This window comes from Trachemys scripta, chromosome 15, assembly GCF_013100865.1.
Source record: "Trachemys scripta elegans isolate TJP31775 chromosome 15, CAS_Tse_1.0, whole genome shotgun sequence".
Lineage (NCBI taxonomy): Eukaryota > Metazoa > Chordata > Testudines > Emydidae > Trachemys > Trachemys scripta.
Genome location: NC_048312.1, coordinates 13354910 through 13499088, shown reverse-complemented (window position 1 = coordinate 13499088; position 144179 = coordinate 13354910). Strand labels below are relative to the sequence as shown.

Here is a 144179-nt window from a genome sequence, read left to right as displayed (position 1 = left end):
AAATAGGGCTTTGTGCACAAGTGCCGAAAAGTAAGTAAGTAAGTTTGTTTTTTTAAATGTGTTCAGTTGCACAGTAACAATCTAAGGGGCTATTAGTAACACATATAAGGAAACTGGTTTAAAGTTTGAATTCTAAACTGGCTTGTTCTTTAAAGGGACAATGTCAATCTGACTGAATAAAATTAGGGGTTCTACAGTGTTTTCTTAGCACAAAGTCAGAGTGCAGTTATAAAAAAGAAAAGCAGTGTCAGTGATGATCATGGTATGGCTTAGGGCAGGGGTCGGCAACCTTTCAGAAGTGGTGTGCCGAGTCTTCATTTATTCACTCTAATTTAAGGTTTTGCATGCCAGTAATACATTTTAACGTTTTTAGAAGGTCTCTTTCTATAAGTCTATAATATATAACTAAACTATTGTTGTATGTAAAGTAAATAACGTTTTTTAAATGTTTAAGAAGCTTCATTTAAAATTAAATTAAAATGCAGAGCCCCCCGGATCGGTGGCCAGGACCCAGGGCTGGCTCCAGGGTTTTGGCCGCCCCAAGCAGCCAAACAAAAAACAAACAAAAAAAAAAGCTGCAATCCCGATCTGCGGCGGCAATTCGGCGGGAGGTCCTTCGTTCCGAGCAGGAGTGAGGGACCGTCCGCCGAATTGCCGCCGAACAGCTGGACGTGCCGCCCCTCTCCGAAGTGGCCGCCCCAAGCACTTGCTTTGTAAGCTGGTGCCTGGAGCCAGCCCTGCCAGGACCCGGGCAGTGAGAGTGCCGCTGAAAATCAGCTCGTGTGCCGGCTTCGGCACGCGTGCCATAGGTTGCCTACCCCTGGCTTAGGGTGATGTTGATTCAAAAACAAATGCAAACAGCTGTATGTAGCTTTGAAATGGAAATGGCCATTTCTATTATAAAATAAAAGGCTGTAAATGTATCCAACTGCAAAACAACCAGCACAACATGCTGAAGTGTAAATAGGCTAAAAAATTTTTATTATGGAATCGATCACAAAACTCCTTATTTATCTGTTCCCAGCCAGCCCATGCAACTGTGAACCTAATGTTGTATTTGTTGTTATAGGTAACAAGCACACATGGCTTCTGCTAGCCCCGTAGCTCAGTGCTTCTTTAACATGTCATCAGTGAGCCTTTATTATCATCAAACAGCAATGGAGGCAGGAGAGAATTCTTTGTACCTTTCTGAGTCACATTAAACAAAATTAAGGTGGCATGTGTTACAAGCATTTTACATCCAGTTACAACAGTGTTTCCATATAGTGTATCTACATGAGCACCACCGCAGCAAAACAATTACCAGAAGTACAAAAATAACCCTGACAAGTCTCTAGTTGTCCTTATTCATGCCATTCACCCAGGCTGTGGATTTTAATTTCAATATTAGAATTTTGTCTCAAACCAAAACAAATCATAAAATGTTAAGAGGTGGAAGAGACCTAGTCCGATCCTTGTCAGTGCAGGATTGCTCCCTACATATTGAGACTCTTCTTTAAAGAACTCCTGTTAACTAAAGATTATCCAAATCACCACTCCAAGTTTTCAGATGTGCTGGGAAACATTCATTAAAAAATAGATTAGGATTCCATTGAGTTGTTTTTCTAGTGCTGTCTCCAGCTTAGTTTTAACAGGTCCCAAGCAAACAATGTTTCCACTACTCCCTTTGGAGACTATTCCACAGCCCAACATATCTGTCAGGAAGATCTGAATTTCAGTCTACAAATTCCCTTTCTTAATACTATATCCCATGTCTCCTAGTTATACCTATTCAAATTAATAGCAGTTCCATGCACCAAAAGTTTGATCTTACAACTTCCTATTAAGCTCAGTGGGAGTTTTGGCTCCTGGTGGGTTAGAACATAAGAATGGTCCTACTGGGTCAGACTAAAGGTCCATCTAGCCCAGTATTGTATCCTGTCTTCCAGTGCCAGGTGCCCAAGACAGAATGAACAGAACAGGTAATCATCAAGTGATCCAAGCCCTGTCGCTCATTCCCAGCTTCTGGCAAACAGAGGCTAGGGACACCATTCCTGCCCATCCTGGCTAATAGCCATTGACGGATCTATCCTCCATGAATGTATCTAGTTCTTTTTTGAACCCTATTATGGTCTTGACCTTCACAACATCTTCTGGCAAGGAATTCCATAGGTTGACTGTGCGTTGTGTGAAGAAATACTTCCTTTTATTTGTTTTAAACCTGCTGCCTATTAATTTCATTTGGTGACCACTAGTTCTTGTGTTATGAGAAGTAGTAAACAACACTTCCTGATCTACTTTCTCTATACCAGTCATGATTTTATAGACCTCAATCATCTCTCTCCTTAGCCGTCTCTTTTCCAAGCTGAAAAGTCCCAGTCTTATTAATCTCTCCTCACATGGAAGCCATTCCATACCCCTAATCATTTTTGTTGCCCTTTTCTGAACCTTTTCCAATGTATTTTTTTTCAGATGGGGCGACCCATCTGCACACAGTATTCAAGATGTGGGCATACCCTGGATTTATATAGAGGCAACATGATCATTTCTGTCCTATTATCTATTCCTTTCTTAATTATTCCCAGCATTCTGTTCACTTTTTTGACTGCCGCTGCACATTGAGTAGATGTTTTCAGAGAACTATCCACAATGACTCCAAGATCTCTTTCTTGAGTGGTAACGGCTAATTTAGACCCCATCATTTTATATGTATAGTTGGGATTGTGCTTTCCAATGTGCATTACTTTGCAGGATTGGGCGCAAAGTAACTAAATTTAGTTTCCTCTCAGTTTAAGCTTCTTTGCAAGTGAACAGACCATTAAACAAAACAAAAAGTTAGATAAATGATCAGAGTTCTCCATGCAAATTGGTATTTAAAGGGACCTACCAAATTGAAATCTAGTCTCTCTTGAGTTCAAGGTAGTTACAGATAGTAACATTTTCTCCTGGCTCCCAACCTAAATTTATGTGGCTTAGCAATCACATCTTCCTGCACTTTAAAATATTTCTTCCTTTATCCACTTGCCATGTGCAAAAGTAACAAAAAACAGTGAAAGGGACTATACACAAAATGCCGTCATATATACACATGTATTTCTCGATATTTGGATATGATTATTTTAGTCTAATCTCTTGAAGTGATAGTTATGTTAGGTGATGTAGTGACAGCAGGTAAAAGTGTTCAAGAAGAAGAGCAATTATTTTTTAAGTTGACAGTATCCCTCTAAAAAGATAAGTTTCAACCATTACCTTTGAGTTTCTGTCGTTGACTTGTACCCCTGAAGAAGTGGCATTGAAGTCATGGATGGAGAGGGTGCTCAGCCAGTTTACCATGGATTGCTCCTCCCTTTCCGTGTTGATAATAGTGGGATAGATATGTTGCTCTTTGAAAACCTCGATCTTCTCCTCCTCCTCTGTCCATTCCAGTGGCTCATGTAAACCGTCATTTCCAAAGCGTCTATTGTACTTTTCAAAGTGTACCTTTTCCAAGACCAGCCCAAGCCCTGGAGCTTTGGGGACATCCACCTTTTCTTCTCCCCAGCTGCGCTCCATAATGGACTCCGGTGCATAGCCTTTCACTACAGCTATCACCAAACCGATCATCTTCCTTATTTGGTGCATCATAAAACTCTGTCCTTTCACTTTTATCACTGCAAATTCCATGCCTTCCCTCACAAAGGGCTCTTCACAGTACATCTCCATGATGTACCGTTTGGCACTGGGGTCTTTGGGTCCCTTCTGAGAGGTGAAGTTGTGGAAGTTATGGGTCCCTTTGTAGCAAGCAAGAAGCTTGTTGACTTTCTCAAGAGTCTCTTTGCTCAGTCGGTAAGTTTCAACTTGGATATCATGGTCTTTATGGGCAAAGGCAAACGTTGGTATCATGTAGAAGTAGGTTCTGGCATCACATTTGTTCTTGGAGCTGAATCCCCCGGTGACTCTTTTCAATCCTCATTTTAAAAATGACATTTTGTTAACAAAACTTTTGAATCAGCTAATTTCAGCCACATTACAATCCCCACCCACCAAGAAGAACCTATACAAAATAGAAAGGGGGTGGGGGGCGCACACCTTGTCACATTGAAATATTTGGGAAAAAAAATATCTGAATGGTACAGCAAAAAGTTGCATGGTATTCCTGTTTAAATTAAAATCTGTGTTTGTGCACACTGCTGGGATACCCACTTTTCCATTATTCTTACCCAGAATTCTGATATGAGAAGGAAGACAGTTATTGATCTTTTCTAAAACGTCGTCTATCAGCCAGATCTTCAGTGACACAATCTGTCCAGCGGCAGACACGCCCTAGGAAAACAAAAACAACGAGAACACACATTGGTAGTTGTGCCACAGTGAAAGAACTGTATCAGAACAAAAAATTAAAATGGATAGTCTGTTCACATTCTCGGTTCATTTCTTTGCTGTTATCGGTCATTGCAAACTGAAGTGAAGAACCATAAAGTCAGAACCATACAGAAAGACACACCAGCAAATTCAGCACCACTGCAAATCTAAGATGCATGATATTTTTCCCCACTTGTAAAACTGAGATGACAGAGAATAAGAGTATAAAGGATTTTCCAAGAGTCACATAGAAGCCTACTGTAGCAAAGCCATGAATCCCAGACCTCCCAACTCTCTGTGTCAGCCACAAAATCATCTGCACACTCATGGGCTAGCAGGGTAGTTTGGTTAGTGTGAAGGAAGGGATAAGGCTGCAAATTGACACTCTTCTCTGTGCTATTTCACTGTATTTGACTCATACAAAACCAAACTCGTGCTGTATGCAAGCTTGTACATCATGGGAGCATCAATGAATCTCAGTTACAAATTAGGGCCCCCGTTGTGCTAGACATAGTCAAAGAACAAAAACAGTCCCCAATGCAAAAATCCCTAATGCACCTCTACCCCGATATAACGCGACCCGATATAACACGAATTCGGATATAACGCGGTAAAGCAGCGCTCCGGGGCGGGCGGGGCTGTGCACTCCGGTGGATCAAAGCAAGTTCGATATAACGTGGTTTCACCTATAATGCAGTAAGATTTTTTGGCTCCCGAGGACAGCGTTATATCGGGGTAGAGGTGCATATCAAACAGGATGGCACAAACAGGGCAGGAATGGGTTGGGAGGAAGAAGTAACAAATAGACAAACACAATTAAAGCGGAAAAGCAGAGGTCACAACTGAGAGGATAAAGTAGCAGTTTTACAAATTTAACAGATATCTAGTCACTACCCTGGTATTTGCTAACTAGTATTTATTTATACTTTAATTTAATAGAAGGGTACACACTACAAATATTTTATCTTTAGTATAATTATACATTCACTATCAAATGAGAACCCCATGTTATAAAAGTGATCTTATTTCTCATCTGTGATCCAAAATGCACATGATCAGAGACATCACAACAATCTCAGTGCTACTAGCGTCTGTTAGAGCACGAAAGAAAGAGCTTCAACACCTTGTCTGTTCGCGCACACCTCTGAAAGGACATTTTTTTCATATCTTCACCGTGGTTTTCTGGGATGCACCCCGACCGAACGAGGGCAGATACTAAGTCATCCTCGATCGTCTTGAACTGCGAGGACCCCACGTTTCGCTGAAGAGAAAAATAAAATAGAGGAAGAAAACTATAATTAATACTTTCTTTGAAGATCCATCGTTACCCAGAACTCAATAACCATTGGAGTCTGAATTAATTTTCGAAGTTCTCTCTTCACAAAACAAACAGCACTGCCCTTCTCTAGCAAACCCTACCAATTATATTTTACCTGGAGTCATGAATGAGACAGATATATTTTCAGTATTTCTTTTGCTATTGTAGCTGGTAACAGATAGAAGTGATTTCAGGTGATTCCTCAACCCCTGCCCAAACCGTGAGTAACTGGATTTGTGTGGCGATCACCACAAGTGACCAACCTGTGGGTCTGCAACACAGCACCAAAGGAGATGTTATTCCAGTACAGCCACCGTCACTCCAAAGCCAGCACACTGGAATTCTGGGTCACCGTATTCATAACATTAGATTTATACATTCTTAGATTGTATAAATCTAAGGGCTCACAACTTTGCTGCTACTATTGCATTGGAAAAGTCGCTTTCTGCACAGCTTGGTTAAGAGAGCAGCCATGTATCTGTGGGCTTGTCTAGCCTGGAGACACTTTGTAGCAGTGTTGTTATACTGATGCTACACCAACACAAACCCACCCCTACAATGTAATTTAGCTGCAGCAGGGCAGGTTAGCCTGTTTCCAAACTGAAGTAAGCCACTCCAGTGCAGAGCATCAAAACACTGGGGCTGCATTAGGGCAAGTATCCCCAGTATAGACAGGTTCTAAAAATGCAACAGGAAGAGGCAGAAATGTAATCTGCATGTTTTGTGTGTGTGTGTTTCAATGATACATCGAATACCCATCTACACTAGAGGACACATTCTGGAGTGTAATGCTTATGCCCATTTTTGCTTGTACACATCTAAACATAAGAACATAAGAATGGCCATACTGGGTCAGACCAAAGGTCCATCTAGCCCACAGATGCTTGTATCCTGTCTTCCAACAGTGGCCAAACATTTTAGAAATGAAACGAGCAGGGCTGGGAAAATCCAGGAGCCAGAGAAACAGCCACAACTGCAGAGCCTCAACCAAAGAACTCAATGGAAAGGTAGCAGGGATGTCATAAGATAGCACTAGGATCATTAGCTGAACTGGTGGAGCTGCAGCATGGTGCTTTCAGTCCACACAGGAGACTTATCTGCAGCAAGGTTTTTCTGAAAAATCTCCCATCATTGCTACAAGCCCAGTACAGTTCTACCAGGATCTGCACTGGTGGGAAAGCTGGTGTGGACCGGCTGCTAGCATAACATAAATCATGTTCTCTGAATGGCACTAACACATCTGAACCGGAGGTTGAGCAATGCATGCCCCAGCCTCCTGGATTTTTGGAGCCTATAGCTGCTCGTCCTTGGCTACCACCTCCCTCCCCTCATTTCAGATACTGCACCACTTTGGGCATATTGATACAGACAGACATGCACCCCAAACGCAAGAGGCTGAACAGCATTTATTGCCTAACCACATACTTGCATCCCATGGTAGCCTTTCCCAGAATATGCCATCAACAGCACAATCTTCCTTTTGGGAAATTTTTTATTCTGATCCTCCGCATCCTCTTGGCTTCTCTTGAATCTTTTGTCTTGGTGTCCATTTTCCTCTTGGTTTTCTGTCTCCTCATTGCTGCTCTTAAGTCTTTTTGCCTGACTGACAGCCATTGCTCTCATCTCCCCAGCCATTGCAAACCACTGAAAAGGACAGAGCAGGAAGCAGGCTTCAGCAAGGAGTGGAACAACAAAATGGCATCTCCATCAGTGGAAAAAACAAACAGCGAATGTATCACACCCAGCACTTGGGCTGCAGTTTAGTCTTTTTGGTTGTGAGTTGGAGAAACTGTGGGGACAGTAATTTAAGAACATTTCCACTTAGGCTATGTCTACACTATGGAGATTACACTGGGATAGCTACCTCGGCATAACCCCATAGCATAGATTAAGCCTACTCCCATGGAAGGGATTTTTCCGTCAGTGTAGGAACACCCACGCCCCCATCCCCCGAGCTACGGTAGCTAGTTTTTTTCTCACCCCGGATCAATGTAGCTATGTCGACCTAACTTTTAAGCGTAGACCAAGCCTGTGCCAGCATTTTGCAATTTGGTCATGTTCTCACTCTTTCTTGTCCAACATTAGTCCAAACAGGGTTGCACAGCTGTTGGTACACAGCTGTTCCTTGAGCAAGGTGCCCAATGTGCTCCCCCGTTTATAAATGAAATAACAATAATTCCTAGCTCTTTAAAAGTGCTTTTCATCCAAACACAAATCACTTTACAAGCAGCTTTAGCCCCATTTTACATATCAGAAAACTAAGGAGTATGGGAAGGGCCTTGCCCAAGGTCACCCAACAAGCCACTGACAGGGCCAGGAAGGATCTCAGCTTTCTCCTGCATCTCCCCTCTATTGTCTCTCCCCACTAGGCCACACTCTCGTACAAAGTTTCAGTCAGCCGGGCAGCCAATGGGAGCTACGAAGCCGGCGCTCTGCACACAGAGCTGCTTGGCCACATCTCCACCTAGGAGCTGAGTGAGGGGGATGTCCCCACTTCTGGGGAAGTACGGAGCCAGGTAAGGAGCCTGCCGGCCCCACTACACACATACCTGCCCAGCACCAGCGCGGGTCCCGGGCCGCAGACCGCCACCTGCACCCCTCTCCAGCACCCCTGGCACCGCCGCAGCCACCCCTCCCCAGCACCCGTTGTACCCCCAGGCCGCCCCTTCCCAAGATTTAGTCTGGGGCATATAGGAGAAGCCATGCACAGGTCACGGGCCATGAATTTTTGTTTACTGCCCATGACTTTTACTAAAAGCACCTGTGACTAAAACATAGCCTTAGTGATGGCATATGCCACAGCATACATTATCTAATACAGAATGCTTGAGAACGGCAACCTTGAGCGAGTGAGGCTGGGAAGTGCATAAGAGATACAGAATCACAGAAGTATAGGACTAGAAGGGACCTCAAGAAGTCACCTAATCCAGTCCCCTGCACTCAAGGCAGGAATCCCTAACAACCTGACGATTCCTGACAGCTATTTGTCTAACCTGTTCTTAAAAACCTCCAATGATGGAAGAACAGGAGTACTTGTGGCACCTTAGAGACTAACAAATTTATTAGAGCATAAGCTGTTCTTCTTTTTGCGGATACAGACTAACACGGCTGTTACTCTGAAACTTGTCCAATGATGGAGACTCTGCAAACTCCCTAGGCAATTTGTGCAGGTGCTTAACAGGAAGTTTTCCTAATGTCCAACCTAAACCGACCTTGCTGCAATTTAAGCCCATTGCTTCTTGTCCTATCCTCAGAGACTAACAAGAACAATTTTTCACCCTCCCTGTTCTAGCACTTCATGTACCGTCTTCTCTCCCAACTAAACAAACCTGCCTTTCTCACAGGCCATGTATTCTAGACCTTTAATCCTTTGTGTTGCTCTCCCATTTCTCCCCCTTTTTCCTGCACCCCGCCGCCCAGGACCGGGCACCCCACCCCAGCCGAGGCTGTGTACGCACCCAGACACCCTGAGGATCTAGCACTGTTAAAGGAAGGAAGCTACATGATCAGGCACTTTCCCCCTCCCAGGTCTCCTTCCCGCGCCCATCTTCCAGCCTGCGAGCCCAGCCGCGCCCGGAGGAGCCCGGGGGCCACGCGAGCCCGCCCGCCCGACACGGGTACATACGCCGGGCGCTCTCTTCAGCCGCCCGCCGCCGCAGGTCGCTCTCGCCGAGAGGCCCCGGGCCGTCGCCCTGAGAAGTAACCACCGCCCAGGCATGGCCCCCGCCAGGTCCGCCCGCACCGGGAGAGTCGGGGGACAGCCCCGCCCCCACCCACAGCAAGGGCTGCTGCAGCCGCGGCCACTTACGCGGCTCTTGCCAGGCTGGGGCTCCACCGGCACCACGTGGGCACAGAACCTACCCCCGGGCCGGGATCCCCTACGGGCGCCGGGCGAGGACACTCTTCCTAGCACTCGGCGGCGGCCGGGCTGCCCTGGTGCTGGGCGGAGCTGGAGGCGGAGCGAGGGGCGGGACCGGGCGAAGGCAGTGAGCGGAGGGGGAGAGGGGGACCGTGAGGTGAGCTAAGCTCCGCGGCCCAGCTGGGGGGCTGCCCGCGCCCTGCTCCGTACCTCAGCCCCCGCCCCCGCCGGGGACCGGGCCGCCTGCAGAAGTGAGCGCAGCGCGGGGTCCCGCCGGGATCCGCACTCCCCGGGCGCTGCGCACTGCGGGGATCCCGTAGGCCGGGCCAGTCCCGTGCAGGCAGGAGCCGGCTGCGGGGCTTGGATTCCGGCTTCTCCAGCGCAGCGCGGGGGGAGGGGAGAGAGCTGAGCTCTGTCAATGTAAGGAACGAGGCTGGGTTCAGCCACTCCTGGCCCCAGGCATCTAGGCCCCCCCTCCACCCCCTGACCTGTGTATGACATTCACTCCAAGTCTGGCCCTGGCCTTCCCTCCTGCCCCACATCCAGATCTCCACCCTCACCTCACCCCCCCCCCCGCCCCTCCTACCCTTCTCAGCCTCACCCCTGCCTCCCCCCTGCCCCCGCCCCCACTCTGGCTGTCTCTGGAATGCCCTCTCCATCTCTCAACAGATCTGGGCCCTCCACCATCTCGGTGTATTTCATCCCTCCACCTCTTGGCTGTCTCTCCCCTTCCATGGGGCTGTCATCCACCATCCACCCAACTCCTCCCCCTCAGCTTACACCTCTCGTCCTCTCCTCACTCGTCCTCAGTGACTTCAGTCTCCACCTGACCCCTTCGCCGCATGCTTCCTTACCTTTTCATTCAACCTGCAGCCCTGGTTCAACCCTCCAAAACGGCCATTCACTTGACTTGGACTAGCGCTCTCTGTTGCGGAGTTCCCCTTCTCCAACCATCAGCTGGTCTCTTTCAGCATCACCTGTCAACCTCCTCCTGCACACCCATTCCCATGCCTGGGCCTTTCCATGATTTCCATTCCAACAGTGCTCATGACTTTGGGTCTGCCTTCAGCCCCTCTCTCCCCTTTCTTCCATTGATAGGGTTGTTGCTTCTCTTCATGCTTCACTCTCCTGGATTCTTGTGCCCCTTTCTCCATCACAAGGTCCAGGCTGCCAACCTCTGTCCTAGCTCACCCCCCCCAGCTTCCCCATCCTCTGCTGCTACTGTCACACTCCGCTCTCTCCTCTGATGGAAATCCCACGACCAGGCTGACTTTGAATTCATTCTCTCCACCTTCAGTTCTGTCCTCTTCCTAGTTAAACAATCCTACTTTTCCAACAGAATTTCATCCTACCCCCGCAATCCCGAACGCCTTTTCACCACCTTTGACTCGCTCCTCAAACCCTTCCCTGCTCTCTCTGCAGGGGATCTCACGGATTTCTTCTGCAAGAAAGTTGACAAATATGATGTGATCTTCTCAAGCATAGTTTTAAATAGTCGTTAATGAGAGCCGGAGTGGTCAGCTCCATTTACTAAGCTTTTTTCTTTGCTGATTATATTTGTTTTTATTTAAAGTGGATTTTTGTTCAAATCATCCTTTCACCATTAATTAAGAACATGATTCAGCAAAGCATTTAAGCCCATGTTTAAATCCATCCCTATTCAGTAAAGCACTTCAGCACACGCTTAAGGCCCACTGATTTTGGAGTTATAACTAAAGCCCATTGAAGCTTTTCCATTGACAGCAGTGGGCTTTGGATCAGGCCCTTATCAAATAAGGATGGATTTAAGCATGTGCTTACATGCCTCGGGGAACATGGCGCTCCTAGCAAAATCAGGCCTTTCTCCTTGAGTATTAGGGTGGTGACAATAGGAAGTGAAGGAGAATTCCATGCCCGTAGTCAGGGAGTAGTGAGCAAAGAGCTCACTTTTTCTCCTGAATTAATTGGTCATGCAAGATTTTCCTGAGGAGTATTTTAATCTTCACTGTATCTCTGTGAGACATAGGTGCTGGAACTAGGGGTGCTGAAGCACCCCCAGGCTTGAAGTGGTTTCCATCATATACAGGGTTTAGAGTTTGGTTCAAGGGCTCACAACACCCCCACCATACAAATTGTTCCAGCACTCCTGCTGGGAGGTAATAAGTATTATTACTATCCTTGTTTTAGGGATGGGGAAACAGAGGCAGATAAAGCAATTTACCCAAAGTCACAGACAGCATCAATGCCAGAGTTGGGATTAGAACTCACCCACAAAAGTCTAAATTTACTGCACAGCCTGCAGAGCTTTGCCTAATGGACAGTGTGTCTATGGAATAGGAGGTAACAGCTGATGCTGCAGCAGCTGATAATACATCATCAGAGGGCTGCCCCTCCAATGACATGTTACATTAATATATTATCAGAGCAGGACAGCACTGTGGGTCTCATGATGTATTAGCTTAGTATATCCCTCTAGAACCAGCAGTCTGATAATGTATTGCTCGCTGCTCAAATGCCATCGCTGTCCAGTGGAATAGCACTGGGCAAATAATGGATTTTTTGGTTTGCTGGCGATTCTGAAAAAATTAAAAACAAATCATTTCAGACTGAACGGTAAATGGAAATTTTTTTTTTTTTTTAACTTTTGGTGGATTGAAACAAAGTGTTTCATTTCAATTTAGAGCATTTTTAAATGTTTTAAATATTTTCAAAATAAAATCAAAGGAAATGTCTAAACAAAATGTCTTTTTGAATCAAAACAATCAAAAGTTTTGTTACAAAAATATCAAAATTAAACGTTTTGAATTTTGGGGGGAAATTTTAGGGGTTTATTTCTAATGGAAATAATTTGGCAAAATTAACACATTTTTAAAATTTGTTCATGTCACCGAATCTGCATTTTTGCCGAAAAAAAGGTTGGATTAAAATGGTATTGCCCTGATCAACTTGAGACTCTGCACGTTTTGTTTTCCCCACTTATCTTATCATTCTTTACACAAACTAGTTGGCAGCATATTCTGCAGCAAACTAGATCTATATTGATTTGCACAATTATAAGGTAAGGTGTCACCTTATCAGGCACCAGCATGTACCTCCTGAAAAGCAGAGTGCATCTGGAAATTGCTTTCTCATGCTCTGAGTCTCTGTGCTTTATAGCAGTGGCTCTCAACCTTTCCAGACTACTGTATCCCTTTCAGGAGTCTGATTTGTCTTACATACCCCAAGTTTCACCTCACTTAAAAACTACTTGCTTACAAAATCAGACATACAGATATAAAGTGTCACAGCACACTATTACTGAAAAATTGCTTACTTTCTCATTTTTACCATATAATTATAAAATAAATCGATTGGAATATAAATATTGTACTTACATTTCAGTGTATTGTATACAGAGCAGTATAAACAAGTCATTTTCTGTATGAAATTTTAATTTGTACTGACTTCGCTAGTGCTTTATATGTAGCCGGTTGTAAAACTAAGCAAATATCTAAATGAGTTGATGCACCCCTTGAAGACCTTTGCGTACTCGGAGGGGTATGCGTACCCTTGGCTGAGAACCACTGCTTTATAGGGCAGAACCACATGAATGGGACTCTGGTTTCTTTCCATATCAGTAAGAAGTGTCTACAGATTAGCGTCAGGGAGCAACGTCCGTTTATTCAGTTGGAAACTGATGGTTGGCAATTATAAGCAGGCCAGATGATCAACCATGGACTTCTTGTTTCTGCTAATAAGGGAAAGAAATACAGCACATCCCTTTCAGGACCAACATGGGATGGGCTCACCTGATCCCAGCCACACTGTTTAGAGAAGTGATAAAAGCCAGCCTGTCAAAATAAGATGAAGCAGATCCACTGCCAGTGAAACCATTAATAGCAATTTATAGATTGCTTGGACCAGGGCTTCTCAAAACATTTTTTATTTCATAGAGTCAACCTCACTGTAATAGCTTATTGTCCCATGGCCAAGTACAGGCACATGGGCCCATTTACCCTCCCATTCACAGGTTCATGGGCAAACATCCATTTGGCTCCCCCCCCCCTGCAATTGATAGTTGCACAGTCCTCTCCTAATCCATCTGCAGTTCATACAGGCCTCTTTTCTCTTCCCAGCCTCAGCCCCATGGACTTAAGAAAATCTGTCTATCTCAGGGTTTTCTATAGAGCCCATCTCTGTAGTATCAAAACACCATTAGTGGTGTTATCACTGTGGTAATGCCTAGAGGCCCCAACTTAGATTAAGGCCCTGTTATTACTACATGCGACACAAAAACATAGTAAGAGAACACATCTAACCCCAAGAAGTTGCAAACTAAATAGACAAGGCCGCTAAAGGAAGGATCATTCGTTATCCTCTGTTTCCGTTGTGGGTGAGAGGAGAGGCTATTTGGTTGATTTTTAACACGGGGAACTGAGGCACAAAGAGCTTAAGTGACTTGCCATCACACAGTAAGTCTGTGGTAGAGTAGGGAAGTGCCCCGTCCCTCCTGCCTCCCCCAAAGGATAGAAGCAGTAGGTGGTGGAGGTGGCTTGTGATTCCCACATTTGATGGTTGGTGATCAAGAAGTCTATGCAGCCATAGAATCAGTGCAGTAGCTTGGATTTGATATGCAGTACACAGCTAGCTCTTACCTAGCACCTTTGGGAATGAAATTAATGGGGGGTTTAATTCTCTACACATGCATTTCTGCTGCATAGCCAAAACTAAATTGGAGTCAGTACAGGAAATCATAAAGTTCCCTGCTGTTTTTATGAGAACAGCATAATGTTTCATGTATGTTTAGTAGGAATGATAACATTCAAGTGTGCTGAATGGTGCATCTGCCTGCCCTGAACTGCAATTGCTACTCTCAAGTTCACTCAGTTATGAAATCAACCTCCTAAAACCTTTCTATGGGTTCAAGTGAATCAAGGGACTAGGGGACCTTTACCCCCGTGTCAAACGGCAATTCAGCACAGCATGACAAATAGCTTAGACTTTCTCAATGGGAGCAGAGGGAGAGGTTAGTGCATATGGATTATTTTTCTAGTGCGAAAATGCTCCTTAAATGTAGTCAGTGTCACTCCTCGCTCTCTCAGGTTCAGTTTATAAAAGAACTTAGTTCACACTAGCCCTTGAAAATCTCACTGGGAAAAATCCCTGGGTGCATCCTCCTGAACTAATTACTCAACTCATCCTAGTCACAGGTACTGTATCTTCTGCCTACAGCATACAATACTGTGCACCAAATTCTGCCGTCAGCCCCCACTGGGAATGTATTGAATGCAGAATTTGAACTGCTGCCCTCTCTCGGACAACGGTGGGTAGCTTGCATGACACTGATGTCTAATCGATCTAGCAAGTGTTAAAACCCTATTGCCCCTGGCCATAGCTACCAGAGAAAAGGCACGCTGCAGCAGGCAGGCATGCGCTGGGCCTGTGCTCTGCTTGGGGTCACTATACAGAGCAGGTATACCAAACTCAGTCTGAGCTTAATGTGCTCCCACCTGCACCCCAGGCAAGCAGACTGCCTGCGTCCAGTGGGCTTAGTCTTTTAAGTCTAAAGGGAGTTTTACTATTGACTTTAATGGACGCAGGATTGGGCCAGTGGTCTCTGCAGTGGGGACCCTCAGAAGGTTTACCTGGATATTGCTACTCAAAGGCACTGCAGCGCTCAGGTAATTAATCATTCTGACAACACTGTTTTTTCCCTCCCACCCATATTCATGCTTTGCACTCGCTGGGCTGAACATGTCTGAAGTTAATGGTTCACTTGCCGTCTGTACTGGCTCCACAGTCCCTACTGCTGGGGCTGCAAATCAAAAGGTTTGCCCTCTCAGTTCTGCAGAATGAGGGGTAGCGGGGGAGGGGCAGAAGTGCAGGGATTCCCAGCGGGGTGTGGATTATAGCAACATGGCACTAGGGACTGATGGTTAGCATTGCATTGCTCTGCCAGGGAAGCGACACGGGGCAACTTCGTAGGGTGCTGTGGTCAAAATTACGGGGAAGTTATGGAGCAGATTTGGTTATACAGAGGGCCTAAATATGAAACAGGTACAGCACAGCCAGTGATGATGAAAGCTACTGGCCTTCCCCTTCTCCCCATGCCAACGTGCCTCAGCCCTGCAAGAGGGCTACCTCTTTTAAGGGTGAAAATGGGAAGGGGCCAGTTGGGATGATGTTTTGTGGTGTGGACATCTGACTGCTACAAACAGCTGTTGACTGAGGCCAGTCCTGCCTCTCAGCGGAAAACTGCAATGCAGTGAATGAGACACACTGGTCACACCCTCTAATTACAGAGAAGAGAGAATAATTTTTTTAAAGGCTTAAATATAATGATAATTAATCAGGGAACAGCCATCTTGCCAGTTGTGTTGTATAATGTAAGGGTTGGGGGTTTTAAGGTTAAACAGCAAATAGGTACTACTAAATTAACTCAATTTAAAAATAAAACAACTTACCTTAGCACACTGGAAATCTCCCATTCCCTGCTCCTTTCAGTGCTGAGAGGCAGGGTCCTCCATCTCAGTCCATTGGGCCCAGTCCAAAAACTAATGGCACAAAATTTCCCACTGAGATATCAACACCATTCACTAACCTGAGATACGGAAAAGATACAGAAAAGGATTATCTAAGGCGCTGTTCTGAGAATCCATATGTTCTTGTATTGATCTGTACGTATTTTGCTGTGTAAGCTCTTATAGCTAATCAGAGCAGTCTTGAAAGTGAGCCCACATGCTGTTCTCAATATTTACCTTAATAGTTACTTTGCCTACCGTCCCTTCTGTTGGTCTTGGCTTTACACTAGACATTAGTACTTTCTGTTCTATTTGCCTTATCTCTGGATACCCTCAGAGAAGGCCTGGAGTTCCCCAGCTCAGGCTCCCTCTCACTGCTTTGCATTCACTTACTCTCCAATTTCCAGATTTGAACTGACCCTCACATCAGCCCCCTCTAATGGAAATGGTCACTGTGCTTAAAAGGTTGCCGTATTAGAGACCAGGCACCTGCCATATCCTCATTCATTGCCCACCTACTAGTGTTGCAATGCCTTCAACTGCATTATTTATATAACTGTTGCTTCTGGGAGCCCCAGTCCTGGGCCAGGACCCCACTGTGCTAGGTGCTGTACAAACATAGAATGAAAAGAGAGTCCCTGCCCCCAAAGAGCTTACAGTCTCAGTACAGGACAAGAAACAGCTGCTGGATACAGACAGACAGGGGAGCTCCAGGAGACAATAGTGGACAGCATGAAAGGTAGTTGTCTCAGCATGTTAGCTGCGTAACCATGGCCAACATTAGTTATTTTAAGCTGCCAGGGTCAGTTCTCAGGAGCAAGAGCATAGCTGGTGAGCTGCTGGATTGAATTTTTAAAAATTTAGAGGTAACTTGAGATTTTTATGTTAGAAATTTTTTTTCCCTTTAACATCCCAATATTAATGGTGGATGCCTATTTGGATTGTTTTTCCCCCCACTAGCCCAGGACTCATCTAATTTGGGGATATCACCCAAAATATCAGTTACAATGTTTTGGCAGAAACAGACATACATCTCACAATCAATGGGTCCAGAAGTGGATTCTATAGCAATTGTGTAATGAGCCTGAAAAAAATCTAAAACAAGGACAGGAACCAGCAGGTGGTGCTCTTTTACAACAGAAGAACAGGAGTACTTGTGGCACCTTAGAGACTAACAAATTTATTCTCTGTATGTGTGTATATATATCTCCTCATTATATGTTCCATTCTATATGCATCCGAAGAAGTGGGCTGTAGTCCACGAAAGCTTATGCTCTAATAAATTTGTTAGTCTCTAAGGTGCCACAAGTACTCCTGTTCTTCTTTTTGCGGATACAGACTAACACGGCTGTTACTCTGAAACTTTTACAACAGAAGAGATCAGAAGGTGACTGAAAAAAAAAGAGAGACAAAGTGGGTGAGGTAATATCTTTTACTGGCCCAACTTCTCTTGGTGGAAGGTACAGTGCAAGCTTTCAAGCTTCACCAAGCTCCTCTTCAGATCTGGGAAGGAAACAGAAGTTGGTCCAATAAAAGATATTACACCTACCTTGCTTCTCACATAGCCTGGGACCAACACGGCGACACCACCACTTGAAAAAAAAAAAAAAAGGATGTGGTTATGGTTGTGTGTGTCTCTCTCTCTCTTTAGATGGCTCTGGATGCAACACTTCCTGTGAAAATTATTTGCAATTACCTGCCTCTTGATGCAGTCTGGTGCAACGCCACAGCTCAGCTATTGAACTGCAGGAGTAACTTTGAGACAGACGTGCTTTATACCATTGCCCAGAGAGAGGGAGTGAATAAGGCCACCAGAGGCAGCAGAGAAATCCCGTTACTCCTACTTGTTAAGGTTTGATTTTCTCAGATCGGGGGGAGTTGCTAGAGGGGCAATGGAAAGCCCTTCATTGCAGTGTTGAGGGGACAAAACCAAGACAGGGAAGCTTTGGTTACCGCATGGAGCTGAAGGGAGGCAGCTCATGACTTTCACTGAGGCAAATCCATTCCCGATGCTAGAAGGCCTCATGGCAGTGGTTCCGCTACATAGAGGGTGATAGAGGATTGGTAGCCGGATAGGGGGATGAGCCCCCCCCCCATTGCATCAGAAAGTCCAATTTCACAGGGTCCCCCTGAGAACCACCATGCGTAGGGCTTGGGGAAGCAGAGCCTATACAGTCCCCTGGCCCCTCCAGCTGGAAGCAGCAGGGGCACAAACCTACATTGCCCGAAAGCTGGAGCAGAGGCTACAGAATGGCACAAGGGGCAGAGAATAGGAGCTTTTCCCTTGTTGGCCTTAGAGAATCTCCACAGCAGGCATCAAAACTCAGCCCATGTTCACTGCATCCTGAACTCACTGTTTTGAGGTGGGAGCCCTGTTCCACTTCAGAATGGATGCAAGAACAGCACGTTCCCATCACCTCCTTGACAATCTGTTCCTACCGTATGGAGGACCCAGCCAAACAGCCCTGCCATTTCTGCCAGACAGGTCTCAGCCACCCATGCCACGTCACAGGCCTTAATTTTAATTAGATAATAGAAGGCTGAAATCTGACTAACCACTTATCATGCATCAGATAGGGTGAACTGAAAAGCAGTGGAAGGGAACAAATTATTTTCTTCTGCAATTTGCTCTAATCTTTTATTTGGCCGGAGAAATATTATTTATTTGATTTTTAAAGACTGTATAAAGGTTACAAGTTTGTTGTGAATTCCCCTCCCCACTCCAACCTCTCTTCAGACTCACACACTTCAAGGAGTGGACTCTGGCTTCTCTGCTTTAGCACCGGCCTCTTCAGTTTGTCCATTTGGGGGTTTTGAGAGGACAGTGTTTTTAATATTTAAAATGCATTTTATGCGAGATCAAGGGGATTACTCCTACTGCAGCTCCCCTAGTCCTGTGGAAATTTACCATTTTAACCATAACCAAATTGTTTTGCCTTTGCAATATCTATACAGGGATGGTTAACAACTTGGTATATCAAGATCATAGCTCACATCTGAGACTTATACTAAATCCAGGGATAATTACCTTTCTTTTATACTGTATATTGCCTGACCTTTAACGGCTAATTGTCCAGGAAAAATTAAAAGATCAAACATCCACAATGCTCCAATTCATACGTAATACAGAAGGCAGATTTTGTTTTTTATGTCAGAGGAAATAGACACTGATTCAGCAAACAACATAAACATGGGCCTAACTTTAAGTCCCGTAGACTTCAAATGGGAAAAAAAAAACCACTTAAACAATGTACTAAGTAGAGATGGATTTAGGCATATGCTTAAGAACTTTGCTGAATTGGGGCCCAACTGGGGATGTAGGGAGAGATTTTATATACTCTTGTCAAAGGGTCTGGCTACACTGCAAAGCAAAACCCTCAGCACTGAGTCTCAGAGCCCAGGTCAATTGACTCAGATTTGCAGGGCTGGGGCTGCGGGGCTAACAATAGGAGTGTAGATGTTTGGGCTTGGACTGGAGGCCCAGGTTCTGAAACCCAGCAAGTGGGGAAGGTCTCAGAGCCCGGGCTCCAGCCCGGGTGGAAATGGCTGTACTGCTATTTTTAGCCCTGTAAGCCTGAGTTCATTGACCAGCGCTCTGAGATTCAGTGCCATGGGTTTTCCTTTGCAGAGTAGACAAACCCAAAGTGTTTAGCTTTGTCTTGATGTCATGTTATCAGAGAGAGAGTTTGCATGCTGGGGGAACTGGGGGAAGTTAGCGCACTCTGGCAGTGGGAAGTATAGCTCTCTTATCTAATCGGGTTAGACATTAGCTGTGGGAGTTTGCCTGCATGCAGGGGTGCACCAGTTTAACATACAGCATGATTCTAAACCAATGCAAAAAGCTGAAGTTGACACTCTTATTTGGACTTATACCAGGCTTACCAGGGTTTAGCTTAAGTTGATTAAGAACAGGTTTAAGCTTAATTGAAATTGTATATTGCAGTACATCACACTAGAGCTGGTCAAGTACCAGAAGTTCCCTTCCACAAGAAATTCCTGTATTTAAAAAAGAATAGGTCCAATTTGGAATAGAAATGCAACATTTTCTACAAACAGAAAATCTGGAAAAAAATTGTTGACAATATCACTTAATTTCACTTACAATATCACTTACAAAATCAATACAGAGTTGTTTTGATTCATTTCATTTTTCCATATCAAAATGTTAAATATATCCTATATACACAATATTAAATGCATAACAATATTTACATTAATTGGAGTAGAATATAAAAATAGAAATGAATCAAATCAACACTGTTGAAACAAAACATTTTGACTTTTCCCCCATCAAAAAAATTGTCACAATCAACACATTCATTTTGACACAATTGTGTTTTTCAATGGAAAATTGTTGCCAAATTTTTCAGCCAGCTCTATCCAGCACAACAGGGCCCAGTTCTCTATGCGCTACTGTAATACAAATAACAAGGACAAAATTCTGCTCATTGGGAAAAAAAATAATTACATTAAAAATATAGGGAGATCCCTGCAACCAACAGGTCAAAATATTGCTGGTGGGCATTTCTGGTGCACTCACCCAATGCTCCTTTCTAGGAGCACACTGGAGAGGCTGTACATCTGACAGACCCTTTGTACACAAAACTACATGGTTTCCACCTACAAACGCCCATTTGCATTGCACAGGTTGGGGGCGTTTCCGGTTTAATAGCCACATGCACCTTCTTACACCTTCCTTTGATACTTTGGCCCTCTAAGATTAGTGGAATTTAAACCCTGTCCTTTCCTTTTGGGCTGAATGATAGTGATGGCAGATCTGGTCTGAAGCAATGGCTCCATATTTGTACTTCCAGCCAGTATAATCAGTCTAACCCATACATGTGCCAATATGTGGGAGATGGGCCTGAACACCCTGGAACTCAGGGGAACTGCTCACCCAGAACTGGGCCCATCTCTGATATGCACAGTTAAGACTTCCCTCTGAAACATGCATCCTTGTCGAACCTAACAGACCAGCAGCACAGCTAATTAGCCTGACTTGAGGACTATACATACTGTCTTCAACTGCAATGCCCAGACAGTTGTTCCAGCGCAGCCTGCTCCTACGTGAATCGCATACTACCCTCCAAGCCACTTTCTCCTCTCCTGAGCCTGACTGTTACGGCTCAGAATCACACATTCAGTAGCGGAGTGCTGCTGGTTACACAGGACTCAACACATGCTAGTTAGGGAGTAATACAGCATTCTATGGCACATCCTGCTGAGAAAGAAATGCCCCACGCTGGCTTTGCAGCAAAGGCCTGACTGGAGTGATGTCCCAAATCCCCTGCCCATAAGGAGATCAGATGTCCAAGAAGAGATACGTAGAAGCCCTGCTCAGCAGCTGTATGTGGACTAGACAGTAAGGGAGCTGCTGCCACCTGAGAGAAAAATGCCAAATGATTACATAGATTAGCAATGGTTCTGCTTTGTTCCTCACTGCTTTTAATGGCTGACCCGTTTAATGGCTTTAAGTTCTGCATGGAAGGCTAGGGGTAGGTTGTAAACTTGTGGCACGTGCCTCTCCGTGGAACTTTCAAGTTGAATGTCTTCTCCTTTCATTAACTTGGATGCGTTAAAGCTTTAAGAGACCATTTCAAGTTGAGTGCTCCCTCTAGGTGACACATTTGATCTACAAAGGCAGCCTGTCCAGTCTCATCTGGAAACGAGGCCCAGCTGATTAAAGATCCACAGTAACTATATATGAAATGTTACAGGTGTGGCTATTTTATTTTTAATAGTAATACATATGCCACAAAGCAAATATTTTAATATACTTGTAACTCCATGCTTACAAAACCCAGTATTAATAGCAAGCAAGTACTCAAGTCAGAAACGTTAGTATTAAGGCTGTACACTTAACCTTAACTCTACCCCTTTGCACTAAAATATGACTCCTATCATAAGAGAAAATCAGTCAATAAAGCTTTTTTTTTTTTAATTTTTTTAATATAGACAATGATAGTGGAAGTTTCAATAGTTCAAGTCTTCAGCCTTGGCTTGATTTTTCTTTTTAACCTTGAGAAAGTTTTTATGGAAGGAATGGTGGCGGATCATCATAGCTGGGGCTGAGCAGCGAGAAGATGGATGGATGGTGAGAGGCTGATCATTGGAAGGTCAGCTCCAAGTTAGTGATGGATCCGGAAGGCTTCTGAAAAGTCTGCGATGATGTCACTGATATTCAGACATGAGTAAATGGATTTACTTTACTTTTTTAACGAGGGCTACAAAACAAGCCATGTGTGAATAAAACAAGTTCAGTGGCATTAAAGTGATGAATATTTAGAGCTAAAAGGCCTTTAGAGTCAGATGTTCATAACCACACTAGTTTAGCATAAATATTAAAAAATGGAATGAGAAAGTTTCACCTTCCTAACGCCAAGTGTTAGGAACTTTCAGATTCCTGACTGACCCAGTTTTTCTTCCAACTGGAGCTACTGTAACTCCAGGGGATCTTGATAATAGCTTTCCATGCTTCACAATTAGTGACACTTACCCAAGATCCCTTAATTAAGCCTCCAAGCAACCCATTTTACAGATGGAGAAAGTGAGTCCCACAGGGGTGAAGTGACTGGCCTCAGGGCACAGACAGAGCCTGGAGCAAAACTAGTATTTGAAACTCCCAGGAGGGCCTGGTTCTCAGGCCAGCACTCAGCCCACACCCAACTTTCAATCCCACATTCATCCCTGCTGGAACCCCCCCTGAAGTAAGTGATGAATTTAGCACAGCAAATCCACCAGCAGGGCGCTGAGCTGCTAGAGGTTGGAGGGGTTCACTGTGATAGGCTCATTTCTAATATTTGCTGGATCGTGTGAGGAACAGTAGCCATACATATTTGTACTGCGGTAGAGCCCAAAGGCCCTAGTCAGGCCTGGGGCACGGTTGTGCTGGGCGCTGGACCCACACACAGTAAGGAGACTGCGACAACCCCATGTGTACACTAACCCGAGAGATTTCAGTTCAGCCCCCTGAGGGAGACTGCCTCACAACACTACTGTGCATTTTGCCCTCCTGCTACACACGCCGTCCCCAGCTGGAGAATGACAGACGCTAACTTCCAGGGCTGTCAAGCCAGCACCTATCAACCACACTCCATTCACGGCAGTATATTTAAGGCACACAGAGTCCATAAAAATCCAAGCAGTGGGGTTTGTCTGAATGGTGTTCATTCTCTGCCCACAAAATCCATTTTAGTCTATTAGCCATTCTGCTGCACAATCTCCTGCGACCTGCCCGAACCACCCCTCCGGGTCCCCACCACAAAATTCATCAGTCCTTCAAAGTTCTTCAGCTACTAAGTCTGATCAGTTCCAAGAGCACCATCCATCAGCACAGACCTAAACAGTACGCTTCTAAGGTCAGCTCACTATAAAACTAGCCACAAAGCATGGTTGAAGGGGAAGGCGGAGGACTATCACTTTTCTGATGGTAGTTTGAAGTAGGTGCTGTGTGGTTAAAATGTGCTTTGATTGAGTTAACTCCCCATTTAAAAAAATGGAGCTTAAAAAGAGGAAGGGATTTGTACATGTAGCTAAAGTTGGAACACTTGAACTTTGTAGCCTCTGGGTTTTCAAACACCCACCTCTTGAGCACTTCCTCGCTGGCACCACCCTCCCTTTGAACTTTGACAGTGGGCTGAACATGTTTTTACAGACGTGTTTACCAGCTAAGAAATATAAAATGGGAACAAAGCCAAATTTGCTGGAGAAATGTCTTGGCTTAAGTTTTCAGACTAAAAAAGCAACAGCTCTAAAATAGCTCATGATTGTCTGAAAGGCAGTGCAATTTACACGACTGTCACCAAAATCCACGGGCCCCTCAAGCGCATTTTTAACACTTTTATAAAACAGAAGAGAGCACTGGTTTCCCTTGTGTTCATCCCTTGTGTTCATCCCTTCCCCTGTGGTTTGCTGCCTATGCACAGAGTCCCGTGGACTCAGCAGAAAGTTGTAAAGCGCTGTTTATATGGTTCTTCTCTGAAGTTTGCTTGGCTAGAAGTTTTCCCCACGGTCCTTTAACTCCCCAAAGGGCAGCTTCAAAAGAAAAGCCCCGCCCCAGCCCGTGGTACTTTACAACATGCAAAGACTCTGCTACATACTGGTACAACTCCTCTAATTCGTGCCCTGACCATATCACAGGGAGTTGATGCACATCTCAGCTATCCCACAGAGCAAGGTTTTATACCCATTCAAAATAAATACATGGCTTCCGAGCGCGCCTCAGGATCTACACACTAGGCAGCAACGTATAGAGCGGCTAAGCCAACTGTTATTTCAATGTTTACATGAGCTTTGTTTTGGCTGGAATCGTGGAAGGCTGACCGGGCACACCTACAAAATGCTTGTCAAAGCTGTGCCAAGAGAACTTTTTCCCATCTCTTTAAACTACACCAAGAGTTCTCAAACTTCATTGCTCCATGACCCCCTTCTGACAACAAAAATTACTACACGACCCCAAGAGGGGGGACCAAAGCCTGAGCCCGCCCGAGCTCCACCACCCCAGAGCGGGGGGCAAAGCTGAAGCCCAAGGGCTTCATTCCCAGGCAGGGGGCCTGTAACCTGAGCCCTGCCACCCAGGGTGGAAGCCCTCAGACTTTGGCCCCGGGCAGTGGGGCTTGGGCTTCAGCTTCGGCCCAGGGGATGGCGCTCAGGCTTCAGTCCCAGGCCCCAGCAAGTCTAACACCAGCCCCGGCGACCCCGTTAAAACGGAGTCGCGACCCAGTTTGAGAACCGCCGAACTACACCCTCTCAAGACCATCCTGTGCACTGAGCAATTCTGCTGAGAAAAGCAAGTCCCCGAACAAGTCAGCATAAACGAGAACTTATTCGCTAGCAGCATTTCAAGGAAAAAAACGTTCTCAGTGAGAGCCGGTATGAATCAAATTCCCTTCGGTGGGAAAGGCGGGGGTGGGAAATGGAACGGATAGCATTAAGCAGGGCTGACTAGAAAACAGTAATTGTGCTTCATGAAGAATTTCAAGGTTTAAAGTAGCCCCTTTGAATTTTTTAATGAAAAAACACTAGAGATCCAGACTAGCCAAGTGGTTAGGTCACTCACTGGGTATGTCAGAGACAGGTTCAAGTGTGGCTTTGCAGCAACATCTTTCCATCACAGAGCTCTCTAAATCAGGCAGAGCAGGGACTTGAACCAGGGTCTCCTGTATCTCAGGCACGTGCTCTAAGCATCTGGCTTTAGAATGAAAGATTGAGAATCAGACATGCGCACTCTTGCTCATACATACACAGGCACGTATGTTTCAGCTTTGATGAACCAGCATATTCTTGAATTACATTTCATCAAACTGTTCCCATAGTTCCTATGTACTACAGCCCACACAAAGAACTAGGTTGCAAAGCCAACCATTCAAAAAATTAGGAAGTGCCAGAATTAAAGATGCCTGTGTAACCTTCATTTACCCCGATGGCATTTCCTAGCTCTGAGTGCTTAACTTTGCAATTTAATAAGGTTCCTTTAATAGAACATTGTGTGTCATTTTCCAACTTTTTAAAAAAGCAAACTGGAAAAAACCCAGAAATTCCTTGATGTGGCCTCCAAGTGATACCGACGTGGGTCATAAGCAGGGGTGGAAAGTTTAGCTCTACCACACAGAGCTCTGTCACTGGAGCTAACCGAGTAACTGATAGCAGCAGGATGTTGTCATCCCTGATGAGACCCGGCACGAGAAGGGGATGGAGAACACACTTTGCTGCTGGGGTTCACGGAGACTTGCCAACAGCAGAGGAATGGTGAGACTCGGGAATCTTGGATTGCGCTCTGGGTTCTGGACGGGAGTGTGCTCCAGTGGGCACAGACTTTTTAACCTATTCCTTCCAAGTGTGACCCCTTCTACCCCATCCTCTCCAACCTATCTTGTCCCAGTTCCATACTCCTGGCTCCTCATCCCACTCCAATTCTCAAGTAGCTAATCCCAATCTCTACTCCTCAAAATTCTCATTCCAGTCCCCATCTCTTTACACGGCAAGGTCTATTCTCACCCATCAGGACTCCCCATCCCAATTTCCCTATCATTCTCTCAGCAGCTCCTTGTTCCCAGTCTCCTTGCCCAGCCAGTTCCAGTCTCCCACACCCCAACTTCAGTTTCTCTCCCACCCACTCTGCCAGCCTCCAGTTTGTATCTCCTCCCACCAGACTCCTTGTCCCAATCTATTCTCCCTGCCCCTCCTGTCTCCCCATCCTCTCTCTGCATTCAAATCAGGCAGCGTCCTCCACCATGTGTTCTTTTAGAACAGAGGTGACACAGGCTCCCTGCTCTCAGTTCTGATGCTTGGTCTTGCAGCAGCTCAGAGCTCCAACTACAGGGAAGTTCTGCTCAGCCCTAGGCTGGAACAGGCCCAGTATAGATGGAACCTTCCATGAATTTAGCTGCAAATCTCTAGCAAGTCTCTACTGAGCATGTGCAAGCTGCAAATTTTCAAAAGCTTATAGCTTGGCCAAATGTGGGCAGATTTTCATGGGAAAGGCAAGAGGCACACCCCTGGCACAAAGGCTATCCCCTGCCAAATTTCAAGACCCTGCTCCAAAGGATGGGGGCCCTAGAGCCTCTCAAAGGAATGTTGACAGAGGTGGTTTTAACATGGGCAAGACAATTAATTTTTCTTGGAAATATCAGAACCTTTTTGGCTGAAATTCCCTCTACCCCCTCCCCAAAACAACAACAAAAACCCCAGCCTAAGCCAGACACCTGGAATAGAAAAGCCGGTAGATCAAGGGAATTTGTTACCATATCAATGAAATAAAGTTTTTTAAACGACCAAAAACCACATTTCTTATAAAAACGTTCAAAATGTAAAACACTACTCACAACCCTAGTATTTGGGACATCACCTGACTATGTGCTTCTAACCTACCCTCAGGCCTCTGAACCACAACATGTAATGTTAGCCTCAAAGTGCAGCAAATTGCTCCAGGATCCCTTAAAATGCAAATATTTAAGCATGGGGGGAAACTTTAGTCCACCAGGACTACCCATATGCATAAAGTTAAGTCCATGTTTAAGTGCTTGCAGGACTGGTGGGATCTAGCTATCATCTGCTTATCACAGGGATTCCTCAGCTGTAAACAGATACTGACCTCCACTGATGAGAAGTGTTCAATAACAGCGAGGTATTATTAGCGTTAATGCTACCAACTAAGTGATACCGGAGAACGGATACGCAATCATGGACAATTTCAAATCAGTTTTATTTTCTTAAATCAGTGTTATACAATTTAAAGCCCCCAAAAAAGTCACACAAAACACAAATTAAAAAAAAAAAAGTTGACAATCGAGCATTACCTTATAAAGAATAACATCATACACTTTCTCACAAACCTGAAGATACGTGTTATTAGACTGAGGTTTCTTGAAATCTATTTAAGACGCTACGTACAAACGCTGCAACAAGTAACAAACCCATAACGATAGTGAATAGACTAGACTAGCAATTTCAAATTTTCTTTTCTTTTTTGCATTCCTTATTGTCTACAAAGCAATAAATACTATTTTTACCAAAAAAAAAAAAAAAAAAAGTTGGATTCACGCTACATGCATTTAGATAACAAATAAAGTCACCAAAGTGATGGCAAAAGAAATCATCTGTCTTTTTTTGTTTTGTCTTTTTCTCATTATTTATTTTTTAAATCCGAGCACAGTGGTTAAGTTTCAAGTATTGAGAAAATATATGTAATATGTACACACACACACACACATATATATATTTATTTATATATTGGTTGAAGATCTGTAAACCACTTTTTTTTGGAGCAATATATATTTATATACGTTGAATGTGGCCAAATTTGATACATTCAAGTAATTAAGTACAGCTGGAAGGTTAGTGCTGAGCTTGTCATGAATACGGATCGTACACCTGTGGCATAAACACGAATCCTGGGATGCAACTGACTAAAACTTGGCAATAAGCGATTAAGTTTGTGGGGTATCCATGGCATTCAGTGTGAAAAGCACACGTCTGCTGGGAAGTCTGTCCTGGCTTACTGTTTCCACACTGCATCCAGGTGAACGTACTGCACTCGTAGCATAGCCTATTGCAGGACTGGTGGCGATCCTTTCCGAAGTGGTCTGCTTCTTGTTTAACATCTCCAGCCACAAGTTTGTTTCTATTTTAGGAATAGGCACACACAGCCACCGCAGCAGCAGGCTGTGAATGAATGAAACAATGAAGGCCTGATACTGAAGTGACACCTCACGTAATCAAACTCCCCTGGAAGGGGGCGGGGGTTTATTTACTTTTGTGTTCTGCCACGAGAAGCGTCCATCTTACCACAGACGAAGCTGGTTCACACGTCAGAGTTGTTCCTTGCATAATATTTTTTCCAAAGAGTGTCATACAAAAACGTGCAAAAAATTACAGCGGCAGAAAGAGAGAGAGAAGTAATGAATATTTAACCACTACGTGCAAAATGTCATTAAATCCCAAAAGCTAAGCCCAAAGTTCGCATTTCGTCCACGGAGGTTACTTTTTCCACTCAGCGCTAACAAAATACTGCCATGACTTTGATAAATTAAAACACGCCCGCGCGCACACGCACACACACACACAGGCAGCCAGATTTCCCCTCACACTCACACTCGCAGCATCCAAGCCTCAACAGGTCTTCAACCACCCACACCCACAGGCCTGTTTGGCTACACAGTCTCTTAAAAAGAAATGCTGAAGGTAACTGAACACTAAAAGGGTTGGTTGGTTTTATAAAAATTAAGCAGCAAAACAATAAAAAAAATGCATTTTCGGTTGTAAATATTTAAGATCTCAATGTCTGTTCTTGAGCTCTTAAAAACCATGGAGCTTTGTACTGACGGTCCTTAAAAAGAACATTTAAATAAAAAAAACCTCTTGGTACTGCAGGATTTCAAGTCAGCTTTGCCTGGCACGGAGGGGAACAGCACATGGACCGTGTGACTGCTGTTTGCTGCACATGCACAAGATACAGTACAGTTAAATACATACAGTGACACACACTCAATATATTGATACATATTCGCCTGAGGAATATGTATTCATATAGATACACACACGTAGTGCAATAAAACAACGAGGAACAAAAGAACAGCATTCCCAGCAGTCGTGAAGTTCTGGGGTCACCGTGCGATGCAAAGTCAACTAGTCAAAGTTCCCATAGTGTGTAAAGTGCTTCTTTGATTCACAAAGTTAGTGTTTTCGGAGGGCAGTGGGGGGAAGGGTTATCTAACCAACAGCTGAAAGTAGGACAGCATGGGCACCACCTCCTGTTGGATATGTACCGATGGGCCAAGCTGTGCAGTCAAGGGTCTAGGATACTGACCCCACAGGGGGAAAAACCATCAGGGCTTCTTGTAACGCTAGAGTTGTTTTTAAATATATATACACAACTTTCTTGTCCTTGGTTGCTCCCCGTCCAGGTAGGGATGTGACCCGCCTCCTCATGCTTGGTACAGGGGAGCCTCCTCGGTGGTGACACGGTTCCAGCGTTGCTCGGGAAGTCTTTCGGAAGGTTGCAGCTGTCTTCAGCAACGCTCCAGGAAAAGAGATCCAGCTTCCCCACCTTACTCCTCTCCGCCACACAGGAAGTGCTCCGTGGCAGGATATATACAAGAAGGGCGAGTGTGGAGAGGGAGCAGCTGCAGGTCAATAGCAAGTTCCTGAGTGCTTGGCTTGAGCGGGGACGGGGAAAGTATGCAACTGGCCTGGAATTCTACCCTTCTTAATTCACTGAACAGTCCACCTGAAACTTCCTGCTAACAGTTCAGCACATCCACTGCCAGCAATGGATGCAGCACTAAAATACTCCGGCGCGGAGCAGGAGGGCAAGGCAGCAGCCTTGTCCTTTGAAGTGGAAGTGGGAGGAAGGGAAATTCTATCCTTCGCCCCCTCCACCGAGAGGGAAAAACCCTGCATCTCTCCTCTGTCTTCCCCCAGTTTATATGGTGGGGAAGTGCTTGCAATCGCTGCTGTCATATGTCCCCGAAAAGAGAATCCAAATCCCTACTGCGGAAAACCTTCCTGACGATTACAAGTAAGATCAAGCAGTTTGTGTTCCAGGCTCCCCACAGCCAGGGTCCTCCTCCACCACTGCAGCAGGCCATCGGAAACGGAACGTGATCTGCTGGCATGAGGTTTGCGGCGAGCAGCACTTTTAAAATCACGCACAGATCCCCGATAACAGAGCCGACAGCCGGCGTTCAATACACATCTTACCTGTCCGAGAGAAAGGACACAGGAAATCAGTCTCTTGGCCTCCAGCAATATTAAAGCTAACAAAATAAGGAGACATATACACTATCAGATCCTCAGCCGATGTTAATGGGTGCAGCTCTGTTAAGTCAATGGAGTTACACCAGCTGAGTACCTGACTCAAAACGTCCTCATGCATAGAGGAGCATGAGAAGTGGGAATCATTAGAGACTCCAGAGAACAGTACTTTGGACACTGTCCCTCATAGGGACGTTGAGTTCTCAGAAAGAAAGGGCCCTAATTTGCCTCTAAAATCAATGGGGTGGTAACTATTTAAATCAAGGAAGTGGTTTATGCCAGTAGTGAGGATGGCTCAAGATCTCAACCATATTTGCCAAGGCCCAATCTGGGACACAAAGAAATCAGGGTCTGATCCGACCCTTATGGAGGCAGGAAGTTCAGAGTTAGGTGGGATTCATTCCTAAAGCTTCAGGCTCAAGATTCTGAATTCCTGTAATGTAAATAATTAATACTGGTAGGCGTGTGTAGCTGGGCTGTACATTTGGATCTAAAATACAGCCGGTCACACTCTAACAAGAGACGCAAGAGAGATTGTCTCATTCAGGAAGCTGTGAAATAAATTGGGTTAAAGAACATATGCAGTGTTGTTGTAGCTGTGTTGGTCCCAGGATTTTAGAGAGACAAGGGGTGAGGTAATATCTTTTATTGGGCCAACTTCTGTTGGAGAGAGAGACACGCTTTCTGGGACTATGTCTACATCACAAATTAATTCGGTATAACTTACGTTGCTCAGGGGTGCGAATAATCCACTCCCCTGAGCAACGTAAGTTATCCCAGTGGTTTTCAAACTTTTTTTTCTGGCAAGTCTGGAGCCAGTGCTCAGGGGAGGGGAAGAGCACGGAGCCCTGTGGCCTCCCTGCCTAGGAGCCAGACCTGCTACTGGGGCGCAGCGCGGTGTCAGAACAAGTAAGGACTAGCATGCCTTAGCCGGGCAGCACCACCAATGGGACTTTTAATGGCCCGGTCGGCAGTGCTGACCTGGGTTGCAACCTGCGGTTTGAAAACCACTGAGTTATGCCATCCTAAGTGCCGGTGTAGACAGCGCTATGTCAGTGGGAGAGCTTCTCCCGCCAACAGCTTTAGCTACTGCCTCTCCTGTCAGCTTAGAGCGTCTTCATCAGAAGCGCTACAGTGGCGCAGCGGCATCGGTGCAGCTGTGCCGCTGTAACGGACGTAGTGTAGACATAGCCTCAGTTTTAAAAAAAGTTAGTGACTAGATCTCTGTTGGGGAGAGGTGTCTTTCAGGTGGATTAGCCAGCGAGCTATGTCTCTGAATAAGTGATACACTTGAGACTTGATGAGAAGTGTCTGCAACGCCATAGCATTCCTTAATAATCCAGTCAGTGCCTACCATGCACTGTTAAAGCAGCAGTCCCCCCCATGCCTTTATTACCACTTCAGATCAGCCGTTAAAGTTATTATTTAACTGACTGATTGCTTGCAGGCTGGAATTCTCTTCTTCCTTAAGGTATCTAGCGTCACTGAACACCTAGGTGCTGATTAGGACAATGGCACCGCCCCTGCTGAGGAACAGGTGCAATCTAACTGGCAATTTTTGTGCCTCCAGGGGAAGAGTGTAGTTGGTGGCTGTGCAATTCCCCTGCCGCGAAGCCAGCTATAATGGTTTTGCCATTGCAGTTAAGTTGCCAGATTTAGCTCTGGTGAAAGCACAGGCAGAGTTGAATTTAACCCACTCTCTTGCTTTTTGACATGGTACTAATTAGACTTTCCCCGCTGCCCTGGTGTGCCGAGGCAGGTTCTGTAACTGAGCCATACTGACCAAGGGCAGAGAGAACGGGCTCTGTGTCCACACTAGCTCAGTGCTCTCAGAATGACACCCAACCCTCCGGCCAGCGGGACGGAGTGTCTGCTCACAAGGACAGGGGAAGGGTGCTAACTGGGAGGGGTCTGTTTGTCCTGGGGTGGGAAAACTAAGAGGGCCGGTTTGTTCTCTGAAGGATACGACGAGACGGGGCGGGGGGGGGAGCAAAGAGACTGGGGGGAAGGGGCCACAAGGAGGTCAGAGTTCAGATTTCAGCATCGACTGCTGATGAACAAAACCTGTCTGCCACGGTCTCAGCCATTACGGGCTCCATGGTTAAAGGAGGGGAGGGAGGACTTGGCAAAGGGTTCACAAGCCGGGGTGTGTCTGCACTGCAGTCGGAGGTCTGATCGTAGCGTGGCTGCTGCATCATTACTGCTGCTTTTAGCGGCACTAGCGTGATCAAAGCTAGCTTGGGTGTAACCGACACGAGCTGCAATCACACCTCTGCCTGCGGGGGACGTACCCTTAGACGTTCATTCGGAAGAGCTGCCGCAGCCCTGATTGTGTCAGGCAGCGACCTTCACGCAACAGCTACTGCCGGTTTGCTGTCCCGAGTGACCAGACTAACAGTCCCACCTGGGAACCAAACCCACAGCTTCGCTTCTGCCAGACCCATGTCCTGAACCAGCTCCTTCACACAGCATTACAGCCCTAGCAATCTCTCTGCCGGGGCAGCAAGTCCTTACGGCAGCGTCCTGCCGCTCTGTAAGCGGGAGGCAGGTAGCTGAGCAATGAAGGAGTTATTCCAAACAAAGACACTTTTGGTGCATCCACAAGAACTTAGTCCTGGTGGAAGGAACCCTGAAGACCGAGACTCTGGATCCACCAATGGAAAAATACACAGGGCTCTAGTAAGAAACTGAGTGCCCAGCTGCTCACATTTATTGATGTTCTCGATGTCCCCCTGCTCCGTTATGATGTTCAAGAGCCCCTCCATCAGCAGCAGAGCCTTCTGGTACCTCTGTGCGCAGTCCTCCCTGTGATGGAACATCTCGTCCAGGGCTGCAGACTGCACCTGTGTGCAGAAGCCCCCCCCCCCCCATTATTCTGTGCAGCATGAGGGTAGCATTGAGGGCAGCATTGACAGCAGGGGCAGTATTGAGGCTGCACCATCACGCCATGCTCAGCAGCATGTGCACCGAGAGCTGGGCGCCATTTCATAATCGTTTATTCACCCCAAAACGCCGTTTTGGTCAATCCAAACCCATCCACGAATTTGTGCCGAGTTTGCCGAATAGTTTTGAGGGGACCGAAACATCGAACTGGCACGATGGCGTTGAAAAGAAATGTTTTGTTTCAACGTCACCAACGCATTTTGGGCCGGAGCTACAAAACGGCCAGAGGAGGAGGACAGCACAGTGGCAATTCAGAGCCACAACGGACGGCCACGGGGCCAGCAAAAGAGAGTCAGAATGACTCTAGAGCCCCGTGGTTACAGCACCCACCTAGGATGTGGGAGACCCACATTCAAGTTCCTGCTGCCATAACTGTGTCATGGTTTTTTAATAAAAAGTGGAACAGCTTCACCGAGAGAGAGGAATGCCTGCCTCAGAATGCCCCATAGCTCAGTGGCTTGGGTACTCCTCCTGGAACGGGGGAGATGCAAGTTCAGATCCCTTCTCTATATCAGGCAGAGAGGGGAATTGATCCTAGGTCTTCCCACATCCCAGGTGAGTGCCCTAACCACTGGGCTAAAAGCAGGGCACCATCGCCTCTCCATGCTTAATCCTCTTTTGCTTTTGTTAAAATGTCCCAGATCAAAATGAAGAATTTCGAGTCGTAGTCAAACAAAATGTTTCATTCAACTCAACTCTAAATGTTTTCTGACTTTTCAATTCGCTAAACATTTGTTTTTGGTTTACCCCAAAATGAAACGTTTGTCTGATTTTTCTGAATTGCCAGCAACTGAAAAATCCACTATTCACTCAGCGCTACGTATGTCCCTTCCCGGCCCTCCAACGCGCAACGAGCCAGGCGTGAAAACAACCTGCCAGCACCCTGTATGTGAGCTGTGACCAATCATGCCGAGCCATGATGCATGCCGGACATTGTTCCTACAGGGCTGCGAGATCTTTACCATCTGCACGGCGTAGCTGAAAATGAGCTTCTCTGCTGTGATGCTGTTGATCCGATCCATGAGCTTCTGTTTATCCAAGAAGAATCTCTGGAGTCTCATGTTCAGAGAATGGCAGGCCGACACGCTGGATTTATAAAGTTCGTTCAGCTTCTTCACAACTAGGGCAAAAGAAACAAAATGTTCCTCTCCACTTCCTGCTTTGCCTCTTTCACCTACTCCCCACGCTTCTTGGAGGAGTGTCTCAAAGGTGCTTTGTTTAAAGCAAAGCTTCAGCCGTCCAGCAGCATACAGACTGGGACATACCCGTCACTATCATGGGCTTTGACTTAGCCTCGTGCAGTAGCTTCAAGGCTCTTATATGGAGATACCCACACATGATTCTAGTTCCCCTGCCACCAGCTCTAGTTTCGTTTCTTTTAGCTGAAACAAGGTTTAGGCCAGGGGTTCTCAAATTGAGGGTCGGGACCCCTCAGGGAGGTCACGAGGTTATTACAGGGGGGGTTGCAAGCTGTCAGCCTCCACTCTAAACCCCGCTTTGCCTGCAGCATTTATAAGGGTGTTAATTATATTAAAAAGTGTTCTTAATTTATATGCGGGTGGGGGGGTCACACTCAGAGGCTTGCTATGTGAAAGGTGTCACCAGTACAAAAGTTTGCGAACCACTGGTTTAGGCAATTCAATGTGTGCACTTTGCCTCACACGCCACTGGGAACAGCAAACACTCCAGAAACGGAGTCTCTCTGATCCGATGGCTGGTGGAGTGATGCAAACTTGCCTCACCTATGGTAGCTGATGGAGCCTACAATGCCAAGAGTGGTTGAAGCAATGGAGTGGAGCAGGGATATATCAATGATTTGCTGAGCAGCACTTTGCTCCCTGCCAGGTGAGCCTGACCTCCCTTCCGGCAGGGCAGCTAGGATTTTAAGGCTCCAGGACTGCGTGATGGAGAAGAGCAAGAAGAATTTATGTAAACGTTACTGTACGTGGCCAGCAAGCACAATCCAAAAGGGTTTTCAACGAAGCAAGAGACTGAGCCGCTTTTAGTAGCGCGGATACACGTCCTAGACTAACCAGGAGATTTTTCGAAGGCACACAGGTCAGCCTGCACAGCTAATGGGACTTGGTGCCTTTGAAGGTGTCCCCGTAATGCCTACATTCAACTTTACATGTTAAAAAGGGACTGTTCATCACAAAGTAGTGTGTCTTTCAAACTGCTCTCACTCCCTCATTTACTTTGAGACCCTGAATTCTAAGCAGTGCTTCGTGGGGAGAGAAGGAAGAATGGAATAGCGTGCCTGATTCCCAATGCATTTTGGTGAAAGCGCAGCTATACAGCTAGAGGCTACAATCTGCAAGGGACCTAACAAGCATCTGGGAAAAGAGAGGTTAAGACTTCTCTATAAATGCTCAGAACAATTTGTTATTCAGGCTACAAGGACAGCCGTAGCCTTGGCTGGCCACAGCTTCTGCAAACTCATTCCAATTCTCCCTGAATATGTTCTACTTCAGAGTTTGGAGACTAGTCTCAGAAGCTCATCCTCGGTTCTTAGAGAGCCCGGTGGACGACCTGAGTGGCACCAGGCAGTGGATGATGTACAGTAACGTACAGCGGATTTGGCACTCTGAAAGCTTCAGCCTCGGTCATCTTCTCTTTCAAGGGGGAAGTGAGAGTCAGTTACAGAAAATCCACGGAGTGGAGTAAAATTCCAGCCACCGGGATTTACTGATGCCGTATTTCCTTTGGCCACTGCCCTATGCCTGAACAAAACCCAGTGCAGCTAGAGTCACTGAGCAGGGAGAGCTGAGCGCTACGGCCTCTGCGGGGAAACTGCTCTGCAAAGGCTAATTTGCACCCAGGGGCTTTCTGAAGCTTTCAGCCACTGAACAGGAGAAGGTTTTCTAAGTGGCAAGGAGGAGACGTAGCGGCGTGACTTTCCATTTACACGAGTGGAAATTGTGTAGCTAAGTCCCTACATTGGCCACTGCAGAAAGAGAGGGTGTACAGTTATTGACAACACACCCCCTAATGCAGAGAGGTGATTTTCAAAGGCACAAAGCATATTTAGATGGCAGCCAATGGGAGATGGGAGTCTAATTGCCCTTGGTGCCTTTGAAAGACTCCCCCAATAGCATCCCAATGCTAAGAAAAACCCAGCCACTAGCTTTGTACTGACTAGTGGCCGCCTTGTGCGATGGCCAGAGACGCGCAACACGTCAGAACCAATGGAAGGCCATGACAGGCTGATAAACGGCTTCCTATGTTGCCATTGGGTATTGTTACTTCCTGTTTTTTTGTTTCTTTCACTTGAAAGTCACGATTGCCAAGAAATGACTCAACTTGCCAAGTAAGCACGCATTACGAATACACACAGCATGTAATTAAGTTGCACCCCCATCACGTATAATTAAGCACCTGTGTAGAGAGACATGCCGAGATATTCAGATCAGATGCCTTCTTTCTAACTGCAGTGAGGATTCATACAGCGGCACGAGGGAGAACCTGGGTTCTTGCATAAACTGAATGTCACGGGAGGAACAGGTTCTTTGAGGTGTATGAAAAGCATCCCTGAGGATGCCAGCAATGCCAGGAGGCTCATGTGCGGATAACTTTGCAAACCGAACGTAATACTTGGGAGAAGGTGGGGGAAGAGAGGAGGCAGGCTGCTGGCACAGAGTGGGGCTGCGTGTGCACGCAGACAGAGGGTGGCAGCGTGTAAGGAAACTGCCAGCACAGGTGGGTGGAGCGGGGCAGAGGAGTGCGAAGAAGGCTGACTACATGCATCAGTGGCGCTCACTATTGAGTGTGAGGCCACTAGCCGAGTTCAGTGGCGATGGCTCATATATGTGGATGGGGGAAGGGGCAGGCGTGTGCATACATGTGTAAAAGCTGCTCCTCTGGGAGCTCCAAAGAGGAGGCAGCTGGTTATCCACACAAGTGATCCCAGACAGCCTGCACTATGTTCACCTGGGGCACCCAGTATATAAGAGAGAGGGTCGGAACTGGCTAGCAGGATGAACTCAGCACTCTGCTCTTACTGCTGAAGTCTCAAGGCAATGCAGCGGGGGGGTGGACACAACATCCTCATTCCAAGCTCCTTTCCACAGCTCCGGCATTCCAGACGGGTCCCTTGTACTTGTGCTCAGGGGCCCTTACCTTGTTTGACAGTGGAGGAGAGGCACAGCTTGCCTGCCTTGATCTGTTCTATGGCCGTCTGCAGGCCCGAGGACAGCAGCTCTGCTACTTTCAGGTACAGTACCAGCTGCTCTGCATAGCTGCAAAGGAAGCACATTTCAGTGCAAGCAGATCAACGGGCTGGTCGGTGTAATTATAGCACGACCTCTACAATAAGTGTCCCAGAGTGCTTTCCAAATGCACACACCAGGCACGTGGCAGAGAGAGGCAACGCACAGCAGCTAAGATGGTTTTGGGAAAAGGTCAAGGAATCCTGGCTTCCCCCCGGGCCTTACCTCCATTCCCTGCTGAGAAGGCTGATCTGGTCAGCCACCACGCTCTCCTGAAGCTGGTACTCAGAAGCCACCGAGCTGCTCATCTCACTGGTGCTCCCTTTGATGGTGGCGATTTCCATCACATAGTGGACGAAGGCAAGCATGAAGCGCAGGCTGCGCAGGATGTCCGTGTGCTCTTGCTGGAGAAGGAAACACCAACACAGAGGTTACGTGTAGGATGCTGCGTGTGAGGGAGGCAGGACACATTGGCAACAGTGCCAGCACACGGAGGACTCATCACTGGGTTATGAAAGCAGAAGCTGAGGATGTAATTCTTCCAAGGAGCTGTTGTTGTGTCTGGGCATGAAATCCCTGCACTTGGACCCAAGCCCAGACACCAATCCTCCTCCTTCACAGATTAACGGAGCACAGCTTTAGGCCACCAGTTTACAAGCAGTTCCCCAGAGAAGCTGGTGAGCCAGGCTCCCAGTAACAGGCTAATCTTCCAATAGGAGTTTTCCTCTCTGTGTGACTGCTTAGGAATCCATCAAAGCCGAGGGGAGTTTCTGTGAAGCCTAATGCTTCTCGCTGTCACTGGGGCAAGCAATGGAGTGATTGAAAGCAGAGCTGGGCACATCCGGAAGTAACTAGCTCGAATGCCTATGTATGTAAACCCCACAAATACTAGCCTCACACCAGTCTGTCAATACAACACAACACCCCACTCCTTAGAGTCTTCAGTCTGAGTCGACACCGTCACGGAACCAACGTCTCCAGAGTTGCTTCCTATTTCAGGTCAGGAGTGAGGCCTGCTGACAGGGCAAACTTGTCCCGCTGCTGCCTGAGCGCCTGTTCGGTGGGTGAACCGTGGCCTTTGGCCTCCTGGCTCTCGATCCAGCACCTGGAGCTACGAGGCACCTGCATTTAATAGGGGGAAGAAACCCCACAGCAATGGGCTCAGCTCAGAGGGGCACTTCCCCATTTCTTGGGGCGTTTTACTAAATATAGCCTGAAGGCTAACTACTCATAGGACCTGCAGTAACTATTAGCTCTTTGAGGTGACTATAAAACCTGTTAGAACTTCTCGCTGGAACTCCTTGTGGAACTCCCTTTGTGGTATTTTCTATCAAAAATGATTGGAAGAGCTAGCAGGTCTGTCATGCATTCAATGGATGCATGCAGTGTCGTAGTCGTGTGGGTCCCAGGATATTGGAGAGACATGGTGGGGGAGGGGCCTATAAAAAGACATCACCTCACCCACCTTGTCTCTCTATTCATACAATGGGTCAGTCCTTCTCTCAAAGCGGCAGGTTAATGCCCTTTAGTCTATGAGTTATGGGCAGCCATCAAAGGGAGAAATACATCCTTCATATTGAGCAACCAATTCTATAGCTTTCTTTATCCATGCATCAGTTCAGCTTGATGGTTCAGGGGTTTCATACGTACATGGCCTCCATAGCACCTCAAAATCTCCAGTGTCTTTACCCTCACAATACCCCTGTGAAGTAGGGAAGTGCTATTATCTCAATTTTACAGATGGGGAACTGGGGCACAGAGAGATTAAGTGACTTGCCCAAGGTCACATATGATGGAACAGGAATTGAAACCAAGTCTCCCAACCGCCAGGTTAGCACCCTACTCAGTGGGCCTTCCTTTCTCTCTACCCATAAAGAGCCTATGGTACTTTCCAGCCCTGCCATCAGTAATCATTCAGAACCTCTCCTGCCCCAGTCCCCAATATGTACTTTGTTTTAGCACTGCACATCAAACTTTTAAATACAGTCCTGAATTTGTCTCGTTTTCCCCTAAAGGAACTTTTTCAAAGAAAAAACATCCACTTACTTTTTACAACAAAACCTGAGATAAATAATAGGTTTCAAAATGCCAACATTTCAGTGTGCTGTAAAAACGTCAGCAGAAAGCATCTGTGCGGAAAATTTGCCAGGTTGGCATTCCGGACAGATTCACAGGGCACAAAAGGGGTTACAAATAAGCCAAAAAAGCTGGGTGCCAGGGAGGTTTTGCAACATGCGAATGGATTATTAAAGCCTGCATTCAGCAGAAATGAGGACCAAACCAAAATGACTCACTGCGGACATTTGAAGCAGAACTGCACAGCATTAACAAGATCAAGCTGACATTTCCTTGGGAAGATTCTGTTCAGGCCTACAGAGGAGGAGTGGCTGCCACATTCCCATGCTTCTGGGGCTCTTAAGGTGGCAGGAAGTTCAGTTAATCCCCACACAACATGGATCACATCCATGTTAAAATCTCAGCCCCATGGCTCTGCAGAAAACTTAGCAGATGAAACCAACTCAGTGCACACCTGACAGCTCAAGTCTCATTTTTCTAATTTTTTTTTTTAAAATGGAACCATCAAACCTTAATTCTTAAACCAACAGGCACAGGTCTCTGCATGTAACCAGAGGACAATTTTTTGATATTGGAGTCAAGGCTTAGTTGTAATAAACCTTCCATAGTCCTAGATGAGCTTCCGTAAGATTATGAATAAAGATGAAACCAGGCCTTAGTTTTTCCCTTCACTCCCCAGCTCCACTGCAAATGGATAACCTGACTTACATATCAAATGCACTTGGGCGGTGGGAGCATTTGCTATGCTTCCAGCTCCATTCATGTGGGGAAAAAGGGGGTGTCTGGCTGCCTTTCAACTTGACAAAGATGATTCAACAGCCTATTTTGTTGGTTCAGAGTCTCTCTCTCTCCTGCTATCAACACAAGCATCCAGTTTATTTTCTTTTAGGTGCTTTCATCGGAGATTGTATCGCTAACGGAATCCACAGTGCATGCAGAAGATAGTAATAGGATACATTCAATAGCTTGCTGGCTGGATTCTGGCTAGACATCAGTAACACTTGTTTTTCTTTTAAAAAGAAACAACCCAGACTTTCTTCACAACCAGCTGATTTTCAGTCAAAGAAGAACGTGCAATATTGAGTGCGGTTTCCAACCTTCAATTTCATCTTTAGAAATGGCAAAATTATACCCTCCGTCACTCCAGTAACCAGCTACAAAGACTAAAAAGTTCAGTAACTTTGTTCCTTCCCAGACAAAGAGGACCAATATGCTGAAAGCATTTTTGACTTATTGAACTTTATGGGCCAGATCTGGTGTAAACTGGCCTTGCTCCCTTGCTGAGGGTCTGACCCCATCTGCTGCCAATATCCAATATTTTGGATTTGCTTTTGGTGATTCGCCCCCTCCCCCAACCCCTATTTCTGTTTTAAGTCCACAGGCTGTACCCACCTCCATGAGCGTCTCCTCAGGCAGTTCTGGTGCCTCAAATGTAACTGCCCCTTCCAGATTAGCTGCAACAGGATCCACCAGAGTGTACCGCAGACTAGATGGAGCTTCCATGGCATCCCCACCAGCTCCCACCAGCAAGTGTCTGCCGCTGAATGAGCCTCCTGAACTCAGAGAGCTTGAAGAACCCACTGAGAAGAAAAGTACACATGGCAACGACTTAGACATTAATACCAGGCAGAACTGCAGCACAGCCATTGCTTAGATGATGTACAATCCCCTCCACCACATAGACAGCCTGCTAGGAAGTGGAGTATTGGGTTTCTTGATTAGATGCCTAACAAAGAAAGCTGTAGATCCCAGGCAACGTAACTGTGTATGCTTGGAGCCCGTTTTTTGCCATCTCTAGTAGTTCTGACCCTATGGACAACAGCATGTCACTTCCAGGGCTCCTGGTTCATTTGGGTGGAACTGTTCTCCTCCCCCATTTTACAGATGGGGAAGTGAGGTACGGAACAGATTAAACTGTCCAGGGTTCCACACTGTGGCTGGGCCAGAAACTGAACCCAGATCTCCTGAGTCCTAGTCCAGTGCCCCATCCACTAGATCACCACCAACCACGTCCGCATGGGCCAATCATACTCAAGCCCAAAGAGCACCACAGATACATTGTTTACTACAAGATTTATCAATAGCAAAAGGACCCTTCAAAGTCATGCAGTCATAATAAGAGAATTAAATATATTCACCATAACCCGCATTGCAGCACCTGTCGATGGGGAATGTTCTCTTTGAGACACAGAGGATTCTAATCCTGGCTGTAATGAGTATCTATCCAGCTATGCAAATTTGGCCAAGATGGGATTCCCTACGGTCACTGAACATCGCGGTTGGAAAAGACACAGCCTTTCCCCTCTGGATTCCATCTGCTGCTCTACAGAGTCTTCAAAGGGCTCAGCCACATAATTGGCTGCTGAGTTACTCATGTACAGAGTTGTATGCAGCTTTCTTTCCCTTACCACCCTGCTTGAGAACTACCCCTCAAAGCTTTCGGGGACCCGCAAAGAAGATCTGAGTATTTCCAGCTCTTTGAGGGGAGACAAATGGAACAGGCAAACGAAAGGAACCTCAAACTTAGGGTATCCCCGAATTTGCAGGCCACCGTCTTCAGCAGCTTTAATCTGGCCTATACAATTGCTCTGTTGTTATACTTGTCTAATGACCCTATTTATGGTCACTCCAAACTTGTCAAGCATCGAGGCTGTGTAAGGCTTCAGCTTGCGTCACGCTGCCTCCGAGCCCCCTCCCTCCCAATAATGACAGCCTGCATCACACTGCCTCCGAGTCCATGCATCACACTGCCTCGGAGTCCATGCATCACACTGCCTCCGAGCCCCCTCCCTCCCAATAATGACGGCCTGCTCTCCCCTTTCTGCACATGCGCTAGAACACCTGAAGCAGTTAATAGACTAGGGGCAATGAAGATCAGTCACAGCTCTGCAAGCTCAGCTCTTATCCAGTTGCAACCCTCAGTGAACTTGTCATAATATACACTGCACGGCTTGCACTGGAAACGCTTAGGGGTAGCTCGGCATCTTTTCCAGAGGACTCTGAAGAGAATGGGGAATGGAGCCTATGTCTGATGTACAGGACGCTGTCAGCAGGTTAGGGAATGATTCATCTTCATACACCTCTGGTCTCTATAATCAATTTTCATGCTATCCTGGGGATTTTCTGCTCAATGCCAAAAAGCCCACATTTAGAGACAGGGACTGAGGGAGAAAGAAAGACGGCTCCCAGGGTGGTCTCCTTAATCGGGGATTAAAGCCAGTCCTATAATTAAACTCTACAGTTGATGGAGCAATGCAGCCTCATAATGATGAGCATAGCAGTTCCCCAAGTTAACTATTAAGCACACAGTCATTTCCTATTGAACCGCATTATTTAGAGGGGGTGAACTGACTCAAATGGACACTTGTTCTGATAGGAAAGTACTAAAAAGGGCTATTCCTGAAGCAGAGAGAGAAATAAAGTAACAAATATTTGCATCTCTCTTGGTCATTCACATTCATCCTCGAAGCAATGGAAAGAGCTTTCAGTAATAACTTGTGTTAGTATTTGCCAGGGTTATAATCTCAATGGCATTCAGGCCAGGAACAAATGCATTCTGCTAAACCTTTCTGTGCTGCCAGCGCTCCAACAACAGAAAGCAAAGTCTGTGGCATGAAGGCCTGCCATCACCATCTTCCAGACAGACCCACCAGAGCAGAAGGGCAGGGCTATTACCTGAAAACATCCTGGTCCTAGTGGTTTGTGGTGGTGTTGTCCCACTGGGAGGGGATCCAACCGTGAAGATCACTGGGGAAGGGCTCACAGAGCCCCCAGCTCTAGCCCCACAGTATAGGTTTCCTCCATAAGCAGCAGAGGGAGCTAACGAGGAAGAGTGAAAAGGAGCAACTTTTACTAGGATTATTACTCAGAGGGCAGGATTCCTCTCCTCACAACCTCAAGCTGTTCTCACCACTGCTCCCTTTCCAAGCATCCCGCTGACAAAGGAAATGACACAGGCTTGTATACAAACAGGGCACAACCAAAGAGCATCGGCGGCGTTATGTGGCCTCACTGCCCACTAGATTGTCGACTCCTGCAGCTCCTCAGAGGAGGGCCCCCTCCTACGCAGTGCCCCAGTTGGCAAATGGAGATCATACGTCCCCCTACCTCACAGGAACACCGCGAGGGTGAAGGCATATTTCAGCTGCACTTTGAAAAGCATCCGATGCTTATTCAATTGTTCCCATTAAAATATTCGTCATAAAAAAGACCTCTGAGATAATAAGTAATCATGATACCCAGCTCCTCCACAGCGCTTTTCATCCCTAGGTCTCCAAGTGCTTTACACAGGAAGAGGCATTGTTATCCCCATATCAGCTACTGCTAGCAGTCAGTTCCTGCTCCCAGGCAAGGAGACCAGAGACCTCCCATTCACCCAAAGCCCTGGAAAGCAAGAACCGGGCCAACTTGGGACATGCTACCAAGGCCTCCCCTCATACCTGTGATCTCCATTGGCTTCTCATTGTTCAGGCTGTCGTTACTGCCAGCTTCTGAGATCTGAGCCCCAAAGGCAGCCTTGAGAAGCAGGTCAGTGAGGCGGCCGGTGCTCAGAGATCTAGAGAGAAAATGAAAGGCCATGTAGGAAGACAAAGATGGTTTCAGAAAGGCCCGAGGTTTCAGTGAACTTCCACTCCCTGATCTGTGCCATTCCGCCTCCCCACCCGTTCTGCACGCTGCACGGCAAACGGCTCAACGCTGAAGCAGCTGTGGGCCTGTGATGCTCTTTACGCTGCTTTATCAGAGCCACAGGCGCATCTCTGGCTGGGACAGGGACCGGCTAGCAGCCTAGCTACCTGCATCACCACCTTCCTTTCGCTGATCTCCCCTTCCTGTCAGCATTCACCGATGGAGCTCAGCACAGAAATGGTTTCCTTCAGGCCTCACTCCTTCCTCTGCAGTCACCCCCTCCCCCAACGGACAGAACTGCAACACTCGCTATGGGGCTATTCAGGATGAACTCAGGAGGGAGCTGAACTCGCCCCACGAACGCCACACTTCAGGAGGACAATTAGAGAAGCCTAATGACAGCACAGCAGGGTTGAGGCCCTGAAATAGCCTCAGTGGTAGGATGGCTGGTTTTTAAAGGGATCTCCATTCAGGACGCTGGGTATTTTGTTACAAGGAGCGGTGCCCTCCTCACTGCGGGAACCATTTCCAAATGGAGCAATCAGCGTGTTCGTGCAACTGGTGGTAGCCTAGTGTAATTGACTGAGCCCGGATCCCAGCTGGGTGAAGCCTGGGGTCCTCATCCCAGCCCTGACACCAATTTGCTGGGTGGCCTTGGGCCATTCGCAGCTCTCCCTGGTCTACATTTTCAAGAGTGCCTGGTGATTGTGGTTGCTCCAGTTTTGGGGCGCCCAGCCTGAAACACCTTAAAGGAGCCTGATTTGCAGAGTGGGTCTTCATCACTGATTGAAAATCAGGCCCCTTTATACAGCCAAAAATTAGGACACCCAAAATCACTAATTTAGGTCATGGCCTGCCTCTGCCTAGGAAGCCTATAAAAGTCAGGGTAGTATGTGCCTGCAACACAGGCGTATTGTGAATATTATCTGATGACTGTAAAATGCAGTGTAGCTGCGAGGGCTTGGTCAAAGGGCAGGGGATTGCTTTTCCCCCACATCTATCAACCAAGCGTCACAATACGACATACTTTATGACAGAACATGTCGATATCTCACCTGCCCTTAATCTCTTCCACAGGCCTCAAGCCCAGGCCAGCCTGGTGGCAATGGAAGTGCCCCATTTCCTTCAGGTCTGGCAGAGTCTTGTTCCGCGTCGGAGCCATCATGACTCCCTGCTGGGCCAAGAGCATGAGCAGGTTCTGGGAGCTGGGAGTTTTGGGGAACTCAAAAGGGGACATAGCCTAGAAAGGAGAGAGTTGGGGTTTCTTGCTGAGTTATTTGTAAATAGTCTCATCAAGCCGGTTTTGGTTTTTGTAAATGAAGCTGTATACAGGAAACCGTGGCTGAAAACATCTCGGCCCTCCTCCTGCCCCAGAGGAAAGGCAGCTGCCTCACACATTTTTGAATGTTAAATGCCGCTTCAGAGCTGCGTCTGACTGACTCTGTTCCCACCACTGCAGGGGCCTCGGACATTGGGGACACCTCGATCGCTCGTTCTCTGCCTTTGGCTCATGACCAGCTCAGTCTCCTGAGGACTGAAATGCTCTAGTCTAATCCAACTTCCTGCGCTGAGCACGTTGGTGACGTTTAATGGCCTGCGATACACAGGAGGGCAGCCTGGAGGATCTGGTGGTCCCTTCTGGTCTTAAACTCTGAACTCTCTGATACAAGTGGAGACCAAAGTGGATCCAGAGCGTCTGCTTCACAGGCAGACATCAGGGCTCCCATCTCTACGGCTACCACCCTCAGGATGCTTGCAGAGCAAAGCCTTGCATTACAAACCCAGACGCACTGTGGAACTCAGCCCCACACAGAAGCCCACTGCTATGTCTCAGTCCTAATCTGTAGGGATAGGGCAGCTCATTGCCAGGGCCCTCTCCGATCCTTGGACTCACTGCTCAGACACTGATGCCAAGCGAGATATGTCCACTAGGAACAGGAGCATTGACTCATTGGACACAGATCACTCAACAGCCGTTGAGGAACAACTAACCAGCCGTGGCAAATCCGAACCAGTTTTATCTAAACACAGTTAGTTACTTCAGAATAACCCACCAGACTGAGCTGCAAGGCAGAATCCACAGAATACCTTTGTAGGGGAGCCCAAGATAGTTGGCAAGGGACTTCTCTGCATGAATTCGGACAGCTTTGGTGAGGACCTCAGCTGTCGGCAGGGCTGCAAGCCATGAACCTGCAGGGGCTGGCTGACGGGAGCGTGTCCAAAGTGAGGAACTAGAGGGTCAGAATGCTGCTTGGTAATCTTCTGCCTGCAGGAATGCAAGTCTGACAGGTTGGGAGCGCTGTGAAGCCGGCAGCCCATCCCTCGGGAAGAGTGCTCAGGCACTGAGGCACCTAGAGAATCCGAACACCCCCCACCCCACACACACAGTCACTCTCTGGTCAACTCTGCGAGCTGGTTTGATCTCAGGTCCTACAGGGAAGCCTTAAGAAAGCAGAGGAGGCAAGTTTGTCCTTGGCACCTACAGATCAAATCCTTCAATACATGGTCAAGTCCAGACTCTGTTCTCAGCAACGTGCCACCAAACTTTCAGGCCTGATTTAGGCTTTGACCTGTGGATGCCTAAACTCCAGGGGCTCATGAAATGAGGGGGCAGAGCTCATTGCTCAAGGTCACCTGCTGGGATACTGCACATTGTCAGAGCTATCTGGCCCAGCACTTCGCAAGGCAGATTTAGGAGAACGCGGGGGTAGGGAAGAGGAGGACTTCCACTGGGATTCCACACCGCACAAACCCGTGACTTCCACAACACAAGCAAGAGTTTGTGTCATGTGCCACCCACGAGCACCATTTAAACATGTTAATTTCATGCCATCGTGGTATAAGGACAGCAACAGCTGGGGAGTGGCGGGGGGAGGAGCCAATGGGTAAGGATTTTCTTCTCATCACATTTCCTGTCTGAGCCAAGCATCAGAGAAGGATAATATGGTACCCAAAGCCCTTTAGAGAGCACATTTCTGATGTGTCCGGCCCCTTATTCTTGTGAGGGAGGCAGAAAGGGAAGAGGAAGATAAACACAATATGGACATACCAGGCATGGGGATCCTGCTTCTCATGTCTGCTCCAGGCGGGGAGAAGAAAACAGTCTGACCGGGCTGCTCGGGAATCGTTCCAACTTTAAGGGGAACACAATCAAAAGGTTTACTCAGTATTAGGTTTTCCCAGATGATGCCGCAACCACATTAGATATGTAAATTTCACCGCAGACCCATCTGAGAGCAAGAAGCACTTAGACAGTTCCCTCTTTCCTTCTCCTCACTCGGTGTAGGATAAAAGGACTGAAAAGCTCCAGGGAAAGTGTGAGAAAGGAGTCAGAGTTTTAGGAAGCGTGATCAAAAGCTCATCCTAACAGACTGGGGTCTAATTAGAGAAATCAAACAGCAAACATTGGCTCCCCACCTATATGAGTCCTGTAAACGTTGGATCGGAGACTTCAGAGATGTAAAGGATCTAGTAAAACCCAAATCCGCCCCTTTACCTAGTTCTCCATATCACAACACATGCAGAACAGAGCTAATCTTATCCCCAAACGCCCTGACCTTGAATCGCCCTGTAGTGTCTAGGTCAGGTTATCTGACACCGATGCTACCCCTGGGGATTCCACTGACCTTGCCAAAGTAATGGCCCCACTGAAGTCAACAAGAGTTTTGTCACTGACTTGAGTGAGACATACCTTGTTCATTAATCAGTAACGACACTAAACACTGATAAGCCCGAATGTATAATGATTGGGATGGGGACCCAACTCTCTGGGGTAAAATTCATTTTAACTGAAATCTGCACCCGGAAAAGATTCTGGATTCCCAAGACACACAACTGGGGCCAGATTTTCTAAAGAGCTCAAAAGCCGGCAGGTCCCATTGAGAACAAGGGGGAAATCCACCCTCCCCTTCCCCTGATAGCAATGGGAGCTGCCGAGTTCTTTTGAAAATCTGGTCCTTCTTTCTTTCGTTTCTTTGCCCTTGTCCCTCATTCGGAGTAAGGCTGCTGCAGGACAACAGACCAAACAAGGACTCAGTGCAGCGGCTGAATGTCAATTCTTTTCATAAGCAAGCCCTGAGCGAAGATCCACTGTTCACTCCACCCTGGGAAAGGCTGATTGGCAGGGCCCAAGGAAGCAGCTGAAGTCTTTCATTCCGGACTCATCTGTCTTGCTTTCACACGTAACATGAACATTCTGATTTGCATGAGGCCTTTCACCACAGGACTGCAAGGGGTTTCTCAAGCATTAAGCAAACCTCACGTCTCATGCAGCAGATGGATATTATTATCCCCATATTACAGATGGGAAAATTGAGGTACACACACTTGTCAGGCAAGTCAGTGCCCGGACCAGGGATACAACCCAACAATCCCCACTCCCTACTGTAACCATTAGGCCATCTTCCTTTTCTAGGGAAATGAGTGCCCAATTCTGCGATGGTAGCAACATGCCAGGCTCTGCTGGCTGGCACCTTACCTTGCGGGGATGGTGTGTAAGGCTTAGCACCGCCGAAGGAGAACCGTCTGGGGGATGGCACAGCTCCATGCTCTCCAGAGAAAGGAGGGGAAGCACCGATTTTAGCAAACCCAAGAGGGCTTGTACTGCTTGATCTTCGGACTGCGCCAGACCTTATTGGAAACAGCAATAATGCACAGGTTATTCAAGACACCACTAAAGAGGGGCAAGGAAAACAACATCACCGGCCATTTGAGCTCCCCCAGCTACTTTCCACTGAGCCAAATCTTCATTAATGGTTTATTATTTGTTCTGCAGTAGTGCCTAGGACTAGGCCCCCACTGTGCTGTGTGCCATACAAACAGAACAAGGAGCTTACAATGCAAGCTGGAAAAAAAGACTACAGTTAGCTTAGTTATAAAAGGGAAATCGGGGTTCTCATCATTTTTAGTCTCTCTCACACACACACACACACACACACACACGTACGTGTATTTACAGCACCCCCTTGGAAGCCAGAGACTCAGATCTTTCATGTTACCAGTTTGTTTTAATAACTATCAAAAACGCCCAATGATTTGTTATCCTAGCTGTTGCCTATCAATGCTGGGTTGCAGTCTTTTAATTAGATAGCTTCATAGGCACGCACAGCATTGTACAATAGGTGAGCTGTGCCAAATGAGTTACTGCCACAGAGAGCTTTGAGTCAAGTCAGGAATGGGTACAAAGCAACACAGAGCGGTGCGCGGCCATTACAACGGGAATGACTACAGAGGAATTTTTTTTAGGCTCAGATTTTCAAAAGAGTCCGAGCTACTAACTCCCTTAAGCTCCCTTGAAAAACCTCAGCCTTAAAGAGTAAAAATTACACTGATCTATCCTCCTAAAGTATTGCCCATATCCTGCCAACAAATAGAAAAGGAAACAGAGTACAGTGGATCCATGAAAACCTTGATCCTTTAAAGAGACAGGAATACTGTTTTTGGTATCTCACACTATGTTTTCTTTCCAGGAAAAATAATTATAATTTCTCTCACTCACTCTCTCACATACTCACGTCTTTTTACCAGGCCAACCTCCTTCACCAAGATTCCCTTCTGCAGCCATTGGGCATGGCACTCAGACTCCCAAATAACAAAAACAAAACAAAAAAACCCTTTTCTCACATGAATGCCTATTTTCATTCTCAGTCAACTCTTGCAAAAAATTTTATTTTCAATCAATCATTTCCAAAAATGTGTGATGGTCGCAACCCACAGGTGGCTTTTTTGGAAAGGGATCGGTGAGTGATTTGAAAGAACTACTCAGCTCAATGCATCATACTATCAGGAATACACACTATACTTTCTCTCCTTTGTAAGATTAAGGTGCAGGAATGCAGGCATATGTAATCTGATGGCATAAAGATTCTATTGGTGGGAATCTACATTTTACTCGTGAATGATGAAGCCAAGAGGAAGCTATCCAGGTCATATCAAATAAATGCCATTACATTCTTTAAGCAACGCCATTATATATTTGATTATGCCACCTGCTTTACAGGAACGATGCTTTAATGGAACAAGATTTAAATATTTATTGGTACATTCCTGGATCTCAAACTGAGTATAAAAATACTCTAAAAACACTTTTCTGTAAGTGAGGATGTTCCGAATTTATAGGTCTGGTATCTTCCAACTGACCTGGGCTTGAAATAAAATTATGTATTACACCCTCCCCTCCCCAAAAAATTATGTATTGCACACAAACACGAAAGAAGAGGCTAACACAGAGAAAAGATTTTTTAGATCCTTCAATGGGATGCAGAAAGCATTTGTATTCCATATGATTTATTAGGTATCCAATCTCAATAATATCATTGGTTCAGGACTGAACGCTGTCTGTCCTGAACTTGCTTCAGCATAACTTTAAAGGGGCTAGTCTATCTTTGGACCATAAAAAGGAAACAGTTTAAAAATGACCGCTGCTTGAAACTGCTCAGAGACATGGAACATTAGAAGCAGGCCTGTGAGAGAGATGGAATTAGCAGAGAACAGGTGAGGTGGCCACAGATAAATGCAAATTACCACATGGCTATCAGTACCACATGTCACATCTGGACACAAACAAACTGCACACACTATGTACATACCTGCCAGTCACACTGCCAAATTATCTCGTTAACTGATAAAACTTTTAGTCTGTCTGCATCACGTGGTCCTAGGTAATTTCGTAAAATGGTCAAATTTCCCCACCCCGAATACCTGGCATTCAACTTGCCCTGACTCCTGTGGGAACTGTGAGCAAGTAGCCGAGAGCCAAATTTGGGTCTAAAACTTTAAGACATTTGGTCAAATGACTGATAAGGAATGATGGTCACTGTCCTTCTAAGTATGTTTGATAGGCAACTAGAATCCCAACTACAGCTTTTAGCTTGATAAGGTTTTCCCTTTGATCTTGGAGGATGTGTACTGCACCTGCTAAGAGGAGGAAGAAACAAATTTGCTGAGCACAAGACCTCCTGGAGACAAGGATGGTGTTCTGCAGGAGGCCGATAATTTTTAGAAGATGCTCTGGGTTTTCTTTAGATACGTTAGTCTCATGGTCTAGACAGTATTTGGTCCTGCCATGCGGGCAGGGGACTGGACTCGATGACCTCTCGAGGTCCCTTCCAGTCCTAGAATCTATGAATCATTGCACTCATGCTGAATAAAGCAGCCGAACACGATACTTTAATCCCATATTGGTAGGCTATAGTTTGTAAATCTGAACCAGCAATTCCAGTCCCTGGTATCCATATCACAGGTGCACTCTCTATATCTGCAAATTTTCCAGATCCTTGACTTTGCAGGCAGCAAGGATTATTATGGGTGATGGTCAATTCTTTTCGCACGCTTAACTCCCAACAGCTGCAGCAAACTCTGCTCCAGGAACTATGGGGCATGTAAGACTAGAAAGGGATTTACCCAGAATGTAAGAATTTGTTCAAATAGCACTGGCACACCATGATCTGTTTGCTGATTCCCGATTAGGTCAGACTGACCTATAACGTCTCAGGTGTTATCAGCCTTTGCAAAACAGGTTGAGGCCTCTTGGCAGACCAGTCTGACAGGAATATCAAACCCCAGCTGAAAGCTAACCCTAATGAATGTAAACATAAAAGAAACTCACCTTGGCAATAAGTCATATTTCTGCTGAGACTTGGTTCTTTGCTTGCTGCTTACACGCTGCGACTTGTCAATAATTTGAACATATTCCACCTTTGGTACATGGGCTTTCTTTAAGGTCTCATGTTTCTTGTATGGCTCTCCTTTCAGTTGGCCTTTGACTGGGAGTGCCATGGTTAAGCCACAGGACAAGTCTGTAAGACTAACGTGTGTGGGGGGCAATCTCAACAGACAGACGCCAAGTGCTCCTCAGAGGTGTGATCCATTTATGCAGTATGCAAAGCATCACTCTCATGGTCCAAGACTAATATCCGGTTCATCCTGATTGGTTCCCCAATGTGCGCTCTACCTCACAGGCCTGAATTGCTCATGCACTAATTACGTTGCATCATCACATTAACATGGAAGTGTCACATAGGACACATCGCTTTGTGGTGTGACTAAGTGTGTGAACAGATTTTTATAAAAATGAGTTTCAATCTATTTTCAGTAGTTTGACCAAAAATGTCTAAGTTTTAGCCATTTTCCCAATAAAAGACCATTTTCCCTTGGATGTTCCATCAGAGAGACTGATCTGACAGTGGGGAAGGGACGTATGCTGTCACAAATAGATTCTATTACTGGTGTCAAAATGCCACAAACATAATGTTAGCACACGGCATGCTGGGCTGCCCACCTACTGCCAGGGAAGGGGCCCGCAATACAGGAAATTGTGTACAGGGATGGAGACGGACCAGACTGTAAAACCTTCTTATGACATATACAGTGCAGATCTGAAGACTCCTGCAATGAGCAGGAGGTGGCATTACCTTCTCCCCGCACCTCTGCACTTACTGTGGCAAAGCGTGTTGATTGGGAGACTGTAGGTTCTGTTCGATCCGCCGGTAGTTGTGGATTTGCGTTGGGACCGGGATGGGGACAGAGTGCTCGTACTTGCTGCTGGAAAACTGGCCTTGCCGGCTGTCAAGTTCAAAGAGAAATAAAGACTCTTGTGAGGACACAGCGTTTGATGACGTAATCTGATTTATCAGCGTGCTTAAGCGACTCTCTGCAGGGCAACATCCACCTCACTCCTCCCCTCAGGTTGTGAGTTTGTAGACGGGAATTCAAAGCCATTAAAGGAAGGGCCACCTCAACCTCCAAAAACCACTCAAGTCTCCTTCCTCAGGGTGATTCTCGCCCACAGACTGTGTTAGACACACGATGCACCACACCCGCCAGGAAAATTAGATCTCAGCTATTTCAAGCTGCAACCAGCCTACTTTCCAGCAGCCTTAGATCCACGGCCAAGGAGCACATCACTGAACAAAGGCTAAACGGCCATTGCTACACTGGCGAAGAGTCATTTGTTGCCCAAAGCTACTTGTGATTCATGCAGCGTCATCGCCGAAGAGACAGCATCTCCACGAGTCTCAGCATTCCAAGGCAGGCACACAACCCTTGGACTACGAGCGTGTCTGCAAGCGAACTAAGTGTGGGGAGGGCGACCTACTGGAGAGGAAATTATACAGGGCCTCTTTGCTATACACTGTGGGCAGAATTCCCATTGAGATCAAGAGGAGTTGAGTGTTTTAGACTCATCCTGCAAACGACAGACTGCTTTCTGGTTAAGTCCGAACAGCCTACTCGGCTCAGGCTCCAATACCTATCCCCTTCAGCTGGCAGTTTTCTCCATTACTCTTTGCCTGCATACTATACTGCACAAAACCATGAAAACGCACCACTGTGTGATTCAACTAAGTAGCTTCCTAAAACCCTTAGGTCTTCAGGGAATTCCAGGATTGATTGACATGGCAGAGTCACTCACAGCAGCCAACCCCAAATAGGTAGCTGTTGCACAGTTATAGGAAGATCTTATCAGCGATGGAGGTTTCTGTAGTCTTCTCTTCGTCAGTCTGGGACACAGAAATCATTGCGCTTAGGGAATCTGGGTCCCCCTCTTAGAGGCTAAACGGCCAACAGGTCTACTGGTACATAACCCAGAGCAGAAATGCTTCACACATGCAGAAGAAGAAACATAAACAAAGAAGTAAAGAGAGAGACTAGAGCTGCTGTCTTATAGAGCTGCCAAAAGAAAAGACCCAAAGCGCTTTTTGCAAAGGCCAGCTATACTCTGCAGTTGCTGGTGACAATGTTTGGCGATGCCTATATGCTGTAGCTTACTGGTAGATTTCCAGGACATGGTCCATAGCCCATGAAGAAGTCACTCACCACTGGGGCAGCACCAGTGGGCTGAAAAAGACCCTCTCGCACAACAGGAAGACATAGAAATGACCAGCTTTTCCTCTTCTCCTCCTTAACATCTACAGTTTGCTAATTCTATGCAGTTCTAGCTTCTGTTCTGTGTGTTCATATTTTCTCCAAACTCCCAAGGATGTCAGCGCAAATGCTCCAGAAACAGAGCAACTACAGAATCAAGACAATCACTTCAGAGCCTGGTTTTCAGAGATGCTGAGCCCTCACGCATCCCAATCAAGTCTATGGGAACTACTGCTTCGCATCTCGGAATAATCAGGCTAGGAATGTCCCATAAGCTCAGCCCCATAAGAACAAGCTAGTGCGTGTGCATGCAAAAAGAGTGGGGAAAAACCAGGAATGATGACATAGATTTAAGGTCCAGGCTATCAAGGAGTTTGTCAGCAGAACAGTGAGACCTTAGTAAGGGGAATTTACTGGGCATATCATATGGATATATGGGTACAATAAGATATAAATTGAACAGTGATTTGGCTAAGATATCTGGGAGCTAACAGAGCAGTGTGTGGGGACAACACCTGAAGTTTTAAGGGATAAAGGAGGGACTCTTCACCTTGCACATTGCCTGACTGACTGAACTTCTAACCCAGGCCTGCATCTTTCAAAGAAGAGAAGTTACTGAGTAAAAGAGTGGCCTCATATAAGAGCTACTGTACATCAAGTCCCACTGCCAGCCAACTTTCCATACTGCATGTATTCTGTAAACGAGGAGATCAAATTTAGATGACCTGTAGGGAACTTACCAATTGGTCCAGACAACAAATAGCTGGTAACTAAACCTGAGCCTAGTACGCATTAGACATTGGAAATATCTGGAGGTCTTTCAACCCACAGCGGTCCAGAAATTCTCAGAGCCCAACAGATCAAGAAGGAAAGAGAGTTCAGCTAATTACTTGTAACTAAAAGTGCTCAGAAAGTGGCATTAAACCCATCACTATGAGACATATCCAAAGACGTATATAGACACAATTTTAGGATACATCTTCAATGGGGAAGTGATTGAAAAAAAGCCTAGCAGTTAATATGGGTTAACCCTGGTCAGGTGACATTCTGGTTAACATTCAGGAGCGTACTTCCAGAAAGCACACTGACATCTGGAGGCAAACACTCCACTACCAGCTAATCTCAAACAGCCTTTGCTATCTGTCCCATTTGGGCTGCGTCCAGCACCGCAGGGAGGGGCAGGAGAGGGAGGTGAAATGCTGATTGCAAGACAAGAGGCACAGACAAAGGGAGCGCTCCAGCCTGCTAAGAAGCGGTGCCAAAGGGAGAGTGAAAAGCCCGTGTTGCCTCCTGCTGCCAATGACACGCAGCGAAGCACTGAAGACCTGCGCAACAGCTCGAGTACGGTGAAGACACCTTGCAGGGACCAGCTCAGAAGCACCCTCAGGGGGTGGCTGAGGCCCCCACATACTCCATTTTGTTGGGCTGGAGTCCTACATTACAATGGTCTCTTCCCCTTCCTGGGAGGGTAGAAGGCTTCTCTTTGGAGTCTCTGTAGAAGCAGGGTTTGGGATCCGTTCCACACAGGCTATTGGGAATGAATGTGTGGGAGTGGGGTAGTGACATGTTAGACCCTCATGTAACTAGAAGTGATTTTCCACCTTCCACGCCGATGGGACTCGGGCATCCTGATTTGGTGGAGAGAGGGGCAGGGCGAAAAGTGAGCCAGCATTTGCAATGACCTTCCGTGCGTTTCCACCCACCGCTCTTTAGAGCGAGCCCGAATCCTCTAATGAACACTGATCCCATGGCTGCACACGAATCCGTTAAAGAACAAGCTGTTAAAAAGCTTAGCAAGTGACGGCATGAGAAGCCTCATGCAGTTAAACTCTGAGCCATGGTACGTGCCTGCCAATTAGTCCGATCATGTCAGCAAGGCTTTGAGCTGTATTTCTTCCCTGTGTTTATACGGGTTTAAGCAATGGCACGTAATTGTGGGTTCTTTCTGGGTGAGGAGCATTTTCACAACACAAGGCTGGGACTTCTTTAGCGTTTTAAGTTTTTTCAGGGTGAATTTCCCCACTTGTAAGAGGTGCCCGGTCGACAGGCTCAGACACGCAAGTCATCTCTGTACTCAGAGAGTGGAGGCAGTGCGAGATTCCTTATGCCAACGGACCACCTTGAAGGGTGGATAACCCACCCTACAAAAACCATGGTGATATTGGAAAAGTCCCAGCCAAAGCAGTGCTTTTGGGTTCCGGTGACGGTCGCCACTTTGGCTGGCACGCTGGGGATTGAACTAGGGCTCTGCGGTGCTAACAGTGTGAACAGCTACAGCTTGAGCTAAAGAGCCAGGTTCTCTAGTTGTACCACTCGTAGTCTCTGTGGGCTGGGCACAGCGGGGGAGTCTCACCAGTGGGTTACACGAGCACTCAGTCTCACGCCTTTGTAGTAGTAGTAGAGCTCTGGATGGGGGCTGAGGGCGCTCCTTGGTCTCCAGGGCACAGGGGGTTCACTCCAGCTCAGATTCCTTCTCCCCTTGCCCTTCTCGGGAGGAGGGAATGCCGTTGAGGAGTTCAGGCTCCACACCCAGGACTGGGCTGAACCCGAAGCTGCAGAGTTTTTTTTTAAATTGTTGTTGTAACTGCTGCCCTTGAACTCAAGGCCAAGCCTCACCGGGAGGTTCTGACCCCACCCCCAAATTAACATGGGTGGAAAGAGGCCTTGATTTCAGCAGGAGTTAGATCAAGGCCTAACACTTGGTTTTGGGGTGAACGATCTCACCAGCTTCCCTCTTACCCTGCCGGGCTGGGAGAAGTGCTGTACGGGGGCGAAGGGGATGGCGTCCTTGCCTGGCTCTCCACACCTGCCGAAGTCACCAGGGAGCTCCTGGAAAGGAAGAGAGAGGAGCCGTTCTGTTAGAGCCTAAGGGTACATCTATACTTACCTCCGGGTCTGGCGGTAAGCAATCGATCCCAGATCAATCCCGGAAGTGCTCGCTGTCGACGCCGGTACTCCTGCTCTGCGAGAGGAGTACGCGGAGTTGACGGGGGAGCCTGCCTGCCACGTGTGGACCCGCGGTAAGTTCGAACTAAGATAGTTCGACTTCAGCTACGTGAATAGCTGAATAACGTAGCTGAAGTTGCGTCTCTTCGTTCGAAGTGGGGGGTTAGTGTGGACCACCCCTAAGACGCAACAGCACTTCCCTGCTCCTTACCGCTCCCCGCAGCTTTTCCACCCAAGGCTTCATGTTGTTTTCACATGTGACTGAATGTAAGATAACTGCGTCTCTGCACAGCCTGTGGGAAGCAATCCATTCCCCTCGCCACTGTTCTGCCCTTGCCGGGGGCCTTAATGGGGAGTGGACATGTCATTTCTGCCCAGTTTAAAAGAGCCCTAGCGTAAATGAGAATTGGGTCCTCAGAGTCTTTTTTTTTTTTAAAAGAGTAATTGGAGGCTGGTTTTAACCACTCTTCCTTCTCCCTCAGCTCTGTCCCAAGAAACCCAATGAAATTGCAACCCCATTATCAGGAAGGCTGTGAATTTGGTTGAGCGTAGACTGAGGTTAGATTAAATCAATAACAGAAAGATAGTAACAGCAGCATCTGCTGCAAACCCACTGCATTATTCATCAGTCTAGTAATAGATTGTCAGCCGTTATCCCTTATGCAGCCCCTTGCATACACGGATCTCAAAATGCTTTGCAAAGGTGTATGGATACCAACCCTCCCCCATTTTACAACTAGTATAACCAAGCCATCGGGAGGTTAAGGGACTTGCTCAAGATCACCCAGGAAGCCAGTGGCAAAGTCTAGAAGACAGCACAGGTCTCCTGACTCCCAGGCCTGCAGAGTGGATAGGACACAACACCACCTTCTCAAGACAAAGTTGAGGGACTGTGGACAAGTTTTCTTCGGATAAAGACTTTTCCCTCCCTCCCCAGTGTCTCTAGAAAAAAAATGCTCCCTGGCAGAGGGGTACAGAAGGGAAGGGTCCGGGTTCTTCCTATTACTGACCTCATCATGGATTCTAGTGCTACAGCGAGTCTGCAGCAAGACTTTGCATATGGGCAGGAGAAAAGGGTTTGGGAACTTTGTCTGGCAGATGGAAAAGCGGCTTGCCAGCAAGCTGGGCTGGGTTCCAACCCAAACCTCTTCCAGTGAATGCTGGCATACTGCTGGGAATGGAATCAGAGAGCACTGCAGTTCCCCGGTCTCCCTGTTCTCTCTCTACGAGTCACTAAAATTCCCCATCCCAAAGGCCAAGAAAATTGTAAGGATCTCTCTATGCTAAAAATACAGCCCATGTCTGGGAACCCCATTACAACACAGCTCCAGGCTGCTGTATAGGCAGGCCCTTCACATTGTTCCTTAAGGAGACTCTATGGTGCAAACAGGAAGCAAGTTGCAACAAGGTCACTGATGGAGTCATCTTTGAAGCAAAGATAGGGCCTCAAATAGAGTTAAGTGAGCAAAATCCCTTCTCCATCTCCCCAAGCCCAGCAGAGTCTGTACCAGACGCTGACCATTCTAATTCTTAACAGGCTAATGCTCTTACTCGCTGTACATCAGGCTGTCCTGGACGGGTTTCCCTCCTGCTGCCTCAGCAGTTATATCACCTGTGTGTCAAGAAAGTGAAGAAATGGATTAGATCTTGGTCACGTCCTTAAAAGCTTTTATATGTTCAGAGTGACTGATTTTAATCTCCTGCTTCTCCAAGACCAAGAGGAACTTGGATACCAAGCAGCTTTTAAGATCCCCGTTTCACTGAACCGGTGCAGTCAGCAGCTGGTTTCATTCTGATCCCCACAGCCTCAGGCTTTGACGGGTTTGGTTTGAAAGGAGGTATTTTTGGAAAGGGGCAGAGACTCGACATAGACACGCATCCCTTGGTGCAAGCCGTTAGCTGCTTTGCAAACGCAGTGGCATGCTTTGCACGTAGGGCTCAAACACATCTATGCCCCAAGTGGCAAAATTCCAATCTGACCATGTGAGGTGGCAGCTGGATACACAGAAGAGCTCACCCCTGCCAAACCCTCAAAATGCTGGAAACGTGAACAGTGTCAGACATTACGACCCGGCTCCCACTGCTGTTATTGGGAAGAGTAAAAGCAACGCTGAGTTCTTTTCTCACAGTCTAATTACATGCACCGACACACACTGCAGAGCCCAATCTCCCTTCCAAGCCTACAGGAAAGTCCAAATGTTTGCAAGAGTGATGAGCAACCGAGGGCCTCATTCCCAATTCAGCAAAGAACCATAAGCACATGCTTAACTGTAAGAATGTTCTTCAGTGCTCTGCTGAACAGGCATTGACTTAAGCACATGCTTAGGTGCGTTACTGAATGGGGGTCCTCTTCTTTATGTACGTGTGTTTATATGAACACACTTACTGTTACGTGCACGAACTTTGTGAGCAGTGCGCGCACACACACACACACACACACACACACACACACACACACACAGAATAAGAGACGTTTTATGACAGAATTTTTAAAAAGGCCAACTTTCTGAGTAAACAAAGAAATAATTTGTTGCTGGGACTTTTTGAACTATAAAATCCAGCCTCCGGGTACAATCCTGTGCTGCAATATGAAATTGATGGCCTGAGATTGGATGGAACGAGAACAGTTTCTGGGCAAGCACCACATTCACCTGTGAGCCTACATTGCTTCTCCCCCACTTGGGTTTTCAGTTCTCATGCTCAAGTCAGATCCAAGTCCTGAAAGATTCCTTATTCTCAAACCCTTTCTTTGAAGCTATCTAGTTACAGAATGTACTACAAAGCAATCAGCATGCCAGATGTTTCCTCAGTCTGGGGAACCAAAACATTCCCACTTTACAGTCAAAATGTACAGCTCTATCAGTGTTGTGGCTTTCCAGAAGCGGTCCTCAATGTACAAACAGCCTCATTTCTGCGCTGTCTCTAAACACACTACAAACAGCATGGCTTACTTGAGAACTGTGCTGGGACCATAACAAAGTCATCAGTGTCACAGGAGGAATTCTTGCTGCTGCTTTCAGCGGAGTCCTTAGACCCATGCAGAAAACCAGGGGAATCCTGGGCAGGAGATACCAGAGCCTTCTCCCGCAGCTGCTGCATCTCTCCTAAGGACTGCTTAAAGCAAAGAAAACAAACACGGGCTTTAATACAGCTAGTTCATCATTCTGCTAGATTCTCTAAATTAAATTGTGCGAAGCCAGAGCCAAAATTCTGCTGATAAATGGGGGCTACCAACTCGCCACAAACAGATGCTTCCTTTCCTGAGTGCGAAAGGACAGTATCTTTCAAAGCTAAACCCAAGTCAGAAGAGTGCCTCTTTTGATCATCAAAACATGGCACTGGTCCATCAAATGCACCCCAGATAAGAAGAGTTTCTCTGAGGTAGACACCACTCTTTGCTTAGACTTTCCTCATGGATAAACCACCAATACCCCACAGAAGGAATACAAGGAGAACTAGGAAGAGATGCGGGAGGAGGGGGCGGGGAGGGGGTTAGTTTTGTTGCTGGTACGCGGCTGCTCACTCCACAGCAGTAGCTGGATTTGGCGAATGTTTATAGAATGTAGGGTCATCTGCGAGGCACTGATCTGTGCAAATATATTTCACTGGGACTGGGATGCAATGAGTGGGGGGTGAAGCCTGGGGAGCAGGGCTTGTGGGAATAAAGAACAGCTCCCAGTGGTCAGTCAATACCAAATGGTCCTTTCAGTGGCAGGACAGGCTCCAGGGAGAGTTGCATCATACCTTCCCCTCAGCCAGAAGGGACGAGTGCCATGACATCGACACTTTAAGGATGGGAACGGGGAAACGTGAGTGGTTCAGAAGGATCCCTTCTGCCATCCCTTAGGGAGGAAGCATATCGACCACGTCTGGGTCCCTAGACCAAGGCCAGCATACGAAACCTCTCGCTAGCACAATGGCTTGACAGGGAGTTTGTACCACTTTCCTGCTGCTCAAGCCAGAGAGCAGGCTAGGAGAGACTGCCACAATGTTCTCTAACCAAGTGTGACATGAGTTCTAGAGTTCTCATGACCTAGGCCAGCCCCACCTCTCCAGAGAAGAGGGGTGACAATTGCAGGAGGGAGAGAAATGAATAAGACTCTTGCTCCCAGTGACCCAACCCGGTGAGGTCCAAAGGATATGGAGAGCAAAGGGCCCCTCTTCCAGATCACCCTGCACATCAGAGCTCCTGGGTTAGCTTAGGGCAGGGGTTCCCAACATTTCCCATACCAGGAATGTGCTCCCCACCCCACCCCCATCATAATCTCATAACACCTGCTCACAACACCATTTGAGGCGTGTAACCTGCACATTCAGAGCCCTTGGTCCAGGGACGTTAGGAAGAACAAAATACCTAATAGGAAAGCAATCTTACAAAGAAGGAACAAGAAGAGTCATAACCATTTCCCTCTTCCCCCACCCCACCAATATTCCTCTGCACAAAGAAGTTCAAAAGGCAACTTTCACCGACAGTCTCTGATATCCACTCGGGGAGCTGGGGGAATGTCACTTTGCTGGCAGGTTAATATTCAGCCCTTCAGAGGAAAGTTTTAGTGGTTAAGTAACCGGGGGTGCAGGGGAAGAGAGACACAGACGTCAGTTCAGATCCACTCTCCTGATCCCACCCGACTGTGGCAGGTTTGGGTCTGAGCAGACGGCTTTGGTGAACGTGCGTCTGGGCAGGTTCACCTTGCAAAAGAAGGTGGATTGTGCTGTCAAACTTGGCTCGAGGGCAGAGAGCTGGCAGCCAGCGCTAGATGCTGAATTAATGACTTGTTCTGGTTCTTAGGAGTCTTACAGCTCTACTGACACCAGCTGGTGTCATTAATGCAAGCCTCGCTCACTCTAGGCTCTTTGCATAATAGATAAAGACAAACTGAAGCACTCCTCGTGGAGAGGGAAAGTCACTTAGGACCCCAACCCAGGTCATACTGCATAGGAGCTTGCAACAGGCACAGACTGAATTACTAAGGTGTTACAATCTTCAGCAACTTCAGGCAGTAAAAGCAAAGGACCTATTTCAGATGATCCAATGAGAAGGCGAAGCAGAAAGGGATAAGACAGTCAAGGCACTGCCAGGAATGTGAACAAAACCCCCATACATCTGCGGGTTGTACTTACGGGAGGTGAGGCCAGGTGGGAAGTGGAAGAGCTGCTGGAGGAACTACCAGAGCCTGAGCTTGGATAAGAAGGCATTGGCACAGAAGCCGCTGGGAACAGAAAGAAATTGTTAAAACGTTCTGACCAGCCAACAATGCAATGATTGAAAAGGCTTTTCTAGTCTTCTTTCCCATCAGGTTTGTCTCGTATACCAGATGGTGCCATTTAACGGAGGGAAAACCAACATTTGGTCCAGTTTAAATGAGAAAAACTTGCCTCCCCCACACGACCATTTGACAGGTTATCTTTATTAGGGTACCCTTGCAGTACCATCTTAGCTCCGAATGTCCTTACTGGTCAGCTCTAAGTCAGACCGTTCCCAGTAACCTGGGAGATGTTTTGGTATTTTAATGGTTTACCTGGAGCCAGAAGATAGTAATTTCACTTCTCTTCTCTCCCACCTGCACTGTCAGAAAATTACAGTCTTGCCTTAGTTTTATTAATCCACAGGACTGGGCATACTGACTTCATGTACACCGTGTAGGGCACGGGTAGTCAATAGGCAGACCGGGGCTCAAATCCATACCGCCAGACACTTTTGAACGGACCCCAAAATCATTTTATTTACTTATTATCATCATCATTGTTATGCTTTTTTAAAATTATTTTCTCCAGAGTCTGGACCTTGACTATATCTTCAGCAAGAAATCTGGACCTTGATAAAAAATAATTGACTACCCCGATGGGATAATTATGGAGAAGAAAGCTTTCTTCTCCAAGTAAAACTGCTTCATGGCTAACGATGTTAAAATATTACAGTGAAGGACTTATGTTTATTCTAACAGCCAGGTAACCTTCATTTCTTTAACCCTTAGGACAATGTTCAGTGATTGTGTGTGTGCATGGGTGGTAGGGGAAGAGATGGTCTATTGGCAAGAAGAGCTGGGTTGGGATCCTTTGGGCTGTTGACAGGGCAGAAATTAAAATGGTTCCCATCATACACGTCTCCTTTTACTCTGGCCTGCCTGTAACTCCCCCGCCCCAGCTTATACCAGTAAGAAGTGTCTCCATGATCGAGGTTGGGAGTGAGGATCAAAGTGAGGGAGCAAGAGCTGAAGGAGGTGTCCCAAGAAAAGGTAGGAGGGCTTCCTCAGTAGCCAGAGATAAAGGGAGGATACTACAAAGAAAGCAGAATCATTGACAGGGGGCAAAGGAGAGGAGAGAGATGGGCCTCCCGTCCCTTGTATTGGAACCCCAAGGATGTTGTCTATTCATCCTCAGGGTTCTAAGTGTTAAGCCCATACACCAGGACATCTCTGTGGGAGGAAAGCTTCCTTTTCTGCAACTCCCATGTCTATTCCGAGGGAGGGTTTGACTGCACCCCCAGTAGGCCGTGTTGTTATAACACGCTGCCCTGCCGCTGTTGAGAAAGAAAAGTATCCCCAAAATGGGAATTCTGGAAGGAAGGTCAGAGGCTTGGGGTGCTCAGTTAAATATCAAATACCCAGAATGCATTTCCACCTCCCAGATCTTATAGCTTGGCTGGCTCTCGCGCCCTATGCTTGAGGAACAAACCAAAAAGTCTGGGTGAACTCACATGTAGGTGGAGAGCCCAATCCCATGCAGCACTTCCTTTGAAATCACTGGGATTCCTACATGTAGACAGCTTGCAGGTCAGTCCCAACCGCCTTCTCAAAATCTTGGAAAACAAGAAGCCTGAAAGAATCTCCCCAGATTTAGCCTGCAAACTGTGACAGGAAGTACAAAAACGGCAGTTGCCAAATCTGCACAAAGAAACTGGGAACCCTCCTCACCTCTTAGCAGAGGCCTCAAAGATGAATACTGTAGTGAGGTCTCCCACTACCAAGATTTCATTGTTTTTACAAAATATACTGCACCGTGTACTGTACACTGACTGCCGTATCTGCTTTACTGTTTATTTTTCCCTTGGATGATCATTTTAACTATTTGGGAACTTGGCTGAATTTGGGGCTTCTCCATCTATTTTTGTCTATTTTCACTGGACAGGTGTTTCATAAATCTAAGGGCAGGAAGAAAGACTTTTCCACCATGTAGCTGAATTCAAACTAAATTACAGCTGCTAAAGTAAATGAACAAAATGCATTTTTGGATGCAACCTCCTTGATTGTTATTTTATTATTTCATGCCGGGCCCCACACTGACTTCATTGCAAGATCGGAAGGCTAACTCACAAGAACTGGTCATCTACAACAGGGGCTTTCAGTCTCTGTGAATTAGTCAGGTTCCACTGTAATTATATATGAGTCCCCCTTTACCCAAAAAAGGCACAATCGGGTAATGACAGCAATACACAACCGCTTGAAAGAAATGCGCTTAGTTTTCTGCCCTCAAGGCATTCACTCTTAGTTTGAAATTTCAAAGGAATAAACTTTTTGGAACATGATGTTTTCACCTGGAATGTGGGCAGAAAGATAGTAACACGAATTATGTTCCCCACCCCAAATCCTAAAATTGCCAGGCATCATGGTAACAAAGAAATTAGCTCTCGTAATTATCTTCTCCAGCTTGTTCCAACAATGGAGTTATGGATGGTAGCAGCATCAATATTCTCAGGCCAACAGATTCCAAAATGGAGCACGGCCCAAAGGGGCAGTTTTGCTCCGAGAAGCAAGTAGGTGCAGCCCCGCATGGTTCTTAAGTGTAGGACCGAGGCCTATGCAAAAGCAGTTGCAACCACTAGGGTGCCATGATTTCCAGCAGAAACTTTATTTTGCCAGGGGCTTTATAAATTGTCTTGAAAGGTCATTTGGGGCTGAAAAGTGGTGTAAAAAGTCTCCATCTGGCATCCACTTGTCATATAAGCCAGCTGGATAGAATTTTGTAAACAGCTGTAGCTCTCTTGTTTTGTTATTGTTGTTTTTTAACTGCTGAAGAGTCAGCATCAATTCCTGATGAGGCAATATTTTGGAGGTTGCAAGGTACAGAAGCAAAATATGAAGTAAGTAAAAATTCCCCTTTAAACCTCTGAGTTTCAGAAAATACCATATTTGAAATGTAGCTATTGTAACATATGCAGGTAGTTAGATTTACAGATGATTTTGCTGTTTTTTGCTTTATGAGTGTGCACTGTAAGATCGGAAAGTTGGTATCAGAGCCATAGGTCAAGCGTACTAATCTGAACATATTGTTCCAGACATTGAACCAGCTCACCAGTATAATGTATCACATTAATGCATAATATTTGCTCATGCTACCTGGCATCTCTCTTGCATGCCAGGTTCAAAGAGACATCAAGTTATACATTAGTCATAAACAGGGGGAAAATGAGATGACATTATAGACTCACAAACTTTAAGGTCATAAGGGACCATCATGACCATCTAGTTTGGCCTCTATCACATTGCAGGCCACAGAACCTCACCCACCCAACCCCTGATTAGACCCCTAGCCTCTGACCGAGTTACTGAAGTCCTGAAATCATGGTTTAAAGACTTCAAATTACAGAGAATTCACCATTTACATTAGTTTAAATCTGCAAGTGACCCATGTCCCATGCTGCAGAGGAAGGCGAAAAACCGCCAGGGTCCCTGCTAATCTGACCTGGGGGAAAATTCCTTCCCAACCCCAAATATGGTGATCAGTATACATCTCACTTAACGCAATTGTATTTACTGGTCACAATAGCCTTAATTATGCTTCCTCGTGCTTGGTTACGATAATGCACTGTAACCAATATCACACGCCTATCCAAGGCCCTACAGCATCTATCTACAGACAAATGACATTCTTACTAGAAGGGTGTATTTTAGGATTTTATTAATATTTTTACACTTATAAGATACATCTCTCATCGCAGAGTTAAATAAATAACAAAGACACACAACACAAGTTAATGAAACCCCAAAGCCACCACTCAGGCTAAAGCCAGTAGCAAGTAGATAGCTCTTGCAGCATGCCCTGAAGGCCAACAGGCTTGGGGCCCTTGTCTCACCATGGAGGAGGATGGATGTGGGAGGGAAATATACCCAAAACTGTAGAGGATAGGCCATTAGATGGTTTCAGGAGGCCTGGGTTGCATTCCTAGCTCTGCTGCAGTCTGCCATGTGGCCCTGGGCAAATCACCTCGCCTACACAGGGCTGTTTCCTCTCCCACCCTTTGTCTGTCTTAGCTGGGTAAACTGTGAGCCCTTTAGGGCAGTGACTGTCTAAGTGTATGTCTCTAAGCGCTGCGCCTCTCACAATAGGGCCTTGATCTCAGTTGATGCCTCTGCCTCAGGGGTGGCCAACCTGTGGCTCCGGAGCCACGTGCGGCTCTTCAGAAGTTAATATGCGGCTCCTTGTCTAGGCACCGACTCCAGGGCTGGAGCTACAGGCACCAACTTTCCAATGTGCCAGGGGGTGATCACTGCTCAACCCCTGGCTCTGCCACAGGCCCTGCCCTCACTCCACCCCTTCCCACCCCCCCTCCTCTGAGCCTGCTGTGCCTTCGCTCCTCCCCACCGCCGAGCCTCCTGCACGCCACGAAACAGCTGATCGGGAAGGGAGGGAAGGGAGGGGGAGATGCTGATCAGCGGGGCTGCTGGTGGGTGGGAAGTGCTGAGAGCGGGGTGGGGGAGCTAATGGGGGGCTGCTGACGTATTACTGTGGCTCTTTGGCAATGTACATTGGTAAATTCCGGCTCCTTCTCAGACTCAGGTTGGCCACCCCTGCTCTACCTGATACCCCAATACAAATATTTAATAACAATAATTGTTACTTGGAAACAAACTGGAAGCCAGAGCAGGTTATGGGCTACAGGTGTTCTAAATTCTTCGACAGAAATGCCAGAGACCCAATGCCAGGGGGCTTCATCCCTGAGCAAGTCAAAGTGTAACTGTGCTAGGCACGGACCTCGCGTTAAACTGCATGGATCACAAGGGAGACCCCTGTCAGATGATGTCCTGCATGCTTCAGACGAGACTTCAAATGACAGCAATATTATACCCTGTGCCCCTGGCCTCGCAAGTTGGCTCTTCCTGCCTTATCTCCCCTATGCAGGTATCAAAAGGACCCAAGTTCCCACAGCTAACTCCCCTCATCTCAGCTCTTAGCAGTCCAAGTCACACTCCCCATGAACTCTCTCAATCTTCTGAAGGCCTCCATCCATTGGGTGCATCCACTACAGCCAACTGTCAGAATACAGACCTCCAGGGCAGGCCCGAAGAGCCATCTACCCAAACAACAGGCCTCCCCACAAAAGACCATAGTCCAAGACTTCTGAGGACGACGACAGGAATTCCTTCCCTCTCCTTGTTTCAAGCAATATCAGTCTTTCCCTGTCCCAGGCTTTACACATATGTCTAGTGGCGGGGACCAGGTAGGCTGGTGGGCAGCTTCAGATAAGGAAGGTCCTTACCTGCCCGCAGAGGTGGCCGTTGTACAGGGCCAGCACCCCGCACCAGTAGCCTAGGTGCAGTTGGAGGCGAAGGCAGAGCCAGGAGAACCCCCTCCTGCTTGCGTGGGGTTCTCTGCAGAACAGGGCTGGGACAATGCCTCCATGGCAACAATGCAGCTGGACACGAGAGCTGGGCCGGTGGGTGAGCAAGCCAGGGTTGCAAGAATTGTTGCCTGCCTGTGGGAAGGACAGACTCTGAGGGCCTCATTCCCCAGTGTGATGGTGTGGCGAGAGATCGGGGCCGAGCTGGCTTGGGAGCTTCCCTAGGCAGGCAGAGTCCTTCCTTGTCTGCAGGGCGGTCAGGCTTTGAAGGGCTTGTCCCCGACAGTGGCGGCACGGCTGGTGCTGGGGGCCAAGCTGGCTTGGGAGTTTCCTTAAGCAAGCAGAGTCCTTTCCCGCCTGTGGGGCAGCCCCGCTTTGCAGGGCTCACCCCACATGGCGATGGTGCAGCTGGTGGAAGGGGCCGGGCTGGCTTGTAAGTGCCCCTAAACCAGAAGAATCTTTTCCTGCCCGTGGTACGGTCACCTAAGCACACAGTTAAGGTGGGGGAGTGTTTACAATGCGTATCGGGGATAAACCAGGACTCCTGCCTCGGAGCCATGTGTTACCAGAGCAAGACAGTCAAGAGAGACAAGCAACATCTCGGTTTTTGGGAGTCCATCTTGAGACTCATTAAAGGGGCCTGATGTTCAGAAAGTACCGCGCACTCACCCTCTGAAAACCAGGCCCTTTCGAGATACTTCAAGGTTGGCCGCCCAAAAATTGCCAGCCACTGCTGAAAATCTTGGCTTCAATATTTAAACAGGAGCTTAAGAAGAGGCCTAATGAGAGTCCTTCTGTAAAAGCAATGGTCGAGCACTCTCCATAGAGCTCTGATGGGGGGAGGGCACCTTGGTCGGGGGGAAAATTACCCAGTACCGTGATAGTGATTCTGGGTTGGACACTGAATTCCACTTTTAATTTAAAAGGTGATGAGTAAAGCTGGTTGGAAAATTGCAACAGATTCAAAACATTCTGATTTAAATAAAAAAAAAAAAAAAAAAGAGGGGAGGAATTGCCAGTGGAAAACATTTTCCAATTTTTCAACTGGCTTCAGTCACAAGTATCCAAAATAAACCCCTCTAAAGCAAGAGAACTTGGAAGATCCTGGAGTTAAAACCTGGATTTGGTCCAAAAGACTGCACTGCTCTCCAGTACCTGCTATTCAGTGCAACCCAACAAATGGGTAATGGATACATGGCTTGGGGCATTTTCACAATTAGACTCTTAGCGTACATCCTGGTCACCATCCACTGTTATTAATTGTCTTATACACACAGGTGAGAGGGAGATATAAGCAGCATAACCTTGTTTGCCCATAAGCGTTTGTAAGGTCAGTCATTTCCAAGAAGAAAGCCATCCTCCCCACCCACCCACACCCCCCAACACACACACACACACACACACACACACCTAGATTTACTTCCACTTAGGTCCTTAAAGAGACCAAGGAAATCCAGCTTTTGCAGATAATTCAGCAGATTCAAATACATTTCAGTTGCAAAATCCAGAGATCTTGAACTTAACTCAGTGTTGAAGCCCAAGTCAATGCTCAAATAACCAAAAGGACTTAGAGACAGCTCTCTCTTTGGGGGTTTAGGGATTAGGGGAAGGTAAATCATGGCTGGTTAAAGTTTTAATAAAAATATTAACACTTACATTTTTTCATAGAGGCACTTGCATCCAAGAAAGGGTGATGGAAAAACTCATCTGAAAATAGAGGAATAACGGTTCAGTGCAAGTAAAATGCTATGCGTCCAAACAGTTTACAAAGCTGGGAAAGTTATTTGGTATTTTTCCATTCTGTGATCTGCAGTCTGCTTGTCCCAGTTAGACTATCCATAGACTGCAATTATACTTAGCATTGTTCTAAGGAGACAGGCTGGGGACTGAACGGAGGGCCAGTTCAAGGAAGCCTGTTGTGTCCTGGGGGAAGGTTGGCATGCAGGTTGCAAGGGCGTGCAGGTTGCAAGGTGTGAAAATACAGTGCATGGTCTTCTCCCATTCACCTACGCTAAGTCAGCTTCCTGGAGAATCAGAGGGGTGAAGGCACGATTAGACACATCTGGATTGGATGCTTTTGTGAAGGAAGTAAGGGAGATTGCAGGTGATAAGGGGGAGAAAATGCCCCTTGCCAAAACAATAAAAGGAGAATTATCCTGATTCCTCTGGGGGCTCAAGAGGTCACCGCAGAGCAACTCTTTCTCCATGGCACTGGAGGAGGAGTAGACAGTCAGCCAGTTCTAGTGGATCTTTCTCCTGTCTGCACAGGACAGTAAAGAGTAAGACAAATTTCATTGCAAGCTTCAACCCTGGCATGCACCCTAGCACAGGTCCAGAGCCTATTAACTGCATTAGAAATGGAAGGAGGGGTTATTCTGGGTACCAAAATGATGGAGGGTCGCCAGATGCTAGGCAAGATGGTCTCCCCACCTGCATCGAACTCCTATGCCATGCCAGCCAGGGATGGGGAATCACTCCCATTGCAAGAAGCCATGGAGAAGAACAGGGAACACGCCGAAAACTGGGGTGAGTGTGGACAGGATTTAGGGGGTAAGTGAAGGAGGTTTCTGTTACACAAGAAAAGGAGAAAACCTAACGTAGTCCAACAATTAAGAGGGAGATAACCTGAGATCCCTGGGCAATCGGGGTATCAACAAATCAACTCAGAGCTTTTTCTCCTCTACACTACATAGCAGAGGAGCCTATACACTTATCACGCTAAATTATAACCAGCACAGAAGGTAGCTGGGGTCTCCATGACTTGCAGTCAAACCTGCAGTCTTGGGGGCCCCACGGCCTGGAAAGTCTAACCAGTCCTGCTGCGATAGGCAGGAACTTCCTTTTCCGAGGCTGTCCATCCAGCACTCAGGTCACAAGCAGAGAGCCCTGGCCTTTCCTAAATGCCAGCTGCAGGCATCCAGTTGCAGGCATCCGCTCTCGATTGATGGCAGTAGAACCCCTTCTTATCCCCCACAGTGCTCCTGTTCTAGCTCACTGCAGAGACTTTCCGCACCTTCTTCATCCCTCACTTCCAACCCTCCCTCCTAGACTCGCCCCATCCCTCACCTTCTTCTGCTCCCACACTGTCACCCTCCTCTATTAGTCAACAACTATTATCTTTCAGGGTTCAGCTGCGTTGAGTCATTGCCCACAACGGATCATCTGGCTAAACACAGGGGGTTCAGCTTGTTTTCCCAGCAAGGATTTCCTGTTGCAACATCCAGGATTTTATAAATGTTAGTGCGATGTAAACAGCTGCCAAATCAACAACAGGAAACGTACAAATTTGGGACTCGTGTGGTTTTCCTTTAAATGATGGTGGAATTAAGAGAGGCACCAAACTATGGAGACCAGGTTCTAAGCCTCCCAGCTGCTGTTCTCCTTGCCAATTAAATGACGTTCAGAATATCACATAATGCTGTTACATGAACCTACTGTGGCACAGGGGGGCTATATGCTCACAAGGCCATCCACGCACCTCAAGGGGGAGTAACAGAAACCAGGATCAGCAAACTGATCCTCACTGAGAGCCCCCGGGAGAAAGGGGAAACAATATACTCAGTCCTCACAGAAGAGCTCCTCACTACTTAATCCTGGCCATACACAGAATATAAATATATTCTAATTCGATGAGCACTAGAAGCTGTAAGCCCTTCCCTTATAAAATACCTACTTTTGTATCCACTTGCTGTGAAAGCAACAGGGATTTTGTTTTTTTTAATATCAAAATCAGAGAGACAAAGGGAGGAGCCAATAGACCCATTCAGTCCATGTGTGTCCAATAGAAAACAGACTGAAGAAGGGTCCAAGGCTTGGCATTGGAAAGGAGAGCCTGGAAAGAGAAGATGGTGGGGTAGTTTTGTCACAAGTAGGGAGGGAGTTCAAATGCTCTCAGTGGAAGGAAGACTTAGGCCAGCGAGGAGAGGAACAAAGAATCAGATGTACACTGTTCTCAATAAATCATGGCCTGGCTCTCTCCTGACTGATGGGCAGCATTCTGGCATGGCCAGTGGCATCAAGATGTGTGAATTAGAGTCACAGCAAAGCAGCTGATAAAGGAGTGGCTTGGCTGAGGCTTATGGACAGAATATAGGCGACTCCACCCCAGAAAGGGGTTAATTTTATGTGAGTGTCACTTAAGAAAAAAAAAACCCACACACAGTTATAAGAACCAGGCAGCAACCATAAACCAGTAGAATCTGTTGCAACTGTCATGGCTATTATTCCCAATGCAATCTAAGCATATTGCCCCAGATCTACTCACTGCTAGACGCTACTAACACCTGTTTTCTAGAGCGGAAGGTCACTACCCCCAGCGGATCATGAAGCAGTCTGGGGGCAGGCGATTATGGCCATTCAGCTCATCGCTAGATGGGAAGGGGATCCCCCACTTATTTTCTTTTGTAACACGAGGTTGTTGGAAAAGGTTGAGACCCACCGCACCAGGTGAATTCCACTCTCAACAGAAGACCCATACGCAACCATTGAATAGGCTCTGAGCAGTCTATCTGTACTATTGGTTAGCACTCCTTTGAAAACGCACATTTCCGCTAATCTATGCGTCCTGCTCCACATCCCAACTTTTATGACCAGGGTGGCGTAATTACGTTCAGTCCCGGTTAATCCATACACACATTTTATCCAGATATCAGGGGATACAAGGAAAGGTTTCACCGATAGCTCCACTCCGAGAACAACTGAGACAGCAAACCAATTTGCATTAACCGGGACTGACAGCATGCTGTCCACCAGGGAAACCCACTTGGCCAATTCTAAAAATCAAGCACTTCTATCTGAAGCCTAGACAAAGAGCAACAACGTTTCAGAAACGCAGCCACGTACAGCAGGTGCACCCACGTGGCTAGCCACACATTCCACTTCATTCCGAGGGCAACTGCTGCTAGCGAGGCAAAGGCATATGTAACCATTCACTTTGCATCACACTACATTAATATTTAGCACAAAGATGAAACATGGCTTCTATTCCAGGAGATTAGTTTCAGGGAAGCCACTTAAACAGGCTTGCACGGGACAGGACCAAGAGGCTGGTAGATGAAATGGATCTATTTGGCTACTGGCATTGTGACAATGAAAACATAGCTTTTAATTTTCTTTATTCTTTGCTCCCCATCCTGCGTACGAATGCATTCTATAACGCCCCAAACCCTCGCTGAGGTATGTTTTTCTTCTTCTGTCTTCTACCCCGTTGAAAAGGGTTTAGCTGCCAGCTGTGCTCTGGGTGGAAACAGATCAAACAGAACTGTCACAAGGGGAGCTGGCCCCTTTCAGGGACTTTGGGTACCTGTGCCTTGTTTTCCCCTGAAACATGGGATCGAGGAGCCCTGTGTGAAGCCCTGATCGGAGTAAGCATCACAGGTCACAGGAGTAGGATTGGCTGGAAGTGGCACCGGTGATAAAGGACCTAGGTGCAGGCTCTCCAAGCCAGCCAGGCACAAAGCCTGGGTGAGATATCTGCAGGGAGAAGGAAGTGCCAAGTGACACTCTGAGGGTGAGGGCTGGAAGGGCCATACAAGCCCTGGGAAGGGAAGATGGACAGTTCTGTGAAAACCCTTCTGACAAGGGAAGGAACTGATAAGCAGGTTGAGGTTTCTTGTGCTGGCTTCACGGGTGGAGGGGAGAATGGATCACCTATCATACATATTGCGTGTGGCGTGTGAGTAGCAGCGGGCACAGGAGAGGAACCGGAGGTGAGGTGCTGCATGCAGACTAGTGGCGGACTAACGCACTGTGACAAGGACACAGATAGATGTTCATCTGTCACGTCATTTTGGCAGACACAAAACAGGTTGCAAAAGTTGAAGGTCAGACTGCCGGGAGTGGGTGTCCACGAGGGAAGGCAGGTGGCATTCAGCACCGATAACGGGAACGGAAATCTGATGCAAGAATTCAAAGCCAACTGGGGTCAGCACTGATCTTTGCAGTTCGCACATCCAGCTGAAATAAAATCCAAGGATCATGTTGACCCTCGGGCAGCTGGAACTGCCTGGTGTTCTATCCAGTGCACGATGTAACATCAGCAAACCCACAGAGACCTGGAGTGTAACGATACTAAAAAGGGGGAGCCAACACAGACACCGTTTTCATTCATTTTGTCTCAATCACTAGAACAGGTGACTCTCTTACCGAAGTCCATGCGGTCCTTATGATTGCGCTGCAGAAGACCCAGTAGCAGCTGCCTCAGGTGGTTGGATGTCTCCCTAGGAATGCTAGGATTTTTAGACAGTTCAAAACAAAAGTTAAACTTACAGACACCTTTAACAGCTCTTAAATATGAGCTAATGCAAACTACAAACATCACCTCGCACCTGCTGGGCTAGAAACAGAATGCACGCCCACTGCAGAGGAACTGAATGAGGAAACCACTTTATTTTTGTCCCAGTGGCTCTCACGCCCAAATCCCTGTTTTGCTAGTGTTAAAGCTCTGGCTACTTTAAGTTTAAAGACCTCTTCCATGAGCATCTGCAGAGCCTTGCTTTTGAGAATGATTTTATAGTGATCAGTTTGGGTTCTCAGTGGTTTCTATTTCATGTACAACATATAGCACAGAGTAAATAAAATAGATCACCAAGAGGGAGCACTTTATTCGATGGAAGCTTCCTATTAAAAACCACAATGGGTCCCAGAGATTAGCGTTACCAATTTACTACTGATTTCATTACATTTTTATGTTAAAAGACACAGATAGTTTACATAAGACCAGCATCCGCCCTTAAAAAAATGATCCGTTCAATAATATTTACAGTGGGTGCCCCAAAATCTGAGCCTTTGCCACCTACAAGGAGTTAAAATTAATGCTGTATTTCCCCACTATAAGTAAAAAGAAAAGTGGGCTAAAGGCAAATGCCCTGGGGGAAAAAAGGTGTGTTATGTCCATTTTTTTAAGGGCAGTCACAGCACACAGAAGCAAATCAATCAACCCCTGCTACCCTCCAAGGTGGTGGGGGTTGAGCTTAGAGGCCTGGGGCCAAGTTCTTGATACACAGGCGCACAGTAAGGAGCCTGGAATCACTGTATGTATTAGGGAGGGGAAAAGATAATTTAGCTTTTGCATGAGTGGATAGATCTTTGTTGATTTCCCTCGGCAACTAGGGGAATAATGGCTGAGACCTGCCCCCAGAGAGAGCAGAGCTCTCCAAATGAGATGTAGCCAGATCCAGGCTCTGTCCGCATTAGCTCCATTTATTACGGCTGGCACAGCACCATCCCTGCAGTCGAACAGCCTCCCCTCGTGGGGGTCAGCTAAGGTAATGCCATGCGCCATCTGCACAGGGATTGTAACTGCACAGAGCCCACAGCCAACCGCTGTCGTGGAACACACAGCTTGCTCCGGCCTACCTCCACAGAGCAGGGTCGACCCCCCCATGACAGGCAGGCAACAAGCTTAACTTTGAGAGGGGGAGCAGATACCTATTTACCCCTGCCTGCCAATTCTGCACTAGTTCCACCTTCCCCGTCCCACATATGAATGAAAACAAAGTGAAAGGAGAGCGGCTGGGGCCGGAGGGGAGAGTGCTGGCAAGCATTAACACTGTCTTGCTCAGTCAAGAGTGAAACAGAAGCCGTTAGGCAAGATCTATATTGGAAGGCTCTGAAACTAGTCAGTTATTTTTTCTGCGAAGCCCTGGGCCTCTCTCACAGAGGAATTCGGACCCAGCTATTCCTAGAACACAATCTTTGCAAGCATCACACCAGCCTTGTTTGTGCAGAAAGAGGTGTTTTGCAATCTCTCCCAGGCACAAAACATTAATAAATGCCTGCCCAGAGCAGGGTATCTGGACCCCCAGAGAAGATGCATCTAAGGATATGTTTATGCTGCAATCACGGGGTAGGATTGCAAAAGATGTAGGCATAGCTGATCTAATTTTAAGGTGGTCAGCACAGGTCACAGACCCAGCAAAGCTACAGCAGAGAGAACCTCAACACAGGCTAGCCTCACGAGTAGTTACCCTGGATCCTGGGTAGGCTTGCAAAGCCTGCCTTAAAAGCCCATGCTGCCATGACTTCACTGCTCCTTGACCCAACGTAGCTATATTCAGCTAGCTCAGGTACACCTACATGAGCCGCAATCACAGCCCACAACTGCAGTGTAGACAGACCCGAATATTAAACTGAGGCTACACGTGGTCACAGCCAAGAGGATGTGGTGTTCAGGGTAGTTGTCAGAAAATGGTACCCCTGGAAACACACTGTAGAAGTAGCCCAAGAACCACAGTGCTTATGGACTGCAGTCTCCGAGTATGTGGTGGTAATTTATTTATTCATTGCACACAGGTGATGGGTAACAGAAATAGCTCCTCTAAGACACAGCTTCCTTTTTCTAGCAAGGTTCAGCTTTTATGCAGTTTTACAGTCAAAAAATCAGGCAGGTTAAGTGCAATGCCTAAGGTCAGATGGCAGGGTACATGCACACGTTGAGCTGAGAGCATAACAACCAGCTGGAGGAGACATGCCCACACTAGCTCTGATAGAGGTAGTGGGCTAAAAATAGACTGTAGCTGCAGTGGCACGAAGGGCTAGCTGCCCCAAGTACATACCCATTCGAGATGCTAGGCACGTGCCCCACTTGCCCTGCTGCGGCTATGCTCCATTCTCAGTTGCTAGCTAGATCAGAGCCAGGGTGGGCAAGGCTCCTCCCCTTGGGAATCACACCCCACAGCTCCACGTGTAGATATCCCCTTTGCCGCCTTATGCCCTGCCTCTCAGAAGTTACAAGCTTGGCTCCCCTACAGCATTGATTTTCCAAGGCCTAGGCCAAGCGAATTAGCATGAACAATAAAAACAATTCCTCCTCCACACCCCACCCAGAACGTGTTAACTCACTGTGCAAATCCAGGTGATGAATGTTAGTTATTTTGACCAGTACTAAATTACAATAAAATAACGAGGCTGTCTGGCTGGCTGCTCCTGGTGCGAGCTTCCCGCCCCAGAGTGGCATTTTACCCATCCGCAGTCACGTCAGCTCGTGAGGAACAGAGATTTCTACTGAGAGTTTAATGAGCCTTCTCCCCCCCTCTCCCCCGCCCCAACCAAACTACATTTCTTCTCTGGTGACTATGCCAGTGGGTGGGGAACAGGTGTGCCCGGCTGATTAGCCCCAAGGAGAATGTAACCAGAGCCTGGCACTGCCCAGGCAGATGAGGGCGAGGGCTCTTGGGTGGTTTTGGGTTTCACTAGCCAGGCTGGGAAGGCTGTTTTATCGAGGTTTACTCAAGAAACAGCACAGACTGTGGCACACATTATGAAGACACTCTCCAAAATCCATGAGTTGGAAGAAAAACGGTAACACAAGGGCTGTGGGTCTGTTTTTAAGCAGGGCCTTGTTAATTTAAATGCAGCGCTGATAAATCAGGATGGCCAACCTCTGTCTCTCACTTTATCGTTACCCAGTTTCATTTTTAATCACTGACTGCCTGCTTCCGAACGCTCAGCAATTCACAATGCTGCCAGGGCAGAATGGCCCTACTGGTGGAAAAAGGCTTTTCCTGGAAGCGATTATATTTCCCAGCCATTAAAAATGTACAGACTCATAGGGGAACATGGATTTATTTTTAGGGGTGAGCGGGGAGGGCGCAGATGCTTCACTTTCTGCCACGGGCTCCTCCCACCATAAGGCTGTTCTGACTCCCATGATCCCTTGGGCTTCGAGCACAAGGAGGGGGCAGGGCTCACAACGTTCAACGCTTTGATCACAAACATCATTTTCGTCACAAGAAAAGAAAGCAAAACTAAGAAATTCATGCACGTTGTGCATCGTTCTGGCTTTATAAAGCTTTTGTGGCTGCTTTACCAGATAAGTGAACCATACGCACCCTGACACAATGAACTCACACGCTACAAAGTTATACACACTATTAAGCTATACACCCTCTGCACCAATTCCGTCTAGCAGCTCGGGGTATGACGTCAAGTCTGACAGGACAGTTTATGTGCAGTCACTTTTCTTTTGTCCCCCACCTCAGTTAAATGTCATCCTGGGTTTGAGCTTCCCAAGTTGGGATCCAATTTTTCCCAAGGTTCAGAGGATCTGGAGTGTTGGTTTAAGTCCATCTCTAGAAAGACTGAGGGAGGTTTCTAGAGGAGACAGCATGGCTCTCATTTAAGAGCACAGCATCAAAATAAAAGCTCCCACCCATTGAAAAAAAAAAAAAAAAAAAAAAAAAAAAAGACTCTGAGTCAGCGACCTCATTATTCCAGCAGTGAGTTCATACCACTCCGGGATGAAAGCGCTGCTCTCCTGACACACACCCTGGGAATTGCAACCATTTCCACATGCCCGGGGCCACATCACATGCCACATCACCCAGCTCTGTATTTCCCTCTGAAAGGGCTACAGGCACGGGAAGTGGCTTTCCTGGCACGTGGGAAACTGGGTATGTGACCTACATGCAGTGAATGAGTGTTACAGGATTGGTGCTGCTGGGAGAGCCTGCAGTATTCGATGCTACCTTGGGAAGAGCTTGCAAGAGGGAAAAACCACGGCTGCTCACTCTTGAACCCAGGAGGTAGTACCTGACACAGGAAGGCCAACTTGCACATGGGGAACAAGGCCCTTGGAAATCACTTGCAAAAAGCCTCTATTCAGCAGGGCAGCTTCCATACCAAGCATGTTCTAGGGTGCCTGCAGCAGTGAAATGGGTGTATGTGGGAGGAGACAGAGCCAATTCGGGCAATCTAGCAGCAGCTTGACACTCTCTGGACCACATTGCTGCTGGTTAAGGAATGTAGAGGCAGGTGGCCAAACATTTAAGTTATATCCCCAACATGATGAGCTGATGGCACAAGAGGACAGGTGTAAATACAGACAGAGTAAGCAAGTGGAAAAAAATAGTAATGCTGGAAGAATGCTTACTTGGGCATCAGCATCTTGTTTTTCTCATAGAAGAGACGAAGATCTTGAGGGCTGCTGGCCTATGGAGAAGAAAGAAAACATGTCTAGAGCAGCTTGAAATAACGCAGGGAGGGGAATTATTATGATTTTAACCTATTTCACAATTGCTTTGAAGTGTACTGCGGTTGCTTTCCTACTGCTGAACTAGCACTGAAAGCAGTTTCGATTTCAGGAGACCCTACAGACTGCGGCATGGACTGAAAATACAGTATTTCAGCCTTCTGTATTTTTGTCCCTGACCTGATTCTATTTTCCTCTCCTTTTCTGAAGGCTCAGCTTCATTTCCATGAGTTCTGCAGCTCAGTTCTAAGCTGCCCTAATAGCCTCTCCCAGGAGGCTATATAATTGCAGACGCCAGGAGTCCCAAATGATGAATGGCAGCTCCTGCAGAGAACATGGATTAGTGCTTCGGGGTCTTAAGAAAGGGGGCAGGGAGGTTGTTGATGTGAAAGGCATCAGTGGAGAACTCCAGTTCTCTTGAGAAACAGGGAAACATCAAGACAACGAGACCCTAGAGTCTTTTGCCAGCAGTTCTCAAGCTCCAGCTGTTATCGCTGATGGGAGACAGTTTCTGGTCATGATCACAAAGAAATCAAATTCTGGAAGAGACAAGACTTAAAAAAATAAAGCAACCCACTATGAGAGGTTAGCGTCCAAGGTTAAAAATCAAGTCTCCAGGAAATAAGCAAAGTCCCATACAGCCTCCTCGTGCTGTTCCTCTTTTGTTTGGTTTTTTATGAACTAAATAATACAGGACCTGTAAATTGCCCCCAGAGTGTTCTTAGTGTGCAGCAGCTTTCAGCCTAGACCAATGGTCTCTAATGGAAAGCAGTGGGGGCTGGCTGGCATGCAAACCACAGACAGAGGCGAGTGGGAACGGGGAAGAGAGAAGGGAAAGAGTCATGCTCTGGCCCGATCACTGCTGCAGGATGCACTGTTTGCAAAAGGTGGGAGGCACTGGGAGGTCACAGGCAGTTTGTCCAGACCCTGGGGATCAGCAGGGAACCAGACAGATTTACCAAAAGACCTTGAGCTCTTCCTCCCATCCAGTTCCATTTCTGAAATTGGAAGCATTTCAGGTCAACTAAGATGCTTAAGAAGCCAGCGTGGGCAATGCAGGCAAACCGGACCACGGACAGGTGTGAATCGTCACTGCTGCAGCACGCTTAGAGGCCGGACAAGCAGTCGCATGGTTGTTTTGCCATTGTGTTTAGCCAGCACTTCACATCATGCCGCCCCTGTTTCAAACGGCACCTGCAGGCCTGAAGGTGAAAACTCAGCTAACGACAGCTACTGGGACAAATCGAAAGCTGAGTGAAGTCAATGGGAGATAAGTTGACTTCTGGCCCTTAGTGGGTTGCAAAACTTCAGCTGATCAGAGTTCGTGACAAAACTATTGTTTCTAAGCTCGCACATGCGCTCATGCACACACACAGCTTCCTAAAGGAAAGTAGAGCTTCTCTTTCAGTGGAACAAGAAAGCTGTCCTAGATTTCCTTTCTGCGGCAGCTTATCCCTCGTTATTTCATGGAAAGAGTTGGGACAAAACTGGGGCGCAGCGATATGCTCCGTTTTCCAGTTTCACAAAAATGTTAAGCGACCCCCTGTTCAGCAGAGGTGGCCGTGTCGCAGAAGACAATCCATGTGACGGCGTTTCCAAGCCTGGCAGTCTAACCTGATTTACTTCCGTATAAACCTGCTTTTTTTAACCCTTCCCCACATAGATCCCGCTCTGCAATCCGCATCTCATTGTTCGTCCAATTTCAAACAAGCCAGGGCACACAAGGCACAAAGAGCTTGGCAGCAATGCTATGGGCACACGCACGCACAGAACCCTACAAGTAGGAATACAGTTCCACAGTGATCAGGTTAAGTGCATATTCATATCAGCAAGAGATACAAGGATTGGCTGTGTTCTTTATTGACTCCCTGGTTCAACAGCTCAATTGTTTTAGACAAACAATGAATCTCTGATCTATTTCAAACATTTTGTCAGAAGCTTCCTAGAAGTAACAGCTGCAGTATATCAAAGGAGCACGTCTTTAAAGTGCAAGTTAATTGGGAGCATGTTTTCTGAGCACAAATAAAACCCTTTAACAAAACTCCCCTGTTTTAAAATTTAATAAAAAGGCAGTTTAGGGATTATGAAAAGTTTGGATGGCTAGGTTTGGAGAAGGGAGTCTTGCATTTATTTTCTGAACAGGTTTTACTGCAAGTTTCCCCCACACTGGCTTAGCGATGTGCTTCTCACCGGTTCTGGAGGCAGCACATCTAGAAGTGGAAGGCTGGTTTAATCCCTGCCCAACTAAACCTTGGTCTCTTAGCTGAAGCTGCCCAAGAGGGCCCTTACTTCAGCATTGGTAACTACGATGTAACCATGTGTCTGCTGGGAAATGGACTGACTCTACCCAACCCAGTTCAAACTGGCCACCCAACCCGCTCAGATGACACTTCTGATCACTAATGGCCCAGACAGGCCTTCATCTTAGTGTAACCCCATTACTAATCAACTGAGCCATCCGGCCCCACTCTTAGGAGTAAGCTAAGATTAGACCTACAATAACCATCTTGCTACACAGGCAGTGCTGATCAAGGCTGCACACTGTTGGGAGCACTTGGATGTCAACAACCTATTGCCTGCACTAACTATCCCATGCTTTTTTGGGCTAATATACTGCCCTCCCCTCCCCCCCAAGAATAGAAATTCACAGGTACAGCTGGGCAAATAATGACTGTTTCCACTTGCTGGCAATTCTGAAAAACTGAAAATAAGTTTTGTTTCAGGTCAAACCAAAACCAAAAAGTTGCGATGAACTCAAAAGTTAAAAAAATAAGAGTCTGAACCTTTCCTTTTGACTAACCCATTTTGTTTTGATTTCAGGCACTTTGACAAAAACCAGGGAGGACTAGATTCACAAAACACTGGGGGAGGGAAGCGGGCAGATCACCTTCAGCCCAGTGGATAGGGTACTCTTCTGGGACGAGACACACCCAGGTTCAATTCAATGGAGAAGAGATCTCAACTTGGGTCCCCTACATTTCAGCAGGTCTCTCTCAATCTCTCCTGTTCTACTGTGTATAAATAATCAGTCTTTGGAGCAGGTACTTGAATCTGGATCGCCCACATCCTACGTGAGCACGCTAAGCACCAGCCTATACAGTCATTCTCACGCTCTTCCCCTAGCTGACTAACTGGTTGTCATCTAGTCACAACCTGCTGCTTCTGGTGTGCATTTAACTCAGTACCGTTTCCCCAAATCCTGCAAAAACCAGCAGCAAGTCTAGAAAAGGAATTTCTCATCCCTAACAATACAGGACTGGCTCTGGCTAACTCAGTTTGGGGCTATAAAACCAGCCTGCTTTCCAAACAAAAGTCTTGTTCAAGTTCCAGGTCTAAAAACCTTCTTTCATCAGTTGCACTGAAGGTTCATTTCACAGTGTAAATCCCTTATGGTTGTTATAAATGGCACATAATCCTCGTACTTATCTAGGCAGAATTAACTGGGAAAGAATAGCGCAGCAGGCTCAGTGCATCAGGCTTGGAAATTAATTTTTCATCTAGCAGCTAGCTGGGATGAGAACACACACAGACAGTTTAACTCTTTTAGAGCTGGCAGACCAGCACTTTTAAGTGTTTGAACTATTGCCATTCTCCGACGCCCCTCTCTCTCTCTCTCATAGGCACATTCCACTGTCAGATAGAGGATTCTTGACAATACTTAGCACAATGAATAGCCAGGTACTGGGCTCCCCTGGAAAGATTTTACATCGGCTGAATGCAGATGGTACCACTGAAAGCTTTAAAAAAGTTGCATCACAAACCGTAAACCCCCCTCCACACACACACACACACACACACACCTGCACCCTGATTATTAGAGGCATCAGTGGTACTTGCTCCTCTGAAAAATCAAGACTGTATGACCTGACCAAGTCTTACAAATAAATCAAGACCGTAAGGAATCGAGTGATTTTTTTAACTCTTGTGCCTGGTTCAAGCTCTATCCCCCGTCTAACAGACAAGCCACCGGACTGGGACTCAGGAGTTTGGGATTCTATTCCTAGCTCTGCCAATGACCTGCCGTGTCCCTAGGCAAATCTCTTCCACTCTGTGCCTGTTCTCCCCTCCTCCCAGTCTGCCTTGCCTATTCAGTCTGTAAGGTCTTTAGGGAGAGACTGTGTCTACGTATTTCTCCAGGGCACAGCACAAAAGGGCTCTGATCTCTGTTGGAGTTTCTAGATGTTACTGTAACATACACAAATCAAACAGCAAGAGCAGGGAACACGAAGTGCAAGCCCTCAGTCATATAAGGCAGAAAAGCCACAATTCTGGACCACCACCTCATTCGTTAGGCCAGGCCTATTAACAACTCAACATTAATACAATGTTCAGCAAATGTGTCGATAGGGATTATGCATCCTCTTAATCTCACCCCTCTGGCAGGCTCCTTGTTTTGTTTATGGACATGTTTAATATACACAGCTCCTTAGGACAGCTTGGACACTCCCGCTACCAACTGTCCAGGTCTGACAATCAGACATGGTGTGTGTGGTGGGTGGGGAGAGGAATGGTGACGTCAGGGAAGTTGGCTCAGATGACCTGCCTGCTGTTCATTTTCATTTCTACAATAAAGAAGAAGAAAACCCACCTACTCTCTTCTACCTTGATTTGGCAGGTTACATTTCCCTAGCAGAAAGGCAAGACAGTTGGACCCAGCCTTTCCAGACGTGCTAACAACTCCTTATTCCGTCTACCCAAGTCCCTTGAAGTCTATTGTACATTTAAAGACTAATCATCTTGCTGAGGACAACCTTTCACGTGCACAGCACCCCTGCGAGCCTCTACGGATGTAGCATTGGATGCTCATGACAGGTGAAAGGCAGGCAGAAGTCGGAGGGGATGGATCCCGTATTCCATTGCCCCCGGGGAAAAGGCAGTCGGCCATTCTCTGGCTCGGCTTGAGGAATCTAACAAAATCTTAACCAGGCGTGCAAGTGTCCTCCTTCCCCAGGCACTGGCTAAATAAGCTACCGTGGCCGACAAACAAACTTCCACTCAGAAGGGTGACACGCAAGAGGTCTCAGATGGACTGTAGAAAGCAGGCACCTTTACGAGTGCTGGAGGGATGCAGCTGCCTCTTTACCTTCTTCCCTTGGCTGATCTGTCCAGGTGGGTCTGGGCACCCTAGTCACCTCCCCTCTCTGTGCTAATTTTGCTGCTCTGCAATCCGCTCAGAAATGTCAAAACCGAACACCGCTTTGTCCAGTCTGCACCTACCAACATTTGTATTCCATGCACCCCCCACTCTCCCAGCCTCTTTGCACAATTGATCCTTATCAACTCCAAGACCTTCAGCTGTTGCAGCACCTCTTGCAAAGCCTCCACTGGTGCAAATGAGGGAATAAACTCCTTTAACGTTTAACTAACTCTCCCAGCATCTGCCACAGGCAGGCTTCATTTGCCTAGAACTTACAACCTGGGAAAAGCGGTTGGTAACCTCTGTCTTAAGTGTAAACACACGATCTCAACACACACACACACACACACACACACACACACATACTCAGAGGACCATCTGGCTGGGCTTTGCTTTCTCCCAGATCAAACAGATTGGTAATGGTTACTGTAGTAACAAAACAGGGTTCAGTATTTTGTTGCCAAAGCACAACCCCCAAAAGATAGAGGCACGGAAATCAAGACAGATGTGCAACATGTACCCACTAAAGAAAAACACTCATTCCAATCAAGATCTTCTGAAGTCACTCTTCTCATGCCAAGGAGTTAGGTGACCCCTTATTTCCCTCTGCAAGCTACCCAGATCGCTGATCACACAGCACTGCTGGGGGCTGTCTCATCTCCACATAAGTAAGAGGGCAGAACAATAGAAAGAGTTTGGACTCTGCCCTTCCCCCTACCCAGAGCCCCACCCCGAGCCCCAGGCTGGCAGAGTTGAGTACAGCAGGCTGGGAAACATATTTTCCATGACAATTTTCTCAAAAGAATATCGTCACAGGAAAATTTCCATGTAGTTAAAAAGGCATTTGTCACTGAATAATAATAATGGTCATACCTCAGGCTTTTCAAAGAAGTCAGCTGTCCCAAGGTTGCAGGTGAGCGCAGAATGCCTACACAATGCCTGCTTTGGCCCACAAAGTCAGGGAAATTTAAATCAGTAGTTTGTGTGGAGCTTTGAGGTACTTTAACAGTGGGCAAGGAGCTCATTTATGTGTGTGAGTCAAAGCTTTGTGTGTATATACACACAGCTTTATTTTAAATAAACACACAATCTTTCTTTTCTCTTAACAGTTATTTCTTCCCCCTTCCCCATTAAACAAAGTTGTTGAGACCGAGAACATGAAAATGTAACCAGCAACTATGAAACCGTCAAAAATTGCACGCAGACCATAGGAGATACTGTCAAAACAAAAATTACACACGCAGGGAAGATGAAGGCTCGCTTTCGTTACAGAGCAAGGTGGGCAGACCAGAAAGTATTGTCAGAGAAGATCCCTAAACTGAGATGAAAAAATAACCCTGGCATCTAGAAAAGAAAACATGCCCTCAGCACTGAGACCACACCAAAATAAAAGCCTCAGTTTACTGCTACACTCAACCCACTCCTTCCTGTAAGATTTCTAACCGGCTTGTAAATCACCTTATCCTTCCCGGTTACACAGCTTCATAAATATTCGAGATCTCACTTTAAATTATGAAAGCTCTGAATCTAAACCAGAGACAATCCAGCAGCTCATAAAACTGGGCTTATGTCACTGCAGAATTTTCTTCTAGTTATCTTCATTTTCAGTGAGTCAGTCATTAGGATGGATTTTGGGGGGGGGGGGGGAGAATCAGATTTCAATGGCCACTGCAACAGTGATCAGGGATTCCAAATTTAGCCCCCCCAAAGACTTCAGATCAATTCATATCTGATGAGAAGAACTGAAGTTTCCATGTCAGGTGTTCCCATGTCACTCTGTATTGATACGCAGGAAACCCTGGTTGATTCTTGGCCTCTTGCTTCCTGGGTTAAAAAGAGACGGGAGCCCACACACGGAGACTCTGGGTAGGTCTACACTGCAGTTGGGAGGTGCAGTTTCCGCACGTGTAGGCAGACCTTGCTAAAAATAGCAGTCTAACCACAGAGGTAGGGACTGAGTTCATACCATATTCCTGTGCACTCTGGGGCTATGCCTACACATGCTGCAGTCTCACCTCCCGGCTGCAGTGTAGAAATATCCTCTGAAAAGCAGGAAGCTAATTGCACATCACTCTGCCAATGCACCCATCAACTCGAATGCATAGGCTCCAAAAGAAAGTCCCTTGTCAGTGCTCCCCTGGCTAAAAAGGCGGCGATCGTGCTAGGGAAAGGTTTTAAGGCTGTATGAATGCCATGGAAAGAGGTATGGAACAGGAGGATTTGGGGCGTTCAACAGGTAGGGGGAGGAAACCATGGACCCCCGCGGCTTGGCATAGGAGGAACAAAATAAGGTGAGTATAACCATATGTGAGCAACTGGTGCTTGGGAGGAGAAAACTGGAAGCTGAAGCTAGATACATTCAGAATGGAAACAAGGTGAACAGTGTGGGTAATTAACTAGTGGAACAATTCACCTAGGGATGTGCTAGGTTCTTCATCGCTTGACATCTTTAAATCAAGCATGGGTGTCTTTCTTAAAGATAGGCTTTAGTTTAACCAGAAGTTATGGGCATGTTGGGTGGAATTCTAAGGCCTGTGTTAGATGCAAACGGTCAGACTAGATCATAATGGTCCCTTTCTGGCCTTGAAAAATACCCAATATTTACACAGAAGACTTCTCCAATAAGACCTTCCTACTCTACTCCAGAAGCCAGGCTATTTCAGCTACAATGCACCGTTTCAAACCAGAGTCATGCCAATCAGCCATAATATTTCCCTTCCGATTAGTTGATCTTCCTTATTGTCCCTACACCCTCAAGCCCAACAGAAAACATATTATTCCCTGTGAACAGTCATAAAGGGAAACTGATTTTAAAGCAAGCTGCTGGGGATATCATAGCTTTCAGGGTCCAGGACAACTTTCTGAAAAGATGGCCTTTCAAAAGAACACACGCACATGGGGATATATTTCCACCGCTGCCCTGAGGCAGACTCTGGAGAAGAAGCATCAGCCTCCACCGGTATTTGCAGCACTGAAAAAGATGGGAGCATCCCATTGACTTGAGAATTAAGGAGCTTATCTTGCTCAGTGGGATGGACAGACAGACAGGCTGATTTGCCTGGAGACTGGGGGTACATCTACACTACAGCGGGGAGTCGATTTAAGATACGCAAATTCAGCTACGTGAATAGCGTAGCTGAATTCGACGTATTGCAGCCGACTTACCCCGTTGTGAGGACGGCGGCAAAATCGACTTCTGCCGCTTTTTGTCGGCGGCGCTTACTACCACCTCCGCTGGTGGAGTTAGAGCGCCGATTCGGGGATCGATTGTCGCGTCCCAACGGGACGCGATAAATCGATCCCCGAGAGGTCGATTTCTACCCGCTGATTCAGGCGGGTAGTATAGACCAGACCTGGGTTCCTCGGGCTCAGTATTGTACGTGACCCCTGGCGTGGGTAAAACGGATGAAAAACAGCAAGAAACTCATCAAGCATTAATAGCCATAGAGCCACTCACCTGGAAGGGAGCCTTTCCTGTCAGACACTGGTAAATGATGGTTCCTATGCTCCAAAGGTCAGCTTTAGCGTCATAGTGTTGGGACATAATGACTTCTGGGGCCTGCGTGGAGAAAGAACACAGAGTTTTGTTTAAAAAGCCTCGGCTCTTTTCTTGGCAGCTACCAGAGAAACAGAAGCCCCTAATTTTTAAAAAAAAGCACCAAGCCAAGATTCCACCAAAGAAAAGGGATTAAAATTTTTTTTCCCCTGCTTTAAAGTGCTGTGTTCATATTAGCAAGGAGGCGGTTTCATAACGCTAATCTGGTTACTTGAGGCATGGTTTTACTTTAGGCACTGCCCGCTTTACTTCTGCCTGATGCATTGTAGGCAAAACAGTGCATCCCCTTCTCAGGCATTACAATCTCTATTGAATCAACTTGCAAACAAAGGAGTCCCTTTGGAGCAGCACAGGCATCTCTTCTAAAACAAAGCAACTGCACACACACACTCCAATTCAAGTCCCAACGTTACCAGTTACAGCCACGACAAACAAAGGATCCAGTTGGTACAGGTAACTCAGCCCTTCCCACTCCATGGATTTCTGAAGAGGCTAATCCAAGCAGGCAGCTGTGACATGTGGCAGTAGTCATGTCAGTGGACGGGACTTGAGTTCAAAAGCAGGCCCATGTGTTTATCCAAAAAGAGGTCAGTCCCCACCTTGCTTCCCCACAATCTCTGTGGTCTGGAACCTTCCACAAAATGCACCCCACTCCTCACTGCAGGTTTGCTCCAGAAGCTAAAGATAGCATAGATTCAGAATGATCAATAGCTCAGAATGCAATGCGCCTCTGGATCAGTGTGGAGGTGAAGGTGGGAGAAGGACAGGCTAGCTTAAAACCTATATTTATAAAAGAGACTTCCTCTAACGCTCACAGGAGACAGGACTGAAAGGGGATCAGTTTCCTAGCTGTGCCACAAGCAAAGGCCAAGAAAAGATTTGTTCCATTGGGAGGAGAGGGGACAAAACAAAAACACCCCACTCTGAACAATGCACGGACAGGAGCTGGTTAACCCTGCCTCAGCACCAAACAAACAAACAGAGTCAAGGAAACGGTTGTCAATGGCAGATGTGGATGCTCAGAACCATTCTGGGTGAGGACCCAGATTTTGTGAGGGGTCAGACACACAGCCCCCTTTGCTGAACTCTCACACTGACATAGCATTCCTCCTACTGTGGCAAGGCAAGAAAGTAGGGCTGGCTATGTGCATGCATGAGGACACGCGGATAGGGAATGCAGAGGGCACCCCTGCTATCTGTCACTCACCATGCACACACAGGGACCCACAACGGCAGCAGAGTAAACCCCTGAATGCCTCCCAGAAATCAGAACACATTTTACTCAGAACTTAACACACCCACCCACCTCCCCCAAAAAATCACCTTTAAATCAAGAACATGGAACTTTTTAAACCCAAAAGGAATTCCCAGAGTACTTACAAAAAAAACCAGTCCCTCTCACTTTAAAAGTGAGCCAGATATCTGATCTACTTTCAAGAGAATGTAAAAGAAAAAGCGTCACTAAAAATAGGCAGTTCAGGAAAGTTTCTCAAGAGGAAAGAGGTTACATCACCCTTATATACAGCACGTCAACAAACAACTGGCTTCAACAATAAAGCAAGAGGAAGTCAGGCTCGCTTTGGTTTGCACTGACAGATGCAGTTTTAAACACAGTGGAGCTACAGGCCACTGTGTAATGCAGCCGAGTCCTGTGCCAGGACGAAGGCTCAGGCTGGGGGTTTTAAAAGGAGCTTAAGGAAAGTAGGCACTTAAACCACATTGAAATTCAATGAGAGTTGGCCATCTCAGGCAATGTCGATGATAAAAAACAGCAGCGGCCCAGCTGCACCATAGACACTACAGTGACGAAAGGGTTTTTTTTTATCCCTGTTATAAATCTACCTCTCCCAGAGGCAGTAACTAGGTCAGCAGAAGAATTCTTCCCTCGACCTAGTGGTGTCACCGACGGGGCTTAGGTTGACTTCACTACATCACACAGCCCTGAGCAACTTAGTTAAGCCAACCTACCTTTGGAATGCAGACCAGGTCTAATTCTCCATCTCACCTTTGAAAACCCCAGCCTGAATTAATGGGAGAGCATTGACTTTTTAATTTTGCTGCCCTGGTGTGAGTGATACACTGAGGTTATTTTATACCAGTTGACTCCATGCACATGAACAAGCAATTACCACTTTATATTTCATCGCTATGGGTTGTGTGTGGGGTGTTTTTTTTAGCATGTCTGGTTGCAGTCTAAGCAAATATCCTTCTGGCAACTGGTTTGACCAAGGCACAAAGTAGATGTGGATCGCAAGAGAAGCCGGGCGGACTCCATTTACAGCCATTGTTTTAGAATTAGGTTAGGCTGCGAAATATATTTAGCAGCAGGTTTAATGACTGTAGGGGTATATTGTTCAGGTCACATATGGAAAGCTGAAAATTCACCTCTCTTTGAGAGATGGGTCACAAGAGCAGATACCCAGATATTTATAACCTGAAATCTCTCTAGTTTGGAGTTTAATTTTAGTGCTTGTGACAACAGCGAGGGTGATTTGGAAAGCAGTGAGGTGAAGGCATCATGCCAGCTTCCTAACATAGCCCTACATTCTTGACTAGTCACAAGCCTCTCTGCTATCCTACAACCTCCTCCGGAGCATGTTGTAAACACATATTAGAAAGGTCTCCTTTGTTTGAAAGCAGGTGTCACCTTCTATCTCAGTAGCCTGCTCTGAAGCTCAGCCTGATGCAGGAGAGGTTTCTAATCAAGATTTGTAGGCTACAATTCTTCCATCAGTCCCACTTTATCCCTCTACTAATGGGGCACAACTCTTACTGACAGCGAGGAGATGTCTATACACAAATGTATAGGGAATAAACAGGAAGAACTGGATTAGTACATAAGTCCAATTATGACTTAACTGGCATCACAGGACTTGGTGGGATAAGTCTCACGACTGGCATATTTGTATAGAGGGAGATATTTGATCAGAAAGGGCAGGCAGGGTACAAAAAGGGAGGTGTTTCATTATACATCAAGAATATATACATTTGTTCTGAGGCCCAGAAAGTGGTGAGAGGCAGACCATTTGAGAGTCTCTTGGTAAAGACAACAGGGGTGCCGTCACGGTATGGATCTACTATGAACTACCAAATCAGGAGAAGACGACGGATGAGGCATTTCTAGAACAACAAATATCCAAAACACAAGATCTGGTAACTTAACTACCTAGTCATCTGTTGGGAAAGTAATAGGGCAAAACACAAAATTTCCAAGTTCTTGGAATGTATTGTCCACAACTTTTCATTCTGGAAAGTGGAGGAAGTAACCAGAGAAACAGCCATTTTAGACTTGATTCTGACTAACAGGGAGGAATTGATAACAAGTTCGCAGGTGGAAGGCAATTTGGGTGAAAGTGATTATGAAATGATAGATTTCACGATTCTAAGGAAAGGAAGGAGTGAGATTGGCAGAATAAAGGACAAAGCAAACTTTGACAAACCAGAAAACTGGTAGGAAATATCCTGTGGGAAGAACATCTAAAAGAAAAAGGAGTTCAGGAGAGCTGGCAGTTTCTCAAGGAGACAATATTAAAGGCACAACTGAAAAGTATCCTGACACGAAGGAAAGATAGAAAGAATAGTAAGAGGCAATATGGCTCCATCAGGAGATCTTTAATGACCTGAAACATAAAAAAGGAATCCTACAAAAAAGTGAAAACATGGACAAATTGCTAAGAAGAAACAAACCAATAGCACAAGCATGTAGGAACAAAATCAGATAGACTAAGGCGCAAAATGAATTATACCTAGCAAGGGACATAAAAAGCAATAAAAAAAGGTTCTTCAAATACATCAGGAGCCAGAGAAAGATGAAGGAAAGTGTAGGTCCTCTACTTGGGGGGGGGGAGCAGAGCTAATAACCGATGACAAAGAATCCTGAGGTGTTTAATGCCTATTTTGCTACAGTCGTCTCTAAAAAGGTTAATGGTATCAGTTACTCAGCACGATTAATATTAACAAGGGGGAAGGAATCCAAGCCCCAAAAGGGAAAGAACAGGTTAAAGAATATTCAGATAAGTTTGATATATTCAAGTTGGTAGGGCCTGATGAAATTCATCCTAGGGTACTTAAGGACCTAGCTGAAGCAATCTCAGAACCATTACCAATTATCTTTGGGAACTCATGGAGGATGGGTGAGGTCCCAGAAGACTGGGGCAGGGCAAACACAGTACCTGTCTTTAAAAGGGGGGAACAAAGAGGACACATGGAATTATAGCCCAGTCAACCTAACTTCGATACCTGGAAAGATACTGAAACAAATGATTAAACAATCAGTTTGTAAGCACCTGGAAGGTAATAGTGTTATATAGAATAGCCAGCATGGATTTGTCAAGAACAAATTATGCCAAGCGAACCTAATTCCTTCTTTGACAGGGTTACTGGCCTACTGATATACACAGTCCCCCATGACATTCTCATTTGCAAACTAGGAGAATGTGGTCTAGATGAAATGGTGGGTGCACAACTGGTTGAAAAATGTACTCAAAGACTAGTTCTCAAACTTGGGGGACATATCTAGTGATCACAGAGATCAATCACAGGTTCGGTGTTATTCAGTATTTTCATTAATGACTTGGATAATGGAGTGGAGAGTGTGGTTATCAAATCTGCAGATGGGATCAAGCTGCTGTGATGATTGCAAGCATTTTGGAGGACAGGATTAGAATTTAAAAGAACCTTGACGAACTGGAGAATTGGTCTGAATTTAACAAGATAAAACTCAAAGACAAGTGCAATGTACTTCACTTAGGAATTAAAAATCAAATGCACAACTGCAAAATGGAGAATAACTGGTTAAATGGTAGTGCTGCTGAAAAGGAGCTGGGGGTTATAGAGGATCACAAATTGAATACGAGTCAACAATGTGATGCAGCTGCGAAAAAGGTGAATAGAATTCTGGGATGTATTAACAAGAATGTCATATGCAAGACGCAGGAGGTAACTGTCCTGCTCTATTCACTGCTGAAAAACCGTGTCCAGTTCTGGGCATAAACACTTTAGGAAAGATCTCCAGAGGAGAGCAATATAAATATAAAAGGTTTAAAAAACTTGACCTCTGAGAAAAAGTTAAAAAACTGGGCATGTTTAATCTTGAGAAAAGACGACTGAGTGGGGACCTGATAAGAGTCTTCCACTACGTTAAAGGCTGTTATAAAGAGGACTGTGATCAATTGTTCTCAAAGGCCACTGAAGGTAGGACAAGAAATAAAGGGCTTAATCTGCAGCAAGGGAGATTTAGGTTAGAAATGAGGAAAAGCTTTCTAACTGTAAGAGTAGCTAACCACTGGAATAGGCTACCAAGGTTGGGGAATCCCCATCATCAGAGGTTTTTAAAAGCAGGTTGGATGAACATCTGTCAGGGATGGTCTAGGTTTACTTGGTCCTGCCACAGTGCTGAGGGCTGAACTGGATGACTCTCAAGGACCCTTCCAGCCTTGCATTTCTATGATTCTATGTTCACATATCACACCAGAAAAAAAATGTATCCATATAGCCCAATCAAGATATAGAGCAGGTACACCACGGGCTGGCTGAATTACAAACAGAGGGCCACTGTCTCTCAACACTGGGAACAGAGAGCAATGGAAGAGAGGACACTTTGTCCAAAAGGCCCTTTATCCAGGCAACACCTTGGAAAAGGCTTTATGGCTGCAACGTCATTCCTAGTTTGCATCTTTGCTACTCAGCCTGCAGTCAAGGGATAACACTGGATTTTAGGTCCCAACGCCTTAGCTGAAGGGCCCTGCTTCCTATCTGGAAGAGGCAATTTCTGAGTGGGGTCAATCAATAGTCTATTATTATTTACCAACGGTTGCCTGAAAGGCAAATGTCAGCACAGCAGCATAGATGTTTGCCATCTTGCCACTCAGAGAATCTTTATCAGGTCTCCCACTAGGGTTTCACTTACAACAACAGCTTTAAGAACACAAAATTCAGGTCTTGGGGGGAGGTCTAGGAGGAAAGGAAGAATTAGGCTTAATGGTTGCCCAGAGCTTTGAATGGTATAAACAAAATAACCATTGCAGATTCCACATGTCAGGAAGACTAGCCTATACAATACAGCCGTTTGACCACAAAGATACATAAGCAGAGTGCACTTACCATGTACATAGGGGAGCCACACAGCGTTGCTGCCATCATGTTGCTTTGCAGGTACCGGGCAAATCCAAAATCAGCTACAAATACAAAGAAAAGAAGTTCGTTCACTAGTTCTAGAGAAGCCCAACCTTTCTTCAGTTGCCTCAATCCCCAGCGTGGGCCCTCCTGTTTCTCCGTGGCCCCTCAATACAAGGGACGTCCCCCATTTTGAATACAGAACTTATGTTCTATCCCCGAGCTAACCCAAGTTTCTCTCACTATTATTACACGTTCCATTCAACAGAAAGGGTTGAGAAAATGCAGCTATAAAAAGCATTCTATATGTATAGGAATGAATCCCACTTAAAGGTGCCTGCAGTCACTATTTTTCCTGTGTCTATTGTTCAATGTTTGTTCTTTCCAGGTGGAATCCAGTGGCCAGATTCTCAGCTGGTGGAAACTGGGAAGCCTCTATTGACTGCAATGGAGCTATGCCTCTTTACATTAGCTGAGCATCTAGTCTAGGGTGACCAGACAGCAAGTGTGAAAAATTGGGACGGGGGTTGGGGGGTAATAGAAGCCTATATAAGAAAAAAACCCAAAAATCGGGACATCTGGTCACCATAATCTAGTCTGAGATTTATGAATGCAGTGAAGGCCCAAGCATAGCTTGATAGCTTTTCCCTCATTACTTGCTGCTACTTCAGATTTGGGGAAGCGGTAGTTACACTCCATGACATAGGGCAGGAGGCAGGGTTGCACCACAACATAATGAACACCCACCACCATCTGTATCTTTGGAACATGCTCGTTTGAAGCTGCATGACACTATTTATGTAGCATTTGTGATACCAAGACATTGCTAAAGCACTGGCTTTGCACTGAGTGTGTGTGTATATATATATAAAAAGCTGAGTCATTAGTTCACCCTAGAAAAGCCAGGGTCTATCAACGCTAAAAGGATTTACAGCTGCAAGTTACTCAGCATCTGATCATATGATGCTTAGAGGTTCCCTTAAGGTTACCAGATATTTCAAGCAATATTTGACACGGCTGTTTATATCGCCATCTGTCATTAGAATATTATGTCTGACTAGTCCCACTCCTGGACCACACACTGTCCTTCTTAAGGAAAAGGGGTGGTTAAACAGCAGTGTGTGTGAAGGTTACCACGAACTAAGACTAATGCAGCACACATTAGCTAGGATTGCTGTTTAGATGGCCCTCCCTTTTTATGTGCCTGTGGGTCATTAGACACTTCTACTTTCCATCCATGCTTGAATTCTGGAGAACGCTTCAGCTACAGCTGAGCGGCTGCAAAATTTCACACAGACCTCCAGCAGACTTCATTTGTCAACCAAAAGGCACTCACGCTTTCTCCACAAGACAGAGTTGAAACAGAGCATGGTGTAATTTAATTGGTGTCAGAGTCAACTTGGTCAACTTGCAGTATAGTCCAACAAATGTCCATGAATCAAGATGCGACTACACAGCTCTCCTTTAAGAGAGACCTTGGGTTCAATAACTGGGTTTCTGGCGTGTGTTCGTATAACCGGTCAATCAGCATATGTTACATGTCCCCCTCTGTGCTTGATCCATGGAGGATGTGGGTCCATCACATCCAACCTGGTTCTTTAGCTCAAGCTGTAAACTGACATTTTTAGCTCTGGAGGTTTCTGATTCAATTCCTGGTGTCAGCCAAGACGGCAGCCATCACATGTGCCGTTTTTTAAATCGGAGCTCAGCGTTCACAAAGTACGTAGGGATCGCAGTCTTGGGACACCAAAATTCCCTACCTCTCCCACCCCACTCTGCCAGCATGCCCCACCTCTGTTTTAAAAGGCCAGGACAAATCAAGATCACTGCCTAGACAACTGTTGCCCAGGGAGGAAACTGAATGACTGTTTTTTCTGAGAAAGACACCTCTCAACTTGTAACTGGACTGAGTCCACCCAATTCATTTTGAATATGTCACAGAACAGCCAGAGCATAAGAACTCTGTCACTCACTAACTACCAGGGTCAACGATTCAGGTCATCACTAGAGTAGCAAAATAGGTCATATATAAAAACAAAAGACTTGCTAGTTAAAACAGGTTAGGTCATGTTTAAAAATGTGCTAGCTATTCTCCTAATCTAGACAGAGCCTGAGAGATGAAAGGCTCCATATCTGAATACCCATCCTTAGGCCAGGAAATCAAACTATATATAATCCACATGACTACCCACGATTTCATTTAAACATCCTGGGGAGCTCGGGTGGAGGCAGCTGATGCACTAGAATTTAAGGCCTGATCTACACTGTGGGACGGAGGGGGAAATCGATCTAAGATACGCAACTTCAGCTGCGAGAATAGCATAGCTGAAGTCATCGTATCTTAGATCGACTTAGAATCACTTACTTCGCGTCCTCGCGGCACGGGATCGACGGCCGCCGCCCCCCTGTCGACTTTGCTTCTGCCTCTCGCCAAGCTGGAGTTCAGCAGTCGACAGGAGAGCGATCGGGGATCAATTTATCGCGTCTACACTACACGCGATAAATCGATCCCCGATAGATTGATCGCTAACCGCCGATCCGGCAGGTAGTATAGACGTACCCTAAGACTTAACCACAATAGTTATCCAGCGGAGCACAGTGCTGATCAGCATCCGCTTCTTTTGGAACAAGGGTAAGAAACAAAACAAATGGATGGGGGGGGGGGGGGACAGACATTCAGTTGGTGTGAACTAGCACAGCTCCACTGACGTCAACAGCACTACACTGATGCACACCAGCTGAGGATCTGACCTGGAGAGTTTTCAAGACATTCCACTGCAATAGTGAAAAACTAATCCTAATTCCCCCACGATCAGTTCATTTGTTTCTTATCCAGTTGCAGCAGTCTGGATTGGCTAGTTAGCCATTTCCAAAGCCATGTTGATCGTTCCCAGGAAAGCGTTTCTGAAAGCAGGATATAAGGAAAGGTTCTTACCAATCTTTATACGAATGTTGTTAGGATTTGACTTCTTGCCTCCAGCATAAGAAAGGAGGATATTCTGTGGTTTCAAATCCCGGTGGATGATACCTTTGCTGTGTAGCATTTTCATGGCACCTGCTATCTGCTGGAGAAAGAGCCTGATGGTATCTTCGCTAAGCGTCCGCATAGCTGGAAGGAGAAACAGACAGAACGATTGTAACACCAGCCATCACTAAGCAAAGCAGAAGGCAGCTTCTCCACAGAGATGAACCAGGATAATTCTGGATCAAGCACCTCCAACGCTCCCTCAAGCTACTCAGTGAGAAAGGAACTACACGGGGTTTGTTTTTAAATTGGTTCTTGAAGAGCATCCCTTAAAGTATTGGTGACTAAACTGCATTCTCCTCCATATCTGAAATGATGCAAAGAACGGTGCGCCCGATCCTCAGCTACTATAAATCAGTATAACATCACTGACTTCAGTGGCAGCTCCATTGACTATGGTGAAGATCCACCAATTTACACCAGCAGAGGATCTGGCCCTGCAACAGTATGTACCAACAGGGAGGAAACTGAATATAAATAGCTCTCATCAACAACGTTTTTTAAAAAAATGAATCCAGTTCTTTAAATGTGCATGCAGCTAACTGCATTCTGCTGGGAGGCAGGCTTTCTGGGACCTTTTGATTTTAAAACAAAGAAATACTGAAAGGATCAAGAAGCTAAACGGAATCCCACATCTAATGAGGTTGATCCAAAATTAACCCCAGCTAGTTTATGAATCATCTTTCCCCACAGCTTTACAAGCACATCTGTAAGACACACCTACCAAAGGCGGGATCTGGCCCACTGAACACAGAACAAATCTCAATAGCAATACTGTGAGACGCCTTCCTAGGTGGATGCTAACATTCAAGAACAAATAAGGTTCAAAGAAATACATTTCACTTGAATAAAATCATCTCTCTCGTAAATGCCCCAGTAATTATTGGGGGCTCCATTTTCATGTTGCTCCAGCTGTTCTCTGGTAAGGCCTTAAACCATATTGGCAAGAGCATCAAAACACTATTCTACCTTCTCAGCTAAACTGGAGGAATCCTTAAGAAAACACAGAGCAGGGCACAAGCAGTTTTAGCCCAACACAGGAAATTAAATATTTTTACTTTAAAACAGCATGAAATGTGGGCTGACTGAACTGCATTTAGAATAGAAAACAAACTCCCATCCCAACTCCCAAATCTTCACAGGGAGACTCACAACTAGCAGACCTAAAATGTCACTCAGTCAACCGGCTCCTCATTGCTTCATACATGTAACGCCAACGTACAGATATGCAGAGCTTCTCTTCCCCCACTGGGTTCTGTTCTCATGAGCCAGCACTCTACAGGAATTTACAAGACACTGCTCTTGTCGTGGAGTCTTGGTGAATGGAATATACCAATTGTTACAAAGGCATCTTGAAATTTTAGTCCAACTAATCCTGACAGAGGGTCCTGTGGCACCTTTAAGACTAACAGAAGTATTGGGAGCATAAGCTTTCGTGGGTAAGAACCTCACTTCTTCAGATGCAAGGCCTTGAAGTGAGGTTCTTACCCACGAAAGCTTATGCTCCCAATACTTCTGTTAGTCTTAAAGGTGCCACAGAACCCTCTGTTGCTTTTTACAGATTCAGACTAACACGGCTACCGCTCTGATACTAATCCTGACAGTATCTTACATGAAAAGCCTGGTCTCATCTTTAACATCACATACTCTCAGGAGCATGAAGGGGGAGATCCGCACCTGGTGTACATTAGGGTAATACTCAGTTTATTTCAATGGAGCCATGTTGATTTATACCAGCGAAAAGACAGGTCTAGTATGTCCAGCAAGACTGGCTACATTCTCCTCCATGCCAGTTCTCTTGAATAGACTGTTCCTCATGGTATCTATCCATCCATCCATGGTACTTGGATATGGCTCCCATCACCACAGTATCTGATCACCTCACAATCTTTAATGAACACAACATTCTGTGCTATTACCTCAGTTTAACAGATGAAGGAACAGAGACCCAAAGAAACTAGGTGACTTGCCCAGGATCACACAGAACATCTGTGGTGGAGCTGAGAGTTCAACCCAGGTCTCCCAAGGGCCAGGTTAGTGTCCTAATCACTGGACCATCCTTCCTCCCAACACCTTAGCTGATTAGAAGTCATGATTATCATGTCTACAACCACAGCATCAGGTCTTCTGAACAGGCAACATTGACCCCAATAATCTACTACAGAACTTTTGGAACAGGGACCATCATCACTAAAAGAGTAGGACAGCCCCTCCCCTCTCCACAAATAATCTCTTTCAAGATTCATTTTGGACCCACAAATCTAATGGGCCCCACTGTCTCAATATCTGTCTAACAAAAAAAGTAGGACTCTAAGCTCAGCAGTATTTATGCTGTCAAGCTAGCAGGCTATTATAGATTCCTTTAGCTAAATACCCTTTGCCTCTAGCAGTTAAACAGTCTTGTAAAAGTCTTGTTCTGACCTGCAGTTCTGCCAGCAAGCCACAACGTTTTCAAGGCATTAGCCTCTCTGAGCTGTTTCCGTACAATTTACCAGCTAAGAGAGTTAAATGCATTATAAGCCATCTCCCCGCCCTGGACATGTTAAGAGTGCATAACCTGGAGCTAATCTTTTACTGCTTTACACTGCAAAAATAGATCAAGATGGGGATTTACAAGCATCCACTCATTTTGGAGAAAGTAGTGCAGAATTCAAGCTTTCACTTAAACAAAAGTTAAGTGCCAAGTTCTTAAGCTTGTGAAGATATAACCTCCCAAACATGGGAAGTATGTAAACCAATCATGGCTGTGGCCTTGAACTGGCAGACAGGCTGCTCCAATGCATCTGCTGCCACGCTGCAGAGCTACGAAGCAGCAGCAGAATAAAACCGATACAAGACTGAGGTCCGCTGCACAGATGCTGCTACCGTGGGCAGCAATGAAACAAAAGGGTCACGTCAGTTTCACGTGGCCGCTCTCAGTTGGGAACGTGTTGCAATATGGGGAGTGCTGGGAAGGAAAAAACTGCTTTCCTCACTGCAAAAAAACACGAGAGAAAAGAAAAACTGAGTTTTCCTAGCTCTCGTTTACCTCTCACCCCCATCCCGCCACGCAACAGCCAGCAGGCTCTGGAGGGGTAGAGTGGCAAAGGCCCTTTTTGCTGCACTGCTGGCTCCATTCTTCTCTTAGGAGTCGCTGGAAGGAGGGAAGAGAGAGCTCCTTTTCCCTTACAGCAGGGGTCTCCAGAACCCCACTAGCCAGAGGCAGAAACAATACACGGCCTAAGTCCTGGCAACTTCCCACCTCCCAGCAGCTATGGTTGATACCCCTTCGTTGGTAGTTTTCCCAGTTGTAACTTCCCTATTTACCCTCTGGCTAGTTGGTTTAGTCCCCACGCTAGCTGTCTAGCAAGATTTTCTTGCCCTACTGGGCTAACAGATCAGGGAAACTGGGACTGTCCCTATTCCACCAGAAAGGTTTCTGAAGGGCAGTCATGTGCTGAGGTTAGCCAGTGGCTGATCTCCAGGGCAGTATCCCATAAGCAGAGGGAGGGAGAAGATACAGCACAGCAGACATGTCCAGTGCATGGGCCATTCAAGCAAAGTAGAGCATGATCCAATTTAACATTTCTCTGCTGTTAAATCCTCATCCTGAGCAAGGAACTTGTGCCAGCGTCCCTATAAACAGAGGGAGCATTAGCTCATCTTCACCATAGCTAGGGCCCTACCAAATTCACGGTCCATTTTGGTCAATTTCACAGTCACAGGATTTTTAAAATAATAAATCTCATGATTTCTGCTATTTTAATCTGAAATTTCATGGTGTTGTAATTGTAGGGGTCGTGCCCACCCCACAACTCCTTTTTGGTCAGAAGGTTATTGTAGGTGGGGTTGCAGTACTGCTACCCTTACTTCTGAGTGCCGCCACCAGCAGCAGCGGCCTTCAGAGCTGGGCAACTGGAGAGCAGCAGCTGCTGGCCAGGAGTCCAGCTCTGAAGGCAGAGCCACCGCCAGCAGCAGCAGTATAGAAGTAAGGATGGCCTGGTATGGTATTGCCACCCTTACATCTGTGCTGCTGTCTGCAGAGCTGGGCACTCAGTCAACAGCTGCCACTCTCCGGCCTCCCAGCTCTGAAGGCAGCAGCGCAGAAGTAAGGGTGGCATGGTATGTATTGCCTCCCTTATTTCTGCGCTGCTGCTGGTGGGGTGCTGTCTTCAGAACTGGGCACCTGGACAACAGCCGCCGCTCTCCGGCTGCCCAGCTCTGAAGTCAGCAGAGAAGTAAGGGTGGCAATACTGTGACCCCCCTAAAATACCCTTGTGACCGCCCCCCCCCGCAACTCCCTTTTGGGTCAGGACCTCCAATTTGAGAAACTCTGGTCTCCTCTGTGAAATCTGTATAGTGTAGGGAAAAGCACACAAAAGGCCAGATTTCATGGTCCGTGACCTTGTTTTTCATGGCCCTGAATTTGGTAGGGCCCTAACCATAGCATAGCTGGCAAAGTATTAAAACATGCAATGGGAATTGGGCACCCCCCAACCTGCGCCTGTCGTTAGCCTGCGTTCTCTGCAAGGCCATGCTACTGTTTCACAAGCCTTGCTCTGCCATACCCAAGTAGTAACAATATCCATGCGTTTATTTTTGTGGGCTCGACAAGCAACAAGGCACTCAGCTGACTGCCTCAGGGACTGCTAGACAGGTCAGTAGAACAGAGTACAGCAGGTCAGTCAGAGGCCCGCATGGCTCCAAGCTCACAGAGTGCTGGAAAAAGCTGAAAGCATCTAGAAGCACCCTGGTCAGCACTCTGTGGACAGGGCTTTACCTGCCCTGAGGCTGCAAGGTGAGCTAGAGCAAACACAGGGGGCCTGGATCAGATGACCCTAGCACAGACATACTGAATTAAACATGACAACTTTATGGACAGGATATTTGGGATTGGGGGAGGGGAGGGAAGAGTAACATCTCATCTTACCCACGAGTATCAGCTGGGTCTGTCCTCAATACAGGCCTGATCCAAAGGCCATTAAAGTCAATGCTCTTCCACCGCAATTTTGTCAGTGGGAGCCACAGAAGGCCGACAGTGGGGGCCCCGCTCTCAATCCCGGGTGAGAAATGCCTCACTCCTTTTGCAAAGGGGTGCCCAAGAACTCAGGGGCGTCCTTCTTGCAGCTTTCCTAACTTGTTAGAATTCAACCTATAGTCGTTATTACACGCCCCTTTCAACCCGCATGCTCTCACACAACATGGTCTATCTAAAAAAAAAAAAGATAGATGTTGCTCTGGTGAGAAATTCTCTTCACAAAGTTGGCTCCTCCATCTACCTGCCTCACTACCAATACATGCCCAGAGCTGGAGGCCAAAAGAGACCATTAGATCACCTAGTCTGACATTCTGTATAACAAAGGCCATAAAATTTCATCCAGTTACTCCTGAGTTGAGACCAATCACTTGTGTGACACTTTCCACTGCTCTGCTAACCTACCACGCAATGTGAAGCTGTATTGTACTCTCTCACTTCGATACATGACACCTGATGAGCTACAACTGAAGACAAAGTCCACAGAGCTGTCAAAAGGAAAGACACATTGTACAGTGAAATCAAATTCCTGTTCACTGGAGGCAGTGCAGTCGTAGCAGGCCACGTATCCAAGGGATAGGACTGAAGATGAGGGGGAAACCAAAACCAACGCATTTCACAGTGAAGAACACACATACGTCTTTTGATTTATGGTAGAGAATTAGAGGTGCTTTGGATGCAATAGGAGAATTAAAATATCTCCCAACATTTTTAATTAGAGGGCAGAATGGATCAGTAGGTTTAAGAGCCTATTCTCCCAATGATAAGGGGATTTGCATGTGTAGCTCACGTTAGCATTAACAGGAATTACCTGCCGAAATACTCCATGAATGGATGGGAAAAAGAGATGCCACAATTAAAGAGCGGTCAAACAACAGCTCCGTACAACAGGAAATTCAGGCTATAGAGCAGAAGTTTGTTTGGGTTTTTGCACTTCAGTGAAACGCCCTGGAAGAAACATGAACGTTCAGAAATGTTTAATAAGGGGACGAGCTTTAAAAAAAAAAAAAAAAAAGAAATTCTACATCTACGAAGGGAAGTGAAGGGTCTGCACACAATGACAGGTGACTGTACCCGGGCAATAAGAGAACACCCAGTCAAACAGCCTCGCAGGGAACAGGCAAACCAGCATGATATAGGACGGGGGCCCGGTCAGATGTTGCTGAGGCAACAGATATGAACATTCCGTGCCTCATTTCCTTGTTAGCAAACTCATTCTGGAAGTTTGTTGAAGGCTGGATGCCAAACCAAGCAGAGAAGCTTGGGAGAAGGGGGCAGGAGGTAGAGAGGTTTTAAAAAAGGCTAAAGCAGCCTGAATAATCTTAAGAGCAAAACTACTCATCTGAAACGTCTGTTTGCTGATGCTGAGGTACGAGCACGGCATTGCGTGAATACATCCCTAAAAGATGTCTCCTATGTGATTTGGAGACGGGATCGGCTGGTAGAAATTTCTCTAAAAATAGGTTCTGATAAGGATCAGTGGAGTTTTTTCAACATATGGAGTTCATGTGATGAGGTTTTCCCTTTGGTGCACACAGCTCACTTAGGTTTTATTAGCCACTGTTATTCATAATTGTCGCCTAGGTTTTAAGAGTCAGAAGCAAGACTACACACGTCCTTCAATTTATTCTTACCTGGTAGCTGCTCCTCACAACTGCAAAAAGTAAAGTAATTTTAGGGAAGGAAAAAGCCTAACGTAACCACCTTTGAGTAACCCAGGGATCAAAGCAGCAACCAGTAGCCCATTGGACATTAAAGCCCCCAAAACAAAGAGGTTGAATGGCAACTAAAATTAATCGTCACCTTCTAGAAGTGACTACCAATCTCCTTATTATAGTCAGTTTTGGATGCAAAGCAAGCAAGTCATGATAGCAAGCAAATGAGTTTAATTAGCAGCCTAACCTAATTGCATAGAGTGCTCCACTTTTGTGCTGCCATGGTCTGCACGTACGAGTGGCGACACAAGTAGGTGCATGTTCTATAAACCACTGCTGGAAGCTTAACGTTCAAATAGGGGGGGGGTGTTTGTATACACGTGCGCGGTTCTGAGTCACGGACGCATAGCTCAGTGGTTTACCCTCTAGAGCAGGGTTTCTCAGCCCATGGGTCGTGACCCAAAATTGGGTCACCAGAACGTTGTCAAAGGGTTGTGTGGAAGGCCCGTGGGGGAAAGGGAAGGGGCATGGCTGGGCCAAATCTGAGTGGCGCTGCAACCCCATACACCAGGTTGCAATGCCCGGTGCAGGGAGCTGAGCCGAGCCCAGCCAGCCCTGTGGGACTGGAACCGCAGGAGTTGCCAGGATGGTGTATATTATGCATCATGGGTAAGAAATATTTAGTAAGCCAGATGTTTTTTGTGCTAAAGCTACTTACTAAGTCGCAACAGGCCATCAAGGTTTACAACTGGGTCCACAGAGGTTGAGAACCATTGCTCTAGAGCTCAGGTCAGCTACGCTGAAAAAAGTTAGCTACCATGGGTGCAATTTGCCTACTGATGTAGAAGCGCAAATCCCACTGGCTTTCAGTGGGACTTGTGCTCCTAACTCACCCAGGTTGCTGCAAAAAAATCCCACCCTACAAGTCAAATTTTCAAAATGGGCAGAAGCAGCCATCTGTGTGTACAACACTTTGCAATTGTGCATACAAGCAAAGCCTTGTGCACATAGCTCAGGACACTGCTTGAAACCATGGACTCCTAAATTTTTATGCCACTCCTCACCTCGTCTCCCCAACTGCACCCCCATTTCATTGCTACCGATCACAGCTCGTTGTTAGTCTAGTTCAACAATTTTAATGCCATAGTAAATCAACTAAGGTTTGGCTATTTTTAAAGTGCTCCATTATTAAAAGTTCCAATTATATTCAGCAAAAAAGCTCCGAAGTACAAACACATTAATTTGGCACTCATGAAACTGTCCCTGCTCCAGGAAAGGGGTTCCATTTCTGCACACCATCACCTAATGGATGTGAAAGCATCACAACAGAACTAACACCAAGCATGCAAAACTCGGAATTAAAATGCAAGTCTAGGTCCCCTCTGACTCATCTCTACCAAAATTATGTGAAGAGTAAAATGATTCTTCACATTTCTTCAGCTACCAATGCCCTTCCATAGACTAAAATCAACAGTTAAATGTCATTTGCTATCCCATATGAATGTGCTCCAGCATGAGTCCTGAATTCATCATTCATGAGACACTGAAGTTAGCTCCAAGACAAATGTGAATTTAGCTTTTAATCCTTCAAGTTCCACAGTGTCCAGTCATCATCTCATTTAAATAAAAAGCCTCCAGTAAAATTATTATTACTATTATTTTAATTCCGTCTCATAATGTTAACAACAAATGCAGAAACCACCCTGGATTGGCACTGTTTGTTTAAACATGACCCAAAAGCCACACAGAAAGAGAGATTAATAAATACTAAGAGACAGCTTTAATCTTTCAGTCAGCCTGCAAGACAAAAACAAAATACTTAAAAAACGACAATAAGTTTTAAGTCCAGCATAGCTCCAGCAAAGCTACAAGTTAAGCATCCAGGAAACATTCTCTCCACTCAGACCCCATTCCAGTCTGTCTTTCAATAGGAGCCTTGAGTTCTAGGGGTTGTTCATTTAAATCATGATCCTGCAAGCTGCTCAGTGGGTCTCTGGACTGGCAGAGCAGCTTGTAGGATCAGTGTCTTAGTCCCTGCATCACAAGTTACTTTCAGCTTAAACTAAGGAAAGAAGAGGACATATAGCCGCTACCACTAACCTGAAGCTAATTAACATATACAGGTCAAAAACATCTGACTATTGTGCTGTACAACAGTTTCTAAATGTTTGTACTTATCACTCTACACTGTGCAGGCTCGAAATTCCCCCTGGCATTTCAATTGGATGCATGCTGTTCTTAACTTCTCTACTGTTGGGTAGTAGTTCTATATGCTGTTAAATACATGGGGTGTTACATCCCAGAGGTGGCTGCATTTTGCCTATGTTTGTTTAAAAAAGGAACACCCAACTTTCTTTGGGATCCTGGAAGATGAAACACTATGCAAAGGCAAGGCATCAGTATAAACAAGTTTGCAATTTTTTTTTCCAGCTGATGAGCAAGATGCCAGTTGCACCTAAAGCAGCTTGTAGCCATTGGTGGAATTCAAATAAACAGTCTAATTACAATGACCTTATAGATTAAGCAGGGTAACTATGGACAGCAGCCCATTCCCAATAGTCATTATTGACCTAAATTGCAGAGCATACAAGCAATCCTAGTTGGCTTCCATGGACTTACTATTTGCAAAGCACATGTACATTCACCAATGAAGAAGCACTTGGCAAAGGGAAAAGAAGAGCAATGATGGTATATTCGTTTCATGGGGAAAAGATCAAATCCACACTCTTCACATAAAACAAGAACCAGGGATCACCTAATGAAATTAATTTGCAGCAGGTTTAAAACAAACATAAGGAAGTATTTCTTCACACAATGCACAGTCAACCTGTGGAACTCACTGCCAGGGGATGTTGTGAAGGCCAAAACTATAACTGGATTCAAAAACGAATTAGATAACTTCATGGAGGATAGGTCCATCAATGGCTATTAGCCAAGATGGTCAGGGATGCAAAACCACACTCTGGGTTCCAGATGCTGTGACTGGACGACAGGGGATGGATCACTTGATGGTTGCCCTGTTCTGTTCCTTCCTCTGAAATGTCTGGTGTTGGCTACTGTTGGAAGACAGGTACTGGACTAGATGGACCATTGGTGTGACCCGGTATGGTCATTCTTATGTTCTTATCTTTCACAAATTCCAACAACTCTAACAAATAAAAATTCAAAACGTTTCCTTTGAAACATAAAGGATGTCCTCCCCTTTGGTCTACTTACTGTGCAGGTAATCAGCCAGGTCACCACCATTGCAGTACTGGAAATAGAAGAGAACGACAAAAGTTTAAGTTAGCATTGGGCAGGGTGGCAAAGATTTAACGAACAGAGGAAGCAAATTAAGTAAGATGGGAACTCCGGGTACGTCTTCACTACCCGCCGGATCGGCGGGTAATCATCAATCTATCAGGGATTGATTTATCGCGTCTCATTTAGACGCGATAAATCAATCCCCGAACGCGCTCCCCATCGACTCCGGAACTCCACCAGAGCGAGAGGCGGAAGTGGAGTCGACGGGGAAGCTGTTGCCGTCGATCCCGCGCCGTGAGGACCCAAGGTACATCAATCTAAGATACGTTGACTTCAGCTACGTAATTCTCGTAGCTGAAGTTGCGTACCTTAGATCGATCCCCCTCCACGCCCCACCCCCAGTGTAGACCAGCCCTCCATAATGATGTTTACACCATGGGATCAGGAAAGGAACCTGGGAGTGTCTACGAATAAGTATTCAAAGCTCACTCAATTATGCTCCCCTGCTAGTATGGAAACATCCAATGAGAGCTCAGTTTGAAGAGAGCATAAGAGTATATATAAGGTTTGGCAGCTCTACAACTATAACGTGTTGTAGTTCTTTCCATGAAATTGCTCATTAGTGAATAGTAGGTAGTAACATATATTCCCCTTCAAGATAAAAAGTCTTCCAGGTCAAGCCTGCGCTAAACAGGCATTCCAGCAATAGAGAGATTAAAAACAGCCTGGTGCTTGAGCTCTGTTGTGCTTGAACTTAGTGTGACAGTGCACCCCATAAGGCTTCATGGAAATATGCTTATGAATGTATATATGACATAACTGGAATATGTTTTATGCTACATATGCCATGTAACATATCTCTGCAAAGGTTATGATCTACTGAATCTATTCATCCTATTTGTACGCATGTGTCATGGTTGTATTCAAAGTTATGAATATTGGCTGTGTACTTGCTTGATTTCTAAGTAGCCTTAGTAAAGCATTTGGTCAGCTTCTCGAGAAATGAATGTGCAAATTAGTGCCCAATCAAGAAACACTTAAAGGACAATGAATCTTGGAAGGCTCCAATCCACATAAGAAGTCTACCTGAGGACGTTCAGGGTAGCACGTAAACAATATCTGATGCCTGTAAAAACTGAGTCATGCATGGACATGTGACTTGTCCACGTGACTCCAAAACTCCATCTTGGAGCTGGACTTTGAATAGGAGAGAGGAGGGGGTCTCCACCCCCAAGAGAAAGTCTATTTAGACCCCTGGGAGACCCCTCCATTTTGTCTTCGGCTGGCTAAAGAGATAGCCTCTCCACCCCCCAAAGATACCTGAAAGAAACTGGAACAAAGGACATTAACTACTGGGAGTGTGAGGGATTGCTGGACCCAGACTAGAAGGAGACTTGTCTGTAAAAAGAAGCTTTTTATTTTATTTTGCTTGGTAATTCACTTTGTTCTGTCTGCTATTACTTGGAACCACTTAAATCCTACTTTCTGTATTTAATAAAATCACTTTTTACTTATTAATTAACCCAGAGTATGTATTAATACCTGGGGGAGGAGGGCAAACAGCTGTGCATACCTCTCTATCAGTGTTATAGAGAGCGAACAATTTATGAGTTTACCCTGTATAAACGTATACAGGGTAAAACGGATTTATTTAGGGTTTGGACCCCACTGGGAGTTGGGCATCTGAGTGTTAAAGATAGGTACACTTCTTAAGCTGCTTTCAGTTAAGTCTGCAGCCTTGGGGCACGTGGTACAGACCCTGGGTCTGTGTTGGAGCAGACTGGCGTGTCTGGCTCCACAAGACAGGGTGCTGCATCCCAAGCTGGCAGGGAAAGCAGGGGCAGAAGTAGTCTTGGCACATTAGTTGGCAGCCCAAGGGGGTTTCTGTGATCCAACCCGTCACACTTAGTGCGCTTCACATACCCCCTTCAGCCTCACGGACGTGCACCTGCAAATTCGATAGCAAGAGGAGCTCCATCTAGACCATGAAACAGGGAAGCCCTATCCAAATAAAAGGTCTATCCGCTTTGTCAGTGTATCAGAATAACTCACCTCCATAACCAAGTAGACAGAGTTCGCCAGTTCCTGGGGAAAAGGAAAAAAACAAAAGAAGATTTAAGCATTTGAAGATCAGAAAAGTTAAAGCCATTGTGCACCTGAAAGAAAAAAGTAAGTTAGTAGTTTTGGGGGGTAAAACCTCATCTCATTATCCCCAAACCGGGGATGGGAAACTATCATATATCTTCCTTGCAATGGGCGTTATGAGGATTAATTCATGAAGATGACGTGGGATGATGAAAATTCTATGTAAGCGCCAAGTACTTCACACGGAGTTGAGCAAGTTATCCATTTCTGAGAGCCTATCCCTTCTTCTGACTTTGGTCTTGGTACTACTTTAGGGCTCCCAGGGATTACCAGCAGCTATTTCCATACAAGGAGCACCTATGTGAGGGAAGGGGAAGGGGGAAGGAAACGTGCACTTAGCTCAGAATTGGAGGTGGTGCTGAGACACAGAATTGGGATCTGCATTTCAACCCCCCCAGCTCAGGTGTGTTTGGAGGGAAAGTCTTGGTTTTGCCCACTGTGGAGGTTGAGGGCAAAACGCAAATGTTGATCTAAACTCCTATCAAGTTCAAAGTGTTCAAATCTTGGGCTTTTGGTTGGAGACAGTTCTAATTAAAATTTATCTTAAAGGAGTTGGTAGGTGGAAAAAAAGATCAAGGAATCCAGGAGCTCCTGAAGAACTAGCTAAGATGCAGGTAAGGTTCTGGGACACATTTCATTCTAACAATAACATAAGAACATACGAATGGCCATACTGGGTCAGACCAAAGGTCCATCCAGCCCAGTATCCTGTCTTCTGACAGTGACCAATGCCAGGTGCCCCAGAGGGAGTGAACCTAACAGGAAATGATCAAGTGATTTCTCTCCTGCCATCCAGCACCACCCCCTGACAAACAGAGGCTAGGGACACCATTCCTTTCCCATCCTGGCTAACATGACTCAGTAATCAAGGACATACAGAAAACCAGCACTTCCCAGACTGCTGATGGCGTTTGGCCTTTCCTCTGAGGCCTCACAATGTAAGCAAGGCACCAGGGAATCCTGGTTCACACAGATTGCAAGTTCAAATTGAAATCTTGGTTTAGCAGTGTAGCTTTTTTGCCTTAGTTCTAAATAAACATGAACATAGAGCAATATTTAAAGACACGAACACATTAAAACGCTTGATGTCGGCTATGGTTCTCTCCAAATATGGAACTTTGTGAGAGCCAAGTCAGGCATCAAATCCCAAATGGACAGCTGTTCTTCTAGAGTTTGTTATGTGCACTGCCTTGGAATGCTCTCTCCCGCCTTAAAAATGCCCTCTTCATCGGTCCCCCGTCTTGGCTTTGTACACTGCATACAAGTATGGGGCCCTATGGAACAGGGTTAAGAATGGAGAAGGCTGTTTAGAAGAATACATTGAAGGGAGCAGCTATTTACACAGTAATTCAGTGCTAGCAGCTTTTCACTCCTAACTACATGGAATTATCATGAGAAAGTAGGCCAGAGGTGTTATCCTTACTACCCCCCCTGATGAATGGGTTATTCTCAACCTCCTTGCCCCAGCAAAAGCCAGACAGGCATTATGAAGGAAGTAACAGATTCAGTAGAACCATGATAATAGTAACCACACTACTATTTTCTATCAGAGTCGGGCAACCTAGACTGAACCAAAGATACAAGCTCTTCCAAATTCCTGGAGGAGTTCAAATCCTGCTCAGGCCTCTATGGAACCAGCAATGTGGTCTTCAAAAATGGGACAATGATCAAGGTAGATGTGACATTCATTCTTTAACAATGGCCCTAGTTTTTCCTCGTCACTCCTGCGTCTCCTTTAACATATGATTATTGAGGTACTGCGTCTAGACCCCAGAGTTCCATTGTGCTAGAAACTGTACAAACAAGTAAAACACTGTCCCTGCCCCTGAGAACTCACAGTCTAGGACTATGACAAGACACAGCACAGGGTGGGGACAGGACAAGCTAACTAACTAGGAGAGTATTTGCAAAACTCAGTAGTCAGTGGCATTCAATTGCTAAAAACATGAGTATTTTAAGCTCTGGGCACCTGTACAAGAACACACCCAAAAATGTTATTAATTTAAGGGCAACATTGTTCAGAACTGCCTAATTTAGGGGCGTCAGTCCCACTGACTTTCAATTAGGCACCAAAGTCACTTCTGAAAGTTACCTTAAATAATCATCAACCAGAGGCTCTTCTGTACCCTCCAAGCCTCAGGGTCCCCATCTCTAATCTATTTACAGACTCCTTAAATGGGTCTTGCTAGGTATCTCTTAAATCAAGCGGAGGACATATCTGTCCACATCCTAAAAGCCACTCTCAGCTCAAGTAAGACCGGGCACGAAAACAACCACTTATCGACCTGGAGGTGTTTTGACATCTGGGGCAGAGCAAGGAACTGAGCCCCTCTACCTTGTCCCAGGCCAAAGCCTTAGCTACCAAATCACTCAGCATCTGCTATACTGTTCCCCTCTCTCTGCAGGGCTTCAACTTCAAAAGGCATCAATCTTCCCCCCCCCCCCCCAATGTGAGCTTTAAAAGCAGCTCCAGCCCCTCCCCATTGCTCCTTTCATCCCTGCCTGCTCAAAGGACTCTGCAGTCTGTCAAGTCTGTGTCATAACAGCTCCTTCTGTCAAGGCCTCACCCACCTCTTGTAGTTCCGGTTCAGAGGTGTAGTGGAAATGACATGTAGAGTTTCAAGGGTTGCAAGCAAGAGTTAAATATATTTTTGTTGACCTTTAACTACCTGGAGTGCATAGAAGCCAAGAAACAGACGCATGCAAAGTAAGCGGCCTTCCCCCAACAATGCATTAAGAGGGGATGCAAATGATCAGCAGCCTGGTAGTGTGTGTTCCAAAGGCTCCCCAGGTTCAAAGTGCTCCCCAGACCCAAGGGCTGGCAGTTTGCGGCTTTCACAGCTGTTCCAGTTACCAGGCTAAGCTGAATTTTAAAAGGTCTCTTGTGTTCGGCCCATGAGCAATTTACTGTGATATTTTCAAGAGCGTCTTTGTTGCATTTCTGTGTAGGACAAGAACTGCATGAGACAAGGCTTGGATTCCAACCCCTGCATTTAAAAGAAGTGCACGCTTCGACCCAACCTGCTTTCACATTCTATTCAAAACCCTCTGTGCTTCCAGCACTGACTGGGAGTCAGAAGGTCTGGGGATTATTCCCAGATGTAACACAAGCTTCCTGAATAGCCAGAGACAAGTCACTCAGCACCCAATTTTCAGAAATGCTGAACACCCAGCAACAGTCATGAACTTCAGCTGGAACCGTGAGAGATCAGAACATCTGAAAAAAAAGAATCAAGGCCCTTTAACCTCTTTGTGACTTAATCTCTCTGCCTGTAAAACAACGCTGCTTACTTAACTAGCAAGGGTGTTGGGAGAATTAATTCTTTACCAGTGTAGCACACCAAGATCCTCTGATGGAGACATATTCTAGTTTATGCAAGTTAAGCACCATACATGCTTGCAAAACCCTCTTATAATTGATGAGACAGGAGCTAGTATGGATGGGACAGATCTGTCAGGTTATTGTATAGTTTGGTCTTCCACCTTTGTAATTTGTTTTGAAGTCCGTGGAAATGTAACAGAAAGGGATTTGGTTCGGTAGTTGGTGTGTACACACAACACTTAAATACAGCTCAGATGCTATATAAGTGCCTGGATAGATATGAGAAAGACTCCAATCAACCTGCCTAGCAACAGAGTGTGACCTTTATGCTTCAGGTTTCACCATTCCAGCCTAGGAGGCTGGAGAAGCAAAGAAATACCTGAAAGTCACTCGTCAGACAGCAAGCTTCTCGCTGCTCTAATTAAGAGATACAGTGTCCCTCCTCCAGCGACAGCATTGTCGGTGTGTTTCCAACCTCGTTAGGAAGCAGTAGGACACTTCTGCTGTAGATCAGGTTTGAGGCAAATTCATGCCAAGATTGTGCGCAGTCATCCATCATTTCTGATGGAAAGTGAAATTGTCTCCCCCGTTCCCATTTTTTTAAAAAGCTACAGATTCATAATCCAAAATATGCTCTGTGTGTGTTACTCTTCCATTTATGATGCATAGCTCCCAGCTCCTCTGTAGTAGGGCTGCATCTGAGGTCAGGGAACAAACTGAATGGGGCTCGGGGCAGGGCTGCATTTGAAATGTAGTTATCTAGAGGGGGTTTGCAAGTACACACCGGGAGGCTTTCCTTACTTTTAGCCACCTTAGCCAGCATTATTTACGTCAGGCAGGTGTGGGGTATCATGCTGAAGATCCCCCAACGCCAAACTACAGTCATACAGTTTGCTTGGGGAAAGCTCACTGGGATTGGAATACATGGAGTAGTTTAACAAGACTCTTAATATTCTCCCCTTGAAAACTCATTTACAAAAACCCTTGGAAGTCCAGAACCGAAACCAGTTTCCTTTCACTTGTGATCCCTCCAGTGCAGGTGGGTTTTGTTCATTAAGAAACAAAAGAAAGAAAAATATGGCAGACCAGACTTTGGGCCTACCGACCGCTTTGGGCCCTTTGAGGCAAACTGAAGCGCCCAGAACATTCACTTGCACGTTAATCCCGAGAATACTATTCCAGGTCATTAGTCCATTGCAGAGCTGGTGTACAAAAGCCATTGAGGGTGCTCTACTTAGGGCCCCTGGCTCGTGTTTGCCAGTTTCTGTAGCAGCGGCTAATTTTGCCACTAGTTGAGGGAAAAAAATACATGGAGACAGCACCTTCACTTCTGTCCTCTTCTCAGGCAACAGCAGCCCACTGACTGCAATCCACTTACATGCAATACGCGTCCAGGTGTAGTGTCAGAGGGACACCGCCAAAGGCGTTCAGCAGGACTATGAATCACCCTGGATTGTTGCCCAATTTGTAGTTCTGCCATTAGAGACTCTAGCAGTGAAGTTTCTCTTTAATTGAGTGTTAAAAATAAGGAAAGGGGAGGGAAATAGTTACTGACAATCTATTGTCTGCAAACCAACACACATGCACTGGGAGAGATAAACCAATAGTGAAGGAAATATGATTTTAATTAAGCTGTGCAGCAGAAGTTGCTGTAGACCAGCACTGTGCTGGAATCCTTGAAGTAATGTTCTACAGTTGTGGAAACGATCAAGGATGGTTCAATTTGTTACAACATCTAAGGCCTAACAATATTGTGACCCTTTAAATTCCCCTTCCAGATAGACTGGAAGGTGGCATATCAGAAGTGAAGCAGACACACCAAAATTAGTTTTTCCTGACTTTTGTTTGTCATCCTCATTCCACTGCTTTAAAAAAAACCCACCAAGGATGTTTGCTCTCATCATTCTCCTGTCTCTATCCTGGGGCCTGGCCTACAGCCAAATTTAACAAAATGGTTAGGAGACAAAAGGTAGAGGTGTCATTTTTCTTACAACTATGATAACCCCATTCAATAATGCACTATTTCCACTGGTCTGTATGGGACTGGTGATAACAGGAGACCAGAAAAAATAGATAGCCCACCTTTCCTTTCATAGAAAGACCTTAGTAAGTTTGAACAGAGTAGAAAAGAAATACAAAGCAGCAGCATGGACAAGGAAGTTCACACGTTCAGTGCCTTTGTGTAAATGGCTTTTTAATCCTGTATTAAAACTTTGCCATCAGGAATTTAAAACATTTGACAGCTACAAAATCCAGATCTTGAAAGTCACCAGGGATTGCTGTATGGGGCCTATTGTTAAAATTCCCTCATTCTCAGACACAAACTAGAAGTCAAGGGAGAAAAAAATCTGTCATTAATGGGTCTCAGCACTGACCTGAACAGACTCCTGTGGGAAATGAGGGGGTAGGTCAGACTGATGCCAAGCATATCCTTGGTCTCTCCTCAGAGATGCCCAGCATGATGGCCGCCATCTTGATTCACACAGCAGGGACAGAACTCAGGACCTCCAGAGCTAATAGCAGGAGATGCTACAGTTTGAGCTAGACAGCCAAGGCATCCCTGCTGGTGGCCGGAGCCTTAACAGACTCACATCCTCGGTGGATCAGGCACAAAGCGGGGACCAGAAACACACACTCACCAGTGGCCCATCATGAGGATGGTTTCACAATGTGGACAACAGTCAACTCAGATGTGCACAGACTCTAAAATCATTCCATGGAGACCACCAAAATAGCAACAGCTTACAGAACTCTACACCAGTCTGGCCCAGCCCGGTAGGGGTCTCATAACCGACCCCACTATGTAAAATGCACACCTGAATGTTGTCACTAAATGTGGACTACAAAGGCCTTCACGTTCAAAACAACCTTATGATATGATTCCATTGTAAACTAACTTCACGCTACAAAACAACAAAGCCTCTAGGCAAGACATTCATGTAGGCTGGTGGAGATGACCTAGAAGACGTCAGCTTCCAGAGCTGTCAATCAGGTACCTCACAAAAGCATTAAGCACCTGATCCAACTTCCACTGAAGTCAATGAGTCCCTTTCCATTGACTTCAATGGGCTTGGATCGGGGCCTATATTTACAGAGATAGTCTATTCAGGATGGAGTCAGTAACAAATGGAGACACAACCTATCCTGGAGATTACCCGAACCACCCACCTCTGCCTAGAAAAGATCACACAGGCAGAACAGCTACGATTACTGTACATAACCAAATGTTCAACAAAGCAGTTCCCATAGACTAGGCCTAGAAATCGATGAATGACAAAGCACTGTCCACACCAAAAACCTTCTAGCTAATAAAACAGTCACTGAGAGGTTGTCACTTTATTGGCCATGAAGTATAGTTTTTGGAAACTTTTCCTATTGATACAGTTTCTCTTACAGGACAAATACAGTTCCATATAGTCACCCCAGAGGGCTGAAGGTAGCCTTGCTAACAGGAATACTTCCACTCATGTGTGGAAAGGAATCTTATGGAGATGGATCATGCAGCCAACACCCCATCAGCTCCAACAGACAAACCCAGATGCAAAGGACCTCCTGGCTTGGGAGCTTTTCCTCTGGCGGCGAAGGCTCCTGCCTCTTACAACAGATGCAGAATGCGCTGCTTACCCTGGCCTCCCAAGCTACCTGGAGACAGCTGCTGAGTAAAGATAGCCAGGGATATACAGGCCATCTGTTATGAATGAGGTTCGTATGAGGGCCCACTGACTGCACCAACAAAAGGAGAAGACTACAATATAGTTCAGAGCCCAGCCTGAGGGTTACTAAATGGGTGTGGGGAAAGATAACGTTCGATACAAGCTGAACTTAAAAACAAAAAACCACCACCTAATGTTACCTGCCACCCTACCCCCCACTCACCCCCGGCTCTCTGTAGGGGCCCTGTGGATGGGCCCTGCACCACACCGCACCCTTTTCTTTTGTTGGTGTAATCAGTGGACTCTGGTGCCCTGGCTGCCTCTGGAACACAGTGGATATGTCTACATTGCAAATAAACACCCATGGCCGGCCTGTGTCAGGCTGTGAAAGTGCCGTGCAGATGCAATGGGGGCAGGGTCACAGAGCTCAGGCTCCAGCCCGAGCGTCTACACTGCGGTATTACAGCCCTGCAGCCCCACGAGCCCAAGTCACCTGACATGGGCCAGCCACAGGGGGTTAACTGTAGTGCAGACAAACCCATAGTCTTTTCATCTCTCTCATTCCACTCAGCAGCTGGCTCAGTGTCAGGAAGATCGGAGGAGTGGATTCTAGATCATCTGTGGATAGAGAAAGGAACCCCCACTTAGCAGGTCCTGTCCCTTTGCTGCCTGAAAAGCCTGCAGCTAGTATGTAGGTCCCTGTTGCCAGCTGGATGGATTTGGGTGATGGAACCTGGCAACAGCACCTGCTACAACCTTAGACAGGAGAGAATGTCTCTAAATGGTTAAAACTCGCTCCTCCCACGTCCTGAGCTCGGACTGAACAGACTACCCTCTACAAAGAGGAGGGAAGGTTGGTATTATGGAAGGATTGCTCGGTCTTGATGCAAGCATTTGGACTGAAGCAAGATAAGAGACAATAGCCACGTTGATCTGAATAGCAGGAGCACTTATCAATAACCGCCTTTCTCTAAGTAGCTGTAAAACAAACACAGCTGGAAAACATTCACATGACTTTTGGCCTAACATGCGGCAACACCATGGAGAGTGTCCCCATGCTGTCCCGTTGGTCCACATGGCTCCCACCCACACCTGGTTCCTACCATGCACCTCCTTCATTTCCCTGGCAGTAAAGAATTGAGGACTATTTTTAGACAAGCTATTGGGAAGGCAAACATTCATTTGGATGCAAAACAAACAAACGTGGGGGGGGGTGACAAAGCGGAGAAATCACTAAGTTAATGTTAACTGGTTTACAAGAATGTAACATTCTCTCTGCACAGATATATGGTAACACGGCCGTGCCACTGCACCCACAGACAGCTTTAAAGACATATCAACAGGGGCAAGTTTCAGGAAGGACCTTTGCGACCCAGGCTCTGCAGCTGGAGTGGACCAGCAATGCACCACCAAGCATGCAGCAGGCAGTATGGCTGCCACCTGCTTCTGGCAGAAGTCCTACACTGGGAGGAGGAGGAGACACAGCCATATCACCTCATATACTCCAGGAAGCAAAAGAGCTTATGTGGGGAGTTGAAAGCAGAGAGTAGCTGGAGTCACATAACAGACTCCACTCGCCATCCTGGAGCGCATTTTCCAGTGTTTTGATGGATCCGGGCCCAGCATACTCCAAATTAGCCCTAATTAAGACCTACACTAGCCAACTAGAAAAGCCTTTGCCCGACCAAGGTACAAGAGTTCGGATCCAAACTTCAGGGGTATCCAGATCCAGAGCTTTGGTTTGCAAAAGAATCAGGGCATTAAACCAAATACCTCAGTGCCAGATCGTATTGGGTTGTGAGAGACCTGCAACCACCCACAAAGAGGGGTTGTGCTTCTGTAACCCACACACCTTCTGGGTGTGGTGTTCCATCCCATCGAGTGGCACCAAGACCACTTAGAGAAAATTAAAATGAGTCTGTTCTATAGCCTTAGCTAAGAGGCTTTTAGCTCATGCGGTAGAGGCTCATGCACTAAGCGCCAGAGGTCCTAGGTTCGATCCCACCCGCCGACGACCAGGATCTGTCCGCAGTACACTTCCATGCTGACTCTTGGCCACACTTTGCCCGCACATTCCCGTCTCCCTCAGTGACAGCTGGACCCAGAACAGTTCTTGGCGGAAGGAAGGTCCTGAAGCATGGAGGTAATCAGAAAAAGGAATGGTGCCACCTCCACTTGCCCCTGCAGATCTCAGGGAACCCATGTAGATGGGCTTCTGTGGGATCATCAGGAGTATAAAGCAGTGGTGTCCCTTCCACACACCATGTACTGTCTGCTTGCGAAATCGATGGGACAATGTGACCCGAAGTCAATAGGAAAAACAATTCTCAAGTTTCTAAGTGGATTTCATGAAAAGAAGGAAAGTGCTCCACATATAAATAACTCCCTAGGCAGCTCTCCTCAGTATCTGGTTGCATGTTGGTTGAAAACCCCTCAAGATAAATAGTGTAATGTCCATTTAATTATTATTCAGAAGATGACATAATAACCAGCTTAGCCAAATGAACGCAACACCATTCTGGTTTCCTGGTAGCCCCCAACCAGATGAAACCTCCGTTCACCTGAAGGATACCATCCATCATCTTCTGACCGACACAAGTCTTCCAAAATGTAGCCATCCCTTCAAACAAGAGTCTTGCCTTCTCCAGGCCCTAGTAGCCTGTAAGGATACATCTACCCTGCAATGCAAGCCCAGAGTTAGTAGAACTCGAGTTAGCAGACCTGGGATTTGTTAACATAGGGCTTGAGCGTCTACACTCATTTGCAACCCCAGTTTAGGAATGGTTGAACCCTGGGTCCCAACCAGGGGCTCCAGCATCTACACTGCACCATGCAGACCTGAGTCCAACCACCCACTAGCACCCTCCCAATATGTGGCCACTCTAGTCCTTTGTTGGTAGTGCAGCGTGGGAAAACTTGACTGTCCACCAAACTTGATTGTCCAGAGGACAAAGAAAACAGGCATGTGGGATACTTTCGATGGACTCCCACAGCACAAGTCCAGTGGTGCTGTGTCTACACTGCAAAGCAATAGGGCTTGAACCCTGGGTCCCGGCTGGACTCAGGCTCAGACCCTCGTCCTCCAGGGTGTCTGGGGTCCGAGCTGTGGGTTAGAGCAATTTGTGTTTAGATGGAAGGGGGATTAGGCCTGAGCCTGAGTTTGAACCCAAGGGTCACATTGCGCTGTAGATCTTGAAGAGACACTCAGCCCCTGGCCTAACAGAAGTTTTAAGCAGCACTTCTAACAAATTCCTGAGATTTCAAGCCCTCGGTAAACCTTGTTCAGTGATTGAAGACTTCATGTCAGTCACTCAAAAAGAGCCCCAAACATTAAAACAAGACTCTCCCTCAGAACAAGCCTGGGCCTTTATGGAACAAGCGCCTAAAGCAACCACTGGAAGCTGCATCGGAGACACTTCTATGACACAAACCACAGGAACAACAACAACAACAAAAAAAGTGCAATGTGTCGCAGCAAGAACCCACAGACGAAGTGGCAAACTTTGACAGGATGCCGCAGTCCTGCCGAGATGTAGATGACATTAAGTTACTGCTTACAGGAGAAAACGCGGGTCCGAGTGTGTTCAAGACTCCCACTTCCCGGGACAGTGGCTTCTTATAGGAGCTACGTTTCATCATGTCAGGGGCTTGCTGAGATGCCAACTATACCAGTTGGTGCCCTCAGCTGGCCAGTTATTAGAGTGGCACTAATGTCCGAGAGCATGTGATATGATCATTGCAGCTGCTGTGAAAGGGCAGGAAGTTTGTCTAAGGAAAAAGTAGGAGCACCCTGAACCAGCTGGGACTTTCCAATGCTCTGATATTAGGGTGGGAAAGGGAGTTGTCTGTTAGCTAATACAAACAGATGTTACTTAATATGGTGCATTCAATATTTGTAAAAAGAAATCTGTCCCGTTCAAACCAAGCAATGTGTAGATTGAAATCCCTGCGTTAGAGCAAAATTTTCAAAACAGTGAGGCTAAAAACCAGAAAATCTAATTTGCTTTTCTCTATTTATTCCGTATTTCCTTTCTGGATATCACTCAGGTTATAGAGATCGAGCCCACTCCTCTCCCCCTGGAGCAGTGATTCACGCTATGGCAATGTGTGTAAAATGCTACCAAGTCAGGCTGGTACTATTTGGCACTGGCGTAAGTGTCTAGGCAAGGCACAGGGCACTGGGTAATCAGGTGGTGAGACTACACTTGTCAGTTTCTCCTTCTGGTTCTCCTGCACTAGCACAATACTGAATCCTTGCCATTGCAAACATCCTGGAGGTATATTTAAATCCAAACAAAGAGCTGTTTTCCTCGAAGGTTTGGTTTTAGATCTCATAAGCACAGTTCTGTTAATAGGTTCTGTAAAAAATTTTTTGACTTAAATGGCAAATCTTAAACCTTGGGCCTAAACTAATTTAATCTAATCAATCATAGACGTTTGGGGAAGATTTTCAAAGGCACTACTGGGAGTAATTTGCCCAACTGCTACTGAACTGTCAATGAGAATTGGTTGACTAACTGGCCTTTGTAAATTTCCCTTTTTATGCCTATTTACTACATCCCTAGTTTTCAAATGTCTGTTTCTGGAAATCAAATGGACTTCATGTCATTGCGAAATACAGATTATGACAGAGAAACAAGATTCTCCCTTAGAACAAGTCTGGGCCTTGTAGACGAGAAAACGGACAGTCAGAAGCCAGAGAGAAGCAGAGCCTTAAACGTCCAGCAGTTTAACAGCAAGGAATGGGAGAGAAGAAATAACTTGTCTCAATGTTCCTTTGCTGTCTGCTGCTGTGTTACAAGATACATCATGTGCCGACTAGATTTTCACAGGAAAACACATTCGGACCAGCCTGAAAAAGCCTCCAGTCAGTACAATTCCCCACTTGCTGGTGACGTGTACGTTAAGAAGGGATTAGAGTCTCTGCAAATTGGCGCTACATCTTTTTGTCTCTGTGAACATGCCGCTTCACCTCTCAATACCTGCAATGTGATTTCTCATCTCACCAGCAGCCCCCACTTGCCACCATCTGGGAATACAAAGATGGACTGGAACGGGCAGGAAGGTTTTCCTTTCTTGTAGATGTAAGATGCTTTGCTAAATAGGATCTATAATGGCTTTAAATTCAGCATCTTTCATTCCATACAAGTGATATTTAATGTCTAATTGATTACTAAGATGCTAGCTCATGTAATGTAATTCCTCCTGTTGTCCTAATGCTAATTTCTTTTCTTTACAAGGCAGCTAGATGCTCAAACTGTCCAGACACAACATTTCAAGCATGAGTGGCTTAGAGGATAATGCATGGACTGGGATTCAGGAGACCTGGGTTCTTTTTCCAGCTCTACCACTAGCACTCTGTGACTCAGTTTCTCCCATCTGTAAAATAAGGATAATGGTTGTGACCTGCTTGGTTAATTTGTGAGCTGGACACTTGATCCACTGGCCAAATCTCCTCAGAAGCCCCAAACAAAAAATAAACGAGACACCAAATCTGTCTCTACCCAGCCTTTTTACGGGGTCCCACTTCTCCCTCAAGGGCTGTCCGTCTTCTCCCTTCTCCAGGGAGTAACAAGCACTTTGTTCTCCATAGGCCACATCTTCCTTTTCCAAACCCTTCCTCTTGGGTGTAAGGATTTTACCCCACCACCATTAGGTGACACCATAGATGAGCCGGTAGGGTGGGGGTCTTCTCTCCCCTCTTGTCTCCATCCCTGGGACTCTAATACCATATAGGCTACTGGCTGCCCTCCAAACTCCCCTGCTCTTCCCATTCAGACTAAATGTTTTTACAGTCCAATCACGAAGATTTCATAGTGCAAGTTGTCATAATGGAAATGCTGACACAGCCTAAACACCAGCAGCACGAACAGCACCTCAACAGTAACTGGAGCTTCACTGTCCAATTCAAAACACAACCACACTCCAGTTTCCGATTACTCTTTGGAGACATCCCTTAATCTCCCTCGTTACAGGCTGAGTAATGCTGCCTTTTCTAGAAGGAAGCTACAGAGACTATTAACTCTCCCTGTCACCAGCTCATGTGAGACACGGCATCATGTGAGGAAAACACAGGTAGAAGGCCCAGCCACGGGACTATAAGAACATGGTGAGTAAAATAGTGATCATAATTTCAAAATTGCAAGAAGGCCACTCCATCTAAAAAATATCACCTCACTATTCAGAGGGTTATAATTAGTGGAAACATTTGCCAGAGGTTTCCTTGGCCTTTAGAAGAGAGTGGACACCTGGGAGACCTTTTATTTATTTATTTATTTTTGTTGGTTCCACAAGATTATAAAAAACAGTTACCTATGCACCAGTTAAACCCCTCTGAATACAGAAAAGATGATTCACTAGACTCTGACCTTCCTCCACAAGACTATGGAATCTTCACCAGGTTTTCACAATTAAGCCCGACCCAATCTTCAGTCAACAGGGTATTTCCCGCATGTGGAAGGAGAGGGTGGCCATGCATAGCAGGGATTCCCGCCATTAACATCCACAACCGAGGCACAGAGAAGATTGTTTGGCCATCCAGATATGCCTGCATGAAACACCCAACTCACAAGGCGATATGCCAAACTTCACTTTGGGACAGAATAAGAGAAGGGTTTAGATGGGCCTGAATGACCTCAGAAGTGTCACCTCTCAGACAAAGCATGTTTTTTTAGTGATTTCAAATGGCATACTGGAGTCCTGTGTCCTGAGACACCAGTGTCAAAAAGTAATTCCTCAAGAGCAAAAGACCCAATGTTAGCTGGCATCTGAGGCTGCCAGGCACAGCGGTGGCTTTGCGGCTGGTGATACAGGACTCGGCCAACACCATAAAGGATGCCAGAGCAATGCAGCAGGTCCCTGTAGTGCATGAGGATAAGCCCAAGGACAACAAGATCACACAAAACCATTTTCAAGTCAAAAGGATAGAGACTATATGGGGGGAATCACACACAAGATATGGGCAAACTGCCAAAGCTGCATACTTGGCCAATCTCCTTCTAGCAAAGGACACCATTCAAGCACCCACACTAATTTTAGCCTTTGATCCCACTGACTATGAGGCATTGCTGCCTGACAAGCAGGCTCCAGAAGAAGAGAATGAGGTCATTCTTTGCTGGCTTTGTTCCTTTCTGAGTCTGGCACTGGATATCTGATCATCTAGCCATGGCCTTCTCTCATGCAGCCTTTCATCCAGTTGCACCCTGGTCTGTTCAATGTGCATGAGTCCCGCAAGGAAGTTTGGTCCTGCAGGGCCATCAGGATGGCTGATGCCGCTCAGCTCTTGGTCTCCTCTTCATTCGATCCAGGTGGTGGAATTTCCTTGCTTTTCCAGAAACCAATGTGAGGTGAAGTTTTTCGGCCAAGCCTCTGTGGTAGTGTGGGGAACTGAAGCGGGGTCTCTTTTCCAATTCCTAGTTAGTGGGCGATGTTGGTATAACGTCGACAGACCCTGGTCATAGGCAGGTGGGATCAAACCTGGGACTTCCGGAGCTTAGTGCATGAGCCTCTACCGCATGAGCTAAAAGCCAACTGGCTGTTAGCTAAGGCTGTAGCGCAAACTCATTAATCTCTCTCTCTAAGTGGTCTCGATGCCACTAGATGGGACAGAACACCACACCCAGGAGGTGTGTGGGGTACATTTGCTTTCCCTGTGATGTGCCTGATGCTGCAGTGATGGACACACCGAATTACTGAAAATATTAATAACCCCCTTACTTAAGTAGGTCCCCTGTGGAAGTAACAGCATGATTAGGTGTATGTCCTGAATGCAATTAGTAATTGTATCTATATAGCAACCCTTCTCTTTGCAATAAAGGACAAGATCATCTGAAGAAGTGGGTTTTTTTACCCACGAAAGCTTATGTCCAAATAAATCTGTTAGTCTTTAAGGTTCCACCAGACTCCTCATTGTTTTTGTGGATACAGACTAACACGGCTACCCTATGATATTTATCAAGATCATTAGCGTCTATGCAGACCGGACGGGTATAGTACATTGGGGTAGCTGTGTTAGGGCAACTTTGCACTTTGTTACCGGCACAAGCTGCCCTGAAGCCAGCAGAGCTGCTCACAAGGAAATCACCCCAGCACAGTGAAATCTTCAGGTGACACAACACCTATATCACCACCGCTCCGAGCAACTGGCACAGGGGACACAACCGTGAGAAACAAGGCACAACCTACGCTTCCCTGTGTCCTCGTGACCCCAGCCACCAACAACAGCCTGCAGGCACCTTTAAACTAGTGCTGGCAGGAAGCAGCCCAGGATGGAGCACTCCCAAGATCAGGCAGACTCAAAGGCACCTTACCACTCCCACTCCTCTCAACTACTCCTTCACCACAGCTGAATATTCATCCCGGTTTCTAAGGTCTCATCACACAAGTCCCCCCATCCAGCAAGTTACGTGGATTTCAATTTATTAGCGTCAAACAGAGGAAGTTGAGTTGATCCACACACGGGTGCCGAACCTGGTTCTAAGGAGCCTAGTTATTTCCAATCCTGATCCTTATGTTGCTAAGCCATCATTATCTCCAAATCCTTGTCTCTTTAGACTGCTCTTCCCTCCAGCCCTGAGGAGAGACACCCCGTTCCACCCTCTTTAAAAAGAGCCTGAAGACCTCTATTTTCTATATTTTCTATCTGGTGAGGCTTTTAGGATAGATCAGCAAATTGGCACCATATGCTATAAACCACACGTGCCACTAGGCACCTCTGTTCGAATTGCATTGGACAAAGGTAAAAGGGTAACAGCACAAAAGGTCTATCCATGGCTTAAGCACGGAGACGCAAGCTACGTTTTCTGAAAGCAGCTGGAGTCAGGAAATGGTGGTCAATAAAATGAGTGGCTTTTGGAAAGAACAGAAAGATAATGAAAGGGATGCTCTCCCCTAGGGGTTTTAAACAGGAGCAAAAATCTGTGTGTCTTGAAAGATCATTGAGACAAACTACAGTACTTTCTCCACTGTAAAAGCTCTCTCTGTCTCTCCCCATCCACGTATTTATATTGCACTCATTATAGTACTTTCTGAGTGCCTCAACACCTCAAAGGCATTTATCCTCAACACTCCTGGTAGGACAGGAAGTGCTGTTATCCCCATTTTACATATAGGGAGCTGGAGCACCGAGATGCTAAGCAACTTGCCCAAGGTCACACAGGAAGTTTGTGACAGGTTGGAACTTGAATCCAGGTCTCCCAAGAGCTAGTGCCCAAAACACCTCTCTCCAAAAGATGGGCTAAGAATCTGTGATCATTCAATGGGAGTAACACACTTTGAGTTAGGGCAAACCCAAAATTCAACACCTCCAACTGTTTATTGCTCCAAGGACAGGTTTGCAGCTCAGATCTATTCTGCACATGCTCACAAATGAGTATTTTTAAGGCAAAACTCGATAAAACCCGATTCCATCCCTTCCTTGTGCAGAGACTGTCTCGTTGGGATCCCTGGACCATGCTGAGCACATCAATGATAGTTGAGCACATAATAATTGGAACATATTTTTCATTTTATGAGCCCATTCCAATTTAATGAAGTTACAGTTAGACACTCCCCTCAAAGCTCCTAAAAGCCCAGCTATGGTCTTCTTATACATCATTAAATATTCACCTATGTCAAATATCATGCCAGTAAACCTCTTATTTTATTATTATTCATGATCCAATATCATAAAGCTCTGTGCAAAAAGGACTGAATGCAGCCGTTTTCTGGGGTGAAGGTGGAAAGGGGGTAAATAATGGCGCCAGGAAATAGGCGTAAATGGCACTGCTGCAACAAGCCTGATGGAGTTACTCAATGTTATTGTAGAAGAAATCTACTATTACATCAGGCTTTATTTTCACATGCAAAAAAACCCCACCAAAAATATCCGCTTTGGGTGCAATCACTAACTTTACACCCTCTGTGATTTTCTCAACCATTTCCTTGAGTTTACAGGAGTAAGAATTAAAGAAGCCACTGGTGACAGGGGTGGCGGAGAGGAGAAATAATAAAAAAAACCAAACCCAATACTACAACAATGCAACTGAAACAAAAGCCACAGAGCTACAGGAAGATTAGCAAAAACTATTTATAGCTTCACAGTAGCGAAGGCCAAAAATACTAAAGTGAGGGAAAAGTATCTTCAGTTTTATGCTTCAGGGAAATAAAAGTGCAAGTAATTGCAGTTGGCTGTTTTCATGGGGGAATAAAAATAAAGCGTCAAGTTTGCTCTCGGAGAAATACAACCAGTCAGAAATGTTCCCATTCCACAAAACAAGGTGGGGTGTAGAACCACCACACTCCAATTTCTCCTTTCAAAGACATTTATTTAGGACCCCCACTTCTATCACACCAGAGAGTTAGGGAGAGCAGGAGCTAAACAAAAACGTTTTGAATGTGCTGACAGTGTCAACCCTGCAATGTAACGATTTAAGGAAATGAGAACCGCAGCAATGAACATTTAGAGGCAGGACCAGTAATTGGGGTGCAGGGAGTGCAAATGGAGAACTGCACACACATGAAATCAGGGATCCCACTTCCCCATGGCAACCTCTCCCCCACCCCCAATTTTGCTTCCTTTAGTATCTCTGCATCTCCAAGTCTGCAGCTTTACAGACCGAAAGAGCTCACACACCCTGTGACTGTGCAAGACTTTTTTGCAACCATCTCCACATCCTGTACAGGTTTAAGAAACAGGCTTTTCAGGACAGTGGGGCTCTTGGCACAAGACATAGGGTCACCAGACAGCAAGTGTGAAAAATTGGGACGGGGGGGAGGAGGGGAAATAGATCCTATATAAGAAAAAGTCCCAAATATTGGGACTATCCTTATAAAATCAGGACATCTGGTTACCCTAACAAGACATGCTGCCATGAACTAATCCTATTCCCAACTCCCCCACCTCACCCCAAAAAACAGGGTCTGAAAAATCCATGCTCATCTGCCTTAAAAAAAAATGCAAGCATTAAACTCTTCCCTTCCCGAGTACTGTACCTGACCCAGCATAACCTCCCCTATGCAGCATCTACCCCATCTCCCAGCAAGGAGAGATGCATGGTGGGTAATGTAGTCCTGCCTAAAAGAGCACTAATACCAAGTGAGGAATGCAGACTATAGCTCCCAGAAGGCATTGCTGGCAGCCTCTACCACCCAGCTGGGGATCTCGTTGCACAGTGATGCAAAAGGCTGGCTGCACCAATGGAGGAGGGCAGGACGAATGTCAACAAACAAGGAGGCCTGCAGGCCACGTGACACACACTGAACCACAGATAAGCAACAAAAACAGCAACCCTGGTGCTGCGTGGTCTGATTGCACCAACTAAAGCTGTCATTCCCAAACAAGAAAGGTTAGGCTGGAAATACACATTCCGACTTCTCCCATGCTAGGATCTAACTGCATATGTACACAAAAGGATTCCAGTCTATTGAGAATCTGTCACTAAAAAAAACCCATCATCATCATGTGTGCAATAAAACCTGTCCCAAAGAACAGTAAGAAGGGAGGGTTTTTAGCCTAGCAGAGTTGGTTTTTATAATCAGAGTACCTCAGAATGGTCTCTTAGGATCAGCGCTTGCCTGTTAGAAGCAATCCTTAGAGCTGACCTCTGAGGGGAAAAAAGCAACTTTACAGGAAGCAGAAACCTTCTACAAATAAGTCTACTGCAATTTATAGGATCCACTGAACAAAACATAGCCCACAAAGTCAACCTCACCCCTCTTCTATACCCTATATACGTTCAAACTATTGTAGAATAGGGAGTGTGTGTGCACCCTCCGGAAAAAAAAAAGGGGGGGGGGCAGGAGCGCCAAAAAGAATTACTGTATTTTTGGGTTTATAATGCCACCATGAGACATTAACATATTCACCATGAATTAAACTTCACTGCACAACATTTAAGAACATTAGCAAAGTAGGTTCCCCCCTCCCCAGCAATTATATCAGAGTGTTGTGGTCTGGGATACAATTAAACACAAGTGATCTGTTCGGACATGTTAGTACATTTCCCTGTCTTGCAAAGGGGAGACTTTTCCTAATATAAGTAGGCTCTAAGTGGAACATCTGTCCAAACATTCTAAGATCTACACTTTTTACCCAACTTCCCCCCACCCTCAAATACTTCAAGTAATCAGATACATTACCTGGAAGTCATACAAGGCAACGATATTTTCATGTTTCAGTTCCTAGAAAAAACAAGACAGGAATGCTAAACTAGGAATAACAGCGTACATATAACTGAGATTCTGAGAGGAAAAAGTAGTTTCTGCCTTTACCTTAAGTATTTTGATTTCCTTCCCCAGCAGCGTTTGAGATTTTGCAAGGTTTTTCTTGTTAATACACTTTACAGCTACCTCCAGCCCAGGTTTCTGAAAGTTAAATGTGTATGTATAGTTTAAAAGATAAATGTCAATTTCAGTATTAAATGACATTAAGAAACCAGGGTCTCTCCCAGATTACAATTATGTCTGACAAAGGGGTTACAGAGCATTGGTAAAGGGCCCTAATTCACTATCCCAGTACATACCCTGTACTTGTTCAGACTTGCCCTTTGCTGAATTAGACTGGTCAGCTCAAAAAAGAAAAGCCCCAAGGTTTTGGTTTTTCTTATTACAGTATTTTATACTACAGTTATCCTCTTATTTAAGCAATGCAAATAAATGGATTCTGGGAACCAGGGCTTATCCTGAGCTTTAATGATGAAAAATCCACAGATTGATTGTATCCTCTTATTTAACCGTAACCGATCCAAAAAAACAAAAAACAAAACAAAACCCACAACAGCCCTCCTCTAAAAGCCACACATTTAAAAAACACAAATACACTTCAGAAATTGAATTGGTTTGGGGGCAGATTATTTTGATCTATTAGGTTTCTATGGGACACCAGAGCACAACCCAATATTGATAGTTCACTGCTGCGTATGTTGCTGACTTTAAAACTCTATTTATTTTGGCCAGCCACAAACAAAGACTTTTTCAAGGGTTCTGCTCACATACATGTCCCTCAATAACATATAATAATGCATATGCATTTACATGGCACCTCGCTACTAACCTGTCTGGGGAGCTTTGTAATAAACAAAACAATACATAGACTAAGATTCGAGACAACAGTACAGAACCATAGGGACAACCAGAGACAAAGGGGGTAAACCCTCCCCAGACAAAAGAGCAAAACCTATTTACCTCTTTGTGTCTCCCTTTGAAAACAACAGCAAAAGCTCCATGTCCGATCAGATCTTTCCTGCTGAACTCAAACTTTCCTACTGTCTCCATGTCTTTATCCTTTTGGATTTCCAGTATATATCCGAGAGAGGGGGTTGGTAGTAAATAATAATATTTGATAGAGTTTAAAAACCAAAATGAATGACAAACAAAAAACAACCCACCCACCCCCCTCCTTAAGAACAATCAGGAGCTGGAGACTTGTTGGAAAAGTAAAGTCTCTCTTCTATCAACCTCTCGGCAGCTACACATCTGGCTTTTCACTCCCACCTCTTCTTCTTCCATGGGCTGCCTTTTCCTGGAGAAGGGTTGGGGTTTAGTCATTGTTAGAGGCTGGAGAGACGTCTGTTCCCTAACAACAGGCCTTTCCCATCCCCTGCTACCAGCCTAGTGATATCAAGAGGAGTTGTCCTGCCGACTTTGTGCTAAGAACCTCTACCCATGATGAAATCCCAGCCCTTCCCACCCTAAAGCTGCTGATGCAAGAGCAAGTCCACTTTAAAAACAACAAAAAGAATTCCACCTTAAGAAATCCACCTTAAGAGCAAGTCCACCTTAAAAAAAATTCCACCTTAAGAGCAAGTCCACCTTAAGAGTTGCCTTCCTCCCCCCATTTGTTTATATACAGGAGCCAGCGGTGCTAGGGTCACCCCTAGAATCGCCCGGCGCCTGGGATCCGATGCTCTGCACGGGTTCTCCGGCTCCTTCTTCGCTGGCCGGGAGCGATCCGGGGAGCAGCCGCCGCTGCCCAGCCTCAGACAAAAGATCTGCGGAGTCCGGAGCGCAGGAGAGGAGAGTCCCAGCTCCGGCAGCCGTGGCGCAGGCGCGGTGAGCACGGTGGGGGAGGTAGAGGGAGATAGATCGGCGGCGGCAGCGGCAACCTAAGGCGAAGGGGCTGAGCTGACACATTTAAAGACACAGCCTGTAGCAGCCGCCAGCTGTGAGTCACCCTGCACAGGGCGCACTCTGGTCCATTCAGTTCTGGGAGTTAGCAGCGCATCACCTGAGGAGGCATGTGAACAGTGATTCCATGGAACCAGACAATAAAGCCCCTACTAGAGCACGCATTCGCCTGGTAACAGGATTTACACTACAGTGAGCACCTTGTCACAGGATATTCCATCAATGGCTCCAAGTTTCACTGCTTGCAACGGTCAAAACACAGATGAGATTCCTCCCCCCCCGCACGGTGATTTTTGCTATTCGAACCAATTCGTTTATGAAACCAGATTATATATTTCAATCATTCAAAATGGATTAACTCGAGGAAAGTTTTGAAAATTCACACCCCCCCTCCCAAAAGTTTCAGCCAGCTGTGTCTACTCACTGTGGCAAGGCATACCGGTCTACCCCTCCACTGTCAATTACAGGATATCAGCTCTTAGTTGTCTATAAAACACTCAGCACACTTTCGGTGCTATATTAATAATAATCAGAACCTCAATAACAATCATACACATATTCCAAACACAATAATAATATCCCATGATTATACCCCACAAACACTTCTTTCAATTTTGATTGTGAAAGGGGATGCAATGTTGTTCCAAGGCCTTGTATGTGGTTTCAGGGATAAAGAAATGTTCCATAAGTAACTGTTTTAAGGATGGTGCATGAAGAGGTCATTGGTCCAGTTAATATTTCATTCTGTCACGACACAAACTGATAACATGATGGTTTCATTGCTCCTGAGGGTAGATTTGTGATATTATGCAAACACTGTTCTCAGAATCCTGTGTCAACATGCAGTCATGTCGTTGAGCACCTTCAACTGCCAATGTAGTCAGTGGAAGTTGAGAACACTGAGTACCTTGGCGCATCAGGCCCTATATATAATTCAAAGGCATTCTTTCTACTGAATTTGACTTCTGATAGACAATTCAGGTGTTTTATTGTATATAAATCACTGGGAAAATGAAAGCATATGCTAAGCCTAGGTTTTAATTTATAACTTGTTTCTGGACATCTAGGAATGTTATTAAATGTTTAATGGGAAGAAGTGAGGTTTTTACTCACGAAAGCTTATGCCCAAATAAATCTGTTAGTCTTTAAGGTGCCACCAGACTCTTTGTTGTTTTTTTAAGGGGGACAATAATATTCTTTTAAAGTGTAATCATGGTAATGATTTGCACTGATACAACCTTCAAGCCAGAATGTATGTTACAGAGTGATTTCAGGATTGCCAAACCTGAGCATTCAAAATCAGGAGTCAGGCCCCAAAATCATGAGATTGGCTTAATAATAGGGCTGTTGATTAATCGCAGTTAACTCACGCAATTAACTAAAAAAAATTAATCACGATTAATCACCGTTTTAATCGCACAGTTAAACAATAGAATACCAGTTGAAATTAATGAAATATTTTGGACGTTTTTCTACGTTTTTGTATATATTGTATTCTGTGTTGTAACTGAAATCAAAGTGTTTATTTTTTTATTATAAATATTTGCACTGTAAAATGATAAACAAAAGAAATAATATTTTTCAGTTCACCTCATACAAGTACTGTAGTGCAATCTCTTTATTGTGAAAGTGCAACTTAAAAATGTAGATTTATTTTGTTACATAACTGCACTCAAAAACAAAATATTAAACTTCAGCGCCTACAAGTCCACTCAGTCCTACTTCCTATTCAGCCAATCGCTAAGACACACAAGTATGTTTACATTTGCAGGTGATAATGCTGCCCTCTTCTTATTTACAATGTCACCAGAAAGTGAGAAAAGGCATTTGCATGGCACTTTTGTAGCTGGCATTGCACGTTATTTACATGCCAGATAGGCTACCCTTTCATGCTTTGGCCATCATTCCAGAGGACATGCTTCCATGCTGATGACACTTATTAAAAAAATAATGCGTTAATTAAATTTGTGACTGAAGTCCTTGGGGGAGAATTGTATGTCCCCTGCTCTGTTTTACCTGTATTCTGCCATATATTTCATGTTATAGCAGTCTCGGATGATGACCCAGCACATGTTGTTCATTTTAAGAATACTTTCACTGCAGATTTGACAAAACACAAAGAAGGTACCAATGTGAGATTTCTAAAGATAACTACAGCACTTGACCCAAGGTTTAAGAATCTGAAGTGTCTTCCAAAATCTGAGGGGGATGAAGTGTGGAGCATGCTTTTAGAAGTCTTAAAAGAGCAACACTCCAATGCGGAAACTACAGAACCCGAATCACCAAAAGAGAAAATCAACCTTCTGCTGTTGGCATTTGACTCAGATATCTAAAATGAACATGCATAGGTCCGCATGGCTTTGGACAGTTATTGAGCAGAACAAGTCATGAGCATGGATGCATGTCCCCTGGAATGGTGATTGAAGCATGAAGGGACATATGAATCTTTAGCACATCTGGCACGTAAATATCTTGCAACGCCAGCTACAACAGTGCCATGAGAACACCTGTTCTCACTTTCAGGTGACATTGTAAACAAGAAGTGGGCGGCATTATCTCCTGCAAATGTAAACAAACTTGCTTGTCTGAGTGATTGGCTGAACAAGAAGTAGGACTGAGTGGACTTGCAGGCTCTAACATTTTACATTGTCTTATTTTTCAATGCAGTTTTTTTGTACATAATTCTACATTTGTAAGTTCAACTTTAATGATAAAGAGATTGCACTATAGTACTTGTATTAGGTGAATTGAAAAATACTGTTTCTTTTGTTTTTTTTACAGTGCAAATACTTGTAATCAAAAATAAATATAAAGTGAGCACTGTACACTTTGTATTCTGTGTTGTAATTGAAATCAATATATTTGAAAATGTAGAAAACATCCAAAAATATTTAAATAAATGGTAGTCTATTATTGTTTAACAGTGAGATTAATCGCAATTAATTTTTTTAATCACCAGACAGCCCTACTTAATAATAAGACATTTGGGATTCTTTTTATTTGCTTTCTGGTTTCTGAATCTGTAGAGTGCACTGGGTTCACATTTTTAAGCTCTCCTCTGCCACCATGAGAAACTTACTTGAAAGAAAGCAAGCAACCAAGCACACTGAGATTCTTATCCAATTGCTTGATTCCAGCAGATAGGGCTTTAAAAGAAAACAACCAATATCATAAGACTCCCAATAAAATTATGAGAGTTGGCAACAATGTGATTTACAGACAATATAGATAGGAATGTCTTCATTTACCACTAAAATGAAACCATCTCTGTTGCAGAACATAGCAGCAGTTTAACAATGCCCAGAAGCACTATGCAAAAGTTTCAATCAGGAAGTGGAGAATTCTTTATCAATTTGAAGCTACATAGAGAATTTTTAAATTACCCAAACTGGAAATTAGTCAGCACATCACAATTAACATGTCTGCTGTTGAAAAAAAAAAGTATGGTAGGATCTCTAATTACCACAGGTGGTTAGGTCTTTAGTTTTATGGTGCATTGAAAACACTCATACAGTTACACTACAAAGAAAATTAAGAACTTAATAAAAGTTCTATATCTAAAAGGAGACAAGAAATGTTTTAGTGGCTAGAGTAAATCTGTACTGTGTGTGTCCGCTTGTGTCTTTCTTTGCTGGTGCTCTTGAAATAGGTTTAAACTTTAATTGGCCTCTCTTCTCACTCTGGGTTTGATAAATCCTTTCAGAACAAGCTTTTTTAATGCAGCCCAGAGAGAAACCAGCAACATTGATTTTTTGTAGATTCTCAGCAACAGTGGATTTAATTTTAAAACAAGCCTTGGGAATAGGGTGACCAGACAGCAAGTGTGAAAAATCAGGACAGGGGGTGGGGGGGTAATAGGAGCCTATATATGAAAAAGACCCCAAAATCAGGACTGTCCCTATAAAATCGGGACATCTGGTCACCCTACTTGGGAATCATTAAGTTGTTTCCTACCTGATGATAACAGTTTCAATGTATTATCATTTAAATTGTGTTAGCACTCAACCATTGTATGCACACAAATCAAGCCGCAGTCCCTACCCTAAGAGCTTAACATCTATCAAAATTAAATGACCAGCACTTGTCTTCAAAACTTAAAAAAGTGAAGGCTGACCTTAGGAACAGATGTAAGCAAACTGTCAGGGGGATTTACCATCCTTGAAACTATTGGAACTCAAATTATTGTCTCTTCCTAATACAAATTTTAATCCTAATTTAAATGTTAACAAAGCCAGTATTAAATCTGAATGCTGGAACATTTGCCAAATTTAGAAGGAAGGAGTAAAAAGGCTGAACATGCAGAACTTGGCTGAGCATCAATTTAGCAGAGGGAAGGGAGATAAGCCTACAATATCTGGAGTCTGTAAACACCAAAAAGGAAGAGGAATGAATGATAGAAGGGAGGGCAGCTAAAAGTAATGGGATGAAAGCCAATTTTATGTTGAATTTCATTAATAACTTCCTGAAAGTGAAATGTATTAGTCTTGTCTATCTCAGGTGTTGATGATAAGGCTAGATTCTGATCCAAGTTACATCAGGATGAAGCCCAGACTTTAGTAGAATTGCACACCAAAAGTACACAAGATCATATCACAGCTCTCTGATCTCGTGTGTTGTTCCTGGAGAATTTTGAATTAGCAAACGCATTTGGATCTTTGGGAACAGGTTACCATTGTATTGCTTGCTTTAGTGGTGCATGCTGTCTTGTTTGTTCATGGCCTTCTTGAGACTTGAAAAAATAACACTTCATAACGCCCACAAAATGCCTTTATCTTAAACATACAGGCCCTGAGTCGAGACTCTGGTACACCAGTTTTTGGCCACTGAACTTGAGGGCCTTCAATGGCGTAACAGAGTAGAGAATTAGGCCCCCATACTACAGCTAAATGAGGTTTTGTTTTTTCCCTGAAATATCTTGATTTAAATGTGGGATAACAGTACCAGAGAACAGAGTATGTGAACTTAAGCCTGCAGCATCTTGGGTATTGATTACTCTCAGGTACGGATTACTTTAATAGTGATTAGAGGGTTATGCTATGTAGTGTTATTTACACATAAAAGAGCGGCTGATGCTCCCTGTGTACCTCCACAGCACCGTCATATAACACACCCTGGATTTACTTATGCTGTGGGCCCCTTTATTGATCAATTCTGTGGACAGATTTAAATGGTGAATCAATGAGCCGGCTCGGGTAGGTCTGAGCTGTATAATTTCCCCCTCCCCTTCAGTGAACACAATTAGGCTTTAGGAATGATTGAAGGCAGTGTTTTTAGTCAGGGAGGTGTCCTGACAGAGGGTTTCCTGTGTTCCTTTTGCATTTCAGTGTCAGATGCTTTCCAGTTGCTGTCTGAGGGCTCCAGGCACTAGGCTTTGCTTGGTGTTCAAATCTCTTAACATGCACGTTACCTAACCTGTCCTCAAACAGCCGATTGTTATCATAAGGTCTGCAGACAAAACGGAGAGACAGTGAAAAGCTTTGACTTTAAGCAGTGAACTTTCTGGATAATTTGTGACTAAATGTTGCAGAAATGAACACAGTTTCTCCTCAGATCTGAGGGTCTTGTGAGATTCCTGATGGAAGGGCGCAGTATATGTTCCTGAGGAGAATAGACCTGTCTGTCACCAGCCTGTCTTCATTACAGGGCTGCTAAGTACTGGTTGCTAATAAATACAGTAGAGTCCATTTCATCCTTAGGGGCCAATCACTGTCCCCCTCTCATCCCCATGCAAAGCCCGTGGGGGATCTCAGAGATGTGAGGAAGAGTTAATGGCAGTCCTTAAGCCCAAATGGTTGAGGCCTGGGTTTCAGAGGCCTGATCCAAAGCCCAATGAAGTCAGTGGGAGTCTTTCTGTTGACTTCAGTGGGCACCGGATCAGGCCCTTTTGTGCTGAAGGTCCCAGGCTCTAGCCCCATCGCTGACCTGTGTGTTCATGGGGATGTTGTTACAGGCTGCAGCCAGCTTAAAAATAACTGATTGCCTCATGGCAGGGTGGCAAGTGCCATAGTGACCGTCATGCTTCAGCTCTTCAGGTCATGTGTGTGAGCTCATAGGAGGACTAGTCAATGTTTGACCTGGGCTTCTCTTTAGCTTCAGATAATGTCAGACCTGGCTGCCTAGTGGGAGGTGGAGTGACTCGTTTAGACAAAGCTTCTATGACCAGTGGTTGTCTCCTTCCTCATGAGACAGTTGCAGAACATTGGCACAAACTGTTCCTCAGCCCACAAGAGTGTTCTGCAGAGAAGCTTGGGAGGACCTTGAAACCATAACTATCTCCTTCCATGTCCAATGACTGCTGAAATGGGGCTTTGTGACAGCAAAACATTGCATGGAGGCTGGAAGATATTCTAAACAGGAGTGGCTCCTTAGGGCAGTCTGCACTGGCCTTCTTTTCAATCAGATACCTGCTGCTATAAATCAATGGTGAGAAGTGTGTCATTTCCCAGACCTGAGGAAGAGCTCTGTGCAGGAAGGCTTGTCTCTCTCACCGCCAGAAGTTGGGGCCAATAAAATGTATTACCTCACCCAGCTCCCCTCTTGAATTTCCACCAACCCACTTTCAGAAGAAAGCCACAGGAGGGCCCAAACTTTTAAAAACAACCATCACCTCTTCCTTTCTGCAGGGAGACTGTAGAGCCAAGACACTTGGCTTTTTAAAGAGGGGACTATCACATCCCCGAGGCAGATGTTTTAAGCAGATAATCTCACTCTGAATGTTATGAATGCAGTGCTTCCGCTCCATCCCTGGAAGGAGACAGGGGTAGCTGTGCACACAGCCGACTATCAGTGCATATGAGCATAGTGACAGTGGCTTTCTTGTCAGCTTTCAAGGTCATCCACCTACTCAGCAGGCTTTGGGCTTGTCTTCTCAGTTTGGCTTAATGGGGAGAGAGAGAGGCTATGAAACAAGTGCTAGTAAATCCAAGTGCTTCCCCCTTCACTGTGCCTGTTATTCACAGGCTTCCACATTTTGTCTTAAACTTATTTAAGGCCAGGATTGGGACCCTATTATTCCCACTGGTGAGCAGTTACTCACGTGAGTAACCCCATTCAAGTCAATGGTGTTCACAATCCAGTCATGTGGAGTCCCACCTTACTTCACAAGTGCAAAGGCTGGTAGATCCTGGGCAGACACGAGGCGTAAGGGACGTTGTTACGGGTGATTCCCTGGTGTGGTTAGGTTGCAGGGTTATTGATAACCCCTCCCCGCTGCCTTTCAGCACCAGACCAATTGATCAAACAATAAATAATTAAGCCATAATGGCCCTATTGTTCTTGTGTTCTGGGGTTTCCGCAGGATCCTGTACAGAAGTCAGAGGACCCCATCTATCCTTAGGGCATGATTTTAAAAAGTACTGAACCCCCACAGCTCTCACTGAAAATAGTGGGTTCTGTATGTGTTCAGTGATTCTGAAAATTAGGTCCCCATTATCTCATTCTGGACCCTCGGTTGCAGCAATTATCTTTCCAACTATAAAGGACCAGATTCCTCATGGAAATGTCATGGAAAACCTTGCACGCCAAGTACGTTCACAAGAAGCGTGCCAAAACAAGGATAGGTCTTGAGAAATTTGATCGCCCTTTCTAGTGTACTCAGAGAAGGGGCGCGGGGTCCACAGCCAGCATCTTTAGCCAGGTTCACTGAATATTAACCTACCCCTGAATAAGTAGTGTACAATGTAGTAGGTGAACAATTCATTGCAACTTTGCCTAAATATAAAGGTTTTTTTTTAAATGTAAGAAAGCGCAGCAGCATTCTTTAGTAATTGTCCCAGACACTGTTGTTTAGAGTAGCAATACTGCTGTGTTTTGAGTGATTACTGCAAAATACTGCAGTATTTTGAGTGTCGCAAGGCAATCCCTCACCATGTTCCTCTGGGGCATTCAGTGAGCCAATAAATCTTTTCCATCCCTAGTTTCTGCATAGGTAAATGGCTATGAAGAATGTAAAATAGCCAGGAAGGAGAGAATTTCTAGCATTAAACAAGGACATAATGGGGGGGGGGGGGGGAGCCCATAATTAAGAAGGGGAATGTTTAGGTTGAATATCACAAAAAGTCTACTGACTATTTGATCCATTAGGCGGTGGAACAGATTCTTAAAGGGAGCAGTGGCCACTCCAGTACTTGGCATATTGAGATTGTAGACCTACTTCATGATAGTCCACTAGGGGCAGCTAAAACATAGTGTTCCCCATAGGCTGGGGGTCACATGCACACACCAGTCTCATGCAAGAAACAAGTAGAAAAAAAATGCCCATGAAGTTCAGTTTGAATTTGAGTGAATTCCCCATATTTGTTCACTTCCCCATGAATATTCTGGTTAACGAGTTTGCTGGCAGAAACTGTTGGAGCATATTCCTGGAAGGTGAATGTTTGAATTTATTATTGTGGCAGTGCCCAGAAATGAAAGCTGGCTAAAGCCCTGGCCTGGGACTCAGGAGATATGGTTTCAATGCTCTGCTACAGACTTCCCATGTGACCTTGGGCAAGTCAATTAATCTCTTTGTGCTTCCGTTCCTAATCTGTAAAATGAAGATAATACTCCCCATCATTTGTCCTGTCTATTTAGATGGCAAGTTTTTCAGGGCAGGGACTGTCTTTCACTTGTGTATGGACAGTGCCTCATGCTGTGAGGCTCTGATCTTGACTGGGACCTCAAGATATCACTGTAACATAAATAAACTTGATTTTAAGGGCTCGAGTACACTGCCCTGCAGTTTGGACTACGGGGTCTGAATAGCAGCATGCATCAACGTGCTCTGCTGTAACTCTCCCTTGTGGATGCTGCAAGTGCGAACTAAAAGGTTCCTAGTTCGTATTTATGAAATCCTCTTAAAACAGCATCCACGCGGGGAAGTTACAGCACAGCAGGTTGGGGCACACTGCTGTTCACATCCCGATAGTCCAAACTGCGGGGCAGGGTAGACAAGCCCTAAGAGTCACATTCATCCAAGCAGACATTGGAAAAATAGCATGTGACCTATATGCCCCATCCAAATAGCTTCCGTTTCAAATGCAACAAGCTACGAACTGGGATTTATGTGGCCAACACTTTCCAATCGCTAATACGTTTAAGAAAATAATTATCTGATTGCAAACGGAAAGAGAGGCTATATCTATTGAATACAGTATTTGGAAAGAGTTCTTTTGCTCTGGCTTGGGCTACATGAGGCATTTACTTCACTATAGTTACGTCTCTCGGGGGTGTGAAAAATTCACTCCGCTGAGAGATGTAGCTACTGACCTAACCCCTGGTGTAAACAGCAGTTGGTCTGACAGAAGAATTCTTCCATCAACCTAGCTACCACCTCCCGGGTAGGTGGATTACCTTTGCCAGTGTGAGAATCCCTCCCTTCTGCATAGGTGGTGTCTACACTCAATGCTACAGAAGCACAGCTGTGCCGCTGTAGCGTTTTAAGTGTAGACATACCTGCAGCGCTGTGAGAGCTATTGCCAGTCCTGACACTCCCAAGTAGAAGCACACACTGCACTTTTTGCTTTGCTAATTGGGTAGGTTAACCCTCCTGTTTCCCAACAGAGGACTTTGTTTTTAATTGACACTGCAAAATGTTGTTTGATGCAATTAAGTTAATGTATTTCCAGACATTTGGAAGACTGCAGGACTGGCAGAACTGGTTTGGAAGATCATTCACAACAGCATGGACTGGATGCTTTCCATGAGTCACATTTAAATGTTAGCCAAATGGTCTGTGACTCATGAATTAAGCTAACAAAGGCCAGAAAATAAACCCATTGAGTGATTTGTTTATTAACTTACTACATAGCCTTATGCTGAGGTGATGTGATTAATACCGGGGCCTTTTTTTCCTACTTCAAAGCTTAATTGCAATATATATCTACATAACCGAAAGTAGAAAAATGAAATGAAAGCAAAGACTCTCAATTCTATCAATAGCAGCTTTTTTGTTTTTAAATGTCGTACTACTTTTCATGCCAGAGGATCCAAAAATCATTTACAAATTTCTGTGTAACTCTTCATATGGACACACTTCCTGTGGAATACAAGTGTCCATGCGAAGAGTTATACTGGGATAGCGAGAGCAGGATATAATAGCATTGCTTAATGCACTCCTGGAAGGCAATTGGATACTACAGAGATGAGCGTGGTATAAAAACCTATGTAGAATAGAATAGAAGAGCAGAATAATTATGCCAGTAAATTTCCCCATGTAGACAAGCCTTTAGTCTCTATGTGCTTCCGTTGCCCATCTCTAAAATGGGGAGAATAGCACTGCCCTACCTCAGGGGTGTGGTCAGGATAAATATAATAAAGATTGCGAGACATTCAGATACAATGGTAATGGCAGCCAGACAAGCACCTAGCAGACAGTCCTGAACAGCCCTTGACATCAGTTGAGCACAAGAAGTTCAGTTGTGACAAATTTTCCCCCCAACACCATGGAGGAACTTCAGGGGGATAAGGAGGCTCCTTGCTCCCTTTCTTGCAGTACCCAGCCCCAATCTGGCCCTCAGTATTTCAGGTATTCCAGCTCCTTGCTTGAATGCGCTTGTACATAAAGTGACAATGAGCCATGTGCAAACACCAGATGCACGAGAGACATCTCCCATGTAAAATATCACAGACAGTTCTGGTTAAGTGATCCCAAACGCTCTGTTCACAAACTGATGGCAAACTATTAGGGAGTTTCCGTTCCAGGAAGCTGGGGGTGATGGCTGTTCAGGGAGGATACGGTTACAACTATAACACATTGGTGGGTAAAAGCTGAAATAACTTATTTCATGAGGTTTTTTTGGTTTTAAAGGATAAAATTCATCTGTAGTTCATAAGAATGGGATTCTCTGGTATAACTTCCGGCAGATCTCACGGTTTATGTTAGAAAAATATTCTTATTAATAAGCTTAATATGTTTAAAAAATAATAGAGCATCTTTCATCCAATGAGCTCCAAGGACTTTACAGTCACCCAATAGATTTTAAGACCAGAAAGGACTAATCGGATCATATAGTCCCATCTCCTGCATAGCACAGGCCAGAGAATTTCATCCAGTAGTACCTAAATGAGCCCAATAACTCATGGTTAAATTAGAGTTTATCTTTTAGAAAGACATCTAGTCTTGATTTAAACACGCCAAATAATGGAGACTTTACAGCATCTCTTAAATTAAAATGAATCATTACAACCGCCTTGTGAGGTAGGCATTATTGTCCAGGGCCGGCTCTAGGCAGCAGCAAAACAAGCTGGTGCTTGGAACGGCACATTTTTAGGGGCGGCATGGCCGGCGCCAGAATGCCGCCCCTAAAAATGTGCCCCGGCCGCCCTAGCTCACCTCCGCTGCTGCTGCCACGGCCTGGGAGGGAGGGGAGCAGCGGCGCGCGAATCAGCTGTTTCGCGCGCCGCAGCAGCTCGGGGTCTCCCCCTCCCTCCCAGGCTCTCAAACCTGGGAGGGAGGGGGAGACTCCGAGTGGCCGCGGCGCGGCGCTGCTTCTCCCCCTCCCTCCTAGGCTTGAGAGCCTGGGGGGAGGAGGCAGGACTGGGGATTTGGGGAAGGGGCGGAGTTGAGGTGGGCCAGGGGTGAGATAATTAAATAAGGGAGGGGGGGCGGTCAAAATTGTTTTTGCTTTGGGCGGCAAAAATCCTAGAGCCAGCCCTGTTATTGTCCCCATTTTGCCGGTAGGTAAATGGAGACGCAGGGGTTAGAGACACCAGGTGGGTGGACCAACTTCTGCTGGGGTGAGAGAAAAGCTTTCAAGCGCATACAGAGCGTTTCTTCAGGCCTGGGTCAGGTCATTTGCCTAAGATCACACAGACAGTAAGTCAAAGAAAGAGCTAGGAATAGAAGCCGGGAGTCCTGCTTCCCATTCCTCAGGTTTAACTGATGGACTTGCTCCTTCATTTAAAGAAAAGGGGATGGAAAGGGCAAGGGGAAGGGATGTCCTAGCGTGCTGTGAAAACCCCCATGGAGCTAGAGAGCCAGGAAAACTCTGCAAGGTTTATCTGCTGGAGTTCTGTTCCATGGAATAGATGGGCCCAAAGTGTTAGAGGTCACTGTCCAACATTCCACGGTTTAAACAAGGTTTGGGGTTTGGTAAACAGACCTCAGCTTGCTTAGTACCACAAGAAACATTCTTTTAATCTTTTATTAAAGATACAGAAAAGTGGCGGGGTAGGGGAGGTTAAAGCATTTGAAATATAAAGTATAAAGCAATGATTTTATTTTACCAACATCCCTTGTTCCCTTTAGCTGGAGAGTGTTTTTAGAAAGAAATCTTCCCCACACCCTCATTCTCTTATTAAAGATGGTAATAACCATCCTTTTGGGGAAAAGAGAAGTTAGCTGAGATGGGCTGGAGCTGCTGCTGTTAACGTCCAATCCTGTTGTCTAGAAGACAGAACAAGACAAACGCTCACAATAGGGGAGAGAAAAGAACAACAAAGATAGACCAGGCAGCCCTCGCTTCTGTTTTTTGGTGCTGACTTTCACTTGCAACCTGACTGCTGGGAAAAAAACAGGCACAGCACAACATCTTATCAGCCACTCCGAGATTTGCCACACCTGTGACACTTGTACCAGCATCGGTTGTTTAGGGCATTGCTTTTAGTTGGCTTTCTGGTCACAGGCTCACAGCAGCGTTGCAAAAGATGCAGTCTTAGCCAGCTAAGCCAGACATCTACTAGACAGAAGGAAAAAGGAGAGGGATAGGAAAGAGAAAAAATAAGATGGGAAGGAAAAGGACACATGAAGAGGGTGGGGTGACAAAGACTCACATCCCAGGTGATGGTTTGGTAGTTGGGATTTAGCCGAAGCCAGTGGAAGTGACAAAGTCACGGATCCCTCTCTTGGCAAGACATTTTTCAGATCAGGACAACAGAGGCCCAATGATGTGAGGGTGGATCCCAGGTCTCAAAAGACAAGGGTGGGGGGGCAGCTATGATCATATGCTCCTTTCCCTTCTTTTAGTCAGCCAGCAAAATAGCCCCCTCATTCACCAATAGTGCTCCCAGAGTTTCTTTATTTAAGGACCCCAAAAGGGACTAGCAGAATAGCCCATCCTCTTATTAGTTTGTCCAGTTAGGCTTAATTTCTGACACACCAATTTTGGGTCATAGATTTCTGGTCTCATGGTTTCTCTTGTTTATGAGACATGATTTTACACAGTCCTTGGGTTATATCAGTAGACCTTTTTGTTTGGACTAATTTAGTCTTTTTGTTTTCCTTTTGCACCTTTCCCCATTAACATACGAATGGCCAAGCTACGTCAGACCAGTGGTCCATCTGGCCCAGTATCCGGTCTTCCAACAGTGGCGAGTGCCAGACACTTCAGAGGGAATGAACAGAACAGGGCAATTATTAAGTGATCCATCCCATTGTCCAGTCTGCAAACTTGTATTCCGTTTCCCGCAGTGGAACTCACAATTAAGGTAAATTCATAGGCCCAATTATTACAACAGTTTCCAAGTGATCGTCTCCTCAGGAAGGATGGGGTCTTAGGACTAGTCTACACTGCAATGTTAAAGCGGTTTAACGTGGCTTGTGTAGTCGCAGCAGAGCGCTGGGAGAGAGCTCTAAAAAAAAAAACGACCTCCACGAGGGGCGCAGCTCCCAGCGATGGTGCGCTGTCTAACTTGCTGCGCACAGAGGGGTGTTTTTCACAGCCCTGAGTGAGAAAGTTGCAGCGCTGTAAACTGCCGGGATAGCCAAGCCCTTATAGGAGATATGCAGCAATCTCATTGACATTGGAACATCCCTGTGGAGAGCTTATCCTTCAGTACTACTCTTTTGGTCCCTCTCACTCCTGAGCTCTGCTCCCACTGGCCAGCCCCCCGCCCCCTCCCCACATACACAAACGCATGCACATGCCCCTCCCCAGTCTCTAGACATGAAGTGCCTAGCAGCATTCGTGTGTGCTGGTATTTGCCACTTTGCAAGGGTGCTACAGGGCTGGAGAGTTCAGGTGCCCTGCTGTGCAATCCCTGTTTGCTTTTTCTCCACAACAGATAGATGTAAGTGGAAAGTGCAGGAAACCAGGAATCAGGCTGGGAATGTGTGTGAGGAATGCTGGGCCTAGTCTGAATATTAGGCCAGATCCACAGCTAAATGGATGTAGCTACATCAGTTTACATCAGAAGAGGATCTGTTTGATGACCGCTATTGTGCTTAGTATCACATCTGACTTTAAATTGATTATGTCACAGTGATTACATGTATATTTCATGCGTCATATTTCAAGGACAGATTTGATAATGCCATGATGGAAAAATCTACCCGTGCTGGTTAACATATATTGTTACATACTGGACAGAAATTTTATTCCTATGAAACTTACATGGAGTATGTCATTATACATGAGTAGGACAAATGTCCATTCAAAACACAAGCTCATTTTTTCTCAGTCTCTCTTGCACATCTCTTATCCATATAATTATATATGAATAAGAGAGGATGGTTATATCTTTGCGCATTTAACATATTTACTTTTTATTTAATTAATTCGGTCTTTACAGAGAATTACTCCATGTATATTTCATAGTAATAGAATATCTGTACATTATATAACTCAATGTAGTGTATCCAGTACAGGCATATTTTTCATTCCTGGCTCTAAATAAACCCAAACATAGGAAATATATTTATAATTGACATGAGACAATCAAAATGTAAATAATAAAATAATAATTTAAGGACAGATGTTACTAAAAATGATAGCTACTGCACACCCCCAGAAGTGTCAATCAAATTTGTCTAATTTAACAGTGTGATTGGGCCTGTAAAAGTGGTTTAATACTAACTAGTTAGGAAGAATGTGCACACATAGA

General features: G+C 45.8%; 2 protein-coding genes across 5 annotated transcripts in view; both read right to left on the bottom strand.

Moving 5' to 3' along the window:
* Positions 1-9587, bottom strand: part of PUS1 (pseudouridine synthase 1) — a 12815-nt gene extending 3228 nt beyond the window's left edge. The window contains exons 1-5 of one of the 3 annotated variants that reach the window (XM_034790888.1): positions 9500-9587; positions 7064-7282; positions 5444-5581; positions 4179-4281; positions 3229-3926 (exon numbers count right to left, since the gene is read on the bottom strand). In XM_034790888.1, coding sequence (XP_034646779.1) covers positions 3229-3926; positions 4179-4281; positions 5444-5581; positions 7064-7273 — 1149 coding nt within the window. In that variant the 5' untranslated portion in view covers positions 7274-7282; positions 9500-9587. Of the gene's footprint in view, positions 1-3228; positions 3927-4178; positions 4282-5443; positions 5582-7063; positions 7283-9096; positions 9191-9263; positions 9416-9499 lie in introns of those variants that run through there. The other 2 variants (XM_034790887.1, XM_034790889.1) reach the window with 2 other exon arrangements.
* Positions 9588-27602: 18015 nt separating this feature from the next.
* On the bottom strand, positions 27603-129322 carry ULK1 (unc-51 like autophagy activating kinase 1). Of its 2 annotated transcripts, none has more exons than XM_034790941.1 (28): positions 128439-129322; positions 127527-127619; positions 127395-127436; positions 108210-108242; positions 106131-106167; positions 96156-96329; positions 93209-93282; positions 87008-87109; positions 78315-78373; positions 73589-73671; positions 69101-69151; positions 62008-62096; positions 59838-60000; positions 58438-58498; positions 56680-56769; positions 52516-52641; positions 48557-48708; positions 47129-47212; positions 46168-46430; positions 45135-45319; positions 43893-44008; positions 43129-43272; positions 40846-41033; positions 37603-37781; positions 37289-37407; positions 34135-34292; positions 32937-33072; positions 27603-30175 (listed from the first exon to the last, which is right to left on the bottom strand). In XM_034790941.1, the coding sequence occupies exons 1-28, from the start codon at positions 128526-128528 to the stop codon at positions 30120-30122; spliced, it is 3147 nt and encodes a 1048-aa protein (XP_034646832.1). In that variant the 5' UTR covers positions 128529-129322; the 3' UTR covers positions 27603-30119. The 2 variants fall into 2 exon arrangements, with proteins under 2 accessions (XP_034646832.1, XP_034646833.1); XM_034790942.1 differs by having other exon boundaries at positions 59838-59997.
* Between the last annotated feature and the right edge of the window lie 14857 nt (positions 129323-144179).

Coding starts and splice junctions, on each gene's coding strand:
- ULK1 (XM_034790941.1), bottom strand. CDS start 128,528: ATGGAGACAGTAGGAAAGTTTGAGTTCAGCAGGAAAGATCTGATCGGA. Junction 127,620..128,438: donor TCAAAGGGAGACACAAAGAG/GTAAATAGGTTT, acceptor TTTAACTTTCAG/AAACCTGGGCTGGAGGTAGC. Junction 48,709..52,515: donor AATCAACACGCTTTGCCACA/GTAAGTGCAGAG, acceptor GTTTCCAATAAG/GTCTGGCGCAGTCCGAAGAT.